Source organism: Hemibagrus wyckioides, linkage group LG05, assembly GCF_019097595.1.
Source record: "Hemibagrus wyckioides isolate EC202008001 linkage group LG05, SWU_Hwy_1.0, whole genome shotgun sequence".
Lineage (NCBI taxonomy): Eukaryota > Metazoa > Chordata > Actinopteri > Siluriformes > Bagridae > Hemibagrus > Hemibagrus wyckioides.
The window spans coordinates 18,661,553-18,805,731 of NC_080714.1; the positions used below are offsets into that span (position 1 = coordinate 18,661,553).

The following is a 144,179-nucleotide window of genomic DNA, read 5'->3' on the forward strand; positions in this document are numbered from 1 at the left end:
CGTCACTCCAGAGAACGCGTCTCCACTGCTCTAGAGTCCAGTGGTGGCGTGCTTTACACCACTGCATCCGACGCTTTGCATTGCACTTGGTGATGTATGGCTTGGATGCAGCTGCTCGGCCATGGAAACCCATTCCATGAAGCTCTCTGCGCACTGTTCTTGAGCTAATCTGAAGGCCACATGAAGTTTGGAGGTCTGTAGTGATTGACTCTGCAGAAAGTTGGCGACCTCTTCGCACTATGCGCCTCAGCATCCGCTGACCCCGCTCCGTCAGTTTACGTGGCCTACCACTTCGTGGCTGAGTTGCTGTCGTTCCCAAACACTTCCACATTCTTATAATACAGCTGACAGTTGACTGTGGAATATTTAGGAGGAAATTTCACAACTGGATTTGTTGCACAGGTGGCATCCTATCACAGTTCCACGCTGGAATTCACTGAGCTCCTGAGAGCGACCCATTCTTTCACAAATGTTTGTAAAAACAGTCTGCATGCCTAGGTGCTTGATTTTATACACCTGTGGCCATGGAAGTGATTGGAACACCTGATTCTGATTATTTGGATGGGTGAGCGAATACTTTTGGCAATATAGTGTATATACCAGGTTCATACAATTCTTGCATTGTGGCAGGGTGCATTATTGTGTTGAAACGGGCCTCTGCCATAAAGTATGTGGATGTTGTAACATCCACATGAATATCAGGACTCACCGGTTTGCCTTCATCCCATAGTGCTTCCTGGTATCATCTCTTCCCCAGATAAGCGACTCACATGCACCTAGGAAACAAGAGAATTTTGACAAAGCGTTGTGCTTTGTTTATCTTTCTTTCATATGCAAATGCATTTTAGTGCACCCCATTCACATATCATACACCAATAAAATCAAATTCAAAAACTCTAAGATGCTCACAGCCTGCTAGGTTCAGGTTCAAGTTCAAGTTCAAGCCCAGCACGTCGTGTTTGTGTTGGCTCCATCAGCTCCGTCTCTTTGTAACTCGCAATGTTCTCTAAAAGGACAAACAAAGCACACAAAAATAAACTTCCTGTGAACACAGGTGAGAATCATCAGATGTTATCCACCTCCTATCCAGCAACTAAAACAGGGGACAATGCCAGCACTGTCAGCATGTTCTCTGAATTCTGGCTCTGACCGTTCTTTAACTTCAGCTATATCAGTCAAGTTCATAAATGGTGAATTAGATAAAGGAGAGATGTCTCAATAAAAAAGAATAAATAAAAACATAATAAACATAACTGGCAGGCCTGGAGTAGGATAGCTGAATGTTGCACTGAACTCATGTAGATGTATGAAAGTTTAAACTTGTCAATATATTAATCACAGGAATTTCATTAGTATAATGTGGATTTCTCTAGCAGTTGTACCAAGGGAAAACTCACCCAGTTTACATGCTATATCACAATCAATTGTACAACTCAGCACCTTGATGACTATTGTAAACAACAAAGCAGTTAACCCTGCCATGTGTGCGTAAGTGGTTTATATTGTTTAGTGATTTATCCTAGCTTCAAAGTAGCCAGATGCATTCTCAGGCACATATAGGCAGTATATTACATGGATACAGTTCAAAGCTGAAGCGTTGTAGCAGAGTGCAACTCTGCATTGCTAAGAAGCAATATTGCCAGGAGCCACTTTGGCATCCAAGTTTCTTGAGCTGATGAACTATTTGTCTAATGGGTGCCTCAGACCATGGCAGCAAAAAAACAGGTCTATTGCTGATTGTGCCAGTGGGCTCACAAACTGTAGTGCATGGCTTTTGTGTGGCAGATGACTGAAGACCTGGCTCTTGGTCCTGCCTCAGTGTGTGTTTGGAATGCAGAACGAGGATTCAGGGGCCTTTGAATTGAGGTTTGGCCCAGAGACTTCACTGTCATCTGTGACAGATGGTGGAAAACAGCGAGTGCTGAGGAGAGATATTCAAATCTGATCTTGGAGAACATGAAAAAGATTCCTGGCATGCGCAGGAGAGATAGAGAGTTTGTAAAATCCTGATTTGATGGGCACAACTAAAAATGAGTGTGAAGATGTTTTCTTGGAGCTATAATCAAAAACATATTGCAAGTATAATTTCAATATAATGGTTAAACTGCACTGTATGTGAATTCAATGTTTTGGCTGAAAATAAATCATTGGTACATTTAATTATTTTATTTTTTTTTACAAATCATTGGATATTTAGTTGCACAGATACTTTTTATTAAATGCTCGTTGAATAGCTTGTTATTTATATCACAATTCAGCGGGAAAGTAAAATTATATTTCGTATAAGTAAAGAGAACGGTTCCATGTGATATGAATTCATGGTGTCAAAATAATGAAATATCACTCCCCTTATATTCACTTTAGGTCTGAAATTTCATTATTAAAGACACCATGCTGGGGTATTGGCAAAATTCAACTGTTTAGAAAGAAGCAATTCTTTCCCTGTTTGCTTTTTACACATTTATTCTGTTCAGATTCTCTGGATTTAAAAATTGTATTATGAGTCAACTCTATTTATTTTTTATGTCAGCTCATCAGTGTGTCTAATTAAATGAAATGCCAATATTCCTATAATAAACATGCTATTTTGCATATCAATATTAGATCGTATATATTTGCCTGTAATAGCAAATTGTTGATTTTTTTTAGATAGTTGTATATAAAATTATAGTACGGCAAAATCATTTGTGCTTTAGAACACAACACTGTCAGTGTAATGTTCCAGGATAACAGCTGGAGGTTGCATAGGGTGGACGTTTTCAATGAAAATGATGGAACAACGAGACACATGAACTGGCCTGCAGAGTCACCAAACCCCACTCCCTTAAAGAACTTGTGGGATTATGTGGAAGTGCAGGTTCAGGACACTGGTGGCATCCTGACAGGATTGACAGGGTGTAACCAAGTATTAGGAAAGAAATGATGCAAGACCCATTTGGTTTGGGGAACTAACTCTTCCGCGAACTGTGCTAGAAATTCAGATATAATTCAAAGGTCTGTTGATTTTATGTTCTTGTCCAAGTGTCTCAGGGTTTCATCATGCCCTGTATGTCAGTGTGGGATTCTGCTTGGACATGAAGCACAAAGGCAAGCTCTGATTCTTGTCAACAACTGACCATCCTGTTTATGCTAAGTTACATTTGTCTAGGTACAATGCATTCACACTGTATAATAAAGTATTGCTATTGGTGGTTGCTAAAGTCTACATTCTTTTTAGCTTCTATACCTATTATACAATTCAATACAGCTTATTATATTACCATCATATCTATGAAAACATTATTTGGCCTTATATTTGTTGTGAGTGCTTTAGTGCTTTATTCATATAAACATTGATAAATAATTGCATTATGGTGGTTGAAAATAATAATATGTCTTTCTTATGCTAACTACCCATTTGTGTCTATGGTTGGCATACAAGAGACTAGTAGATAAACACTGTCTGAGAGTGATAGCAGATGGGTATACTTCCATTAGAGGTGGTGGCTTTCTCTTCATCTGTGTAAACACCCACTCTGGTAGACCTTGACCAGTCCTTTAGAGAGTGTGTATTATAGAGCCTTTAGTAGCAGACAAAGGCACACCTTGTTAATGCTCTGTTCATTTCTGTAAGCTTTTATTGAGTGTGTATTATATGTTTTGACTAGACTGTGACTGATAAGGCCAGGAAACATCAGGAACACTCAGTACCATAGTTTGTTGAGTAAGCAAAGGATATCGATAGAAGTTATCGACTTTTTTCCTGTCATGCGGTCAATAGTATAACAGTGTCACCTGTTCAACTAATTATTGATCAGTCTTTGACAGTTTAACAAGACCTTTGGAATATTTCAAAGGAGGTAAAACATCTCTGTAGTATCATAATGAGCGACACAAAACATGGGGTGATATCAAGGAGAACTCTCCTCCTGCAGAACTCAGCATGTCAGTAATGATTAGTTTATTATCAGTAGTTTAGTTACGTTGCTAGAATTTCTACTGAGTTGCCAGATTACTGGGTACTACCTAATAGCAGTAAATGAACTTTCTAAGTACATTCTAAGTAACACTGGATGCATCCAATATGTTACAACTAGAGCAAAGCGCATAAGCAAATATTGTGGAAATATTTATGCAGAAAAGCAGACTTTTTGTTTGTTTTCTCCTGTTTCAGTGCAGATGGGCACGATTTTGACCTTCAGAAATGGCATAGTGAACACTACAAAAAGATCTGTGGATAAGAAAACAATAAAACCTATGACATCCAACATTAATCACTCCTCTGTACACTCCTGCTGCCTGATGTGATGCTGGTGCCAGATCCTGTGGTTTCACTTGCCCTCCGGATTTGCCTGATTCATCCTGATGCTCTATTTCTGTTTGGAGCTTTTTGCACTTGTGACTCACCTTCTGCTGCTGTGGATGATATCCAACATTAAAGGTTTCCACTTCCCAAAAACTATTTCATTCCCAAGCCTTACCCTTGTGGATAATCTCACCTGGATACTGTAGACTTTCTAATAAGTGCTGCTGTAATAACACTGACCTGAACTTTGACTCCTGTTCACAATCTGCTCATACTGAACATCCTTTTATAATGCTCTGAGTACACATCACCTTGACTGTAATGAGTTATAATCCCACTATCGAGCGCCACCCAGAAGTCTGGTTCTTTTCAAGGTTTCATCCTCATGTTGTCTCATTGGGTTTTTCCTTGCCACATCACCTCCGACTTTTTCCATTAAGGACCAACATCTATATTTGCCTTTCTTTGTGATAAAGACTATTGTTAAAATACCTATACGATTCAAATTCAGTATAGCTCCTCACTGATATACTATGTCCAAGGTCATTGAGATAGAATAGCTAGTTAACCAATTGTTTTCCATGTGTAGCTAGATTTTTGCCCCCTGCCAAGGTCCTCTATGTTAATCAACCCACCATTCCCATATAAAGCTTTTTTCTACAGCTGGATCTCATTCTTTATGATTCTACTTAGTTGATTTTAAATGAAGTACATTAGCTAGCTATATTGTTTACTTTTGTTTCAGTGCACACTTTACTGTTTTGTTTCATTCGGCATCAAAAAAATATACAGAATAACAGCTGTTATTTTCACTCACCGAGTGTGGTGTGTAGACATTTTTTCCTCACCTCGCCAGCACTTGCTACAGCTTTGGTTGCTGCCATGTACTGCTGCCAATGAACTCCTTGTGCTCCTTGAGGTTTATGTTTAAGATGCTATGGCGTTAGTGTGAATCGCACCTTGACTTGCGAGCAGTGTGTATACTCTAGCAAGCACGTCTCAGTTCTCAGTGCTCGCAGTGCTGAAGTGCTCTCATGAGTGACCGTGTTTCAGCACGCTCACTTCAGCCACTTCATTAAAGATACTGTAGCAGTTCCTCTTCATATTTTCACAGAGTACACTTTCCGGTCTTCCTTGGTTTGATTTCCATCAGTAATCATAAAATACATCTAGAACCCTGTCATTTCATGTCATCTGCATATTAGCATGACAGTGTGTAATAGACTTGGCATGCATGTGTTTTTAGCAGAATAGAGAAATTTTCTTTTTTTAAATTATTATTATTGTTATTATTATTATTATTATTATTATTATTATTATTATTATTATTATTATATTTCATTTATTTTTATTTTTTTTAAGATGTCTTTTTTAAGATGAAATTAAGACGTCTGGTTGGGAAGACATTCTGAACAGCCACAGTGTTACAGAATGGAAACCGGCCTTATTGTTATTGCATATGTGCACCGCCTTAAGACGTCTGTCAAGCTGTAAACGTGTTGGATATTTTGCCCTTTGCTCGGTTGTTGCATTAACGCTAACATCTGTACGATGAAGAGGGAGGGTGTGCCGAGTGACTCATATTGTCACATGAGACTTTCACCTCATTAAATCTCTAACAGTGTGGAGAGGCTTGGACAGGCTGAAGGACTTTATCAGACCACTTATCTCCCTCATTGTCCTCTCCTTCATTCCCTTCTCACCTGCTGCACAGATCACACACTGAGCAAACAACTTCAGGCTCCGCAAGTATCATTTACTTCCTCGTAACTGCTTAATATAGCCCATCAGTGTTAATTAGTATCTTGTGTGTTATTAATTAGCTGACTGTTTCATCATATGTTGATACTGCACTAAGCTGAACTGGGTAGCAGGATTAGAAGGTTGTATATATTTAGTAAGAAAGGCTTTGGCATTTGAAGTGTGTATGTTTTTAATAATTCTCTAGCAGATATGCAGGGGGCACTGTGCTCACACACTTCTCTCAAATACTCACACTGACTGTGATGTATTATTGACTAAGGAAAATGTATTAATGTAATAATGCACTAGATATTTCTGTGCCTTTGATTTTGACCTTGGCTACCATGGCATTTATACTCATTTTGAAAAATCATCAAATTCATATCTCAAGCAATAGCTCAAGTGACATTTAGTTCTGCCGGGGTTGCAAGCAGAGCAGGTCTTCACTGAAATTTCAAGCAAGCGTAATAGTCATTCAAGCAATGTGAAAGGAAAAGATAACATGCACGAAAGATCTCAAACAAGTGTGTCTGAAACATCAGATAAGACCACACAGCTTTCAACACCTCATTTTATTGTCCCAACATTCAAAAGTACAAATAATTCAAACACAACAGTTTATGAAAAAGAAAAAAACATTTACAGCAAGATTTTTTTTTCCATATTTTGTTTTCCAGTTTCAGAAATGACCTAAACTAGCAAGGATAACATGAAGTCATTCATCGCAGTAATTTGATTAATAATAAGAATAATAAGAATAATAGTAATCATAATAACAATAATCAATAATTGATAGCTAAGTAATAACATAAATAGGAGAGACCAGCTTGGTCCAGTGAACATTTTTTTTTTTTTTACTCTTTTTTTGTCTTTAAAGATTTATAGATTCTCAGATAGTAAACAAACACATCTTCAGGAGAAAATGAAAAATGACAAGAGCCTTGTTCCTCACTTGGCCTTCCCTCCTACACTACTGGCTGTTGGTTTCCTATTGGCAGGCTGCCACTATAAGGCGCTACGGGGGGAGAAAGTGAGCCACAGCGATTTGGGCACGTACCACAGAGGCATGGCCCCATGTTCCAAACATCCTCACCCCCCCCCACCCCACATACATGCGTGTACACACACACACATTCACACACACACACACACTCAACACACAGCACACTCACTCACTCGATCTCAGTTATACACAGACTAATGGAGGGTGATGCCATGAGCGAAGAGGAGGAAGTGACGTAGGAAATTAGATCATACATCAGAACAACATTCTACCGGGGTCGTTGCATAATTTAACCTCCCACCTGCGGTGGGGTCTGAGGAGGTCTGTGCTACTGCTCAGCACATGGAGCAGAGGATGGATTGATTTCTGAACAAATGGATGAATGATAAATTGTGTATGAATGCTTCTAAATAGCTAAAATCCTCTAACATTCACAGAAATTCTATCTCAACATGAGCTGATGCCGTACTCTCAAAGAGCCATTCGCTAAATTTACCTCTCAAAATAGACTATATCTTAGAAAATATATAATGGGTGTCATCTATCAAATATCATCTTCTTATAGCTATTTCACTTCAACCAGTACAATCAGCGTCAATGTTTTTTTTTTTTTTCTTTTTTTTTTTTCTTTTTTGGAGTTGTGATGTCATATGCAAACGGTGGAATTAGTTTTAAATCAAGGTTAAATTACATTAATCTCCACTGATTGGTCCAATGCAATGAATAATACTCAAACAACTGACATACCATATAATTAATCAAATCAAGGCAGCTGAGCCTAAAACATTGGATGCCATACAAATCCATGAGAAACTATGTTTAAGACCCACATTTTTGCATAAAGTTGGATCACAAAGCAACGGTAGTGTGTGGAGGGAGGGCGGGAAGCGGCTTTTAAAACTACACAAACTTATCACAGGTTATATTGAACCAGAACAACTGTTATAACATTCTATTAAGACTAAACTTTATTGAAAAAGATTTAAAGATTTATGTTTAACAAGACAAGAAAAAAGCAATAGCAAATTTAACTATTGACTAGGTTATGCATAGCGAGTAACTGTTTCTAGTAATAAGGGAAGAGCCTCACCCTCTTGACATTTTTTTCGTTTTTGACTTTTAAACTTTTTTATATTGTAATTTTGATATATTGGTACAAAGCACAAACGTACTAAAATTTCTCAGTGCACAGGACTAATGGAAGAGTATCTCCCCTAGTCGTTTGTTCCCTTTAGCTCAGAAACACCCCCTCCCTGTACCAGAATCACACAAAAACACAGACAACATAACAACAAATAAATAAATAAATAATCAAGATAAATAAATAATGTAATCAATAAAACAATCAATCAATCGATCAATAAATAAATACATATTTCCAAGAAGCTATTTTTTTTTTTTTAGGTTTCTTTTGCCGCGGCGGTAAACAGAAAGAAAAAAAATAAAATGAGTCCAATTTATCTTTTTTTTTTTTTTTCCACAAGCGACATGACAACATATTAAACAGGATTCCTCACGAGTTTTCTAAGTAAATGAACCATCACTTCATAAAGTTTTCATATGAAAAAAGACAAGCTCGAACAAAAAAACAGTGACAACTCAGATAGATATAGATATTGTAAAACAAATGTAGACTATATATCATCTATTTGTACACAACAAAGAAAGACACATTTGTAATAGATCCTTTGAGGAAACAAATACTAGACTAACAAAACTAGCTAATTATCATTTTAATTTTGACAAACGCTGTACACTCAGCAAGTAACCTATATGTCAGCAAGCCAAAGAAAACTTGTTAAGTGATTCTTACAAGGCCCAGATTTGCTCATCTGGCATCGACGTTGTGTACCAGATGGGGGCCGGCAATTGAAGTAAACAAACCGGAAACAGCAGCTCAATTTAATGCCAACATTGAAGTTTCTTTTTTTGTTCTCTAAATAGCACATAGAACAACAAACTTGGATATTTAAGATATGTGACCCATGTAATATAGCACCTACAGTTGATCGCTAAAGGAATTACATCTCGAATGCAGTATCACAAACTCGAAAGGAAGCGAAAAGAACCGTAAGAATGTATGTTTTCTAAATGGAGATGTGTGTGTGTGTGTGTGTGTGCGTGTGTGTGCATGTGTTACTGATATCCAACAGACTGATGATGGAAAGAAAATGAGTGGACAATGTGTGGCCTTACTTTGGGCTCTTGACTGTGAGGATGCCTCAGGCCTGGGAAGACCCTATCCCTCGCCTAAAGGGGATCGCTGTTGAACAATTACGTGCTATGAAAAATTACCTGCCTGAATTTGCAATCCTTGATAAAACCATCCGTCTACAAAACCATTGCCAATCTGGTTCTCCCCGAAAAACAAACAACCTTTGATCCTAAAAAGTACCACGGCAGAACGAACAAGACAAGGTGGCACCTGACCCCTCCCCCAACCCCTAATTAGCCAGTCAAAATATTTTTCTCTTTTTTTCAAATCCAGATTCTTGTAAAAATTCTTCAATAATTATTATTTTAATCATTATTTATAAAAATAGATCTTCTTTCTCTTTATTTTTAAATTTTTTTTTCTAAACACATTTTCAAGCAAAGAGATCTTCTCTTTGGCAACAGTGTGTGTGTGTGTGTTGTTTTGTCAACAGGAGTGCAAACCCATCCCTTCCCTCTCCCTATCTCCCGATCCCTCGTGAGGAAAGACGTGTTCTGTTTGCAGTACAAAACAAAACAATGTTAGAAATTTCTTTTTCCGTTAGAGAAAAGGGATGGTGTCATCCCTGTTAATTTACTTGGGGGATTTAATAATATACACCAAAAGAAATGAATGAATGATCACCAATTTGTTAAAAAGAGCCCCCTCCCATTCTCTTCCCAGGGAGGTGTTATACTAACGACAGTGGATCCGGATTTAAAAGAGAACAAAAGGAAAACCTGAATCAAGAGAGTACAATCAGAAGAAAGGCATTCTCTTCTTTGAAATAAGGGCGGTCTGGTTTTGCTACTGTTTACAGAGAGGAGAAATCAAAGGAACAATCACTAGAACCGAAAAGATATACAACAGAATGCCTGTACCACTTACAGGTCTTCCAAATCATTAATATTTTCCATTTTCAATTTCGTAATACTTAGGCAACATTGGCTTATAGGTCCAAAGTTATATTATAAGCCATATCCAGTCCTGTTTAGTTGGTGGATTGGTTGTGTTCCTGTCTGTTGTAGACTAGCTGTGTGGGCTGAGGTGGGTGTTAGTAGTGGTGTGTTTGACGGGGCTACGCGACAGTGGTGAGGGAGTTCAGGACTTGTGGGTCTTGTTGGTCTTGAAGGAGACCTGCAGCACGCGGTCGCCCAGCCGGTACCCGTTCAGACTTGCGATAGCCATAGCCGCCTCGTCGTAGTTCGTCATGGTGACGAAGCCGAACCCTTTGCACTTGTTGGTGTTGAAGTCTCGGATCACCTTGACGTTGTTGACGGCACCAAACGGCCCAAACAGCTGCCACAGCACACTTTCGTCTGAGTCTGGAGACAGGTTATAGACGAAGATACACCAGCCAGTGCCGGTGTGCCCGGGAATGTTCATCCCTACTAGACTGGTCATGCTATCTATGGTGATTGGAGAAAACCTGAGAACAAGAAAGAGAGAGAGAGAGAGAGAGAGAGAGAATAGGAGTGAGAGCTGTGTATTAGAAAATAAACACTTTTTCTTTTGCACATTGGAAGCAAGCATGATTGGAAAGAGCTCAGTGAGTGACCTTAGCTTTTTTGCACCAGGTTTAACACACAAGGCTGCACATCTCTGGCACATTAGAACACCACATTAACTCTACAAGCTGCCCCTCTGTTATGTTAGCGTCTTTGAATCTATTGCTCCTGATTTAAGACGATTTAGAGATTCAATATCTGTTTCGTACTGAAAGGAAGGCGCTTTTGTATGCAGTCTGAAAAGGCTGTACTCTAGACTGTAGGAGGGCCGTATAAAAATACCATTCATACAGATACAAGCTCCTTTCTTTCACTGCCTTCCTGAGTGGCTCTTATTGGAGAGCCCAAATTGCAGGAACTCATCACATTAATACCTCCCAAATTCATTGGAGATTTGGAATGCAACTGAGTAAATCTGTTCTCATTCCTCTTGTAATCTTTCCTTTTTGCCCCTTTTCTTTCTCTTGATACAGAGATTTGAATGCTCAGTTGACTTCACTTAATTGCCTTTCCGCTTAAAAGAAATTTCCACTTTAAATAAAAGGTAAATTGGATAAAAGGTTCATTTCGTATGCCACCTCTCCAGGAATGACTATAGGCATTATTGGGGGTGCTTTAATTGAGATTTCCGCTTTGCTGCAGATCAGATGGCTCTGACGAAACCTTTGTGGGTAGCGAATTGAAGGTCTGCGTGTGTGTCTGCGTACGTGTTTGTGTCTGTGTGTGTGCGCACGCAGGTCGGGTGTGGGAGATCGAAAACAGCAGTCAGCGGGTGGAAAATGCAAGCAACGCTTTCTAGGTGCCTGGCGTTGGGAACAGAGTGTATTCCACCCACACCCCCGGCAGCTCCGCAATGTATGACTGTGATCGATAACGTTGTACAGATTGCAGGGCCAGCCAATTCCCTGCTTCTTGTTTTGCCAAGAATTACTCAGATATTTCATCTGTGCTTTAGCTGCCGTGCCCCAACAAAGTCGATAAGCCTGCTTCTTCTCCCTTTTGTGTCACGCCGGCCATGTCTCATTATGCAAACAAGGCGTATAATAGTGCATCAGCTTGCTTAAGTTCCCTGACAAGCAACCATCTCATAACTTCAATTACGGCGTGTTTCTGTGTAAATAATGAATCTGGCGCCATTACTCATCTCGGAGAAGAAAAGGTGGGGAGGACAAAAAACAGGCTGCATGGTAATTTGGATGCCAGTCATCTTCAGAACAAGTGTGTGAGGACCAGCTCAGCTAAACACGAGCATAGAGGAGGCTCCTGTCTGCTCCGACAGGGCCGAGCACACTCTGTTCTATCTACCACATCGAACTGTTGGACAAGGAGTTGCATAGCAACGAGCGACTGACCCTCCCGTGCTGTCCACCTTCACCTGCTGCTGCTCACTTCCACAAGCTTGGATTCCTTTGTTAATTACCTCCCACTATGCGCTCCATGAAAAGCAAAGCATCTCCTTCAGCCCTGCGCTCCCTCGAGAAGAAAACAGGATCGTGTGATTTTTGCACAGCTGTCTCCACCACTTTGACAGCTAATCACATTCAGAGTAAATAATCTGCATGCTTTGTCTCTCTGTTTTGAAAGATGGGCTGTTGCTTCTAATACTCTCTACCTTGTTTGCATATATTGTTTTATTCTGTGGGTTTGTTTGATTCACCTTGTGCCTTTTGTAATTACTGCATTTTTTTTCCACACTAAAAATGCCCCCCCCACAAGTGTCTGAATATGCCGAACAAATTAGCTCCAAAGACATTAAGGGGAGAAACAATCGAAGCTCTCACCGCTATAGTTTGTGTTCTGTATTTTCAAGAGGCAGCCATTGTAAGTGAGAGTACTTTATGGTGAGCAAATCTGGATCTTTTATCAGTGATATGTAACAAACACATATGCTACTGACACACAAAAATGAAAATTGAACATTGCAGTCACTTTGAGGGCAATATCCTCCATCACAACACATTCATTTTGCTGAGGAAATGCTGAAATATTTAATAAATCATAAGCACAAAAGGAGCAAAACTGTACATGAGCAAAACCCAAGTGATCAGAGGTTGTGCTAGCTGCAGTGAAACACTTGTTTCCTGCAGGGATCCAGGAGAACTCTCACCCCCCTCCGCCTCACTCTTACCTTCTCCATCCGAAAATAGGACAGAATGTTAAAGGTGCTGGGGTAAGCATTTATATCAGAATGGCAGGAAACGTTTAATGAGTCTCAGTGACCAGCACCGCTCCCTTTAGCATGTCTGTGTCATTTTATTTACTTCCGACGCAGCTTTACAGCTTGTAGAAAACTTTACAGATGCCTGATCTGTGAAACTGCTGTAAGTGTAAGAGGAACAAGTAAACAGATTTAGTTCCACCTATAAGCCTTCTAAGGGATTTAGAGCTGTCTGTGTTACTACAACATGGCTTACAGGAGGTTGGAATAGTGGTAAATTGGTGCATCTTTACTAAGCTCAGCGGAGTTTGGGCTCGAGACCCTGAATCCTGTGGCAACCACAGCTCAATACAAGTTACACAGTAAAACACAGAAAATACCAAAAAACTCAAAATTCTGCAGTCATCAGAATCAAACAATGCATACTCTTCACTAAAATTATGAAAGATAATTTGAATATTTGTAAAGACTAGAGTGGTTGGTGGTTTGAAATCAAGCAGAATCAAGTTAAAATCAAACTTAAGAGACAGGGAAAAACCTTGAACTGAATCAGATGCAAGTGACTTCAGAAAATGAAGAATCAAATGAAAAAGAAATCATTTTTTCAACATGGACATCTGGCATTCGGTGAAGTTTAATTACCTCTTAACGCCATAGGCCATATTAAGCAAATTGTCCAGCCTGTGAAGAGAAGGAGGGTTCTGATGTTAATGCAAGGCAGATGGTCTACTCACCCAGTGGAACTAATGCTAAAGCCCTGACTCGCTGAAGAAGATGCCCATCCAGCAATGGCCCATTACACTGTTCAGCCCCATCAGGCATGTTGCAGAGTCAACCACTATGCTAGCCAAGAATCAGGCACTAACTCTAAGTTGGAAGGCCCACCTGATGCCTGACAGACTCAGCGACACAGCTAATATAGCCTAAGGCTAGTTGTTATGACTTAAAATCTCTTGCTTTAGCATACAACTGCTTGGTATACTACTTGGTATAAATACTAACCATATCTGGCTTTTCTCAATCTAAGACAACAATCTCTGACTTGCTAATTTTGAACTTTGTCTCACATTTTTGTTGTTTTGTTTGTTCGATATCCACCAATTTATCTGCAACTGAATGACCAGTTTATTATCAGCTATGCTGAGGTCTTTGTAATGGTGTCGTATTTGTGACAGATGACTGAAAACGGATTTGAAGCACTATGACACAAAGGAAATTTATTAACATCAAATTAACTGTCTAAGAAAATATTCATGACATGTTCAGGCTCATGTAGAGATGATATGCTGGCGGTATGAATGACATTGTCTCCAGAGGTTTACACCTTTTAGCGCAAGGGAAAAGTTCAGTCATTTAATATGACATTTGAATGAAGTTTGAGGTAGGACATAATAGGATATTAGATCAAGGTGGCTCTCTCTCTCTCTCTCTCTCTCTCCCTCTTTCTCTCTCTCTCACTGTCTTTTTTTCTAGTCTGTTCATTAGCCCTGGTGACCTGCTGGGCTGATGCATTAGACTCTCATCCCCAACAGTCACTCTCATTTTGGGTTCCCGTCTGTTTGGCCACTTCTCGACCCCCGTCCCTCGTGAGGCCTGCCCCTGTCTTATGTCCCTATTAAGCCTCTTCAAGATGGCCGACAGGGCTAATTAAGGTTTTCTCTCAATTCAAACTTTTCCCTTACATATATACTCACTCACACTATGTAGCCATATAAATAAAGTTAACGTTAATTGTGTTCAGTGTGAATATGCCTCTGTTCTCAAATAACCTACATGCACACAATTTGAAATGAAGGTTTATGATCCACTTATGCCTCTATAAATGAAAATATGTTATATTACAGCTTGACTCTTTTATCTGAATTTACCCATCAAACAATTAAGCTACTTCATTGTGTCTTTAATGATTACTTTTACGTTTGATTACTTTTACATTTTTTCATGTTTACTGAACATGGATCTGGATAATGAAAAAATGATATATGTACTGTATGTGCAGCCAAGTGTTGGGTTCATATAAAAAGAAATCCTATTCTGATTACGCTCAAAAAAACGACTATCAGCTATGTGTCTGATCTAGGACCACCTATGAAAGGAGTATGAATTTGTCACTGGAAAACTATGTGAACATAGCCACGTCGAATCTACAAAAACAGTTCAATGACTATACTAAATGCAAGCCTTCAGTGTGGTCTACAAGTAAGAGACCAGCTAATTGATTACAAACTTCAGGTTGGCTTGAAAAAGTCAAGTTTACGAAAAGATGATTTACAGTTTTAACCATTTCTTTAACTAGTCATAGAAGAAGCATGAGGGGTGATTGAAATGAGGAATGATTAAAAAGCACTGCACGGCCATTTGGGATAATGTTAGGAAGTCACTGAGAAGAAAGGCTGATGCTAAAATGGCAAAAAAGTCATTTTAATCTGTGACTCAAATGTCATATTAATGTATGTTAGATTACATGGCCATAAGTAGCGTAAGAAATGGGATGGCATTTAGTTGAAATGGAAAAGAGTGGGAGGAAACAGGAATGACAAAATGACAAAAAGAGGAGGGAGGACTGGGCAGTTGGGTGGCAGTGTCTTGAAAGTAGGAGTGACAGCTGTTGTATATCAGAAGTTACATAAAGTTGTGTTTAATATCGAAAGACATCAGAAGAGCAGAACAGAGAGAGAGAGAGAGAGAGAGAGAGAGAGAGAGAGAGAAAGTAAGATAGAAAGAGTCTCAGAAGTCTTTTAATGAGCGCTGACTGACATGCCATGAACAATATTTGAAGGTATAATGGTAAAAAGTGAAAGAATTGGAGGAGTTTGAAAAATATATAGAATTCAATAAGAGGAAAGAGGTCTACAACATGCAGGGTTATCATGGGAACACAGGATGAATGAAAGAACAGACAAGCAGTGAAAATGAAAGTGTACAAGAGCTGTGGAATGATGCAGAGTATACGCTTCTCTGAACATTTACTGTGTATTTCTAAAGAAAAACGGGGAATGCTTAATAAATTTCATGCTTAATAAATTTCACTACAAGAGATTTGAACTCAAAAACACATATGCAACCTGAGGGGGTAAACACGGGAGATGTGTTTTGTGGTTATAAGCTTGAAAGCTGCAAATAATAATAATAGTAATAATAATAATAATAATAATAATAATAATTAATTAGAAAAAGAAACAGCACAGCATAGAACTCTACTGCCATTTTCAATCCTGATAAATCATAATAGGGAGAAGTTGGCTTTTTCAAGCCAGCATAATTAGCTAGGCAGGTTGCACTATGGGTAAATAGGTTAATTGGAGGTGCAAGAGCAGGCTTCTGTGTATAAGACATTTGCAAGCCTATCTGAGCCTAGTTTCACAGTGTGTCCCCAAACAAAGACAACACAATGGCATGTTTTGTGTGGCTATGTAATTAATGCAAATGTACAACATCATTTTCATATCTATTCAGTTATAATTGTTTGCGATGTAAGAAGGATTAATTACCGATTACTGTTACTGGCATTACTGTACAGTTGGTAATTGGCAAGCGTGACACGTTCATGCTAACACTTAAATGACAAATCAACAGGTGAGTGCAGTACAAATAAATAAATGCTATTTCATTAAATGAGTGAGTGAGGCTTTTGTTTGTGAGTGAGACTGTACCACTAATATCATCTTGGTTGATAATACTGATAAAAAAGTGAAAGTATAATAATTTAGCCAGCTGTAGACAGTTCATGTTAATGGCGACTGGTGAAATGGAGGAAAGAGAACATGGTGTGAGAAACACAGAATCTTCAAGGAGACATTATGAAGAACCACTGCCTTTTAGTACAAGCTTTTCACTTTTCATTTTTTTCCCCCATGTTCAATCTCTCTAGTTTCTTTTTTGATCACCTAGTGTCAAGCTTGAAATAAAATCTGTAGCCAAACTACTGATTAAGCTACTGAAGAATTTTCTAGATTGGGAAATTTACACTTAGACATTGTGTAAAATCTCAACAGAAGATTCTGTTTTTAAGACAGAAAATGAAACCATGAAATTTCAGGTTAGGGTTAACCTAAACTATTGCTGTTTTTATTTCTTTTCATTTATGCAGTTAACATAGGAACATGTATGCATTTTGTACCATTGCTATAGTCAAAAAAAACAGTGTAATTGGTTTCCAATCTCATTTTGTCTTAATAATAGCAGAGCAACCACCAATTTAGTAATGTTGCATATTACTCACTGGTTTAATAAGACTCTAGAGACACCATGCAGTAGTATTATAGCAGATTGATAGCATTAGTGAAGAAGTTGCTGGTCTGCAGCCTGGCTGGCTGGCTTTACCTGAACCTCTGGGCTTGGTGGTGCAGGGGCCCAGGATAGCGGCGGTTGGGGGACTGGTAGAGCTGCGAGAGTAGGGCCTGGCTTGTCTTTTGGCTCGGGTTGTTGGCAAACTTCACCGTGATGGGCTCAGCTGCTCCGGAGGGCTTCTGTCCGTTCAGGCCCTTGATGGCCTCCTCAGCCTCTATTCTCTTATCAAAGCGAATGAAGCCTACGCCACGCGAACCACCTGAGGGGCCAAAATAGCACAAACAAGACACAGGCTCTGTTTATCTCCACCGTCATCGATATATATACAGCTCTAAACACCCTTAGAGAATCTCACATGGGCTTCCTTGCACACGCATTACCTTTCTCTCTCTCGCTTAGACACACAAATATTAGATGCATTCGTAGTGAGATAGAGAAACCGGTCCCCATGACTTGATGTCGGAAATGTTGCATGACAGTGATGTGCGTTCCATGTGTGACAGCTGCTATTGCTGGCATCGCATTATGCAAGCGAGTCGTGAGGGAACAGCTAGATTTCATTGGCCTCCCTGCGTTCTGCCGCTGTCAGGCAGAAGTGTAATTTGTTTTTCTTTTTTCATGAGAGAATGAAGATATTGTATTGGTTTGCTCCTGCCTGCTCATGTGGAAATAGTGTGTGTGTATGTGTGTGTATGGGGGTTGGGGATGGTGATTGTTCCCAGTACTACTGTATGTGAGGGTATCGTGTCCCAGTCTGTCTCAAGCTGCGAGGCTTGCACAAGCTGACGGCCACACGCTACCGCATGGCATGCTGCGTGCACTGACATTTCTGTGGTTTCCTAGGCAATGTTTTCTGACCGCCACCTGAAAGTAACATTTAAAAGAGTCTGGCTGGGAGGCCTTTTGTTGGGTTGCTTTTTAATGAGACACTTCCTACTGCTTCAGGGAGGTGAGCATGGAGACGACTTGTCTCCATGACCATTTGCATAATGCAAGTGTGTGTGTGTGTGTGTGTGTGTGTGTGTGAAAGAGAAATAGTGTATGCATGTGTTCCCGATCTGGCATGTCTACACACAAACACACATACCCACACCTTTTTAGATGTCACTTCACAATACATTCTTGCTTCTTGTACTGACGGTTTTTGTTTGGGGTTTTCTTGCTGAAGCATACTGTTAGTGCTGTCTTATTGTTACTCCATCTTAGTATTCAAATCAGACACTTTTGATATATGCAGCTCTGGAAGCAAACATTTGTACACAGTCTCTTCTACGCAACAAGCTTTCATTCAGCCTGCCTCTGCATTACTCTCTCTCTCTCTCCCTCTCTCTCCAGCACTGTTTCTCTCTTTGCTAGCATCATCCCTGACAGCTTTTCCTTTCTGTCTCCCAGCCTTCCCACAACCTGTTCTGTTTAATTAGCCTGACAGAAGGAAAGACAGAAATAAAGCAAGCACATACATTATTCTGCACCATTGTGGATGCATTGCTAGACTCCCTGCTTTCTGCTGTGTGAAACTTGGGTCAATCCAGATTTGTTAGATAGCAGAATGAGATGACATCTCTTTTGTCTGACAAGCTACAGATTCAGAAACAAAGCAAAAAAATAAATAAAATAAAAAACCCCGACAGGTAGAACTGTACCTTAGATTAGAAGATTAGAAACAAGCACAGTTTGAGTGAATTCTTGTTTAGTTTAACTGAAAATTATTTCAATCATGTTTTATGTGTGGATGTGTTTTGACATATTTGATTTGGTGGACATGAGCGAATGGCGAATGAGAGAATGAAAGAAGATTGTATGCTGCTGAAGCTGTGCCTCACACAAGCTCTTCCTTAATCTCTCAAAGATTTCTATTTATCCAGGATTTTCTTTTGCACTGCCAGACTAGTGAGGCTGTTTTTGAGGCCCAGGGTGGGCTATTAAAACTAACTGTAACAAAATCACGACGCCCAATTCTCCTATTCTATGAAAGACACTGACCATCACTGCTGTAACAAAATAGCAGTCCTTCATAAAAGCTAAAATTAGCAACTGAAATAAAAGGATGATTCTCAGTAATAAAGCACAGCAACATTAAGGTGCTCATTAGGCAAAAATGCAAATTGAGCACCTTTATGTCCATGGCGCTTTACTTTTCAGAGGCTCTTTAGGTTTCTCACAGTCTCGTAATAACCTCGCTACAGCGGAGGTATTATAAAATGTCTAACAAAACAAAGGCAGCGGCTGGCCTTAAACTGGGGACATGGGTACTTTCAGCTTCTTTTAGCACTTATCATCAACCGAACAGAGTTACGGCTGCAATGTGTCATTTAACTGCACTATTCTCTCGGTATTCAGCCTGCACCTTACGTAACTTTTTAACTGTACTTATCTCGGCACAGCACATGCATTGCAAGAGAATGTCTGGTTTAATAATAACCCAGACACACATGCACACACACACACAGGGCTACGGCCTGACAAAGCACTTTCCACTGCACGCCCACTGTTCACAGAGAGCGAGAAAGGAGGAAAGAGATAGCAAAAGGGAAAGTATGTTCCTCTGGGAACAGAGAGAAGATCTGAAGGCTTGGCTGTTAATGAAAGCTTTCGCTCTTCTTTCTGAACTTAAGCACGTTGCCATCTTCTCTCATTCGCTCACTTTTAAGTGGCTGTGCCAACAGTATGGAGCATTTATTACGGTAGCGTGTTAAATAGTGTGAGGGTGAGAAGCGTGCTGTGGCAAGAGCCTAATCAGAATGAAGAGCGGAAAACTGACGCTTCTAAAGAACTTCAGCTACTGCTGTTGAAGATTGCATTTGAAAGTCAGTAAGGAAAAAAAATCTGACGCAACGAGCTACACTTGGTCTGTTGCCTTTCTCTGCTTGCCTACCTCGATGCATGTGTTCCCAGTGTGTTGACTTTACAGGGTGTTTCAAAAGTCTGAATATATAGGGGAAATTAACATGTTTTAGCAAAATGTTTTCCAAATATTTCCTACTTAGTTTATATGTACATACATATATTTTTTGCCTTCGACAAAAGCAAAATATATTGAAATCATTTTCATGTCTGGGTCGTGGAAGCTGTTGCAATGTTGAGAAGGACTTTAACGGGAAATGTGGCAAGTGCATTACACACAACACTGTTGCCAAACTGGGGGTCAAATTTAGGAGAAACATCTCCGCATGTGTTTACAAAGAAATCTTTAGGATGTTTAGAAAATAGTGTTTCATTTTTGCTTAAAAAAAGTGTTAATTTCCCCATATATGAAGACTTTTAGGACACCCTGTTTTGTCGAGCTTCTCATTTTTAATTTAATACGATTTACTCATCATATACACATTCAAGCTGTGTTTTTTCCTTGGTTGTTAATGTCTTTCTGATGATTTGTATCTTAACGTCCCAGTTGGAAGTCTCGTTTGCACTGCAGTACCACAGTAGATTAATGATTCTTTCTTTCCAGAGACAATAGAAATAATGAAAAGGGAAAAAGATAGACTGTCTTTAACAGAGTGTTTCCTATAGGTATCCTGTAGGAGGAATGTCATGGAGACTGATTTTGTTTCCACAACAGCAGCTTATAAGAGGCAGCACTCTGGATCGATAAGACTGGCACTCATTGATGAAAGACCCATATCGACTGCTCTGCGTAAAGAGCTGCTCTGAATATTTAACAATTGAACCAAAGGCATGCACCCATCAACCTCCACATGTTATCTTAAAGTGGCTCCAGAGTAGCCTGATACAATGCTGCTGGTTAAGCTTGAAACGAAGAATAAGTACACCAATTTGGTGCCCTACTCACCCACAGGGTTTGATAACATGATTAGACAACGCAATATTGATGACCCATCCCACCAACCTTGACCCGAGCACTTCTTGAGCCATCATGAAACTTGAGCAGAATAACTCAAGTAATGGAACTGAAAGTGAAGAGTGTTGCCTACACGTATTGTGGCAAATTCTGCCATAAACAAACCGGCTATCTTTTGTGCTAGTTGAACAATGCTTCCTTATTGTCTCAGTATAAACTAATTATCTGATATTCAGTCTTTTATTTCAGCCTTGACTGACCTGTGAATATGGGAAACTTTACTCTTGCCAGGATGTATGTTCCTATGAACCTCCGTTCCCTCCATACATTTAAAAGTCAACGGCTTTTGGTCTAATTTATGAGAAATTAGATTTATTTTGTATTTTGTATTAATACAAGACCCTGTTTTCTACTGGAAATCTAGAATAGTACAGCCCTTCTATTAACATGGGTCATCATAGAAAATCCTAGACAGCAGAATATCAGGACACTACTAAGACTTTTAACAAGTAGACCGCTGTTCAGTTTGACCATAGTGCTGTGCTATTGACCTGCTGCTGTCTTACTCCCCCAACAGACCTTTATTTGTACAGAAAAATGGATGTATATTATAAGGAACTCCATAGCCTCTAGATGAAGGGCATATATCTATTCACCTTTACGTAAAGTAGCACAGCAAAGAAAATCTGTCACTAGCTGTAGTGCTTAAGACACAACCAAGAGCCCAGAATAACTAGAATCACTACTTGTCCTGTCACAAGTATACACAAAACTCCCTCACTCAGTGGTTTACTTCTGACCCTTTCAGTATTTTAGAATATTACTATTTGTACTGTGGTTACCTTTAGATGTCCTGGTTGTAAAGGACTGGAAGATGATGAATGAGCAGACATGAAAGCCTACAATTCCATTTGAAAGGAACACATCATCTGGAAATTTGTTGTTAATGTCCAGGGCAGATGTTCTCCGTATCACACTGTCTATGACAACAGTTTTACTTACCTGGTCTTCTTGGTGGGTCTCACAAATACCTCCTCATAACTGGAAAGCATTGCTATATTTTCTAAGCCCTTTTATTTTGTCAGGTGCTGGGCTAGGTAGTTATTTTACATGTGGAATGGGAGGATGATGGCCCTGTCTAGTGCCAAGGGTGCTAAGGAGGTGATATTCAATAGGTTTCAATTTCAGCAGCCAAAGGAGTTCTAGCAAAGACACAAATTACAATCCCACGATTCACCACCATACTGTGATTACTATGATACTTCCTATTGTTGCAAATAATTTTTCCCATCTCTTTCTAGTTAGTGCTTGTTAGTACTCTGCATATATACTCTACTTCACCACATGATTGAAGCAAAGTCATGTTCTCTTAGCGCCTCTCTAATCTTTCTAAGATGGTTTGTCTCGTTCTGTTGATTTTCTTGGCTCTACCGTGCAATAAAATGCAAATCAGCTCATTACATTTGAACACCAATGAGATCGCCTCCCCTGAAGCACTGGTAATTCAGCACCAAGGACAGCACCTGCAGCCAAAACAAAATGATGTCCATGTGTAGCTGGACCAGGCTGAATTGGTACTGCTTCACATCTTGCTGGAATTTGTGATCCATACGAGTTGTAGTCTTACAATCCAAACACTAGTCCATTACTCCAAAGTGGAGTCTGCATAGACAAAAGGGGCTATTGTTGCCCAAAAACTTCTTTGTGTTGTTTCCCTCCTTCACTGCTGCCAGATATGTGAGATATGTGAGCCAAACCTAGGAGTCTTCTCTCAGGGGACAACTGCACTCAGGATCCCTGAACCTTTCTTTCACTCCACCACCCCCTCTTCAGTTTCAATAAAACTAGCAATTGTGTGTTGTGTCTATTAATCTATTGTATTACCACATTGCACACTGAAATCTCTGGCCCATGCTGTCAAGGTTTAGAACTGTCTGTCTTCATGGCAAACATACTGCAAAGGAAATTGCACTGACAGTCATGTTCTAGGAACTGTATGCAGCTTAATTACATGAGAAAAATCTGAATACAAAAGTAATAGCACATTACATAAATTCGCTGCACTGAAACTGATCTCGACCCTGGTATGGATTGATAATTAATTATAGCGTTATATAAATGGTATTATGTGGGTGGAGTGTTGCTGAAGTCTTGCTGAGGCTTCTAGCAATTTAAACTAAGCTGGAAGTAGGTCTACTACATGAAAAGTTGAATTTTTCTGCTATTTTGTTAACTTGGTCATTAGTTTCCAGATTCCCATACCCACTCACCCACGCACACACACACCTTGGATGATGGTTAAAGCTTGGCCATAGAGCAGTAAACCATGCTTGATTTGTTTTTACTCAGTGAGGGCAGGGCAAAGAGCCTCTTAGCTCCGCAGCTCAAGCAGAAAAAACTTCGTTGTTTCATAATCACTGGCAACTCAGATTTAATTAGTCATTAGGATTCATCCTACGGCCCTGTCGCCCTGGAGGAGCCTTCATGGCCCTGCAGGGGTGGAGTGCGTCAGAAGGGTGTCTGTGTGTGAGGAGGATGTATGAAAATGAGTTTTAGGAGAGTGACAAACATCATTGTGTGTAGTGTGTATATGTCGAAAAATGAAAATCTGATGATTTGAGTGCTAATTCTGTATGTTCATGTGCATTTTGGTGAGCACACACTGTTTCTTCGCAGAGAAAATTGGATCGGAACATATAATATTCTGTGGCTTGTGGGACTGCATTGCAAGTAATAATATGAAAAGCTAAAGGTGTGCAGTAGTATCTGGCACCAAGAGATCCATTAAGTTCCTTTAAGTTCAGATGAGATTTTTCAACAATCAATCATCATCTTAAGTTCTTATTCATGTTCCTTAAACCATTCCTGAACCAATTTTTTTATGTGGCAGTGTGCATAATCCCGCTGAAATAGGCCTCTGTGATTAGGATTGCTATGAAGGGATGTAACTTGGTGTGTAAAAATTTTTATGTAGGTGGTATGTGTCAAAGTAACATCCACATGAATACCAGGAACCAAGGTTTCCCAGGAGAACATTGCCCAGAGCATCACACTGTCTGTGCCTTCTTTTCACAGTGCATCCTGGTGCCATGTCTTCCCCAGATAAGTGACACACACCAGTATGATGTAAAAGAAACATGATTTATCAAATCAGGCCACTTTCTTCCAGTGCTCCATGGTCCAGTTCTAATGCTCACAATGCCATTGTAGGTGCTTTCAGAGATGGACAAGGGTCAGCATGGGCACACCGACAGGTCTACTGTTAACCTGTTACATTTTTTAACAATTTGTGCTACAGTAGTTCGCTTGTTCTCTAATATACCCCACCATTATATAAACATGTAGTATATACTGGTTGATTTATTGTTTATTGATGATGCCAAAATGATATGTAAAATGATTAACGCTGTTTAAAAAGTCATGACCTGAATTTGCATGTTCCATTTACTACTTCCTATGGTCGAGACATGTTTGTGCTCAAATACGCACACACATAGTGGCTTATTTACTGAGTTTTGGCAGCGGCAAGTGTGTTTAAAGAGGCATTTTTGCTTCATTGGTGTACATTAGGCAGACTAGTGGTTCTTGCTGCAGGGGAGGAGATCCTATGAACAGAGCTAACAGTTATGCAATGCAAGCAATGCCAAAGGATTCCTCTTTACACAACAAGCTTGTGTTTACATGTGTAACTGTGTTTATGTTTGACCACTCAGCATGCCCTGTCATTTTAGATAAGAATGCATTCTGTACAAAATGAGATAATAAAAGCCTATAATTCTGTATGGTCAAATGTGTGTGAGCCAGTGTGCTGATTGTGATTGTCTGTGTTGACTGAGAAGTTGCCCCAAGGATACCTGTGACCTGGTCGACGAGGATACGGGAGGTGATAATTCGTCCATACTGGGAGAAAAGTTGCTCCAGCTCTTTCTGGGTCATGGTCTTAGGCAGCCCACTCACGTACAGGTTAGCATCACGGATAGAGGCTGAGCTGGGCCGTGCATATGACACCTGAGAGAACACACACACAAAGGCAGGTAAGAAGATGGTAGAGAATGTCTTGAAAACATGTTGTGTATGCTCTGGGGTTTCCCCATCTCATAGTGAAAGTGTGAATGCTATTTGTAGGTTTGTATATTTGCAGTTCTCCATACTGCACTGGTGAATAGCACTCTAGAACCTTCTGTCTCTACTAGCAGTGAGAGCCAAACCATTGTATTGTCTCAGCAAACACACACACACACACACTCCCTCTCTTTCGCACATACCCTCGCACAATATGCTCTCACCCTCCTCAACTTGTCAAACTCAGTAGCACCTTGGACAGCTCCTCTCACACTAATACACTTCTTCTCTCTCCATGTCACTCTGACAAACTTTCTCTTCCAGTTGGTTACTGAATATCACTCATACAATATTTACACATTAAGGAAAATCTTGCACACACACACACACACACACATTGAGGTAAATCCATACGATGGCATGTCTTTCTCTTTTTCCAGGTGTCTCATTAGAGCAGCTCAGTGATGGTTATATCTCTCCTTTCATGCATTTCCCCTTCCATTAGGAGCAGGAGCAGGCACTGCCTTCCATGTTTCCATCATTGCTGACATTTGGGTTCCAGAGCCATCAAATGCTGTTACAGTCATACAAATAGCAAGCCGAAGACATGATCCATTCAGGAGTAATCTCCTGAAATCCAGTTAAAGTGCGAAGGCAAAAGGCACAGAGCCCTGGCAGCGTCCTTACCCTGCCTTCTGCTCTTTTTTCTCGTTCATTTGATTTTTTTTTTTACACTTCCTTTTTTCACCCTCTCTTCTTTTCTTTCCATGTCAAGCAGCTCCAGATGCCGGATCTATCAACACCCTGTCTGCCTGTGAAGAGTGTGTGTGTGCGTGTGTGCGCGTGCTACTTAGAAAGAAGTGCGTGTTTGTGTGTCTGAATGATATGTGTGAGAGTGATGAGTGTGTGTGTGTGTGTGTGCGCGTGTCAGTTTCTCTGCACGAATCTCTGCTCTTTGCACCCTTCGTAGGATTTTTCCTCTCACACCTCAACAGGAAGGCAGAGTTGGAGTTTAGCTGTGAAACAGGAAAGCGCCATGAAGGCAGGATGATGTCTGTGTGTTTGCATTTGTGTGTACTACCTCAGAGTGTGAAAGGGGAGATCAGGGGTGAGACTCGCACCCGTCTCCTTCACTCTCTCTTCTCCTTCATTTCTCCCTAACACATTTCTATTTCTGTCCCTGTTAGACATCACTGTGTTCTGATTATTGTCCTTCCTGTCAATTTGCATTAGCTTAAAGTCTCTCAGCCTGTTTTATGTGTGACTTATGAAACTTAGAATCTATCAGAGGAAGTCTGGGTTAAGGTCATGACTGATGTTTATATTAAATGCAAGCGTTTTGCTTCAGCAACATGTGCTCAAAAACAAACCTCTCACTTAAGCAAGCAAAATATGTATTTATTTTATATATATTCGTTTTTTCTCTTTTCTTTCTGGGTTGTCTTCTTCCCTGCTCTTTCTTCGATAACCTCGGAGGCTGGAGAGACCTTAGGCTCACAGCGTGCGCTTCAAGAGGATGATGACCTTCAAATACTCTTATTTGCTAAGTTGCAAGAGAGGATTTCATTCTCCTCATGCCCTCTTGCTGCATTAGTGGAAGAAAAAGCCCCTATTGAGTTGTCTGGCGTTAGTCTAAAGGAAAGGTTTCACACAGCGAAAGAAAGAAGAGTGAGACTAAGGCCTGATCAAAGAGAGGAGATGGAATCACCATCACTACTACCTCATGCTGCGATGGATGGATGGAGAAAGTCGGAGGAAAAGAGAGGAAGAAAGATAAAGGTATTAGAGTACTCTCACGACGCCTGGATTAGACTGTGTCCCACTGGGAGAATCACAGTGTGGACTGTCTTGGCTTGTTTGTGTCTTTCGTACATGTGCGTGAGACAGAATGTGAAGGACAGAGGGAGAAAGAGAGAGAGATAAAGGGAAAGAGAAAGAGAGAGATCATGCATGGTGGGTGCATGTGAGAAGTGTGTTTGTGTGAAAATGCGTCATAGGATAAGCAGGAAACTCGGATCACTGCGGGTCATTAGAGTACCTCGCATGAAGTGCTACAACAAACCGCCTCTGGGCTCAAATGCTTCAGCCTCACATCGGTTTTACAGCCACAGGACTGGTCTGTGGTGTGGAGCACAGACCCACTGACATATGTTAAAGTGTTGGTACTGTGCCGCTGGGAATCTGTGTGTATGTGTGTGTGTATGTGTGTGTGTTGTGTGTGCACTCCTGCCGCCCAAACAGTGAGAGATGAGCATGTGTGCAGTGAGAAGCTGTGACGATGAGCAAACACACACGCAGTGACTCATTTCATCTCTGACGGGTTCCAAACTGAGGCTGAAACCAGCACTACAGTCGAGTCACCACACACACACACACACACACACACACACACAAAGCCACCTGCTACTGGCCCTCTGGAAACCGCCCATGTTTGTGTTTAGCCCAGTTTCAACAACAGTTTTTTTTTTCAGTCTCCAGTCCTCCCTATCTCTGTCTGTCTGTCTGTTTTTTTTTTTTTTCCTTCCAGGCAGCACAGCCTGCGGGAATGGATGCTGTGTTTTCATGTCGGCCTACAGGAAATCCAATCTGATTAGATTAGCAAGGATGTAACTGAGAGGCCGGGGATTATATGCCAGATGATCGCACAAACAACCCGATTACATCGTGACTCAGACTAAAAAGGAGCAGAGGCGAATATTTACAGTCAAAAATCATTTGCTATTTGTAAAAAAAAAAAAAAAAAAAGGACAGATTTTTTTCAGCTGGATAAATATGGAGTACTGCTGACATTTTGCCTCCAGACAGCATATTCTCGGTCTACCTCACCTCTCTAACTGGGTTTACAGTATAACAAAAACACATCGGGGTGACTACTTAGCATTTTAGTATCTTTTCATTATACATTCTATTTTTCCTTTTTCGTGTGACTCCATGATTTGACATTTGGAGATGCATTTGCATATCAATTACACTATTTTCCCTTTTCTCCCTGCAGTCGCTCTCCTATTTCCTTCTGCATCTTAATGAGGCGGATTTCCCCTCCTCTCGCTTTTGTGTCGCAGCACCGCAGCCCAGCACGAGTCAATACACACCACATGTGCTAATCAATGCAGCTCCACTGGCAGAAATGGTGACAGGAAACATTCAGTGAATTGACTCGTGCAGTGGGGAGAAATGGCTGATGACTAATTGGGGAGGAAAGCAGGAGCGTACTGCCACCCAAATTAGATATTGTTCCATTACCGTCATACAATCTCATAACAAAATCAGCAACGTGTTCACACACACCCCTTACCATACACATACTAACACACACACACAGTTCTAAGATTAGGATGCAACAGTACCTTTATAGTTTTGGTCTGAAGTCTGAGTCCATTTAATGTGTTGATGGCTTTCTCTGCATCCTTTGGGTCAATATAGTTGACGAAACCATATCCGAGACTCTGTCCTATGTAGGTAAATAGAGAGAAACAGAGAGAGAGAGAGAGAGAGAGAGAGAGAGAGAAAGTTAGCACTCTACAACATTAGCATGTATGATGCCCACAACTGTGTAGGCGTTAAGAAGTTTTCCACTGCAAACCTCTGACAGTGTCTCAACTCCAGTGATTTTGATTGAACATTCTCTCCCCACCGTCTGCTGCTCGGAAGGCTAAGCAGCCACCAGCACGGCGGATTCCCTGCAGAACCAGCAGCTGCATTGCTAGCAGCGTTTCTCTTCCTCCTCTGGCTTTCTTTAAACATCTTGCCCCACAAGTGCAGGAGCGCTCTGATGAGGAGTGCAGCGCTCATCCGCATTTATTGAAACAGACATGCCTGAATCCACAGCGCATACACAAAGTGAATTGTAAATGCCAAACAGCTATACTGCTCCAAAATGCTGAAAAACGGCAAGGGAAATTGGAGCCAAATGCTCTTTCGTGTTTTTGACAGGACATCCTATCATGTTTGTTTTTTGTTTAAAAAAGCTGAAGGCTTTCATTTATCACGATTGCACAGACCAAATTTCTAAATACTCCACCATCTTATGCGTTACATTTGGAACTGTTGTATTTGGAATAAAATGAGTATTCAAACCCATACAAGTAAAATTAAGCATAACATTTAATCATGTTTAAGAGATGCCAGGAGTGTGTATGTAATTTCCCTTATTTACATCCTCACATTCCAAGAAATAACCAAATATGTCATGCAAAAATCTCTCCCTGAAACAATTAGTTATTTTCTTATCACATAAAAACCACCCTCTTACCCAAATACAATAGCACTCTCTATGCTATGGAGCTCTAGAAGACACATTTATCTCTGAAAAGTTACAAATTATTATTATTATTAGTAGTAGTAGTAGTAGAGGTAATAGTAACAGTATTAGAAAAATTAGTAGCAGTGATAGTAGTATTAATATTAGTGCTAATATTAATATTAATAGTAAAATTGTTAGTAGTAGTGACAGTAAAAAAAGTAAAAGCAGCAGAAGTGTAGTAGTAGAGATTGTAAAAGCAGCAATAGTCATGATATTAATAGCAGGAATATTAAAAGTAATAGTGCTGGTTGTGTTAGTGTGGTAAATAGATGGTAGACGGTTAGTTACATCTCACAGACATATTTTGTGTGTGTGTGTGTGTGTGTGCGTAGAAGCCTGGAAGAGTGGGAAGTAGAAAAGGTTACTATAAATGAAGTATACTTCAAGGACTAGCAAGCACTCTTGAAGCACAAAGCTTGATAAATGAAATGGATAGATAAATACAGTAGAGTATGGAACGCTGCCTGATGCCAGTTCCACATCTGCACAGTGACACAGGATTTAGCTGTTAACTGAGCAGCTCTGTCACCATTTATTTCAGCTCTTGCTTAAGGGTGCAGGCAAGCAGGAAATGCAGGAATTACACCCACCAGTATAAAACACACACACACACTTGCACGCACACACACAATTTATAATAGCTCTGCAGGCTTAGCAGTTTATCAGTGAAGCACACACACACACGTGTTAGAATCAAGAGAATCTCACTCATATCATTAACATAGTAATAAACAAATATGAAATATGCTTTGAGTTTGGAAGATAGGAAGAGCTCACAGGAAAGTTTCAGGGTTTTTTTTTATATTGAAGTAATTGTTTACTTAATAACTGGAATAAATTCCAGTCTAAGCACTGAGAACAGCCAACTCAATAAAATGTTGCATTGATTATTACAGTAAATCTGTCTCGGCGCTCTGCAGCATAATGCAGAGTAAAAACTTTTAAGAAACGATGGAAATGTCTCTTTTACCTCTGGCTGAAACGATTCATTCTCTCTCGAGTGCTTACTCAAACACACACACACACACACACACTGTCGGCCAACATATGCATGATTGGGTTTGACAAACCCTCTCAGCATGTTCATTCTTTCTCTTACTCTCAAACACACACACACACACACACACATGCAAAGTTACTGCACTGGATCCAGTGGGACTCCCCCACCCCCCCAAAAAAAATAAGTTGTGGGTACACTCTGATGTGAAGCACAAGAGACAAAGAACTTATTAACACAAGAGTGTATTATATATAGTGGGTTTCTTACGTGGGCTGCCTTCATTCATTCTTTTCATTCGCTTTATCAGTGTCATTGTTGTTTAAATGACTAATTTGTTTACATTTTGGGGAATAGAAATAGAACTAAGTTCATTAGGAAATATTGCCGGCAGGTACAAACAACATGAATAAATGCAGGAGTGGGCAGGATTGGTCAGAGTTGCTTGGGGAGTGAGTGGGAAGTGGGATTTAAAAAAAAAAAAAAAGTTCACACACACACACACACACACACACATACCACTAAACAGTGAAAGAATAAGAGAGAACGTTTCCTTATTACACCAGCACTCGGACACGCTCGGGTCTATCAGCTCCTCCAATTTTCCATCAGTATTCGTGCAAGTTTACAACCCAAAAAATAAAAGAGTGCAGGCTATTAAGAACAAGAACCGAGCCGAAGCATGAGAAATGTCAAAACTGAAGAAATGATGCTGAAAAATTCCACTGGGACAACAAGGCAGTAAACATTTGGTGGCGAAGTGGAATATTAACCCAATTAAATTCAATTAGATTAATGGATACATTAACTTGTATATCGTAATTGTCAATTTAAATGGCAAAAACACGAAATGATACATTGCACTGGTAATGAGCTTTTAATGAGCATGCATCTCCACATTTTCTGACTTTCAATTCCCCCAAGCAAGCTTGCCACCTAGACAAATAGAGAAACGTCTGAAGGAAATTCGCACAGACAACAGCGCACAGCCTAATGTCAAATAAGTACTGAAAATCATTAATAATATTTAAACCTATCTACCATTTCTATTATGGAAGCTCTGAGCTACACTGTCAACACTGTGAACAATGCGTGCATTGTGTGTGTGTATGTGTGTGTTGCAGCTCCTAATAAAGGTGCAATGCAGCATTTATGTGTAAAATCTGGAGAGCTGTTTTCATTAGACATGACATCATTGAGCCCATGTTGTGATTTTTAGAACAGCTGTCCTCTTGTCACCCATGACCACTAACGATTATGAGTATGAAGGGGAAGAGGAAATAGCAGCAGCTCCCTGTGTGTGTCCTTTTCGCTTTGTGTCCTGTTAGAAAATGATCTAGAGAGAAAGTGAGATGTTTGTGGGGATGACGATAAGGATAAGGATCTGCGACAAACATTTACACCATAAACCCCCAACCCAGAATCTGCATTATGTAAAATGAGGTCTGGTTGGTGTCCTGCATCCTTTACACACACACACACACACACAAACCTTCACACCGTTTTTTTCTTCTTCTTTGTTCTTTGCTCACACGATCCGACTTTCTATTGTGATGTAACATATTTGAGTAATTTATGTTTCCCGCAGCATGACAGTCTACTCTACGAAATCTTCATGCCAGACTGGAAATCTGAATATTTCAAACTCAGTCTGAATGATTTAAATGGCTGAAACATCATTTAAAGGTCCAGTGCTTTCATTGATTGAGAATGAGATAAAAAATTGAGTTAAACACTACATTGCCTGCAGCAATCTCCTCATTTCCAAACTCTGTGGCAGCCATGTTAACGTATTTTCACTAGAGTCAGGTGGTGGTGGTGCAGAATCTAGTATCTGTGCCGGAGAAGGAACGGGAAGAACGGCTGTGCGAAAAGAAATGTGACAGCTCTGTGAGCATCTGACGCTAACTCACCTTGATGGAATGAAGCTTCCTGGCTACACAACAATGAAATGTGTTTGGTCAGTCTAAAATTTTGTCAGATTTAGGATGTGCAAGGCAAAGAAGGAAAGGAGAAAAAGCCTCTTCGATTTGTCAAAACAAATGTATCACTGGTGTTCCCCACCTGACATTTTGCCCTTGCTGCAACAGCATCTAGGGAGAGAACTGCTCTCTGCCGAGGAGACGTTTCACCATTTTTAGCCATTCTGTTATATTAGCAACAGGGGAAAGGACACATGCCAAAAAAAAAGAAAAAAAAAAAGATTAGTTTATGCCTAATCATAACTCATTCTTCAATTTGATGGTTAAGTATGAATTTATGACTTTTCTAATTTGCTCAGTAATCTTCTATCAAAGGAGACAAAGGCTTGAGTGGAGTGTAATTAGATAATGCGGTGTGTTATGATATAAGTTTGCATTATAAATGTTGTTTATCATCAGCTCTAATGGCTTTAATTCAGCCCATTCATGCTACATAAGCTACATAATTCACTCAAGGCTGCCTAAGTGCTTTCTCAGACAAAAGCTAAAAGCAGATTTGTATCTTCTGATTGAATTTTCATTAAAGGCTAATATTTCTTTGCTTCACTCTCTTAGGCTTATATGGGTGGCGACTCGTTGGCACTAACTTAAAAAAAATCTGAATTACAATCCAATAGAAAAAAACCCCAACTTTATCTATTTGACATGTTTGATTGATTGTGCGTTACTTCACAAATCGCAATGTGTTATTACGCAATATATATATATATATATATATATATATATATATATATATATATATATATATATATATATATATATATATATGTTCTTTATACATTATACACTATATATAATATATATAGTATAGTGAGTGATGGATTTGTTTTTAACAATATGAAATACAATCTGTTGATCTGTTGTTGGAATGCACTTCGAAGGTACAAGGACTTTGGAAATGTGTGGGTGTAAATAGAAGTATAAATGAAACAGTTCCACATTGAAGGATTTTTACTTGTTTGCTTGCCATAATTGATTACAGCTTTAAAAGAAACACTTGGTGCTAATTTGCAGAATTATTATATTTTTTTCTGCAAGCCTAGTACATTTGTACGATTTAGTGCAAACACAGACAGAGCTGTTGTGACAGAAAGTGCTCTTCTGCTGCAACACTGTCTTAAAATTTACATTCCTTTAATATCTTTGCAAAAATAATCACACCTCCAGCCTGATATTATTACACTGTATTACACTGTGGTGTGTGAAGCTTAACTGATGATTGTTGTTATGTGGTGCACCTTAAGCCTAGCTTTTTATATAAGCAAATGGAAAAAAAAAAAAACAACAACTATGCATACCGATATTTAATAATACGTGTCTACTAGACCTGGACACTTTTGTATTTTAATTTTATTAACCGGTTATCTGCCAAATATTGTACATGAATAAGGAGTTCTCTTCCAGTAAACAGCACTGTGTAAACTGATGGGATGCTGTCAGCATTTTTCTCTGCCAGGCTAGTGGAACAGCTGGGAGACGGAGGAGCTTCCCACCCCCGGGTTCTCCCTCTCCCCACTGAGCTGGAGCCTACGGCGACTTGGTGCACAGCCCAAAGAGTGTGGGCTGTCTGAAATGGATGAGAGTACGGGGAGAATGCCGAGTGCAGTGAATATGGGACACCCCTAACAAAGCAGTGTTAGACCCTCGCACATGACAGATCTGGCAGCTGCTCCAAAGGCTCCCCGGATGCCCACGTGATGCCGTGATGTAGAAAATGAGCTGTAGAATAATCCATGGGCTGATGCTCATTTTTTTTGGTGTAGATATGATGTATGTTTAAAGCATATAGAGCTGTAGGATGCATATTTACCGTGAAATGTATAAAAGTATATGGCCAGAAACAAACAAACAAAAAAATTCGAAAATATTTGCGTCTATGAAATTTTAACCTTATGTATCATAATGTCTAAGAAAAACTGGCTGATATCACCAGGGTGGAGGATAATGTCGAGTTATAAGGATCCTAAATACTGTATGCTGTTTCAGTTACACTGTGACACAGTGGGAAAATCACTTATTTCCCCAGCCAAATGTCAGGTATAGAACGTTGATTTCTCCTCCTTGTGGCGTTCGTCGGAGGAAATGAGACGGTGAAGAAAAGTTCATTGTCAGACAAAGTAAATTGGCTTCGGATGCTTTTAGCTTGAATAACAATTACACATGCTCTCGCTATGCTGAAATTGGAATTCATCAAGGCATCACATTAATTGTCTCTCCAGCATAAATTCGAATATTCATGATCTCCACTTTACGGGACGCAACCTCACATTGTGTATTGTCACACCTGTCTTGTGACACGTCTATGCTTAGTACCTTTCTGTATAGTTACTTGGGCTTTATTTTTAGTTTAATGCTGATTAAAGCACTTATGACAGTCTGCAACATGGAGGAATTTTTGCTTCTCCAGCAAGAATTCTCAGGTATTCTTCAGGTATCCGAGAGCATTTTGACTGATGCTCTGTAATGTTCCCAGGTCAGCTGGAGGTCAGGATGGCGCTCAGAATTTGCTTGGACTTGCTGCACTCAGGTCAGTAGTACGACAGATGGCGGTGGTGTTCGGTGTGCGAGTGGAATATGCAACTGAACAAGCAGATGTACAATGTAGGAGGCTGTTTGATGTCAGCTACATAAGTGTTAAACACAGACTGAACTGATAGGAGCATCACTTTGTGTGCCAAGCCATTAAACACCAGCCAATGGCGCCTGTGGATTGAGAGAGAATGGGAAAACAATGAAGGGAAATGGCAGACATCAAAGAGGATGAGAGTGTGTGTGCTATTCGATTTTCCCTTTCAGGGGACATGATAGAACGTTGGCCTGAGTGTTAGAGAAAGAAAAAGGAGCAGTTTTTCATTTTTAATTGCACAGTAATTGTTTGCCGCTCACAGAACTCAAACAGAGGACATTTTAACCCTCCTCCTGAGATGGAAAATAACAGATGCAGTCAATCGGTTGCACTACATGACTATGTTTCCTTTTTCGGATTTGTCATTATAGCACATTCACTCATCCTTGTCAGTACTCCAAACCCATAGATCAGTCTTTCTCGTGTCCTCTCTACCGATCGGCCCAAGCGTTGTCTTCCTACAAACACATTTACATATTCCATTAAGGGTTTCCATTGAAGATTCAGCACATAGCACATAGCTATGTGAAGCCTATTCACACGGTATATGCGTTTAGCTTTTTTATTAGCAGTCAGCGGAGAGGAGCTGAGACAGCAGCACTGGCGGAAGATGCATTCTTGATTCAGGCCTTTAAAAACAAAGACTTTGCACTATGTTAGCAGCATAGCCATCTGTTTTATTCATGGCCTTAAACAAATCCTCATTGTAATGTCTTTTTCTACCTTTAAAGCTGGGCTAAAATAGGTTCTGCTGACAAAATACACACAAATAAGAATAAATATTGCCCCTAACATCTACCTGATGCAGCCTAGAAAAACCTTTCCTTTACTACTTGCTTAAACTGATAGACTGAAAGGTTGATGTAGCATGTGTGTCCATTTACATACAGTTTTCTACACCTATATATTGGCACTTAATAAAAGATTAGACCTTGAATCTCTGGTTTATTGCATGCACAGCCAGCTGGTTCGAGGAAGAACTGTGTGCGTAAGTGTGTGTGTGCCAGAGAAGACGGGTAAACAATTTTCTTTGGCACTTCAGTGGGCAGCATTTGGCCGGGTTGTTAGGGAGCAAGAGAGGTAGCTGTAGCTAGAGTTAACTCATCTGCCTGGTGTCTCATCAAAGCTGACAGGAACGAGGGAAAGGAGAAGAAAGTGGAAGAAGAGACCTGTCTGTTGTCACCTTGTCGAAGGAGCCGCCGTGGCTGCTTTTGAACTGCTTGTAAAAGGATTCTTGTATACGTCAAAGTGCTTTGAAAAACAGAGAAGAATGTCTTCTTGCTTGCATCGGTGGCATGCAGATGAAAGTCAAGCGCTCTGCACAGGAAGATTGATCTGGTCAGATATTTTAACTTTGAGGCACACAGGTCATCCATCTCCATCTCTCTCTCTCTCTCTCTCTCTCTCTCTCTCTCTGTCTCCCTCATAACCCTGAGAGTACAGTTAATGCTGGTAGTAGCCTGAACATACAGTCATATTGCTCAAAGAATAGGCAGTGCTTAGTTAGTCTAAAACCCTGAACTGGGAAATTGAACCCATGAGACTGGTGCCACAGATATCTAACAGTAGAATGGGGCAGGAAAGGAAAAATGAGAGTATTTATAATGCTTTGTGCTCTCCTGAGCTATTACAGAGATGGGGTGGAATAGAACAGTACCCACATTCTTGAGTGCTTCCTAAAAACGAACAAACAAATAAATAAATACCCGCATAGAGGCTTCTGAACGTTTCTTAGACGCTTCCTTCCTTCAGTACTATTACTCTGTGGTATTTATAACATTCCTTTTCTGAACATGGCTCATCACTGTTACATAAGACAAGGTGACTGAAATGAGTTGAGGTGTAGCAATAATTAACTGCTATTTGAGTAACTTGGTCTATGATATCTGCATGATGTGCTAGTGCTGTGTGATTTCCCTCATGCACAGTGAAGATGAGAACAGTTTTTTGAACATAAACGATTGGAGCAATTTTTCCTATTCAGATCTAAATGTTATCCTTTTAACAAATCAACACATTTACAATTTCACTAATGAGATTCCAAAAAATAGTTAAATTCAGTCTTTAACAGGAGAAGCTTTAAACTTTGGGTTAAAGATTTTTGTTTTCTTTGTATTTTGCAATACTCTTTTTGTTGATACAGATGATAAAAATGTAAAAAAAATAATAATAAATAAATAAATTATCCTCTGTAAAAAAAAAAATTTGGAGAAAAAAAAAGGATTCAGTATAACCTGAAGCCACAGCCCAGTGAATTGTTGTGGTACAGTCCTAATGAAGGACTTCGAAAGTGTTTCTTATTTTTAAAAAATTGGCTCAGGAAAATGCTAAATGGTACAATAGTGTGGACTAAAAAAAAAAAAAAAGTAATAATGTGATTAAAAATTAATCCTCAAACCATATGGAGACAGAAAGTGGTGCCATCTCAGGACTAATGCTCTGCCGTCTGCCTGTTTGCCAGTGACACCCATGACCCCTAACACTGATTTGCTTCTGACTCAGACCTGATTCTTGCTGGGATTTGTGACCAGCTCTCTTCTCCTCCCTCTTTCAAGCCTTCTTTTTGTTTAAAAAAAAACAAAAAACAGTGGCTTTAGGCCCAGCCCTGGTCTAATGAGATTATCTGGAGCAAAGTGTCACTAAGTAGGATATAAAATGGAAGCCATTATCTGGCATTATCTGTTCACAGCCTCCACATCCATCTGTGTGCCACCCACATGGCCACTAGTGTGGGATTAGCAGGGGAGTGCAGCTTATATACCCCAGTGTGTCCTCTCTCTCTCTCTCTCTCTAAAGGCTTAAACGTGTGGCTCCTACAGCGTAATGAGCAGTAGGAAGCCTTGAGATCATGGACCAATGCTCTGCACTATATGAAACACATCAGACTACAGCACCCCGCTCCAGAGCTGACCTGCAGAACTGCTTCTCCAATCACCCGTGTTCAACAGTTACTCCAGCTGCTGTTCACGGAAGCATCGGTAGGCTGTCCTTCATTTCACACCTACATGGACATTTTGAGGGGGATTTGACTGCTTTTATTTCAACAAGGCAGACTGGCACTTGTGTTTCCCTTATTTTTGGTACCTTTCACACCCACTTCCCACCCTCTGTCAGTTCCTTGCATCAGTTTCTCCCACATGCCTTCATCTTTGCTTCCTGCAGTACCTGTGATTTTGTCGCGGACCAGCTTGCAGGACTCAATTTCGCCAATGCTGCCGAAAAGGCTCCGGAACTCCTCCTGGGTCATGTTCTGTGGCAGGTAGTTGACGATGAGGTTGGTCTTGCTGTCGTCGTTGGAGCTGCTGGTCTGCATGGGCGACGGGCAACTGCGGTTGTTGCTCGATGGCCCGTTGGCTGTGGCCGGGTTCGGCCCATTCGTCACCTGAGGCTCCATGTTACTGATTATCTGTGGAGAAGGAATGCGGGTAAGACGAGGGGGAACAAGATGGCATCTCTCTTATTACAGATTTCTAATGGGTTTGTTAATGGATACACATAAAGTCTTATACTGAAATCTTGTTATAGATTAGATATATATACATATAGATATATGTATGTATGATATATAGATACAGGTAATAAACCTGAATTACATATTTAGTTCAATTTTGTGTAAACCAAATGCATTCATATTTATCAAACATTCTCTAATACAGTTGATCACCTCTATTACACCTCTATTATCAAGACACCAATATTATAGCTTTCCACAATATAGATTTTTATGTACACACATTACAATCTCTAGATGGTTTTTCTTTGCCTCTTTTTATCTATCAGTGATTTTTTAAATGTGGCAGTGTTTTGTAACTAGGCAGTGTGACAGCAAGAGTGACATGTTTGCTGTTTGTTCAGTTGTGCATTTAAGAGCAGGTGTTAGAAGTGCATCATGTCGGCCCTGAGGGAGAGGAAACTTTAGGAGCAACTCGTTTCTTCCTTCCATTTTACTTCTTCCTTTCAGGATTTTGAGTGCATGTACGTTTAATTTCATCAGTCATCTTTCTTTTTTGTGGCGTTGGGTGGTTACACTAGTGTCAGTTCCTTGTGGGCTGATGCATGTAACTGTCCTCTCCTGTCAGTATGACTTAGAAACAAGCAATTATGAAGTGTTGAAAAACTTGGAAGGGTTCAGTTTAGCTTTCGCACCTTCCCATACTAAAGATCCTGACCCCAGGAGACAGCATTGCACACTGTATAAACACAGAGCCGCCATGACTTTCTCATTGTGCGCGCAGTGTTTTAAAGTGACAGGTTTTTTTTAGAAACCGGCCACAGGGTCTCACAGGGGCGGCCGTCACTGTCAAAACATTTCATTTGTCACTAAAACGCAGTTTACAAAAAATAAAAATACAAAAAAAAAAAAAAAAATCCCCTCCAAAGAAACAAACATTGATCACACCTGGATGAACTCAACCCATTTCTCACTAGAGGGATGTTACTCAACCGTGTTTAATATTCAGCTCTGCTTTCTGCTTTTCAGACGTGGTGTGGAATGCAGACTGAAATCTAAAGTGAAGAGCTTTGTGCTGATAGATTCAAAAGTGGCGAATAATAGAGCGGAGAGGGCAAAACTGAGATCTAAGCTAAAATACAGCCGCTGATATTTTTAGCTGTATATGCTAGATTTTGTGGCTGCACTCTGGCTGAGACTTTGTCCTCTCTTATCAAAAACAATAAAATTGTCCTCACGGTCTGAAACCAGGCGGCTTTTGTATTAATTCAGATTTCTAAAGGAAAAAAAACATCTCATGAATTTTATAATGTAAAGGCATTAGAAATGTAAAGTGACACTGATTAAATTTCCACTATTGTAAATTCTTTAAATAAAGATAAGAGGCTATATGGAAGAATTGATGGTCTTTCCTTTGAGACTTGTATTTACATGGATTATTTAGCCTTTATTTATTTATTTATTTTTTTGTCTTGGCACACACATCCTCGCAAATTCCAGTATGACAAAATGATGCTTGCAGCCCAAACGATGCAAAGCTCTGAGGATGCAAATGTTAATTATGCTCTTGACAGTATGCAAACAGTAGTGTGACATACACACACATACACAGAGGACAAGATTGGTGTGTGTGTGTGTGTGTGTGTGTGTGTGTGTGGGATAAAGGGGCATTATTAAGTCACCTCCTTCTGTGTGCCATTCTGTTATATTCTACCAGCATGACAGAACATGTATGTGGTTTTTTTTAAGCTAAATAAGATGAAATTAAATTTACACCTACTCTCCTTTACTACATTGCAGAACCACTGTGATTGCCCTCCCATGTTTTAACCCTTCTCCACCTTTTTTTTATTTTTAAAGCTGTCAGATTTAGGTGTTTCTAACCACCACTGGAAAAAAACGACTCTTAATGATCAGCACATATTTCGATCGTAAACTATTTAACATGTAGTATTAAACAAGTCTTCTGCAACAGAGGCACAGGTCAGGATGCAGTGTTTTCTGAAGCAGACTCTGGAGAAGGCAGCCGGCGATAAAGGAAGGTTGTGCCGTCACAAAAGGCTCGGTGTCAGCCTGAGGACAGACATCGGCTTGCCTCTTATTCAGCTGAACACCAGCTCCAGATTACACTCCTTTATTTCTGCAAATGCAATGGCAGATCTGCCGACTGTTCCTGAATGCTGTGTCGCTTCGCTCAAGCTGTGTGTATGTATATGTGTGTGTGTGTATATGTGTGTGTTAGTGTGCAAATGTGTGTGAGTGGGAAGGAAAGTAGCTCTGCCACTCTGCCTTACATAAGAATGTCAGGATGGGGATAAAAATACAGGTTCAACCAGCCTAATGTCCCCGAGCCATGGAGATCCAGAGGTGTGCTGGATTGAGTGTGTGCGTGTGTGTGTGTGTTAGCAGCACCACCAACGGATGCGTTTCAGTGTGCCTGTGCTACCTGCCATTTAACCAGTGCACTATAATGGCCTTATTAGTGGGGATGTTGAAATGTCAGGCTCTATTCTAATACATGTTTTCACTGGTAATGCTCTCCAGTCATTAGAGGGGCCCGGGGGCGGTGCCTAGCTCTGTGCAAGTTTCATGCCTTTCGTCAACAAAATCTAGGAAGAAAAGAACATGAATCTAGAAAAGCAGACACAGATAGAAATAAAGCAGAAACCGTGACAAATACAGCTATGGTGTTACATGTGCTTGTGTGTGTTAGATGTCTACATGTGAGCAGGAAGACTTCACACTTAACAAGCTCGGCAATCACAACACATACAGTGAAGCGAACTTTACACAAAAAGCTACCGGCATCTACTAGTACTAGATGTGCACTATATTACTGTAAACACAAAGCACCCTTGACACTACTGGCCCTGGTGCGCGGTGTGCGAGGCCTTTGTCGCCAGCAGGTCAGGGCAGCAGCAGGAATGGTGGTAAAAATGGCAGTAAGTGGGTGGCAGTCTCCTTACCATCTTTGGCTGTGTCAGCAGTCCCTTGTCAGCCCAGCCCTGGAGCTGCGGCAAGTCTGCCTGACGCCACTGAGTCTCTGTCGATCCCTACGGGAGGGGGGGGCAGGGTCAATATTCAGACAGGCCTCTTTTATTTATTTTTTTTCTAATACCAAACCACTGTGTATCACAGCCAGCCCTGACGGTCTCCAGGCACACTAAAACACACAGGCGGCGTCTTCTTTTTTATTTTTTTCATTTGCACCTTGAAGAAATTTAGCTGGCGCCACCTCTGTAATGAAGTGTATGTGGGGATTATTTGATTCAAGTTGAGATTTGGCTTGATTCAATTCAATTCAATCGACATAAGGCTCTCTTAAAGTGGCTGCATATCTAGAAAATGCTGGGTATTTCAATCGCAGAGATTCCACACTGTATTCTACATATTCAAAACGGTAGCATTTTCTTTTTTATTATTTTCATGAAGGGAATTTGAATCAACATGCAAGCCTCTCGGAAAAAGAAAAACACCCAGAATTCTGTGCAGCCCCCCAAGGTTCACAAGGATGACCTTCTGAGGAAGATCATGCCTGAGACGAACCAAAGCAGGGCTGCTGCAATCACAGCCGGAGCCGGGAATCGGGCAGTGAAAAACAGCCAATTTAGAAGGAGAGAAGGACTCTGAACCTGACCTTTCCCTCGGATGGAGGGGACGGTGGAGGAGTGTAATGGGAGTCATCCAGCGTTCGATGATGGAGGACACACTTCAGGATTAGACACGGGGGGAGGAGGTGTGGGCGCCATCTCATCTTTTAAGCCTTAGCATGGATGCTTGGGCTTTTTAGGTGCGGGAGAAAAATGGAGTGTCAGCTAAAGTGGGAAATAGGAGAGGATAGCAGAGAGGATGGGGTGGGGGTGGGGGTGGGGGTGGAGGGTAAAAGGTTCTAGGAGCTGAGGTCGGTAATTTGAAATGGAGTCCATCTCAAGGGTGTTTTTTTTTTTGTGTGTGTGTATGTGTTTTTTTTTGTTTTTTTTTTACATTTTTTTTATTTACATGCCCATGCCACCTTGGTTTTAGTTTTAGTGAGGACCGCAGGGTATGACATTACATTCTTATTGCTATGGTAATGAAACATAGTGCACATTCAATGGTATTCAACTCATATCACTCTTTGGTCAGGCCTTCTACCACACATTATCTATATAAACCAGTTAATAACTACAAATAAAACATGCAGAATTCTTCAAGGTGAGAACAGCGATGACACAGCCAAGTGATGCACAAGACCTGCATTGTGCATCATTCATCATTCAGTGTAAGCTTCTAAAAAGAACGTGGTTATTGTGCAGGACAGATGAATGTCCTTAGATAACAGGAGGGAGAGGACAGACTATAAATGAATTCACTCTCTATTTTCACTGACCTTTTCTCAAAGCTTATATGACTCAAACTGTCAAACATGAGACAATGGTGCAATACTTTTTGTTCTTGCTGTCTGTCTGTCTTTCTTTCCTTCTTCCTTTCTTTCTCACACACACACTTCCTTTCTGGGAGAGAGACGGTGAAACATGTCAGCTAATCTGCTATTGTCCATCATAATTATGCCATGGAAACAAGCATGCATGGATATGAGCGCATAGGTGTTTAACATAATTGCTTATCGAGACTGCTTTCAGTTATCTTTTTCATTTTTTTTTTCTTTTCGGGCTGAGCAGTACTGTACAAAAAAACCTTATCACTTTCCCACAATGTGATTTACAACCACACAGACATTATTGTACACGTTTTTTATTTCAGTTGGCCAGGTTTAACTATTTATTAAGAAAAGCACGTAGGTAGAAGAAGGTGTAGGCCGATATTGTTTAACAGTCGGAAGTGGCGAATGACAAGGGAACGGGATTCTCACAGTTCTGCTCAAGCCTTTATAAATCAAAATATCATTTAGGGAAAGGAAAAGAAAAAGACTCGGTAAGCAATAATTACACCCCATTTTAAAGCATGCATTGGCTAAAATGGAAGCTTGCAAGTTTGAAATGAAACCAACTTGCGTGGTAGGTCTGTGAAAAGATTTACAATACAAGGCAGTAAACTGTAAAGCAATTTGCTTCAACAATACTGAATTCCTCCTTTAAATGCATCTTCCTGGGAGGCATAATGTTTAAATAGGCAAATCAGAATATGAGAAATCACAGTTAGCAGAAAATATTACTTACAATTTCAGCGCAATAAAGCAGCTCATTTTTTTTTTTTTACATACTATGATCTTTATCTCTCTCTGTTTCTCTCTCTCTTGCTCTCTTTCACACACACACACACACACACACACAAATATGCCAGTGTAACATGCTATCGACAGAAAACCATGTAATTACAAATGGCTGCAACGGCATTTTGTGTCAGAGTCGGGTTTTTTTTTAAGCCATGTCGCATCAAGCCCTAAAGGAGTGAGCTGCAGCGATTGCTCTGTATATCATACTTTACTCCACCTGCTGGTGTGCTGTGTAACAGACCATCACCATCGCCGACATCCATAACCCGGCCTAGTCTTATTTCACTCAGCCGATTTATATATATCCCAACTTACCAAGAACAATGCTTACTTCACAAGTACATTGTTGTGTGATGTGATGTGATGTGCACTTTACACAAAATGGAGGCCAACTTGGAGCATCGTTTAGTGATTGGAGCATCCTGTAGTCTTATAGCAAGCTGGAAGAACTAGTCAGTCAAACAGACACACCAGGGGAACAGGAGAATGAGAATATTTCTATCAGTCTGTGAATTAGCTTCTTTTTTTTTCTTCCCCCCAAGCCCTCAATTTATTTGTGCTGGCTGAAGTGAGCCATGACTTCAACTCACAATTTCTCTTCCATTCTTTGACAGGAGGTAGTGCATGAGGAGAATATTAGCCAAAGTAATTTACCAGTACAAGGCAGATTACATATCTTCCATAGATAACCATCTGTACTGATATTCAGCTGTGAGCTGTTGAAATGTCGGTGCTTAAAATCACATTTCACGGCAGCTATAAATAATAAGGAGAAGCATCCAACCAGCTGGGAGTTCTTCAGTGGGTTATCAGAGGTTGAAGTTGAGCTTGTGCATGTACGCTGAAATGCCAGAGGGAACTAAAGCTGTCCAAACCGATTCAGGTCTGAGGCATTATACATTCCTTGTATCCTAAGAACAGGTCAGGTAAGTTGTATGTACGTATTGATTTTTAATTTTTAATCGCTGTGTTTTGGCTCTCTGGGATGCCTCCTCCTGGCTGTAGAGGAGCTCTGGGTCAAACAGATGCTCCGTCTAATCAATCCCAGCACTAATGTGAGATGCCAAGCATTGAGTCTGCTCAGCTTGATCAGCATCTACTTTAGCAAATGGGCTGCGTTTTCTATATCCTCTCTTCTTCCTTTCTCTTCCCGGAAAAGGGTCTAGTCAAATGGTTCAGCGTGTAAGTATCTCTTCACAGACCTGCCAGCCACGCAGCTTGCGTAGGAGCTCTACATTTTAAAACTGCAGTGTGCTGGTACGAGCTGTCACTCAAACTTACGCCACAGTGGCAGTCTGCTTTATCGAGGACATACGAATTTGTGTAGGTATTTTGAACACTCGGATATTTACCGACCCCGTGGAAGCCCCACCCTTTACAACATCTTACGCTGGTAATCATCTCCACACAATTTTCCCACTTAACAGATGTGCTGATGCGGCACTTTCCTTTTCTGGGAAGGGAAATGGAGAATGCTTTGAGCTCAGTGATGGGAAATAAAAATCTGTCAGCGTAGGTTCAATGTAGATAACTTTAGACAGGAATACATGAAGGCAAACAGTTCTGGCTAAAGTATGAGAACAAAGAGGTCTGATTTTCGTAAGGCCTACAATGAAGAGCCAAATTTTAATGGTACTGAAAATGAGAAAGTTTGAGTAGCTGCAGATTTTTCAGTACTGAAAATGTCAGTTGTGTGTGCTATTAGAGACATTAGACAAGCGATCTGTATTTAAAAAATGCATATATGTGCGTATAAACTATGTTTCTTTTACTGTTTACTGCTTTGTAAGGCTAAAGCAGGAATACACATTATTCCTCTTCAGGGTTGGCAGGTGTGTCTTCATTTTACTTCTCTAAATGCTTTTCTTTTTATACAAAAGACAGAGTTACTTAAGATCAACATCCATCTTCAATATTCATCTTTCTCTCCCTGCTTGACTCAATCTGTCTCTCTGGTTGCATGGTGAAGGCCGGGAGAGTGTCACAGCCTGATTGCATTATCTGTTACATTACTGCAGGTCTCATTAAGCTGGAGCAGGCTGGAGCAGCTGTGCATCTGGCCAAGCACTGATTCGTTTTCTCTGCCTTTGTGTCTCTGCTGTTCCTTTGATGCTCTGGTTGTGCAATCAAATTATTTTCAGCGGAATCTCTCTGACCTTTCTTTGTCCCGATGGAGGAACTTTACTCCATATGGTTTCAGGTGACTGAATTATAGACGATCCTGAAATATGTAGAAGAATTCACCGAAGCAGCCGAGATGATTTTTCTTGCGTTGTCCTTCTTTCTACACAATGAGTGACAACCCCTGTTCTCGTTTTATGAAGATTCATAATTGTAATCATTTTACAGAGAATTTGTCTTTACACATCTTTTCACAGTTTCTTCCCCCTACACTATCAAGTCATGTGCTGAATGCAGAGTTAATCTTCGCTGCATAAATTCCAAACTTAAATAAAGCATATTTTCTTGCCTCATTTGGAGAGGAAGCAATAATTGATTGTTCAAGTGTTTAATTGCAGATCAAATGGATCATCAGGCACTTAAATCCCCTTCATTTGGTTGTCATTTTTTAAAATGCAGAAAATGAATTCATGTGCAAACCCAGAATCTAGATAATAAGGACACTCTGAGACCATTCTGTGTTATTAAAATAAGCTAATTATAGACTCCAAACAGACTGTCTTACATTATTTCATCTTGGCAAGTTAAAAACAGTTTCTTAAAAACCATCCATTTGTAAGGGGGAGAGAAAAAGAGCTAGGAGCTGAAGAGAGGCGAGGTGACGAGGTGGGAGTGGAGAAGAGGTTACGATACTAAAAGAGGAGAGCAGTGACGAGAGGAGACTGGTAGAATCAGTGGCAATGGCTGCCTTTTCCCCCTCTGGGCTATAGATTTAGAGAGACACCTGCGTCTTTCCCCGGCCCACTCTCATACCCTAAACCCAGCCAGCTGCCCCCTTTCTCCTTCTTTCCCTCTCCCTGGGTATGTCTGATGCCAGGCCATGGATCTGTGTTGGCCTTAAATTAACCTTTCCTGCACCTCGTCAACAGCGGTGCATTAGCGCTCAGTCTGACGACATGGTTAATGCAGTAACAAAGATGTTCAAAATGATATGAGGCCACTACAATCCCGTTTAATTATATGTGCAGTAGTTTAAAAACGAACCTTCATCATGCGTTTCATCCGAATCACAATAACTAACATAATGAATGACTTTATACATATCCTAAAGCTGTATTTTACAAATCGGTGAACTGTTTAATTGTTTTCTGGTCCATGCACCCTTTCACTGTGTTCACATTTGGTCCAATACAGCTTTTCATTCCCTGCTCTTGACAGCATCCCAAAGGACGGAAAAAACCCTCCAGTCCAGTCCAGTCTGGTCCAGTCCAATATGGGACGGCTGGCTTCATTTGGAAACTGGCTGCTTCCCAGCTCCGCACTAAGGCAAGCAGAAAATTGGTGAGCATCTTGATGCGACACTTGAATTTGTGTGGCTCCAGTGGCTCTCTGCTCTGGCTTCCAGCTTAAATGTGAGAGATTTTGGAATTCTGCCTAGCCATCCAGCGCAACCAGTTATGCAGCGCTAACACCGGCTGCAATTTTTCGCCTCACGTCACTCAGGTAGCTCTACGTTGGTAGCTTGTGAATGTTCCTATCTTTAGTTTACTACTGGTTGCCATGGTTTCACTGGCAGCATCAAGCAAATGTGTGACATCCACACACAAGCTGGCTAGAGAATGTATACAATGAACATCGGATGACTTCCACAAAAAAAATTTAATTCAGGAGGGAAAATGCTTGTGTATGCAATGCATCACTGTCTACTAGAGTCACAAAAATAGAAATGAATACATGGAAGCAGAAATGTAGATTTTGTTTTGGTCTTGTTGTGTCTAAATGGTCGCTTCCCAGAAACTTTTCAGCTTGCATTGAAAACGTATACTTCTCAAAACTTCTAGCTGCTTTGTCAAGTCATGTTGCTGCTGGCGTAGTGCAGGGTTATGCTCATTTCTCTAAATGTGTGTATATGGGTGTGGGTGTGTGTGTAAGAACTCTACAAGCCTTAACACTAGCTGCCCATACTTCCATTAATTCTGCATGAATTTTTGATGCTACTGAGAAAGCCTCATTAGATGGCATGCTAGTCTCACATAATAGCTAAAAATTCAGCGGCTCTGAAGCTATTTCTGTCAATGGCCTAGTGTTATTAGGAAATACGACTCATGTGCAGGGCTTATGATGAAAAGGAAGAGAGTATGGCCTTGCCTTTATCTGCCAATCATGGTTACATCGTTCATTCTGTCTCACATTCCCTTCATTTTTATATATACAAGATTCGTCTTTTTTCCCTTTTTACACACACACACACACAGCGCTGTGCGTGCTATGCTAGCAGTAAGGGACTTCTCTCTGTTAAAGGTGACCTTGCTGGAGGTGCTTTGGGGAATCTTTGCCTTACACAGCACAGCTCGCAGCTCAAGATTAGTGCTGTGCTTTAGTTTCTCTCTGCGCATCCAGACCGCTGGGCTGTAGCTACAGCATCTGCATGCACACGTGTGTGTGTGCGGGTGTGTGTGTGTGTGTGTTAAATTTTGTCTGTGCATGCACTTGGCTTAAGCTGTGTCAGCTCCAGGTGCTCTGTTGACATGGCTGCAGGTAGTTGGCAGGTAGCAGAATGCTGGTGCACCTGTGCAGCTTCTCTCTGCCATGTACCACTAACTCACACTTCTTACATATACACACACACACACACACACACACACAGACACACAGACACACACACACTGTAACTAGCTTCATTTCACCTACTTGACAAGAACATATGTGCTGCTATTTTAGAAGTTTGTATTTAAAGGTACAGTTTGCAATTTTTTTAATATTGTTTCTGAACCTTTAATGAGAATTTCATTTCAAAGATCCCAAAAAGATTCAAAAAGATTCAAAGATTCAAAAATACCCCTAGCTGGAATATAGCTGCTAATCTCTGCTCAACTGATCCATAAAAGCCACATAGGAGGCACACTGTATGTATGTTGTGCTTGAATTACCCCGGAAATCAGAACTCGGATTTAATATATATAATTTTCATCCTTCATGCGTTCAACAAAAGACACTGACATCCCCATTTAAATAGTTTGTTAGCGACAATGCATTCAGCTAACAATAGTGACGAAAGGTTTGAAGTGAAATCTATAGTTAATGTTATAGATTTAACAAGCGAATATGTCTGTGTGTTCATTGATATAAAACAGATGCTTGTAGTTACAGCATGGATTACTTAAAAGTTAAGAAGTGCTCGTTTTTTGTTTACTGCTGATGCTGTGAGCTGCCATGTTGATTCGACATCAGGTGCAAATCAACACATGGGGTTGAGGAGACCTTCCTGCCTTTCTACACTGGAGACTGAGGCCACTACATGTGGATGGGAAGCCTTGTTACCTTTTGCTTCACGTTTAAAATTATGTCTGAATCCTTACTGGATATAGTGAGAAACTAGAATAAATGGTGTAAGGTATAAATTCCAGTTTGCATTTATACTTCCCTCTTTTTAAGCCATTAGGGTAATATTTGTTCATTGTAGCTAAGGTATTAAAAGCAGTGCAAAGAGCCTGAGAGTAAGTAAGGGAGGGAGTCAGTAGAAGGGGAAATGTGCTGACTGCAGCTTCACGTTCCTGAGAGGATGAGACATGCTCCTGAACACACATACACCCACATACACACACACACACAGGCCCTAAATTGAGGCTGAAGTTGAGCTAATCTAATCTCAGTGTCCTCATCTTCCTGCAGCTGCTCCTCTCTTTCCTACTACTGAGAGTTTTCCCTTCATTAACACTTTTTATTCTTCCAGCCTCTCTTCCCCTCCCTCTTCTACCTACACACTTCTTTTACTACTCTCCTCTTTTACTCTTTTATGTTTTACTTTTAATATCTTAATGCAAGCCAGGCTGATTGTGTCGGTCGGTCTCGTTCCCTTCCTGTATAGTGAAATCGTTATGCATTAAGTGTATGTCTTATGACAGTAAAAACAATTTCATTATTGATTCAATTATTGATTCAGATGCTCTGCTGCATCTGTTTTCATAAGACAGCACACAGATCATTCATATGAGACAGACTGAGTAATTAGCTGGGGCAGCCGTTTAATATACTGTATGCTATCAATTTTAATGTTAACGTGAAAGACAAGTATTAGAAGATACTCAAACTGCTAGCAGTGTCATGCTGACGTCGTATGGTTTACGCCGTCGTGAACAACACCTTATAAATACCCGTGCCAACTTGTAGCTACTGTATGAGCTCCACATATTTATTATATTTATATTTTATCTGCACCATGCCAGACGTGTCATTACATTAAAACAAAGCAATAGTAGAACTGAGCTATGACTAACTGCATGAAACATCCTGCTGTTGTCTCAGCAACTTGTACACTAAATAAATAGTTAATCTAGCACAATGTTTCCTGTAGCAGTGTGCTCTCGATATGATGTTGTTACTGAGAAGCTTTTCCACGTGCTGTACTGTTAAAGAGGAGAAGATTAGCATAATGTTTACATGTGATCTATCTATCTATCTATCTATCTATCTATCTATCTATCTATCTATCTATCTATCTATCTGTCTGTCTGTCTGTCTGTCTGTCTGTCTGTCTGTCTGCCTGCCTATCGATCTATCCGCCTCCTTAAAAGGAACATTTGCACAGCTGCTCATTCATGAAATTATCCAATCAGCCAGTCAAGTAGAAGCAACGTAATGCATAAGATTTTGCAAATACAGGTCACAAGCATCATGGGCTGGCTTGAATATTTCAAAAAGATCTCCTGGGATTTTCACGTACAACAGTCTCGAAGGGGAAAAAAACAAAAACATCGGGTGGCAGTTCAGCAGGTGGAAATGCTTCATTAATGAGAGATGAAAATACTGGAAATACACACTCTTTACAACCATGGTGATCACTCAGATTACCACTCTTTACACTTTAAGGCTACAGTGTGCACAGGTTAATAGAAACAGGACAGTTGAAGACTGGAGAAACACCAGACGATGTTTAACTGAGCAGTTTCAGTGAATCTGTAGCCTCAAGTTCCTGTTATTGGCTGAGAAGAGTACCCTATGTGGTATTCTGCTGTCGTAGACCATCCACCTCAAGGTTCAAGATCTTGTGTGTTCTGAGATTCTTTTCTGCTCATCATAGTTGTAAAGACTGGCTATTTGAAGGTTACGGGTGTTGCTATTAAAGTGGCCAGTGAGTAGACTGTTATTGAATAAAATGCATTATTGAGACTTCATTGATGAAAGCTCCTCCTTTATTCTAGTCACAATTATTTCCTGTGCATTATTTTTTATTATTTTCTTTTTGATTAAAAAACACAACACAGAAAGATGTCTTTGTGTCTGAATTATGGGTCAGAATATACAGCAGGCAAAGCGCCTGCTGCAGCAGGAAAACAAAGAGCTAATGGAGTCTCATGGCCGAGGATATAACTCCCCTGCAGAATCTCAACAAAAGCACAAAATGTGGCAGGAATTCAAAACAGCAGATTAATCTTCTACTACTGGGCTACAGTTTAATTGAAAATGTCCATAGAGGACAATCGAAGCTCATACAAAATGTGCCAGAAATGTATATATATATAGCATTGTCCATGCAGAGCACTGCAGCGCACCGGTGTTTACACGCTGAGTGTGGAAGGACGAGATGCTGTTTTTACACTCTCCAGACGGGTGTAAATAATTCACTTAACTTCGGAAGTGCTCGCTGGTCTTAGTGTTTGACTTTCTGTTAGTGGTGGTGTTTAATAAAAAAGACTTAAGTTAGATAGTTAAGATGGTAAACCTGCTGCATAAAATGAAAGAAGGCAGCAAAACGCAAGAAGGAAAACATTAGTTCCTGAGGTAAAAAAGCAGCATGCACTAGGTCTGTTTCTAACACTAATCACGCTAACTCTGGCTGACAGCGAGATATCTGCGGCCACAGAGAGCTCTCTAAGGGCAAGACTTCGCACGATACAATACCTTTTTGAAATGCCAGCAATATTGTAACTATGGTTACTGTTTTGATCAAGATGATTTTTTGCGCTGTGCCGTTTGCCCTTTCTCTGTCAGACTGCATTGTGGGAATAGCTGTGCGGTACGGACCGGAAAGCCTTAACTTCCCTGAACTTTGGCCCTGTGCCGCTAGCGTTCAGAGGCTAAAACTGTCTTTGACATTTATACTAACTGTCACCTTCTTTTCTTATGTTTCTGCCTCATGCTCTTTTATTAATTCCCTCTGTTCCCGGAGTACCTGAGGACATTTCACTTTCATTCAAACTGTTCAAATTGAGATTAGCGTACGACCGTAATGACTGAGCAAACCGGGCGCTAATCCTTTCATCACCCTTGTGCCGTGCACCTAAATTCGTACTCATAGACATTCGATACACGCTGCTGTCATATGAACAAATGACCTTGAGATGTCCTTTCTTGCCCCGCAGCAGGTGAGCTTATGAGCAGCAAGTGCTGATAGCTTGTGGTAAGAGCTTGTCTGCTGCTGCCTCTGCCACATTTGCTGTCTTTTCCTGGGGTACAAAATGTAAGAGAAAATGTGTAGTTTGTGCACAGTCTCAGGAGAGGCTGCCACTCAAATCCAAACGTCTGTACGAATACCAAAACACGTCGGGGGAGGGATGAAGCGAGGAGGATGGAGAGAAACAGGGAGGACAGTGAGGGGGTGAACGATGTCAAAGAAAGCCAGAGAAAGGGAGTAAGAGAGACGGACAGAGGCTGAGAGAAGAAGAGGAAAGATGGACAGAGATAGTGAGCAGGAAAAAGGAGAGCAGCAGGCAGAAATAAAAGAAAATCTTCCACATGTGACGATGAGTGCTGAATGATAATCAGCTTTAGGGACGGCGTTGTGTGGAATACGGATTTAGTGAGGCAGCAGTAGGTGAGACCATCCAAGAACCATGGCTTTGCATGTCAACTGTGTATATTTTGTGTGTGTATTTGTGTGAGATGAAGAGAGAGAGAGAGAGAGAGAGAGAGAAAGAGAGAGAGACAGAGTATCCAGCTGATTATCGCCTGTCTGTGCGTGGCACTTTGAATTTGCGCCAGAGGAATTAGGCTTGTGAAGCCTGCTTAAGAGCACACACTCGCTTTCTCCACCTCTTGCCATCTCGTTCTCTTTTGCCTCAGCTATCTGCAGGGAGAATGCAGATGAATAAATGAGAGAAATCACTGTGGAAGCCTATTAAAATTTTTAACTAAAACGTTTTGTTGCTATTCATGTATATTTAGCTTTCACACTAAAATGAAGTCTGCTTAGGAAAAAGGAAGCATAAAATCCCGACAATGAGCAGAGCAGATTTTGTTTGAATACACTTGGCTTCTTAACCTTTGCTTACCTAAGATAATTTGCCTTCTGAAAGATGTCAAGACTTCCAAAATTACCCTACTTAATTCTATATCCAACCGAGCTTCACGAGATAATGAAAAGCTATAATAACTGTCAACTTAGTCTTATCCCATTAAAGACCTCTTAATGTGGCCTTATCAAAAAGGCAGCGTGACTCTAAAACATGAACCGACGCACAAAAACACCTCAAAAAAACCCCAGAAGTGCTAAGTAAAAACTTCCAGCGCGTTTATCATCTAGATGCTGTGCTGGAACTTGAACTTCATCGGTGATATTTCTTCTCAGTGTGTATAGGAATAGGAGAAATATAGAGAACATTAAATGTGTGACTAAGGTATGTAATGCTAATGACATTGATATATACAAAGACGTAAATATGACATATGATAAATTTTGTTTGAATTCTGTTTGTGGAGATATGAGCTATTGACCTGACTATAATTATACTTTAAGGTTAGCTTCTCAATAATTACTAATAATCAAATAAACTTAATAATAATAATGAATGACAACAGTTGCTCTGCTTTTCTCTCCGCTTGTGAAAGACTTTTTGACTGAATGTGACTAATCAGGTTAACTAAAGGTTAAATGAAGGGTAAAAAATAAATAAAATAAATAAATAAATGACTATGCTTTAGTCCTGTGACTAAATAAGGTCCATTAGTTGTATTGTGTTATATGAACACATCCTTTATTCCTAAAGTGTAGGAAAAAAATGTTACGAATAAAGATTTTGGGTGTGTATGTAGCATGTTTTTATTGCTCCCTCAGTGTGTTCTCACCAGCCATGTGTCCGCTGAGCCATGAGCAGAGACCGTATGTAATTGCTGTGATCACGCATCAGTCATAAACATCTCTATCTGTGTAGTCAGTTGTACTGAGTAGTGTGTGTTAAGCTGATTGCAGTGTGCAAATTCTCACAAAAAAAAAGCACACGTGTAAAAACGTCCAATCCGAACATTAATTATTGATTAATTACATTGTATTAATGTGGTAATGAAACGTACGGTCAGGACAGTTCATTCATGGAATAACATATAGTCGCTTTTATATCGGTGTAATTATTTCATTTGCCGTTTAATGTGGAATGGAAATACTGTTCGAAGTGCTCTGAGCACTGAAAAGCACTTAGTGGACTATAGGTGAAGCTGCAGGAGACATGCGCATGAAGGCTCTACAGCGCCACCACCTGAGGTCGATAGAGAAGGGCAGCACGAAATAGGCATTTAAACTCATTGCGCTCTCCTGCAGTGGAATAAAGTAGATACGGCTGGACGCATAGAGAGATAGACCCCTCTGGAAAACAATATGGGCCTCTTTATTAAATTCTCGACATATTTTACTCTCTTTAAGCACACCCTATATGCTGTATGTTGCAATAGTTATGTCTTTTTTTTACTACATAATAAATCCTGAAAGCCCACAATACACTGCAGAAGGTTAGTGACAAAACCATACAGCCTCTATAATGCACTGCAGTTTGCCATTTCTATCGCCGTCTTCTTTCCTTCCTTCATTTCTTTCTTCCTCTCAAGCTCTTTCCCTTTTCTTCACTCTGAAATAAATCAGCTGGCTGCCTGTGTCACTCCGGTGTCATGTGTAGTCACGCTCATGGAAGAAGGGTGCAAAGTCTCCCACCCAGCCATCACACTTCCTGGAGCTATTCTCTCACCCATGCTGCCTGGTCCTGAAAGCTCAGCGGTCAGTCTTTCTCGTTTTCTTTCTCGCTCTCTGCTGCCCACCTGCGCCTCGATCCTCTGCCTTTTAATATTCAGTCTAGCCACGGACTTATTAGCATTGATATGCAACCTTGGAGTTGGACAATAAAGGAGAAAGCCCTGGAGTAGACTGGTGTGGCTTACGTACGGGAGAGAGGAGGTGGAGAAAAGAAAGGAGCGAGGGAGGAGAGCGAGCGAGTGGCGGAGAGAAATGGGGGAGAAGGTGAACGGTCATGGGAGCAGGGGACTGCGGAGGAGGTGCGCTAATCAATTCAGCATCTAAAACATCTAGGAACGCATCTTCTCTCTACCCATCTGTACGCCTCCTGAATCCTTCAACACTCGCTACTATACTACACTACACTACTACACACACACACACACACACACACACTCACATACACACAGCATAAGGTACAGCAAGATTCACTGTTGGAAAGCGTTCCCTTTTCAATTAGCATTTTGATTGCGCGTTAAAGCCCACACACAAACAGTCAAACAGTTGAAAAAAAAAGAAAAAAAGAATAATGCTGCCCACATTTTTTAGATACAAATAACCAAACTGTAAAAGTGTCTAAGCAGCGGAGGAGGACATTGTTTAAAAAATATTCAAATGTTGTCTAATGTTTGACAGCCGTGTCATTTCATTCAACAATTAACGTGTGCAATATTAGCCGTCAGCTACCCTGCAATTATACTGTCCTGCTAATATCCTAACAGATGTTGATAACATAGGCCTAGTATTTTCTGATTTGGTGTAGTTTTGTAGTTTCTCTCTCTCTCTCTTGCTCACTCTCTATCTCTCTTCCTCCCTCCCTTGCTTCCTCGTGGGGAGAGTTGGTTCCTGGCAGGCACAGTCTCTTACTAGCCTGGTGACAGCCGGGCGAGGCAGCCTCTGAGCCCTTAGTCAACAATGGATACACACACACACGCACACACACACACACATGCATGTACACTGCAGTCTGCTCTATTACCCCCAACAATTATATTTACAGAAAATGTACACACAGCTGGTGATTTTCAGATGTTTGCACAACGGAAAGCATATAGGCTTACATACAGAAACAGTATCCAACATTTACACACACACACACACACACACACGCTCGCTGTCACATGCTGGGTCACTCCCACTCATACTCATTTACAAACTCATGCAAGAGAATGCACGCTGCCATGCAGTTATGCAATCCGCATTGAATATCACCACAAAAAAATATATCTATAAATAAGCACAAAATGTTAAACTATAACATTGTTAATTAGGAAATTAGGAGAATAAAAAAAAAAATCTCTACATACACACACACACACACACACACACTCACAGACAGACACACTCTGTGTAAATCTGCACCAAAGATCTACCGCATTGGTTGGAGAGAGTGAGTGCAGATCTAAAGGTGTTCATTAAGATTCTGCACGCCTCCTTAGTCATAAAACAGGTTTTAAAACCAGACATCAAACAAGCTGCAGCCGCCCTGTCCTGCCTCTCCTTCTCCTCATCCCTCCTTTATTCCCTCCTTTATTCCTCTTTCCCTTCTTCTCTTTCCATCCATATTTCTAGAGGCCAAGTGCTTCTCCTCGTAGAGAAAGAGAACGAGAAAGTGAGAGCCTGTCTAATGCGGGTACTGCAGCGGAAGGTACCGAAACACGGCAAGGGCAAGAACACAGACGCACACATGAAGAGAGGGACAAAAAGAATCACTGCAGCATCCTTACCATTTTAAACCCATTCCACTCCATTTGTGAGCCGGCGAGCAGGGTTCTCTCCCGCAGCGGTGTAAATGTCCCCTCTCTCTGAGCTCTCTCGTTCTCCCTATCTCTCTCTCTCTGTCTGTCTGAATGCGGCTCAGCGGTAGTGAGGCAGCGTGCGGTGAGCAAGAGCAAGAGTGGGCATTCCTCCTCTGAGCGCAGCTGCTTGTGAATGCACAGGCTTCGGCGCGAGCCAAACGCTGCAGCCCCACTCCCAGCTCCCTCGTCATTGGGTGCAGTCGACATAGCCCCACCCACCCCAATAGCATCACTGGCTGCCTCAGCTGCCCATCATCTCCACTCCCCTGGAAAAATTAACACCTTTCGCTCTGGCAGCCTAGCAGACAGGAGCACTGACGCCTTGGCAAAGAGAAGCCTTTTTTCCGTACCAGCAAAACCAATCAATCGTTGCTGAGCTCCGTGCTTGAGTGTGCACTTACAGGCACTACAGTGATAGGATGCCTGCGCAGCACTGGGTATATAAATTAACCACTAATGCATGCACACTAAAAGCATGCACTGATTTCAGCAGGATGCCTCACCCCTTCAGACACACTCACACACCTAAAATTTTAATGAGCACTAATATATAATTTACATAACGTCAATCCATGTTGATTTCTTTAATGGACACCCTTTATGGCTTTTGCAGTATTTTGAATATATCTACATATATGAATATATATATATATATATATATATATATATACACACACAAAGTATAGAGAGGAATAAGTATAGAGAGGGTTTTAGGATGTCTTCTTTTTAGATAACAGGCATAATAAAACATTTCATATGCTTCAAATGTTTTGATTTCTGTTATAGCTGATATCCTTAGATGCACTTGAAAATGCAGGTGTGAACTCATTTAAGCTCATTCCAGAAGTCACAGATACATGTGCTATGATGTGGTGTATGAACTGAAAGTGAATTGCTTTTGTGCACCAAATGAAACAGGAATACTACAAAATAAAATCGTGGTTTGAGAAGCAAAGAATTTTTGGGGTACGTCTCACATGCTCTTTGTATAAGATCCTTACACACACACACACACACACACACACTCTCTCTCTCTCTCTCTCTTACACCACACACACACACACACACACACACCTCGATTGCCTACCGGAGCTGTAATCATATCTGGGGAGAGTTCAATACTGACTACTGAATTGCACCATATTCTGTCCTCATCCCTCATTTCATTATACAGAAAACAACTTTTCACCTATTTTACCATGAGATAAACGGAGCGGTGTTTTTTTTCTTCTTACTACCGTATGTTAATCATAATGCTATAAATAACAGCCGAATCGAAGCTTCGCGGCATAAATAATAAATCGGCTCCGTTACTCACCATGACCATTCTCGTTTCCGGGCTTTGACACTTGGAGTAAAAGGGAGTCGGGAGGACTTGTCTGTGCTGTTATAGGTTACGGCGAGGTTCTCCCAAGGACAGTCGGACGCTGACGGAGCGCTCAGACAATAAATGAGACCGTGGCGTGGGTTTCGTGCGGCAGGAAATTTCGGCTTGCGCGTGGCAGAGATTTTCTGTCCTCTCCGGAACGCAGCGCGGAAATGAAACGGGAAATAAAAACGATAAACAAAACAAAACAAATAAAAACCCTATACAGCGCCCTGCCTAAATCGAGAGAGCTAGTGCGAGCATCCCATTTCCTTCACACCATTTAAGGAGCGCCCTGCCAGGCGCGTGTGAAATCTGATTGGCTGCGCGCAGACACAGAAGGGGTGGCGCGCTCGCGCCCAGGGAAGAGTGAACGGCGCGTGTCCGCGGGGACACCGGTATATACGGCTTCATCCACATATCCTAACACACTCTACAAAGGCGTGCTACTTTATAACCACTGTTTTAATACGATTTAACAAGGTTACCTACTCCCTATACTATTTTACTATAGCGTGTATAAAATGAAGGCTTTAACTGCCTATACTAAACAATAGGCAGCCACCTGGAACATACACTCATTGAGAATGGACATCTTGTGTGCTCCTACGATTTGTCTTATCTTATCAAAGTATCCTGCGGCAGCGTATATATTTTTCCGTCCACTTAATCACTGTTACTTTATTACAGAATGCTTCCAGCAAGAAACTACAGGTAGCATTTTTTTAAACATTATTTTTTTATGATCAGAAAACGCCTACAGCATTAAAATAGGCTGTGAAGAAGCAAGAATTTATGGGTGCGCAAAAGTGATGCGCGCATGCGCGGAATTGATGGGACAACCACTCCTTCATTAACGTGGTAATTGAAAAAGGGCCAAAAGGTGTTCAAAGCTCAAAGCATATAATATAGTAAGAGATCGAACAATGATTTAATATGCCAAAATATATGGCCATTTGTTTATTCTAATTTATTCGTTCGTCCCATCTATCTATCTATCTATCTATCTATCGAAAAGACGAAAGAATAATTTAGAATATATTAGAATATATAAAGAATAATTTAGAATATATATATATATATATATATATATATATATGTATATGTATATATGTATATATACATATATATATACATATATATATATATATATATATATATATATATATATATATATATATATATATATATATTATTCTGTATACATGTGTTTGTGTATGTATTTGTGTGTGTGTGTGTGTGTGTGTGTGTCTAATCTCAGTCCCCCCTCTACCCCCACTGCACCACGTGTTGTAAACATTATAAAATATTCCGGGCTCTGTAGTGCCAGGGCTCCCACTGCTGACAAAACCTATTTGCTGTCTCCATCAGTTCGGGTTCCCCACGAGCCACTGCGTAATGCTTTCTTACACCGAAAGAAAGCAAATCGTGACTTTTCCCATTATTAATGCCATCATTTCTAATACAAACAGATGGATCCCAATTACAAACACGTTTCCGACCCAGAACAAGCACTCTACACTTTGTTTTACATGTGCAACAGGCCGTCAGGGGACACACTACCACACAAAAATAAGAATAAGTCCCAGTCACAGATTGCGTGCTCTTTTGACATACTCTTCAGCACGGTAGTTTGCGATTTGGGACGTAGCCTGAATTTTGGTGGGAGAAAGTTGCGGGAGGAAAATACCTGAGGTGTCATTTAATGCGGAAGGGGATTTATCGCGCCGCTGTGCTCATACAATAGGAGCAAATCATGGGGCTGGAAAACGAATTACAGTTCTGCGCTTATCGTCTCTGAACCTGCTCCGTACCTACAGAAACACAAAAGCTTCACGTCCCCCGGTGTTCAGCCGGCTGGATAAGAATGACTGTTGGCATCAGGGCCCAGTGAGCGTATGAAATATGAAACACGCTTCCCAGTGGCGAGACAGCCGGGCCTCCCATCCGTGCGCGTGCAGGTAGGACTGCAGGAAAGTCACATTTGTCTGCAGTCTCAGGTTATTACGAGCCTCGTGACATGCTGCTTGTTTTTGTTTTTGTTTTTTTCCCCTCTCTGTAAATAAATGTGTGTCCACGAATTAATATACAGATGCCATGAGTTTTTTTTTTTTTTTTTTTAGAGCTAACAGGAATATAGATTACACGTCTTTAATTTAGTGCGACACACCGCATTTAGACCTTCCTATACAGTCATACTCACCTAAACACTGAGATGACTGATAGTATTTCATTTACCTTAACCTTGAAGTGACAAAAACACAAGTAACTGCAGACCCTGGCGTTTCTATAGCCCTATTACATTCAGCTCTTCATGCTTTCAGGCTGTACATCCACTGCTGAAGCTCACAGGACGTGATAACTTACTGCCACATTAAAAACAAAGGGTTATTAAAGGGGAATTTTTAACAACTTTTCCTTTAAGGCTGCATGAAATTATAGTTGCATAATGTGTTTTTAGATTATTCATTCCATAGCGAAAAAAATGTCCATATGTAATTACGTAATATGTTTCTATTGTCTTCTGAAGTGTTTGGTATAGATTTTTTTTAATGAGCTCCTATCCTCTGGTTGGAGGTGCAAACTCCGCCCCTAAACCATGATGCTCTTTTGTGTTGTTACTATAGTGTTTAGTCAGTGTAGTTTATGTTTATTTACACTCCTTACTCTGAAAAATGTCACAATACGAGCATATCAAGAGGCTGATGATTTCCTAAATGACCCTGAGCCATAGCACTTTGAACCAGAATATAGAAGCAAAGAATGGACTGAAGAAGAATGAGTCAGAACAGAGAGAGAGAGAGAGAGAGAGAGAGAGAGAGAGAATGAGTGAGAGAGAGAGAGAGAGAGAGAGAGAGAGAAAACTGAACTGACTGGTGCTGAAGCAGATTAGAACAGCCTGAAGCGAATAAAAAAAAAAAATGAACGGTATCGTTGCAGGAAATATCATCCCATGCTTACCGAAATTGAATGTGTGTGTTGGCATGACTGGCAATTGACAATGCCATTTATTCAAGGACTTGATGTGTCTGGAGAAGTGACAGTGACAGAGCTGCGCATCACCGACAACGAACACTTTCCACATCAGCCCTGCAGTCTTGAAAATATTTCGCTGTCTGCAATGAATCGGAAGAGAGGACCCAAACACTGGAAGGACCTCATGGCCAGATATAACAAAGTATGTTTGCTGTAGTAATGGTAAATCATTTTGGTTGCGAATTTCAATATGTTACAGTACTCTTTCATTCGGAATGCACTTTTGTTTTGTCCACAGCACCATGGAGCAACCTCTTTTACATAGATGGAAATCTGTTTAATCTGTTTCACAGTTCTTGGAGGTCCCTATTAAGCTATCTAATGATCTTTGCCAGTTTATGATCTTTGGCAGTCTGAGGCCGTATCATTTAAAAGACCGTTGCTACATACTACATGAATACTTTTTTTTTTTACCACAAGCCATATTTGTTTGGGTTTTTTTGTCCACTGACTGCACAGTATATTACACTGTTCACAGTACATTTCATTTGTGATGCTGATTAGCATAAAAACTTGACTGCTAAAATAAATATATTCAGTTTAAATAAGCCTAGCCAATTAATTAGGCTAATAATTTAACAACTAATCCAGTTGTAATCTAATCTATTATCCAAGTCAAACCCATGAAAAAAACAAATCAATATTCCCTTCAGGCTGTGCCTAAAATGACTGTTTTTGTGCCTAGATAAGACATCTAATACTGTCTGTATTTTTACATTTTAATAAGGAACACAATTTGTATCACGATGTTATATTTAATCTTGTATTTTCACTGTTATTGCTTTCATTTTTAAAGGCTAAATGTGGAAACTATCGGTGGAAAATACCTCATTTTTCACCAACCTCCCAGCAACGCTCATAAACATGAGGAAAGCAGCCTGCTTATTGTTTTAATCACATGCAGGTTTGATTTAATTATACAAGGGCCCCTCTCATAGCAGCTCATACAAACTTGAGTTAGTCCATTAACCTCTATGTGAGTTCACAAATCTGCAGTGTGCCAGCTACTGATAGGAGCCATCATAGTGCTTCTCCACTGCCTCCAAACTCCGCAGCGCTGTTAACCCAAAAGCAGAACGAGTCGAAATTCACTCAACTCTTGTACGATTTGAGTAGCCAGCTAATAACAGCAAGCTTACAGTGTGTGTTCTGGATACAGGGTTCCTTGTCCATGCGGTATGGATTAAGGAAAACCGGTGGTGAATACTTAAAATATCTGTCCACTCCTGACCTACTTGTATACTTATGACCAATTGTTTTTGTTAAGTTATTTATTATTTGGTGAATTTTTCTCAGTGTATGAGGGTTCTGTGACCAATGTGTCTTCGTTCTGTATTTTTCATCACCTGTAAATCCATGTAGCTATCACTGACACTGATAAGTACAGAGAATCACAATGACACCTGCTGTTAAATGAACACATTTATATTGCCAGACGCAAAGCAGAGTTCCTGTTCCCACCTTGAAGTGGATTACTTTCCTCTAACAGCACATGTTTTTGTTTGTTTTGACTCTGATACTGCAATGTATTAATGAATGACATCATGCTTTTTAATTACTTATAGTTATATTTAATGCAATGTTCACCAGACAGGTTATTACCTATGCTATAGCAGCTCACTTTTTCCTCTTTTGAAGGTAATAAGACACCAGATCTGGATTTGTCGTGTCTGATCATTCATATTCGAATTGAACAGTGCTATTATAGAAACAAAAATAGTGTCTAAACTGCTTTATTAATAAGCCAAACCTGGCTTTGTCATATTCAGTATACTGTTGTCATGTATGTTATATACAAAATGATAGAATTTACAATGTTGTAAAATTAGCATTCCTTTAAATCTGTCATTCGTACTGAATTGCAACAGCATGCACTTGAGGCAGACTTTGAGAAGCGACGTCGAAGGAGGAAAGGGCTCTGTATGAATCATGCGATCAGTGTGTTCCTCTCTCAGTGTGTGTCTGACCAGTTGCAGAGCAGGGACAGATGGAGCGAGAGAAGTGAGGGATTAGAATGGCATTCCGTCCACGCTGAGAGGCTCGGCCTTGAGAACATGGAAGCTGTGACTTCAGCGGTTGCCTCCACTCCTACATGCTTGTGTTTGTGTATGTGTGAGCGTGTGTGTGTGAGTGGGTCTGCATGCTTGCTGTGCTTCTGCCGTAATAAATTTCAATCATTGTGTCTGCACACATGCAGTACGAAGCCTACCATAGTTAAATGCACACAAATTAATAGACCTCCTTCGGTGTGTCATACGGTGTGTCGGCCATTTTGCCCGATTTGCTCTGTTATCCTGTATTGTGTGTGAACGGCACGATTCATGACCACAAGCTGAACAGTCTTAAAACAGGCTAGCTAATGTAAATGACATCATTTATCAGCTGTCAAAAAGCCATTAAAGCAGAAGGGGTCTGTGAAATGACTAACAGGCTAACAACCTGACTAATTGATTTAGTTTGCATTCTGTAAAAGGGCCTTTTGTGTGCAGCCCCAGCTAATTGACGCTGAAAATATATTTTCTTTTGTTTTGATGCGAGACATATTTTGTCTAGTGAAGATGGAAGAAATATTATTTTCTACTTGGAATGGAATAGGACATAATATTCCCTTAAGAGCTGATGTTTCAGCAACAGCCGAGCATGTAAAACATCATTTAGTGGTTGTCATTTCATACACACACACACACACACGTTCACGTTGCCAGCCACATAGCATGGCCACCTTGTTCTCTGTGTCTCTCCTTTGTTTCAGGAGTACCTCTGATCTTACCAGCTACTGAGCTGCAATTAAAGCAACTACACACACACACACACACACACATCACTCCTGGCCCCAGGCTCCTCTTACACTGCCTCATTTCAGTCCTCAATCGGACTAATTACATTGAACCCTGCCTGCCCCATCCTGCCCACATCCAGACACACACACATACACACACACACATTTTTAACAATTTGGAAATTTATGTATCACGCTTTTTAATATCTGCGTCTTTTCACGTTATCACATCTAACCCAGCTTGCGAACTTGTTGCTGTTTTTCCCTAATTTTCTGATTCCTAACTTTTCTTCCTGAATTTAGGAACTTCTTGAATGCTTTTTGTGTCTCTTCCAGCAGAAGATCGAGCAGATTCTGATGGTGACTGCCGTAAATTCAGCACAATTGGAAGAACAGCAAATAAATTGTTGAAATACTGAAGAAACATATAATCTCTGGTAATCACTCATTCGCACACACACACACACACACACACACTGTAATCATTTTTTCAATAAGCAATTTCTATCAGTCGGATGACGCTTGTTTGTATTTAGAACCTGACCACTATTTGTACGTTAACAAACAGCATATACCTTTAGACATGTTTCTGTTCTGTACCCAGATCACCCAGTTTCCTCTTTTCATAACAAGACTTGCGCTAGGTTTCAGAAAGCTCTCAGTGGAGCTGAAACATGCGACAGACGTGGTGATAAATGTTTCGACTCTGTGAACATTTTTTTTTCCTTGTAAGTGCATACCTTTTCATCTCAATTTTCACCCTCCATCATCACAGGTTTATTTTAAGATGGCGAAGGAGAAACGTTATAAACCTCCTCTAAAGGTGTCAACTCGAGTTGTGTTGAAGCTGTTTCTCTTTTCAGTAGCTTCCTTTAAAAACCTCTCCAACAACTGTCCTTTCTTTACCACAGAGGAGCTTTAAGCATCATTGACTTCTTTTATCAACTGAAACACTGTGTGTACATTCATTAGCTTCTTGCTTTGCTTTTGTTTAGATGTAGCTGTGGGGGGAGAGAGCTCAGAGAAAAGAAGAATAAAGCTTCTGCAGGAACGCATTCTTTTTCATCTGGATATTAACAAATGAATAGATTATAGGATTTAAAGCAGGTACTGTATGTGGAAAGAGATCGTTTGTTGAGCAGTATACATATGAGCAGCATTCATTTGGTATTATGTTAGCATTCTGACCAATCACAGACAGGATATATTTTCTTATGGGTGTGGCTAATCAAGGCAGATTAATTCAAGCATGCATAGCAGTTAAATCTCAATTTATCTCCGTATCGTGTAGCCTTAAAAGACACAAGTGAAGTTCTTAAAGAGCAAATAGTTAGGAAGTGCATTACACAGTGTTCGGATCGAGCGGACAGAACTTCCTTCCAGCCTTCGATCTTTCAATACAAGATCAATTCCCCATAGTGTCCATGATTTAAAGAACAGCTATCCTACCGTCGCTAATCAGCGGCCAAGCCAGTAAGCCACCTGCCGTTAATTTTCTGCTACAGTTTAGTAAACACGGACCCTCTCTCACCTCAGCGCCGCTACAGCTGCTGATGTCTCTGATGATGATGATGAGCCTTAAGTGTATTGAATGTGTCATATCCCACCTGCTGGTCCCATTCACACACATTACATTTAAAGAGTTCCCCATAACAATCTCCCTCACTCCCTTTTTAGACCAGTGACTATCACAATCCACTGCCACGATTTGATGATTTCAATTTCACGTGTGCATCCGGTCAAATAAAGTGACTGTGTAACACACTTCGATATTGTTGCACCAGAAAGAACCAGAAAGCGCATTAAAATTTCTTCAGAGGCTACAGTACCCGTTCCTTTTCCAGCCTTCCTGTCTGAACGTGACAGTGGCTTCAGTTCTTGTTTCACTGCCCAACACAGTAGTAAACCTTTTCTGCCAGCTCAACCAGCGTAACTGTCACCTCCTCGCCAAGGCCCCACAACCCCATATCAATTTATCATGACAGCTTTAGTACACAACTGCCACGCTTTTGTCTCTGGTGTGTATCACGCTGCTGATCCTGGCCTTGGTTCACCTAAACCAATCACACGCTCCTCAGATGCGTGGAGTAAAAGCAAAGCGAGATGTTGAAAGCATATGGGGAAAAATTCCTGTGACTCCCAAAGAACATCCATTTGTCATCATTTGTTCAGAGCTGCGGTGTTATAACTACACATTTATAATCCTTAACGGATGGGCTTTCTATCGAAAACCAAGATTTATCGACTAATCGTTTGAAAGATAGCAGGTTATTTTAGTCTGTTAAAGAGGTCTGTTCTGAGGATCGTCTTGCCTGAATGAATGTCATAGTGAGAAATCGGTGAGCGGTGGCTATCATACACCGTGCGATGTTCTTCTTTGAGTCACTTTATGCCAGAGGTGATAGCGAGTGAAATTCGTCCTTTCGGTTCATCTTCATGGTGTGTGGCATGCGAGGCCGGTGGCTGAGAGCGCAGGCGTTGGGACGCTTGGCTGTTGGATGGCCTTTGCTATGTTTGATCCTGGTCGGTGGCTCTACAGTGCGACGTGGAGGACCGCTGTGGTCCATCTGGCCGAGGCTTTAATCAGTTCTTGCCTTCAGAGGAGGGAGCTCAAGGCTTGTGCACTAACCAGTTTAAGAGTGGCAGCCATTACTGCATTTATACTGCACCGATCTGTTCTAAACTTTCATTTAGCACAAATAGGCATATAATAAACGGTCTCAGACCTGAGACAATTAAATAGGGCTGCGCTTTATTTTTCACTTTCTTATTTCACATGCAATACCAGTACTGAGAGTTTGGGAATTAATTGTTTGTGTTTGGTACATAGTAATACTGCACTCTGTTGTTTTGCTATGACCTTCTGATCTCCGGAGTGAAATTAAATGGAAATTCAAGCTGTATCCGACTGCGTCTCTGCTCTCCTGCCTCCTGCCCATCTCTGCTTGTTTGTACATCCTCTGTCACCTTGTCATGTCGAGCTCTGGAAAAAGCAGCATTAGTAATTCTCCACCTCCCCTCTTCCCCCTGCATCCACCCCCGTCACTGCTGCTCGCCTCCCAAAAAAAAAAAAAAAGGAGAAAAAAGTGATAGTGCCATAGAGATAGACGGGGAGTCACTATAGCTCTAGAAAGAATGCCGTAAGGATTAATTATCATTTGTAACTTTTCTCTTTGCCCCAGCATCAAATGGGGTTATATCGCAGAGCAGCTATTGATGTTTTGGACAGCCTCTACTGTGGAGCATTTAGAGCTGAATACCGCTGTTAGAGAGACTGCATTATTAATGTGAAGAGAGTGCTAGCAGGGACTAACGGCTCCTCAGGGCTGCGAAGAGGACGATTAAGGGAAGCAACACCACGCCTCTGAGGTCTTCCACAGCAGCCGGTGCATCCCACAGACATCCATCTTTTATTCAAGACGGCGAGCGCTTCCAATCTACAACCCCTCCTACCACCACCACCACCACAACCCCCCCCTTCCAACAATTAGTAGATCGATAAAATGTATAGACTAAGAATCTATCAATTTAGCGGAAGCAGCGCCGTTTGTCAACGTGTCAGCTCTCGGGCGGAGCCGATCACTCAGGCGCTGGCTACATTTATCACTTTATCAGCAACCTATGAGTCATAGCAGCTTCACTCATCCAGCTCTGAGATGGCTGTCTGATTATGAGAGGTAATTAGACTACAAAAGCAGGTGTATCGATCGGTTCAGCTTTGTGGCTTTAAGTTAGAAACAGAAGAAGAATACTTTGCTCTTCCCTCTTCCTTTTTATCCTGCATTTTGAGGCTAGCGTGTTATTTTCGGTGTGTCCAAATCCGAAGCAGTGGTCTGAACTGCAAAAGTCAGATAATACAACAGCCTTTGTTTCAGTCTAGGCTGAGCGAGAGAGAGAGAGAGAGAGAGAGAGAGAGAGTTGATTAATGAGAAGCTGATTTTCTATACAGTGCAGCCCTTTTGCTTAGCTTGTCTTCAATTAACAAAAAATGTTAATTACAGTATTTATGCAGGCTCGGGTAAAACAGCTAGTAGGCATTCACACACTCATGTCCTGGTTCATTCTTCAGCATTTCTTGTTGAGCAAAAAGGATTGTAAAATAGGATAGAAGACAATAAATAATCATAACAATTTCACTAGGCTTACATTATCAGGGAACAATATCACACCGGGGTAGCTGGATTAACTAGGAACTGTAATTATGTAAGAACATTAAAAAAAACCAAAACAAAAAAAGAAACACCCCTAAATTTTAAACAGTAATTTACAATTTGCACGCTAGAGTATTGGTACGACAAAAGCAATTCCTTTTTTATAGATTTTCCCTTTGTGTAATCTATGTTTTGATGACAGTGTTATATCACAAAGCTTTCACTTGTCAATGATTTTACTTTTATTATCTTCATTTTTATCACAGTAATTACAGAAGAAAATACTACATTAGGTGTGTGTGTGTGTGTGTGTGTGGGTTTGGTTGGGTGTGTATCTTTTCCTTTAGAGCCCTCCTGCCCACCTACTGCCCTCCTGTTGCTGCTGAAATCACAGGCTTTTTTCTTCCAGGTCAAGGTACCTGCATACACCATGCTGACCCCTCTCTCAGTCACTGCTCCCTTTGTTTTCTTTTCAAAGAGTGAGAGAGGAGGGGAAAAAGCTGTCTAATTCAAAGCTTTTCATGGCATCCAGCCATCTCCCTTTCGTCCTCATCGACAGCAGCCAGATAGTGCTACGGCAGTGCAAACAGCGGCAAAATGAAAGCGAGGCAGTGTTTTGAACTGTAATCTGCTGCTCTGCGATTCATCATCCGATAATTTCAGGTTCTCGCTCCGATTAGCGCTGTATAGAGGGCCGTCGCTCCTGTACATGCCACCTGTCTCCTTCAGGAAATTGGGAGTTGGACTGGAGTAGGCTGCTCTGTTTCTCACTCTGCCTGGCTGGACACCTGCTCCCCACCGCACACTGACCAATTCCAGCTCAGCAAATCTCTTTATCGAACATCTCTCATTTTATCTCACTCCCTTGTTTTTTAAGAATAGCAACACTGTTGAACTTTTTATCCTTCACTAAGTTAAGTATTAATTAAATGAAAGATTCACACATTTTTTTTGTGTTTTCCAGCTCTAGTTCAAGCTCTGTCTGTGTCTGCTGTCCAGCAGACCTTCACCAGCTCTGAAGGCGACTTCCTGTCGTTCAGCGTAATTGAAAGAAGAGAGGATAAATCGTTTATGGAGGAGACTGAGCAGTCAGGTGATTGCACTGATACAATCTTGAGAAATGAATCGTTACTTTGTAGTTCGGCCAGACTGATTTTTAGGACTGGTGCTCTTTTTTTCCATTACTATTTTACAACACAGTTCATTCACGCCAGCTTTGATGTCTTAAACTAGAGTACTAAGTCCTTAAGTAGTGCTTAAATTGTATTCGAAAGGAGGGCTATGTGATGCGAATAATAGGGACTTCTTTAATGCCATTTCACGGCTCTGGAGTTGCTGTTCATCCGCCTGTGATGTTCACACTTGTGTGTGTGTGTGTGTTTAGTGACCTGTGTTTGACCTACAGCTTTAATAGTTGCTTCTTGTTCCTGTCATTTAAAATCAAGGTATGTTCTGCCAAAGAGTGTTAGATATCACATGATGTAATATAACTGGACACTGAGAGTCACATGTTGTGTTTTTTCTTTTTCATTAAAAAAGGAAAATTAAGTATAATGATTATCATTTAGCTTCAGAAAAATTGATATCTATATATATCTAAAGATACTGGTGTAATGCTGATGGGTATGAAAATGATTAAACTGCAATGAAACGCCTCCTAAAATCCCCCCAAAAATAAAACTCTATTTTCATGCAGGAACATGATCGAGCGCAATCTACCACTATTGTGCTAAAATGCTGGCGTAGTTGATGAGTCTGCTTCCCTGGATGCTTTGCCTCTCTTGCACGTAGAAATGCATCCACACACATGCACACACACACACACACACACACTTATTGCGGCTTTGTGCGCAGTAGAATGCCGCACCTGGTCGTGGATCAGTGGGCCTGGGCTTGAGCAGCACAAATGAACTAATTTCCTGGGCTACATTAAGCAGAGAAACAGTGCAATCACAGCAGGAGGAGCCGCTCGGCCCGGCAGATGGGCCGAGCTAATCACTGTTGTGAAATAGAGCTGACCCTGCCTGTCTCGAACACTGCCAACAGACATTTGCCAATCGCTCCACAATTCCCCCACCTCACCGCTTGCCTCTCTGCTCCTTCAAATGAGTTTAGGGGAAATCATAACCTTCTCAGAATGGCTGAAAATGAAGTTAGAAAAAAACAAAAACACACACCCAGTGAGATGGAAGAGCTATAAAAGAGCACCGTGCGTGCGTGAATGAATTTCCTCATCAGAATCACACTTTTTCAAAACAGAAAAAAAAACCCACATGCAGTTTGTATCCTATATGCAGCGTTGTCCATCCACTCGACCGCTCGCCTTTTGGCACCGTGTTTTCATCACGACACATTTCCCATTACTGCTTCTTTCCGCTCTTTCGGAAACATTTGCCTTTCCATGTTGAATATCTACCAGTGCTGGGAATCAAACTATGCTCAATGTAGCACAGCATGCAGAGCACCGGTCATGTGTCACCAGCTCTCCATCCAAAAAAAAAAAAAAAAGACTCTGTATTTGTTGCTCCTGATCGAATGCCATTTGAGTGTTTCGCCAGCTTTCAGTGAAATCGTGAGCTGGGATGGCACGGTGTTCTAATGCGGCAGCCATTAGCTGCTGCGCTAATGAACTGCTTTTTGCTCAAACACTGTATATTAATGGCAGCTTCATTATCATGATGCACTTGTGATTTATTGATTCTTTCAATGCTCCATTCATTTTAATAATTACACACTCTCTGTTTTATCCTGGTTGATGGATGTACATATATTTGTAACTAAAATTCTGAATATCGCATTGATATTATGCTGTCTCTCTCTGTCTCAGTATATACATATTATATATATATATATATATATATATATATATATATATATATATATATATAATAAATATAATTATGCACACAGTGGACTCGTATATATCAAATATTTTAGATTTCATGCTTTTTTTTTTACATGCTCTCTGAGCACAGTCTAATGCATATAAAAAGCTTGTGCATTAATTTGCTGGAAATATGTGTCTGCTTCATGAAGCACGCTCGCAGATAGCCTCTTACCTCCCGCCTCACACTGTTCTAATGTATGCAAATGATCTGGCTTCACTTAATGAAGGTACCATTAATCACAGTAACGATGGTCTGTTTTAACCCGCTTAATTATCTGAAACACGTTTAAATATAAGAATTGTGTATACGATTTCTTTCTTTTTCGCTGTGCTGATGCTCAGCATAGCATATCCGACTACACAGTCACATTCCTGAGCACCTCGACAATAAATCACTGAATGGTTTCATTCATTAGGAATGTTCTGGATATTTTAGAGTTCTTAGAGGGTTTGGTGCATTAGTGCCCAACAGTGAATGAATAACAGGAAGCAAAAGCTTTATAATGGCTTTATTATATTTTAGTAAGCTCCATCTGTGTACTAATTTTCAGATAATAGAAAGGATTTTTCTTTCTGCCCATTTCCCATGCGAAGGCATAAATCATGCAAAGCATTCTCGTACTTTTACTAATTTATGATGTATTGATTGAGCTGGAGATGCTTGGCTTGCTTTCTTCAGCAAAATTTGAATTTATAACATAAACCCATGGCTAGAAACATTAGAGGACGATTCTTATTGAAACAGTTTCATTTTTTTGTTTGTTTGTTATTATTTCGGTTTAATCGATTTATTTCTTCAAACTAAATGGAGGGGGAAAAATCATTAAAGACAATAATAACAATTCTGCTGTGTTTAGGAAACACAACAAGGCGAACAAACTCACTTGCACATAAGGGTTTTCAAGTAAGGATGTCAGTATCTTCTGTCTCTGGTAAACACTGCTTAGCTGCTTCTTAAGCCAAACACACGTCAGGCCATCACAGCATGCTTGTGTGTGTGTGTGTGTGCGTTGGCAGAGGAGCTCCAGCACAGTCACTATTGCGGTGTTTTGTGTAAGAAAGTGCTGCAGCTTCAGGCAGGCTGATCCTGTTTTGTGGGGAACGAGAGCCCATCACAGATTAGACACCCACAGCTTCATGTCGATTTAATGCACCGAGTCAGGGATTTACTTTTAATCGACCGTCACATACCGTACCAGTCTGTCATGGCTTTCCTGCACTGCACTGGCTTTCTTTTCCTCATCAAAATCTGCTCTCATAACCTGAGGCACTAAATCAGTTGACACTGTTATAATGCAACTAACAGAAAATAAGAGGGTTTTGTAGCGCAGTTCTCATTCGGTCCGAATGAAACGATTCTGATTAAGATAGCAAGCGACCTGTTGTAGTGTATTGCATTTTCAGTTGTGTATTGGATTCCTGTATGTGTTACAATGCTTTGAGCATTTGCAGATCTGTCGAAAAATCGAGTGATTTTGAAAAGTGAAAACTGTCAAATAGCTAAAATAGCATAAAATTGACAAATGCACTTCCGTAAAAAGAACATATGAACGTATTATGAAATGCTGTCCCACAATGCAGCATGCTGAAACACTTTCACTTCAACAAGCTGCCTCACTCTAAAAGGGTCTTGTGCACAAAGATGGATCACTGGAAAAAAAAAGTTTAGAAATTCAAGGACATGTCTTGTGCAATCCACTTATGCTTCACCTACAAGCAACCTTTCATTTCCCAATACGACTAGTTGCATGCATACACAAACACACCCACGCTAAGATACACACATGCTTTCGGTTTCACACACAAAGTATAAACAAAAAACCGCATGCACAAAGTAGTAGTCAGTAGCTGTTCCCTCTCTTTCTGTCACTGCTGTTAATGTTAGCGATATAAATAGTCATTACACAAGAAAGCATGAAAGCAGTTGCTAATAAAGCCTCAGGGCTGCACTCATTTGCCTAAATTGAGTAACTTCCTTTTAACAATACTATTTTTTTTTCTTTCATTCTCTGACACACACGCATCTGTCTATCCTCTTACCCCCAGTGACCTGGCCCCCGGCTGGCTGGATGGATCGTGGGGTAAAAGCAGGGAGCCCATGCCTGGGACGGAGCCTTCAGCCTGGGCTAGTGCCGAGTACTGGGAGTACCTTACCATCATCTTCAGATACTGCTTGCAAGGTGCACGATCACACACAGGACGAGACAAAGAAACAAAAAAAAAAGAGGAAAAGGGGGAAAGAGGAAAAAAAAAGAATGGTAAAAAGAGAGGGAGCAAAAAAGAAAGAAGGATATAGATGAGAGGACAGAGTGAGAAGGGTGGACAGCTACAGCGGTAGGCAGCCGTGTGCTCTCGTTCACGCTCGTGCTAGCACGTTCGTACACACACGCGCACACAGATACACACAAACACACACCCACACGCTCACAAACACATGCACACACAGTGTGAGCCCCAGATGGGCGAGTCATCAAGCAAGCTCAGCAGTTAGAACCATCTTGCTTTGAGTAAATGAGAAAATGAAATGATTGTGTGTGTGTGTGTGTGTGTGTGTGTGTGTGGTGGGAGAGAGACGGCGAGTCTAGGCTCTCATGTATTACAGAGAGCGGTGCGGCTCTCTCTCCATCCTTAAACAGCCCTGGATCTAAACCTACTACACACTCACTCTGTCCCTGGACATGAAGCTCAGCCCTTGCAGCTGCCACGTTCTATAAGCATGGGTACGTTAATACAACACAGACACACAGAACGGCACACCCGAGGGGATGGTTGGCGACATACACACGCACACACTGAGAGAAGCGAGGTGAAGGAAGAAGCAAATCGCGTGGCTTTACCTCATTGCTCAACAAGGCGGCGTTCAGGGTTCGGCTGATTTCGAACATCTTGGTTATCAGCAACTGTTTCTTTTTTGTCCTCTCGCCTCTGTGTGCTTGCTCTAGTGGTTGTCCGTCAGTGGAAGTCTCCCTTCCTTTTGCACTGTCTCTACCGGAAACGGGGAACAGTCCCAGCCAAAGAAAAAGGAAACGGATTTAAAAAAAAAAAGGAGAAAGGGAGGGAAAAATCCTCTAAATGGACTGTTTTGCTTGGATGTGTTTTGTCCGCTTTCACGCCCTGTTTTTGGTGCACCTCTGTTAAATGTGCAGCTCGTGCCCTGGCTCACGGCACACAACTGAAGAGTCAATATTTTTTTTTTTATCTCCCCAGAGTCAGCACATTAAAACAAGCAGCCGGTCTGGCGGGCTTCTTTCCTTATCTGTCCCCCGCACACTCACTCGCACAATGCGCTCCGATCCACACACTGCTCTCTAGCAGATTACTCCGTCCCAAAACATAGCTCTTAGTTTAAACTCCTCTCTCTCTAGCTCCCCCTCGACCCTATCCCTCTTTTTCTCTCTCCTTCTTCTCCCTCCCTTCCCGTCTCTCTCTCTCCCTCTCTCTCTCTCTCTCTCTCTCCTACCCCTCCTCCCTCACGCTCTCTCCCTCTCTCTCTCTGTCTCTCTCTCTCTCTCTCCATCTCTCTCTGGTGATCACGCTCTCCTGCAGCTACAGTTCGCAGTGTTACCACAAGGTGAGAAGACTGTTCTAACAAATGTAACACGGGCACATCTGCTTTCTTGCCGGTGCCTTGCTCCCGAGCGTCGGGCTCGGCTCAGTGCTCCTGCTGCTCGGAGGGTGCGCAAGATGTTTGGCCCGCTCTCGACTCCATTTTCACCTACCCTTCTCGCTTCGGCTACATTTGATCTACGCAGACTCTGCACTCTGCTTTAATGCAGCAAGAACATTAACAACACTCTCGCAACAAGAGCCATGCCTCTGGGGTGATTAGGCGTCGTTCGAAAAAGCAGAAATATTCCTGCAGAAATATAGACGTATATATGAAATGGTGTGAAGTGGCGGGTTATGTTGACTTGCGCTTCAGGATGTATTAACACAAGGCCAAAATCACATAGAAGACAGAAGAAGAGGCTTTTCTACTGCTGCTCGACTACTGACTTCAGAGACATTTTGAATTCTATTTCACTTTCAATGAAATTTCAGTTTCAGGGAAATAGGAAGGTTTCATTGCATCATCGACAACAACAGCTCAAAAACAACAATATATTATTGAATAAGAAAAGCCTAAATTTAAATAAAATAGTCACCTTCTGCATCAGCATTATTTGTATACAGCTATATCAGTATACACCATTATATAATCTAACCATGCTTTGTACTCCAGCTTTATTTCATCCATAGGAACCAATTAAAGAAGAATAATAACCTTACCTCATTAATTTAATAAATGCATACAATGGAAACAATGGAAATGCCTCGCATCTCGAATGAAAGCAAATGCTAGTTACAATAAATTTTGAAGAATTTAGTAAAGCTTACTGATAGTTGAGTGTGAATAAGGTAAACATGTTATTCCCTATCATGACTAGTTTAAGACTAGTCTAAGTAATAAGTTTTCTTATTGATTGTTGATTTTAAAGCAACACAAAACTGCATTTTTCCTTACAATGTAAAAACTGCTAAAAATCGACAGACTACAAGTAGCCTAATAAACATGTTTCTGCTATTTATCTGTTAGCAACTATTCACGTATACTATATGGCAACTCTGTTCCTTTGTAGTGTCGTTTATTAACTTAATTTATTTATTTATTTTTTACTAGGCTGATGCATGCGCTCAGGCTGTGAATATAAAGAAATGACCTCATTTTAATGTGATTTGGTCATTATCTCAAAATATCAATGACAAGCTATGAGGTCAGACTTGATTCACAGATACAGCATGATGATCTAATACTGAGCAGTTACTAAGAGATTGCATGGCACTTAAAAAAAAAATCTGTAAAAATGGAATATTTTTTATTATCTACATTAAATCGCTTTAAATAAGAAACAAACGTTTCTAAGGTGGTTTAAAAATGATATTTTGGGTGCGAATGCAGCCAACTCGGTGAGTTTCTCACTGCGTATAGTGCAGCATGCTTTGGTCTCCATGCCATAGGAGAGGCAAGTGTCCAGTTAATAGCAGCCTAGTGACACCAGCCCATCTGTTAGGGTGGACTGCAGCCAATGGCAAGACAGAGAAAGCGAGGGGGCACAGTGCCATGTTCTTTTAATGGAGCTGTTTTTTTTTCTTTTTTTTTTAATTATATATTTCTGTGTGCCCCAGCATGCCTGCATGAAAGTGTGTGGATGTGTATATATGTGCATGGGTACCATGATTGGTTGCCACATGATTCGTGGAGTCTGCTGCTTGATTTCAGTGTCAGCTGTCTCTCATCCCTGCTCTTCTGTCCGCTCTGGTCCCAGGAGGCATCTGATTGCTGTCGCCATAGTGACTCTATGTGTCTTCCTGAAGCCTGCTCGAAGCCTGGTCTCCCCTGCGGACGCCTTTCTCCATGCATGACCTGTCGTTTGCGGAGTGGCTACATGCACACTGTCCCCAAACGGTCCAGTTAAAAAGGGTTTCCCTGTATACTACCAAAAAAAACAGAGTTCCCAAAGGAAATACACACACACACACATACACATACAATAATATTAACTTGATTTTCTTGTGTATCTTTCAATATGTGTTGGACAATAAATGAAGAACCCAAAAGGCTAAACCATTTAGTAAACTTTTGTCTGATATAATGAGATATTGGTGAGTTGAGTGAAACATTAAATGGGGCTACATCTGATTTTGATATGAAAAGCCATTGCATCTCAGGAGAACCAATTAAAAAATGTGAGGATCAAGAAGTGGACCGTACTTTTCTTGTGCATAGTTTGAACTTTGCTCATGAATTGCGTGATTGATGTGTTGATTAAATTATCTGTTCAGTGATGACAGGAACGGCGCAGTGGAGAGATGAGGAAGAAAAGGCAGATTCAGCTCCTGCAGGCACATCATAATTGTCAAAAGAATACCCGCAGAGATTCAGCATGCTCTGAAACACTCTTCTGTGCTTGAGTAGGCTGGCAACTTATAGCACTTGAACGTTCGCTGGGGACGCAAAAACAAAAAAGAATTTGAATTTGCACATATTTCAATCACTTGACATTGCTCATATAAATCAACAACCTTATCAAAGACATACATATTTATGGAACCGTCTAACTGATGACAAGAAATGACACCACATGATGGACAGCCTTTCCATTTTTCAGTAACGTCCAGCAGAATTACTAACCACTGTTAGTTAGGACTGTTAGGTCCACGCTTGCTGTTCTGTTGCTTCCAATAGTTTTCTATACAAAAGCTAAAAAAAAGAATCATTGTCTTATTTGAGAAGCTCTTCTAACAGGAAGCTAGGTAACCTGGGAAATAGCAAGAGAGCACGTGTGAGGTTGGACCTTCCTGAGATGCAGACTTACAGACAATCACTTAAGGGCTAATAAAAAAAAAAAAAAAAGCAGGGGCATTAATAGAACATGAATAGGGTCTGACTTGATTGTGCTTGATGGCACACAGTCTCTAAACTATGCTCCAATAGTCCAGGAATTCATATAAGAGACAGACAGTAGGCTATCATTCATGAGGGACATGGCAATTTTGAAAGGAACAGCTGATGATGGCAATTTCTGCAGCCATTTTTTCCCCCCGTCGCAGTATGTCAAATATTAAGAAAGAAATATTAAGTGGAAGGTATTTGAACTTGACAGTGAATTATATTCTGTTGTGGTTCTGTCTGGTGGTTTGCTTGAGTGTTTTATATAATATGTCCTATTTACAAATGGAAAAATTAAGGTTAAAGCCAACAAAATAGCAGGGGAATCATTGTAGTACAGTGATATGGATTAAAGGAAGAGGCAAGAATGAATAAGATTTAATTACTAAGAGAATTAACAATGCAGAAAGTAACGATTTGGGTCAAATCTGCACAGGCATTTCTGCCTTTGGTAGATGCCCTTATCCAGATTGACTTACGTTTATCTCTTTTATACAACTGAGCAGTTGAGGGTTAAGGGCCTTTCTTACGGGTCCAACAGTGGCAGCTTGGTGGCCCTGGGATTTGAACTCACAACATATAACAGGGTCAAGGTGTTGTGCATATCTTAAATCTGTCATATCTAAAATATTGATGAACTCACATTCATTCCCAAATCCTGACCCCAAGTTGAACTCATTGTCATAGCAATACTTCAGTTATGAAAATATATCTAATAATATGAGACCAGTTTAGGACCTTGGTCCAAGAACAATTTTGGGAAACCGTGTTTTTAATCCTAATGCTAATTTGCTATTGATTGACTGCTTTAATCACAGAGACTTTAAAACTGTATATGTATTTACTTTTAAATTATGTTGCAGGAACAATAGCTTCTTTTTACAAATTACCATTTCTATCTGACAGCTTTTAGCAGCTAACTTAATGTGTTTTTTATCACTATTTTGTTCTGTTTTCATTTAAATCTATTTTTGACTATAAAGAAAATAAGACCTTTTTCACAAATATGCCACATTAGAATTTATACTGACTGTGATGGCTTTAATACATAAGGGAAAACATTTTTTAAAACAAAAGATATCATAATCTGTTCTTCCCAGTTGAAAATGTCTAATTAAAAATGCACACATTTACCTACTTAATAATACCCAAGAATCTAGTCTTTTGTAAATATTTATTTCGCTCTAAAGATGCTTTCGAGTTTAGTGGAATGGCATTTATAAAACAAATGGGACAAGAATGTAATGTCCATTATAACGTCCAATATAATGTCCATTGTTAAAAACGTACAAATAAAATAAAATAAAATTTAATTGAATATTTTTGGTGATGATAACCGAAAATCCTCTGCACAAGAATGAGGCCGTATTATTGGGTCCAAAGTGAATATCATTGTGTAATATACCAGCCTCTGAGTATACTACGTAAACTGTGTGCAGTATATTAACATTTTGGGATGATCAAATTGGTTAGAAGCAGGAAAAATGGACAAGCGTGAGGATTTGAGCGAGTTTGATTAGGGCCAAATTGTGATGGAAATTCTAGACGACTGGATCAGAGCATCTCCAAAACTGCAGCTCATGTGGGGTGTTCCCGGTCTGCAGTGGTCAGTATCTATCAAAAGCGGTGCAAGGAAGGAACAGTGGTGAGCCGGTGACAGGGTCATGGGCGGCCAAGGCTCATTGATGCACATGGGGAGTGAAGGCTGACCCGTGTGATCCGATCCAACAGACAAGCTACTGTTGCTCAAATTGCTGAAGAAGTTAATGCTGGTTCTGATAGAAAGGTGTCAGAATACACAGTGCATTATGGGTCAGGGCAGTTTTGGCAGCAAAAGACGGACCAACACAATGCATTGTGTTAATAATGTTAGGCAGGTGGTCATAATGTTATGCATGGTCGGTGTATATATTTTTTTATATATATCTGTTTTATGTATCTTTCTGAATGCTGTAGGAAATTGTTTGGGATATCAATGGATTAAACCGTGGCTCTTGCTGAAAGACATCCGCGGAGCTGGGGGAGCTAACGCGCTAATCCACTGCGCCCTCTGAGCTGCGGCTGACGTCAACGCCTCTCGCGCGCTCCCCTTGTTCGCGGGTCGCTTAGTGTGTTGTCTTGGCAACGCGCGTGCAGCGTCGGCGTACCTGCCAGCTGCTGGAGAAGCGGAAAGGAAGATGGAGGAAAACGTTAGAGACCCCGATACTGGTGTGTAAACACAAAGCAGTGTCTGCGTTATACCTTTAACAACAACACGCACATACCGAATGGCATTAGAGCGCATGAGCAAGGTGCTGCTGGTTTTGTCGGTCGGTGCATGGTGTAATGATGGTGTCCCCTCCATCTGTAAACACTGGCGTGTTTGCTAACGTTAGCCACGCGCGCTAACGGTGACACATGTACATGAGTTTGGATATTAAGAGTCTGTCGCCTCTGTGGATGTAAAACTGTAATTACTGTATTTATGAGCCGGTTGTTTTGTGTCTGTTGATGTCGTGCGCTCTGTATTTAACAGTTTCGGCTCCCAAACTAATTCATAAATAAAGACAGTTACAACTCATATCCGTTTGTTTACTAGTCTGAGTATTATAATTAAAATCACAGGGCGCTCGTGCTTTCAAACATTGCGCGCGCTCAGACTAGCTATGTAATAAACGGATTTATTCATATTTTTGGATGAATGACAGGAGCTACACTTCACCTGGAAGCGTTTTTAATAATTTATACGGAAATACTTTACGTATGGCAGTGTGTCGGTGTGTTATATGATCTGTACTATTATGTTGAAAGCAAGAACTTGTGCTGTAAATAATCAAGCCGCCGCTTTTAAAGGATGAACGGATTTCTGTGGAGCTGCATATAAAAGATAAACTGTGCAGGATGTAATTAATCATAAAGTAAACATAACTGATTAAGGAAGCAAGAAAGTACACATCGACTATAATATGGTGGGAATGACCTAAGAGAAAGTGAGCGCTGTGTGTCAGAGCTGTCAGTTCTGAAATGGCGGGGAATTTGTACGCATGTCATACGGGAGCGCAGGTACGTCAAACGTCATCACGTCCCTGCTTTAGGCACGTGAGAAGTCCGACTACATGCTGAGAGAGAGAGAGAGAGAGAGAGAGAGAGAGAGAGAGAGACAGACTATTATACTATAAAAGGAATTATTCCATGATTTCATGTAGAATTAGTATTGTTACCCAGTTGTAAAGTTGTTTTGTTTAGAGATACACTATATTGCCAAAGGTTTTGGGACACTCCTCCAAATCATTGAATTCTGGTTGTTTTTCAGGGATTGGGCTTGACCCCTTAGTTCCAGTGAAAGGAACTCTTAATGCTTCAGCATGCCGAGACATTTTGGACAATTTCATGCTCCCAACTTTGTGGGAACAGTTTGGGGATGACCCCTTCCTGTTCCAACATGACTGCACACCAGTGCACAAAGTAAGGTCCATAAATACATGGATGAGCGAGTTTGGTGTGGAGGAACTGCACAGAGTCCTGACCCCAAACTGATAGAACACCTTTGGGAGAAATTAGAGCGGAGACTGTGAGCCAGGCCAAAACTGGGACGTCTGCATTTACATGGACATGAATTTAATATAGAGTTGTCCTGTCCTTTGCAGCTATAATAGCTTCAACTCTTCTGGGAAGGCTTTCCACAAGGTTTAGGAGTGTGTTTATGGGAATTTTTGACCATTCCTCTAGATGCGCATTTGTGAGGTCAGGGCACTGATGTTGGATGAGAAGGTCTGGCTCTCAGTCTCCGATGTAATTCATCCCAAAGGTGTTTTTTCGGGTTGGGGCTTAGGACTCTGTGTCCTTCACACCAAACTCGCTCATCCATGTCTTTATGGACCTTGCTTTGTGCACTGGTCTGCAGTCATGTTGGAACAGGAAGGGGGCATGAAATTGTCCAAAATGTCTTGGTATACTGAAGCATTAAGAGTTTCTTTCACTGGAACTAAGGGGCCAAGGACAACCCCTGATAAACAACACCTGATGATGATTCAATGATTTGGGCGGGGTGTCCCAAAACTTTTGGCAACATAGTGTAGCTGATTAGTGACTAAGGGGAAATGTTTGTGTGTTTTTCTCCATCCTTGCATTTCAAACGTGCTTCTATTAGGCAACAGAGTGTCCTTTGGGATGGCAGGTCACCTTTGGTGTTTGTTTATTGATCTGTTTTTTGATTACTGTGCTAACATTGGCTCGTGCCTGAGGAACAAAATGAACAAATGAAATGCACATAACAGAATGTGATAGTTTTGTTCTCTACAGTCTTCAAGCTGTCTAAAGCTTACTGTTACTGGGCTATATTATGTTAGTCATTTCCATGCATATAGATATGAGCAAACACAGCAGTGCTCTGTGAGATTACACTATTTCACCTGGTACTCAGTAGCTGTGAGAGTCACTAATGTACACAAGTTTTTTTTTTATTCCTTCAAGGCTTCTGTAATACTGAGGAACTCTTAACCAAGCAAACTTTCACAGTTTTATTCAATGACAGGCATTCTGACAAAGTTTCTTACTTTTCAAGAAATCTTGACAAAGAATCATGTTTGTACAAAAAAGATCTGGTCTGTATTGTACACTGACCATGCATAACATTATGACCACCTGTTGGTCCCCTTTTTGCTGCCATAACAGCCCTGACCCATCATGCACTGTGTATTCTAACACCTTTCTATCAGAACCAGCATTAACTTCTTCAGCAATCTGAGCAACAGTAGCTCGTCTGTTGGATCGGATCACACGGGCCAGCCTTCGCTCCCCATGTGCATCAGCGAGCTTAGGTTGCCCATGACCCTGTTGCCGGTTCACCACTGTTCCTTCCTTGGACAACTTTTGATAGATACTGACCACTGCAGACCGGGAACACCCCACAAGAGCTGCAGTTTTGAAGATGCTCTGATCCAGTGGTCTAGCCATCACAATTTGGTCCTTGTCAAACTCGCTCAAATCCTTACGCTTGCCCATTTTTCCTGCTTCTTACACATCAACTTTGAGGACAAAATGTTCCCTTACTGCCTAATATATCCCACCCACTAACAGGTGCCATGATGAGGAGATAATCAGTCTTATTCACTTCACCTCTCACTGCTCATAATGTTATGCCTGATCAGTGTATATTGGAGTATAACTTCTTTGTATAGTCTTGTTGTGGAGGCATTTTCTTATGCATCCATATGCCTTTCTTAGACAGTCATATCAAAATATTGCCACCTCTAATTTTATTCTAGCTTTTTACTTTTCTCAGTGCTAATCAAATCTTAAGTGTGTTATTATCAGTGTTTTATCAGTGTTTTATCAGTGTTTTATTATCATTTCAAATAGTCCATGAAAATGTTGCAAAATGTTGAAAATCCTAGATTTTCCCATTTAACATGTGTTAATAAAGTAGTTATTTAATATCTAGGAATTCACAGATACTGGTTTAAAATGATCAATACGGTATTGATATCAGAGCTTTGGGTATAATCTGCAACCTGCTAATAACTGTATATTAACCTGCTGTCTTTCCAAAAGTGTTGATCTGTGTTTTAAAACTTTTGTGTCCTCTGATCATGTGCATAATCTGTGTTCTGACAGTGAGCATCACACTAAAGATGAAATATGTCATATCTGTTACATATTCACAGCATGGGATTACTCAAATCTGTTCTGCATTCTGAAGCTTCATCTGTGCTTGCTCTCTTTGGCTGAGTCAAATGCTGAGCTGTTGCTGTGTGTTTTACAGGCAGTGAGACAGGAGGAGATGATGCTTTGCTGGGGAATGTGAGCAAGCTGACGGTCATTCCTCCAGGACACACAGGAGCAGCCAGAAAAGGACACCTTGTCTTTGACGCCTGCTTTGAGAGTGGTGAGTAGGCTGAATATTTAGAGCTCACTGTCCCAGGGTTCATTTTCTTCTACACTGTCTTGTGTAACACAGCACAGCACTAATGCTAAACTGAGATTATTATACTGTAGTGGTACTGGTAATAGTTTTTATATATATATATATATATATATATATCAGGTGCCTGATGCTGATGCCTGATATATGCATCAGGCATAACTTTATGACCACCTGCAAAATATTGTGTTGGTCCCCTTTGATCCATCGAGGCATGGACTCCACTAGATCCCTGAAGGTGTGTCTGGCACCACGATGTTAGCAGCAGATCCTTTAAGTCCTGTAAGTTGCGAGGTGGGGCCTCCATGGATCGAACTTCTTTGTCCAGCACCTCCTGGATTGAGATCTGGGGAATTTCAAGGTCAAGTCAACACCTCAAACTCATTGTTGTGCTCATCAAACCATTCCTGAATCATTTTTGCTTTGTGGAACGGCACACTATCCTGCTGAAAGAGGCCACAGCCATCAGGGAATACTGTTTCCATGAAAGAGTGCACATGGTCTGCAACAATGCTTAGTTTGGTGGTACGTGTCAAAGTAACATCGACATGGTTGGCAGGACCGAAAGTTTCCCAGCAGAACATTGCCCAAAGCATGACACTGCCACGCTTGCCTTCTTCCTATAGTGCATCCTGGTGCCATGTGTTCCCCAGGTAAATGACACACACGCACCTGGCCATCCACGTGTTTTAAAAGAAAACATGATTCATCAGATCAGGCCACCTTCTTCCATAGCTCCATGGTCCAGTTCTGATGCTCACATGCCCATTGTTGGCGCTTTAAGAGGTGCACAGGGGTCAGCATGGGCACCCTGACTGGTCTTTTACTATGCAGCCCCCTTACATATACAACAAACGTCTATTTTGACTATTTTGAATTTGCTCACGAGTGTTCGTGGGTTGGAATTCTTAGAAACGATGACTGAGTTCCTTGGTTATTACATCACTTCAAGCTGTCTCTTTGTGAAGACACTGATTAAAGATGCAACTGTGGTATAATCCACCATCCTCTGTGCATAAGTTTTGAAAAGCTTTAAAATAAAAATGTAAATGATCCGTGTATGAATAAGTCAAAATACCCTCCACTGTTGGTAGTAGATCCTGATTTTCTGGGTGATTTCAATGTCTATATCGGTAAATATCAAAATATTGGTGAAGCTTCCTAAAGCAGTCTTGTGTTGCTACCAAGCGCTAATAATTCATATATAGTTGTAACATGGGCTCTCCTACCTCATCTACATCTGTGTCATTGCCGTATATGCGGCATATCTGTGTTCAAAATAGCTGTAACATTTACATTTACATTTCTTTTTTTACATTTACATTTCTGGCATTTGGCAGACTTATCCAGAGCGATGTAAAAAAGTGCTTTAACGTCTCTATCAGTGAATACATTAACACTGGTTCAATAGGTCACAGACTATATTGGCCTTTTTTAATAAATATGTACATACAACATATAAAAATACATAAAAACAGGGGAAAATAAGAGCTAGTTTAAGTGTTTCAGGAAGAGGTAGGTGTTCAGGCATCGTTTGGAGATGGTCAGTGACTCGGCTGTACAGACATCTAGGGGAAGTTTATTCCACCACCTCTGTGCCAGAACAGAGAAGAATCTAGATGTATACCTACCTTTTACCCTGAAAGATGGTGGGACCGGTGCTAGTGGATCTGAGGGAGCGAGGTGCAGTGCAAGGAGTAATAAAATCTTTGAGGTAAGGTCCATTCTTGTCTTTGTACGCAAGAATCAGTGTTTTGAATCTGATGCATGTAGCTACCGGAAGCCAGTGGAGAGAACGCAGCAGTGGGGTGGTGTGTGAATGGGTGTGTGAGAGCGTGCGTGATTGTGCACTGAGATCGTTGGAAACCTGTCCATAGCATCCCTCACCTTGTGCACCACGTACCCTGAGAATGGCTCCAGGTTCCTTAGTGACCCTGTGCAGGATAAGTAGATGGATGGATCTTCTATGTGGGAACAGCTTCAATGTGTCTTGGCCTAGATTTTGCAAATCTCTGGAAATGTACTGGAGGGATGAACATGGTTCTTCCCAGATCTGTTCTTACAGTGGGTGTTACTGTATTTGTTAGAAAGTTACAATTAGGTGCTTAGCAGCAGACACCCAATCAGAACTGCGTGCCTCATAGCACATGAAGGTCAGGATGTAGCACCACTTAACAAAAACGGTTCTGTAGCGTCAGTCGAAAAATCACTGGACATCACAGATGTGTGCACTGTAGCGAAGGAGAAATATGTGACATCAAGCGAACGCCTGGTCAAATATGCGACAAATTTAAAAAGGCTAAAAAGGATTATAAAGCTATGAAAGATAACAATGTTTTTGGTGCAGAACAGCAGACCTGTCCTTTTTTCCTCACTGATGCAAAAGCGAGAGACAAGCTGTTATTTAAAGCGGTTGCATGCTGTATTTATCCAGTCATAGTTGTTGACACCGCAAATATGCAAATAGGAATGTTAACCCAGGGTTTAGTAACGTAAAGTGTGAAATGCCTGATTATGAATATCCAGGATTAATTATTAATTGTGGGTAAAAATAGGAGCACTATGAAACAAGATAACCCAGATTTCCATTTGCTCAGGGTTTACAATGACCCAGGGTTAACTATTTCAAGTGTGAAAAGGCTTTATGTGTTCAGCTGGGTTGAGATCCGCTGACTGTGAAGGCCACAGCATATGATTTTCAGCATTTTCATACACATTAAACCTTTCATTGACCCTCGTTCCCTGTGGCTGGGGTGTTGTGATCCTGGACGAGAGCACTCCCATCAGGATAGAAATGTTTCATTGTAGGACAAAGGTCAGAATAACTTTCTATTGATGTGCAGTGACCCTTCCCTCTAAGGGGACAAGCGGATCCAGACCCTGCCAGCTAAATCTCCTTCACGGCATAACAGAGTCTTCGGACTTCCTCGTTGTAGTGGTCATGCATTCAGGCTTATACCGTACCATTCTCTTGTCATGTGCTATACATTAGAGCTGGACTTTAATTTCACCCTCTTCTGCATATGAGATTTTCTAATAAACTTATACAAAATAGGAACAGAAATCATACATACTTCAACCCTGACCAGAATAAAGCATTTACTGAAACTTGCTTAAAGAAATGATATGCTCCAGTATGCTCCCACCTTAATCGTGCTAAACACTCACCTCTCCTCAAGAGGATGCATATCTACTACTCTTGTGTCTGTTGTCTGTGGATTTTAGAGCTCTGAAATCTCAACTGTTTTGTGCAATTTATACACTGGAACATTAATATAACTTTCTCTGTAGGAGATGCTCTTGCTGACATTACACACTGACATTTCCAGTCACCTGTACTCTGTAAAACATGATCGCTCCAATTAAATGATGTAACTTTTCTCTTTATCTCCAATAGTCACAGCTAGATTTGGGCATAGGTTTCGAAAGTTTTCAGAATTTATACATAAAGTAATCTGTTGCCTTGACTACTTGAAACAAAGGTTATCTTCAAGTTGACTGTACTCATGTTTTTAAGGCTGCAGGTGAACTTTGTAGTTTAACCACCTCGAAATGCCTTACAGTGTACAACAGTTGCACTTCATTTTTTTTCTTCTTCTTAGGCCTACACATGAATGCTTTCACATTTCCAACCCTGTGTACTGAAATCTTTCCTACAGATGTAAATGCAGAGCTTACTTTAGTCTCTGCTCTGTGTGAATCACTCATTTCTCAGTGCTTGTGACTGAAACTCTTGCCATCTGTGCCCCAAGAATGAACCCTCTGCCACTTAAAATCTTTCCATCTTGATCCAAAATTTATATTAAATTGGCCCCACATTTTTATACATGCCACAGATAATGTATGTTTTTCTGACCATTTATTTATTTATTTATTTATTTATCTATCTAGCAGTTATTCGTACTGCATAATACGTTTTGATTGACAAGGTAACATTTTCAAACAAAAGATAGAGATAAGGTAAAGGGTAAAGTTTTGCTTTTTGCCTTCTGGTAGCAAGTTACTCAGCAGTTGTGTTTCTTCTTTTTTCCTTGGTGGAAAACACATATTTCAGAATATCTGCAAATGATACACAACCTACATGACTCATTTAAAATTCAGGGAGCAAGTCACCTCTAGCTTGTGTAAGACCTTGGCAATTCATTTTCTCATTTTCAGTTGTTCACTTTCTGCCAAATGCCAAAACTCACACACTATTGGACTATGGTACTATACCTACATTTACATAAGGACTCCATGATGCTGCCAGTCCTTAGCAAAGGAAATGCTCAGGCTAAGCTAAGGCTAATAGACGTAAGAGTTTTGCAGACTGGCCATTTCTACAACGTGCCAAAATTCTGTTTTAATAAGACCTGGAGCTCATGTAGCTATGAATAAATGACCCATCCTGTGAAAATATGATGGCCTTAGAAGGTAATATTAGGTCTACATACTGTCAAATCTGTATGATTAAACATATTAGCCCTTCCCTTGTGTACAATTGAATTGCTATGTGGTGCGAGAGATTTCTCAGTGTGAGCTATGCTTTTACAGTCTAATTATCTCCTTTCATAAAGAAGGGGGGGTATAAAAAAAAAAAAGTAAAGCATGTTGCAAAAGTGCCTGCTCTTTTACCTTGTCTGTCCACATGTTGAAAGCTGTAATTAAACAGTGCTGTAATATTTTGAAGAACGCTTTGAGTAAATGGCCTTTGTTTGGCTCTTTTTGTAAGGGCAGAATGAATGGCGGCATAATGAAAATAAAGTGCTTTTTCTGTGACAAGGTCAAGTGGGCAGCTGAGAGCGGCTCCAGGCTGGATTGACAGTGAATCAGTAGGGCTCTGGAACAGACACAATATCATTCTCTGCTGGGAGATTAGGTTCAGGGACTCCAGCAGATGAGACTCAGCTTTCATATTCTTGACAGGCAACCAATTCACTCCACCACAGGGCTGAGGCTCACCACTGCCCCTAGCCTCCCTGTGGGAGAGCTTTTTAAAGGATTTCTGTGCTTTTGGAAATGTTCTATATCAATGCAATTTCAGGATAGGCTAGCCTTTTTTGGTCTTATCAGCTTGTAACTTTTTTTTTTTTTTCCCCGAGAAAGTTGGTAGTGTACAATTTCGGAGCTCATGATTGAAAAATTTCAATCGGACGAAGGACAAAAGCAATGCATGACAATATTACACCATGCTAGAGTTAGCCTGTATAACAGAAATGTGAATATTTGCAGTCAAACTTGACTGTCTTGACGCGTGACTATCGGGCAGTGTTCCTCAGAGAGACACAGTGGTACTGTAATCTGCGCCTTGTGGCTGAGGTGCTGCTGAATCCTGGAGCTCAGCATTACTGTAGAACACCACGGTGCCATGCTTTGTATCATAATTTTTATTTGTGGGCAGTGAAGGGCATCGACAAAAGAACAAAGAATATGATCAACATAAATTTACAGAGCCTGAGTTAATATAAATAAATAATCAGGGGAATTTATATGTTTCTCTGTTTTCCCTGAGGAATGGCTCTGAGGACCAGCGACATTGATTAACGAGCATCGAGCGGCCAGGCAGAGATCAGCTAACATATATGATATTACCCGCACTTCTCTGGCTAGGGAAATTCTCCTGAATGATTTATGGAATTGATATTAATCTCTTTCCAGTAAATGCATTACCAAAGTTGGAAACGAGAGAAGAATTGATATTACTGTGCTAATGTCAAATTAATGTCCTGTTGCTGTTTCAGCAGAGCAACACGGCAGCTAAACAACATTAACCGCTTCCACGCTGACAAAGGAGAAGTGACGTCTCTGTAGTACAAAATACCGCCGTAAGTGTTAAACATTATTGAGTTGAATGTCAATGAAAGGACATAACACAGAGGAACGGTAAGGAAATATTCGAAAGGTCTTGATATGACAGTTAATTACTCATCAGTTTCACAGAGAATGCTCAGAGGCAGAACGTTTGTAACTTGTAAGCTTTCTTTAGTAGTAACTTATTTAGTAGCATGATTTGTTTTCCTTCTTTTTTAGAGTTTTAGAAAAACTTAGGGCCAGATGAACAGTTGACTAGTTTTCAGATGATTGAATAGGGCAAAGGAAAGACACTAGAAGTATTGAGATGCATCCAGAAAATATCTAGCCCTAACGCTTTTTTAGCTGCAGTATGGGAAATTAAAAATATCTCACGTATTAAAGATCATTGCTTGTGTTATATTTTAAAGGTGCGACATGAGTTACACACACTTCCTCACTACAAGCTTAATTTATTGCTGAGTGAGGCACAGGGATTTAAACAGATGTATTTATTTGACTTGAAGCTATCATTCATCTTGCATCCTGCTGCCAGTACAGCTGTTTTTTTTTTTTTTCTTCCTGTTTTTCTCTTTTTTCCGGGGACAGCACTCAAGGTTTTGCATGAAAAAAAAAAAGAAGAAGTGAATTCAGAGAAATAGCTCATATCTTCAGTATCCAGGTAATAAATTCTAATTGGTTTATTAAAACAGTGCATGGTAATATAAAGTGTTTACTGAAGGTATAAAACACCTAATTTACATTTAGATGAGATATAACTCACATTCTCGTCAGCTGTATGCAGATTAGGGCAGTAGTATATCTTTTCTGAGACAGTTGAGCCTCCAGGTTTTTGTGTCACTTGAAGAAAAGAACTCTCTTTCACTCCCTTTCTCGCTTTCTCTCTTTCTCTCTCGCTCGGTTTTTATAGAACTTAAGAAAATGACCCCCATTATGCACAGGTTGATAGTAGAAAAACATAATGAATATTTCCTGAAGGCATCATTAAAGTGCTTGTGATGGCTCTTGGTGTATATGATGGAATTAGAAACAGTGTGGGAATTTCCACAGGACCTTGAATGCAAATGAGCTTTAGGGGCTCTAATTAGTGTTTTCATAGTGAAATGTAGTCTTTTGATTATTTATATCGCATTATTTATAACGTTTACTTTTTCTCGCGCGTAAGCCTGAGCAAGTAAGAGAGTATTTGTTTAGATTTGTTATTATAACTTAGCAGTTGTACTTAATTGTAGGGTTGCAACAATAATCTGTCGGCTATTTTTCTAATAATTAAGAAATAATCTAAGGATTAGTTCCTGTTCCAGCCAAAGTAACTAATTGTTTATCTTGGAGATAATTGCACTGACTGAGATAATTGGCCCGGCTGAGATAATTGGACAGACACGTAGCGCTATATGGTTCACAGAACCATCAGAAGCAGTGCTGATGCAATCCGCTTCAGTCGTCTATTGTATTCCACCCCAAAAATAGAGGCAGATACAGCATTACATTATAACCCACTTAACTGTTCTGTTGTAATATTTCTTGAACAGGCATGCTTTGCTTTTAGTGGAATATAAATATTAAATTAGTGAAATGAGTATCTTAGTGACAGTAGATAGCACATTAAAGCATGCTGATATAAGAATTCATAATATCCTTTTCATGTAGACCTTCTGTAATCGCTGTAATTTATTTATTTTTTTTTCAGTTTGTTTTGTTTCCATAGTTGTATCTGGAGACTTTATTACATTGTAGGTGGAGGTGTTACTCACAAGAGTAAACACTGAATGCTGCGCCACACATTTATGTTTTATCAGTGGGTCAATGAGTAAAATTCAGTGTGCATGTGCGTATCATAGTATTGAAACTCGCTCTTCTTAAATATTCAATTCAATTTTATTTGTATAGCGCTTTTAACAATGAACATCGTCTCAAAGCAGCTTTACGGAACATAGGACACAAAAAACATAGTGTAAAAAGTCCTAGATGTTAGACAAAATCATCCCTAGTAAGCAAGCCAGTGGCGACTGTGGCAAGGAAAAACTCCCTTAGATGGTAAGAGGAAGAACCCTTGAGAGGAACCAGACTCAAAAGGGAACCTCATCCTCATTTTGGTGAGACCGGAGAGTGTGATTATAAAATTTTTAAAACAATACACATTTTAAAACAATTTTCACAACAGGTAAATGCAACTGTAAAAACAATTGTGATTATTTTCTTTCATTTCTTTCACACAATGATTTTTTTCAATTCATTGCGATGATAATATTTTCTGTAATGCTGCCAAAAGTTTTGGGACACTGAATTCATTGTTGCTGAGGTCAGGACTCCACACCAAACTTACACATCCATGTCTTTATGGACCATGCTTTGTGCAGTCATGTTGGAACAGGAAGGGGTCATCCTCAAACTGTTCCCACAAAGTTGGGAGCATGAAATTGTCCAAAATGTCTTGGTATGCTGAAGCATTAAGAGTTCCTTTCACTGGAACTAAGGGGCCGAGTCCAACCCCTGAAAAACAACACCTGAATTCAATGATATGGAGGTGTGTCCCAAAACATTTGGCAATATAGTGTAAGTTTGATGAACATAAGAATTACAGCAAGCCTTCTCTGAAAGACTGATAATGAACATGAGTTCTTTGCCACTGATGCAACTTTATTTTTTCCTTTTCTAACCATCAGAGCCTTTTGTATATTTCTCCAGCCTTTATCTTCTCTCAAACCTCAGTATAATAACAGTAGCCAGTGGTATCTGAGACAGAGAGAGAGAGATTCAGGAGGGAATAGAACAGTCATGCTTTCAGAGACAGTTTTATACACTTTAGAGCTCCCAAGAATCAAGACAGTCAGCTCCCCATTGATTAAAGAAGTGGGGAACATTTTAACAATCAAGCTCTCTGCTTAGCACAAGTGGCGGCAGGCATCATTCGGGCTCAGAAGAGATGAAGAGCCACTATAAATGTTTTCATCTTCAACTAAAACATGTGATAAAGACATGACCAATGCTGTGTGGAAAAGATATTGATGTCTGAGAGGAGGAAACTTTTTTTTTTTTTTTTTTTTTACTGCTTTGCATGTATTACAAGGAAACACACACTGTCATTAATGCAAAGCATGATTCTTGAGTAGCACCCTGATTCATCTTCTGTCTAATATTGGTGTGGCTAACCTGAATCTTGTGTGCAGTGTGCAGTGTGCGTATTCTCCATGTTTTTCTCGAGTTTTATGCGGGTACCCTGGTTTCCTTTCCAATCCAAAAATCAAGCATTGCACGTTTACTTTAAATCTCTAAATTGTACGAGAGTTTGAATGGGTGTGCCCTTCGATAGGTTAACAACTTTTCCAGCATGTCCCTCGCTTTCTGAGTCTCCTGGGACAGGCTCCAGCTTCCCTGTGAATCTGTTTAGGATAAATGGTACAGAAAATGCCTGGATGGAATGCTTTATTATTCAGTGAAACATGTACAGGGAGTGGAAATAAGTATTTGACTACTTTTGTTTTTTGTCATTTAATATACTTCCAGTTTCACTTTAAAGTGTGTTATGACTTTGTATTTATAAATATGAACGAAAAGTATGTATTCATAAACATAAAGATACGATTGAAAAACTAAACCGATGGAGGGAAAAAGTATGAGGTATTATAGAACAAAAGTATTAAAAAGTATTATGGTAAAATAAAGCAACACACTCTAGGGCTAATGAAAATGAAGGTTAGAGAGAAGCTGAAGCCAGACAATCTGACAGCAACAGGAACAACAGTTTGCACAGAGAAACAATGAACTGCACTGCTATCTCTGTTCCTACATTCCACACAAAACACAGCAGTGTGTCTAAAAGCATTCAGACCAACTGGAATTATTTCGGAACAATATACTCTGCTGAAACATACCATAAATAGAACTATTCAGCAAATAATTCATCTCATCATGTTTGGAGAAAGGTTGTGCGTATAATCCCAAGAACTCCATCCCCACACAGCGAAGTACACAGTGGGAGCATCATGTACTCCGCAACAACCCAAAATAGCCGAAATAACTCAAGACGGCCTTGCCTGACCTAGTCAGTCTCCTGACTTGAATCCCATTGAAAATTTATAGAGGATTTAGAAATTGCGAGTCTGTCAGATGGACCCTTGCAGCCGTGAGGAATTGAAAATGATTTGCCAAGAGCAGTGGGCCAAAATTTAACCACAATGCTTCAAAACCCTAATTACTTCTTAGCACAGAGGTTTCCCGGCTGTAAATGCCAACATCAGCTTTGCAACAAAGTACAAATGATGGCAATTTGTAGCATCCAAATGCCTTTTTTGTTTGTTTGTTTGTTTGTTTATTCTTTGTTTATTCTTATGAAAAGATATTTTTTGTTCATATTGAATATTTGCACTGGAAGTATATTAAATAACAAAAACAAAAAGTGTCAGAGTGCTTATTTTCTATGAGAAACAACTCTGGTTGTGGGCGTTTGAGTAATAAGCATAGTCAATTTGTGTTGTCACTTCGATGACAGAAATAGGTATTACACTTAAAATTGATTTAGAGACGATATATCATACTTGCATAGCTAGATGTTCTATCATTAGTCTACTTTTTGCCCATGAACATAGATTCCCATAGAGGAATCAATGTAGTTTGCATTTGTGCATATACTGTATATATATATATATATATATATATATATATATACGCACAGTGTGGGCTGTTTCCTCTCATTCATCAATGCCACACAACAAAGCTTCATGAGGAAGAGCTTTTGCTTGTGAATAATCATCTTCAGAACGAATGTAAGTGTGTGTGAACCTTAAATGTCAAGGTTGTGTTCTTATACTGTAGCTACACTATATTGCCAAAAGTTTTGGGACGTCTGCCTTTACATGCACATGAATGTAATACAGCGTTGGCCCACCCTTTGCAGCTATAACAGCTTCAACTCTTCTGGGAAGACTTTAGGAGTGTGTTTATGGGAATTTTTGAAGCGCATTTGTGAGGTCAGGCACTGATGTTGGACAAGGAGGCCTGGCTTGCAGTCTCCACTTTATTTCATCCCAAAGGTGTTCTATCAGGTTGAGGTCAGGACTCAGTCAATTTCCTCCACATAAAACTCATTCATCCATGTCTTTATGGATCTTGCTTTGTGCACTGGTGTGCAGTCATGTTGGAACAGGAAAGGGTCATCCCCAAAATGTTCCCACAAAATTGGGAGCATGAAATTGTCTAAATTGTCTTGGTATGGTGAAGCATTAAGAGTTCCTTCCACTGGGACTAAGGGGCCAAGCCCAACACCTGAAAAACAAACACCTGAATTCAATGATTTGGAGGGGTGTTCCAAAACTTTTGGCAATATAGTGTATAACCCTCAAAATGAAATGTGACTTTACTGTCGTGACGTGAGCCGATATAATGATTTGGATGAGTCAGACTGGTATACTGGTGTGAGACGAGCCATGGCTTAATTATTGCAGTTTTAGTATCTTTACGAAGGCACAGCAATTGATCGTATATTGTGTGTACTGTATATTTGTGTGTGCTGCAGAGCAAGGCAGGTAGGGTGGCTATCTCAAAAGTACACAAGCAAATTAAACAGGTGATAATATGGCCTGACATTCTTGTCATCACGCTCTGCTGCCTTTGATAAGAGTAGCGGTGGTTCTGATCTTTTACAGATTTGCCCAGATGCTAATTACACAAATATTTACTTGCATGAAAATGTCAGTGAAGTCCTATATGGATTCTTGGAGGGAAAAATGCATTTTTAATTCCTGTTGTCACTGTCTTACTTAATATCGTGAATCCTGTGTTGCATAAGATATTTATAATATCTTTTTTTTTAAAAGCAGTTAATGTACAGTGACTAAGAATACATTTTGTTACAATACAAGACGTATGCTACTTGTCTGTCTTCTTAATACAAGTAGCAACAGTTAGAACTGTATGGAATATAAATGTTCATTATATACTTATATTTTATTTCATACTTGTAATATATTCTTGCTTAGCCAACCACATTTGAAATCGTATAGCACATTCCCACCTTACGCTACTTAGTTTAGAAACTAATTTGTACCTGAAGGCTCTGCCTGCGAATGTGACACATATTTCAATTAGCACACTCCACCTACTCTCACCAGCTCTTTATAATGGACTGTAGGGAGATGAACAGCACACATGAGTTTCACACCTTCTACTTGACAGTTATTAGCAAAATATTTACTTAAAGCACATCATTTTCTTTAAAGCAAATGTAATCTTGTCAAGGTAAAGCTGGCCATTTAGCCTAGTTAAAAGAACCTCATATACATACTGAAGCTGTGCTCAATATAGGGAAGTGAGCGGAGCTATATCTGACCTAATTTAGCTCACGAAAAAAAAAGAAACACAAGACTCAGCTTGAAGGATGATAACTCTGGTGTCCCACAATCTGCTCCAGAACTGTAATTCCTGTTTTATAAAATTCATATTAGTGCACTGTGTAAACATCAGTATGGATCGCCATTTCCTAAATTCTGTCTTTCTTATTTCTCTGTGTGTGTGTGTTCAGGTCATTGCATTACTTATTTAAACTACATTCATTATTATGCCAAGCAACCGCCTCCTGCACAGAATGTCTAAAATAACCATCTAAATAGCAATGCCACAATCTTTTCATGTTACACCTTAAAACACGTGTAATTATTTTATCGCCTAAATGCTTGGCTGTATTTGGTACTATTTTCCAAGCACCCTCTTTTACGAATTCTCGAGTCTAAAGAGGAGACAAACCGCAAGCAAATGACTGCACACAGTTGTATTGTGGTAGATTGCTCTGTGAACACGTTGAGCTCTGGTGATTGAGTAATCCATTTCCCCGAGCAGCTCTCCTGATGCCGTAAACACTCTTACCAAGCAGACACGTCATTCTTCATCTCAGCTAGGGACACCCAGCTTGGGAAAATGGTGTGGATTTGTAACGCTTTTGTGCTTTGTGTTTTCCTTTCTCTCTGTCTCTCTGTCTCTTTCTTTCTCTCTCTCTCTCTCTCTCTCTCTCTCTCTCTCACACACCCTTGTTTTCTCCACCTCCTCTCTGTTTATATTGCTGATTTATTTAAAGCGTTATACTTGAGATGAGATGCACTGATGTTTGCTATCTCACATTTACTATATGCTTGGACTATCTTTGTAAACCAACGTGCAGAAATGGAGGAGGAATTTTGATAGAAATGCATTTGGTTTGGTTACAGGCAGTTGCTCAGGAGTAAACAAAATTGAAATGTGCCCTACATATCTGTCAGTTTGTGCAGCCTAAGAAATGGAAAGGGTTTATGTTGTTTTTGTATGTATGCAGAGCAAATAGTAGCTTGCAAATAAAGAATGTTGTACAGAGGGGATCTCATTTGGTTCTCAATATAGCTTGCTATTACTCCATATTTTAAATCATGCTCCCCACTGACATAAAAGCTTGGGTTTTTAGATATCGAAAACTAGGGTTGGATAAAAGTGAGATGCACTTAGTGAGATGATCCTCTGTAAACACAGAATACCAGCTTATTTTGTACAGAACTGATCTCTAAAATGTAATGTAATTCTTACAAACATGTCTAGTGGTATCAGGGTTTCATGTACATTTGTATGGATATGTTTGCTGAAGAGTTTTAGAAGGCCTCCGCAGAGCTAGTCTTCCTTAGGAAAACCTATTTAAGACAGCCCACTGGTTCTAATCCAAGGCCATTTTAAGTGGGTATTTATAATGAGAGCGAAACTTTGTATCTGCATTTTTGAAGAAGATTCAGATTGTGCTCTGCTTTTTTTTTGGTACTTCCTGCAGAGCCAGAGTAGATTTAGTCAGAGCCACTCGCACAGCTTTTATTTTTCACTAGCGCAGAGAGAATTTAGTGCTAATATGTCAAATTACAAATCCAAGTTCCTCAATCTAAGTGTATTACCTAAGGATTAATAGCCTTTTTGGATTTGTTCTTGCAATTTTAACTGCTTTTTGTCTTATTTGTTTTTTTCCAGCCCCCTCTTTCCTTTTGTACTTTCTAACTTTGTAATATATATTTATTGCTCTATCGGTTAATTTCACTTAAGTAATTGCACCATGTTAGGTGGAGTGAGCCAGATCGCTTCCAGAAGGAGAGGGAGACAGAGCACTGGTGCTTTGCCAAGGCTTTTGAATAGCTTTCAGTGGAGGCTTTTTCCTTCCCGCTTCCATCCCTCCCCACCCCTATCACATAAAACTGGCAGTGCATTGACAGTGGGAGCACTTTGTGTAATTCCCCAGATTGAAAAGCTGTTTCACTATGAGAAATTTCTGTCCCTGTTGCTCCTGACAGAAAGAGGAGGTCTTGCTAGGATACTGCAGGCATCTTGCTCTTCACATGCTAAACTTCTCTGCTTTAGTTCAGGTATTACTGGATCATTTCACTGACCGGCCATGACTACTATGAGTCAAAAGACACAACTGTAATTTTATAACTGCATCACAACCCAGCAGCACAGACTAGATATGATGGCACATTGCTACAATATAGCATAACTGTGGTGTTATTACAGTCCAGTCATCTCGTTCTGCCCAGGTGGGGCTGCTGCTAGGTATATGACTGAGCTGAGAAAAAAAAAAACTGCTGCAGGCTTCAACACGGTTTTATATCCTAAACAACACTGTCCTTGTGATACCGCATGCCAGACGCCACAACCGGAAACTTGTCAGTATGTGTGTGCACATACTCATGTCCCACGGAGCTGAAAGTGAACAGCATGAGCAGTTCACACTCCCTTTGACATCTCATTCCACCCCACCGTGGAGGCTTCCCACCTTCCTGTGTCCATGACCTGTAGTAGTGGATTTCAGCATGTGTGCTTCCCCGCTTTCCTCTATCTCTATCCCTGTGTTTGCAAACTCATTACAGGCCAATCAGCTTGGGGCAGCACGTGTGGCCCCACAGGTAGCTGGGCTGTAAATAAGCATGAGTGCACGCTCCCTTGTTGCATGGAACTGGGCCTGACAACAGCTGCTCTCAGCACCACTGTTGACCTTCTCCTCACCACTAGCTCACCAAGGACTCTCCAACTGCTTCTCTTTTATCTCCACCACATTTGTAGGAACAATTATTCTTAATACTGTGAGAGATGGGGGCAAGGAGGAAGGGTAGTTGTAAACGGATAATAGAAATAACAAGCACTATTTTATATATATATATATATATATATTGTTTTTTATGCCCTTGCCACTAGGCTGTGTGTCCGTCTGTTCATGTGTCCGTCTGATATAGTACCACTTTTTAAAAATGGTTGGTTGAGTATTGGATTAATATGAGATTATCATTGTAACCAAGAATCAGGTTCGAGGTTAAGCAAGGTCTGAAATATTTTTACTTCAGTCACTTCCTTCTGTGTGAATGTTTCAAGGGTCTCTTAGGCATTTCTACTTGTTTTAGATGTTTATTTGTTGATATGGATATCTTTGTTTACTTTCAGGTTTCTCGCTTCATTACAATTCATTAAACATACAATGCTGTGTTCCATCCAATTCATGGACAAACATAAATAAGTGTAAATAAGGACTAAATACTGACTATATTTAGTAATAATAATCTAACACATGACTACAGAGGAGAGAAAATGCATGGGTACAAGCAAAAACCAGCCCTGCCAACCATGGTATTCATCTAGATATGTAGAAGAAATTTTAAATACAATTTTTGGCCAAATATCTGTGGACACCTGACCTTCTTACCCATATGTGGGCTGTCCTCAAACTGGAAGCACCCAGTTGTATTACAGTTTTAAGTGTATTACAGCATTACAGTTTTCCTTCACTGAAAATAAGGGGAGCTTAAACCTGTTCCAGTGTGACAATGTCCCTGTGTACAAAGCAAGCTCAATAAAGACACAGTGTGCCCAATTTGAAGTGGAAGAACTCATGTAGTCTGCACTGAGCCCTGACCTCAACCCCATTGAACACCTTTGGGATGAACTGGATGGCCCACATGGTCCAGGCCACCTCACCTGACATCATTGCCTGACCTCATTAATGCTCTCGTGGTTGAATGAACACAAATCTCCACAGGATCTGTTGGGATGTTCAACAAGCACATATGGGTGTAATGTTCACGTCTCCACATTCTTCCAGCATATCACATTTCATGTCTCTCATGCAGGATTAAAAACTCTTACAGAAACATACTGTAACTGCAACTGTTAACTTGATGCTTCTGGGCAAGCCACATATGCCAAAGTCTCTCCTCAGGAATAATCCAACTATAGTTGGAGAGTCTTACTAAAGATCATTGCTAACTCTATTTATATTTTGGTCACATGTTGCTGCTTGATAATGTGCTTCATGACTATATTAAAATAGGTTATTCTGAGTGGTTAAATGGGGCTCAGGATGTATTACGTGCTGAATAAATCACGGTGAAATATCAAGGCTGAATAGTCAGCAACTATTTTAAATATTTTATATTTTATATAACACATCAGTTCAGTGCATCACTTCATGTTGCTTTATATATATATATTACTCTAGCTGCATGCCAGTAGACTGTCCTTTACTATAAACCGCCCGGAATATGAGAGTTGAATGTGACGGATTTGCGCTGTGAATTTCCAAGACAAACTGCTAATGTGGCACAGTTTATCAGATTCTCTGCAAGTTACAATCTAGCACTTAAACATATTGGGCAATTGATGTCCAAGCATTAAAAGGAAACCAGTTGAACATAAGGCACATTATTTATTTATTAATGGATTTTTGTTTTTATTTTAACGGATTAGTAAATAAATATATATTTTTAAGTAGTTTGAAATATACTTGGAAGTTGTCAGTATATCTAAATGCCCCACCTATGTATCAGCTACGGGTGGGAAACACTGGCAGCTGTTGACACACTTCGAACGGCTTTTCCAGTCTGCCCACAGTCTTGTGGGACTCCAGAACAGAGAGTGTGTTTCATGGCTGAGATCAATAATACAATTTAGTAAATTTCACAGTGAATGACTCCCTGTGACCTACCAACTGTTATGAAATGAACATACTTGCTTTGGGCATTTCTTTTCTGAAAGGAATAAAAATTGTGGTGCGAGAGCAGAGGAAACATTTGAACCCTTTCAAATTCATTGGCCTCTTTATCATTGGTGCCAAGTGTGTAGGCTGCTGAGCATTCTGGGGTCCTCAGGCATCATGTTGCTCTGGTTTGCCTGATAGTTTCTTTTGGCAAGAACCGAATAGCAAGACCCCCAAGAATATGGAATCCAAACTGTTAGTTCTCTTCCATTTACTTTCCCATTTCATTTTTGATAAAAATGCTAATGTGCATGATTATTTCACTATTTAGTGCCATTTTAATGACAGCCTAGTGATTTGGTGACATTCTGTAATTGATGTCATTAATTAGCAGCCGTTGCCCTCTGAGCTCAGAGCTGGCATTTGTGCATAGTGCAGCCTATCTAATCCCACGCTACAGTGAAGTATTATTTTAATGCTTAATTTATGCTTGTCTCGAGGCACTCCCAGTCCTGACACCTGTTACTGAGTTCCACAAAGTTAGAGGTCATGCCTATAATCTCATCCAGATTTAACGATAAAGATATGGCTTGGTCAGTGGGGAGGGAGAGATTGATGTTGTCATGACGACTCTTTGCCTTTAGACTTTCAGTAGGAGAGGGGAAAAAACCGCAAGGACAGAGTTTGATATGAGGCTCAGAGGCAGACAGTGTTTTCCTAGGGTTTGAATCAATTCCAGCTTTATCAGTCGTCTGTGTCCAGGAATTCTCACCCTTGAGAGCAGCTGATGTGTTTTCCAATAATGAAAGTGAGCACATTGCAAAAGTACATTTAGGAGGTGGCTGTGCTCCCATGTCCCCTCTAATTTCAAATGGACTTTCTAACAGTGAGTGTAGGCTCATAGAAGGGTTGAGAAATGTGTGTGGCTACATGCTTTGTTGGTGAGTAGTTCCTGATGCACACTGACTGGCTCACACACAGTTTGACTTGGCTATTGCAGCATTTCTGGTCAGTAGGTGATGGGAATGATCTCTCACTCACCACTATGCAATCATTTATAATGACCTGGAGGCTGAAACATTGTCATCTTGATTAAATCATTTCTTGTTGGGGTCATTTATGGTCTGTATAAAGATGTCAGAAATGGGAAATTGGACAGTTAACAATATTTCAGTTGTGACAAACCTTTAGCACAGTTCAACGGATTTCACTTTTTTTTTTTAATTTATAAAAATTATTAAATTCTAATGTACATTCTTTCCCATTTGATCTTTTTCACTCATACCTAACTTCCTTTGTTTCCAGTGAATTGAATTTTTATTACTGAATAATGCAGAAGATAACACTTGGTTGTCTAGCTTTTAAAAACACAATGACAGAAAAACAAATTCTTGCTTGAATGTTTAATATTTAAATGACCTAATAAAAAGACATTAATAACAAGAAATCTATTTATTTTAATTAATCAGAGAATATTTCCCACAGATTTTAGCATGAACAGTAATAGTCAAGGGAAGAGACGAGACTTGTGTTTAAATGCTGTAATCTACCTGATCAGGCAGAAACTAAGATACTTATAATCAAAGTGAGAACTAATTTTACATAATAGTGTAATTCTTCATACTTTGGTAGAAATATTTTTTCCCCCATAGGTAGAATAGGAATGAAAAGTGAGATCAGAACTCTGCAGACAATTTTAATTTAAAATGCTTTTCCTAGGCTAATAGCATATGTGTCAGGAACTGCTGGACTGTTCCCTGCCAGGCCTGAGGAGGGCGCTGGCAGGTGAACCCAAGAAGCCTGCTTGTTTGTGTGTCTTTCGAGTTATACCTGTCCTATTGTTCTCTCTCCTGATAGTGTCACCTGTAATCAGTTTACCCTAATGTCTTTCCCTATAAATAAGGATCCTTCTGTGTATGTCCTTGTCCATGATTGTTTAACCTGCGTGTTAACTGTTGCATGTTCCGTGGTTCCTGTCCGTCTATGATCCTGTTTGTATCCAGGTTCTGTCTTTATTTTTTTCCAGTTAACCACGCCATGTCTCGTCTTTCGTCTGTTTCGTGTCTTCATGTGAATAAAAGCAGCGCTTCGCTGAATCCTGTGTCTGGGTCTGCATTTAGTTGCGTGTTGGCGTGTGCACGCGCACCATGGCCGGGTTCGAGCCCCGCCTAGGGCGAGGATCCCGGCCGTGACAATTATTATCTGCTATTAACTGATCTGATCATGTTTCTGGTGGAAACCTATATAAAAAGACTTGTGAAGTATGGTTGTGTTGTTTTTTGTTGTTTTCAATCTAATTAAATTGAAAATCATGAAATATCTGGTTTGTGTAACAGTTTGTGTGTGTGTGTGTTTGTGTTTGTGTGTGTGAGAAGAAGAAGCATTTATTATTGCCACACATTACATCATAGTGGAATTCTTCGCTTTGCATATGCCAGCTTTTAAGGTTGAGGTCAGAGCACAAGGGCAGCTATGATCGGACGGCCGGGTTCGAGCCCCGCCTAGGGCGAGGATCCCGGCCGTGACAGAATCATGGACCACAATGAGACCCAGCAGGATTCCCAGCTAGTTCTTGTGTCTGGTGAGGATTAGCAGTCTGCAGGGTTGAGCCCTGGCTACCGGTGGATGGCATCCGGCGAACCCTTTCCCCGTTCCTCCAGGGAGATGTCCCCATCTTCTTTTTCCTGGTTGAGGACGTTGCTCCTGCCCTGTATCTCCGCGGAGGACGTCGCTCGACACCAACCCGGGGGGCACTCCCTTCTTATCTGTCCCGCTGGAAGCGGGCTTCCACCATTCTCCGACTGGGGACGCCGCTCCACGATGAAGGTTCCATGGAGGACGTCGCTCGGTATTTCCAGGTGGAAGGCGCTTCCCTCCTGTCGTCTTTTGGGCCGGATGTCGATGAACCCCAGTGAGCTGGGGCATCGCCGCAGACTGCAGTCGTGGATGGCACCGGGCAATATCTCTCCCCCTCTCGCGTGAACTTCCTCCGTTGTCAGTCCTGGGGCGTCCCCTCGGCGGAGGTTAGGCGCTTCGGGAGCCGCGCCGTGGAGAAGGGGGTTATGTCAGGAACTGCTGGACTGTTCCCTGCCAGGCCTGAGGAGGTCGCTGGCAGGTGACCCCGAGAAGCCTGCTTGTTTGTGTGTCTTTCGAGTTATACCTGTCCTATTGTTCTCTCTCCTGATAGTGTCACCTGTAACCAGTTTACCCTAATGTCTTTCCCTATAAATAAGGATGCATGTTCCGTGGTTCCTGTCTGTCTATGATGCTGTTTGTATCAAGGGTTCCGTCTTTATTATTTTCCAGTTAACCACACCATGTCTCGTCTTTCGTCTGTTTCCCCACGTCGTGTCTTCATGTGAATAAAAGCAGTGCTTCGCTGAATCCTGTGTCTGGGTCTGCGTTTAGTCGCGTGTTGGCATGTGCACGCGCACCACGGACGGCCGGGTTCGAGCCCCGCCTAGGGCGAGGATCCCGGCCGTGACAATTATTAACTGCTATTAACTGATCTGATCATGTTTCCGGTGGAAACCTATATAAAAAGACTTGTGAAGTATGGTTGTGTTGTTTTCAATCTAATTAAATTGAAAATCATGAAATATCTGGTTTGTGTAGCAGTTTGTGTGTGTGTGTGTGTGTTTGTGTTTGTGTGTGTGAGAAGACGAAGCATTTATTATTGCCACACATTACATCATAGTGGAATTCTTCGCTTTGCATATGCCAGCTTTTAAGGTTGAGGTCAGAGCACAAGGGCAGCTATGATGCAGCAACCCTGGAGCAGGGAGCTTTAAGGGCCTTGCTCAAGTACCCAATAGTAGCAGCTTGGAGTGCTGGGGCTTGAACCCCAACCTTCTGATGAAGAACTCAGTGCCTTAAACACTTGCGCTACCACCGCTCAGGCTGTCTCGGTGTGTGTGTATGTGTGTGTTTGTCCATTCGTTCATTTGTTTGTTTGCTTGTTTGTTCATTTCTTCGTTTATTCATTCCTCTGCAGTGTTGGATGGCAGTATACAGGCCAGACTCTAGGCCTCAGGCACTGGTGGACTGCAGCTGTATAAATTCTCCTTTGTGCTGGATGAGCAGTGTGACTGGCCTGGCTTGTAGTTTGGTAATGGGATTAGCTTAGCCATCTTCTCTCTGCATGTTCATGTGTGAATGGTCCTGCAAAGCAGCACAGCCACAAATCAAAGGCTTTTGAGTGAAACAGCACTGTGTTAAAGCATATGATGAATGCTAATGAAGATCCCTCATATTGTTATAGAAGCACTAGAATCAGCTCTTGTTATGGCTGATGGTAACACTTTGTTTTGTCTGAGATATAAACATCTGAATCGAACAGCTGGAAGTAAAGAGCAGCATGCGCTGGATGTGAAGGTAGCTTTGGCATTCTTTTCTACAAACCTCCCACAACAAACACACTGCCGCACTGCTAGTGTACCTGAGGAAAGCTAATTCACACTGTGTTTACTGGCCTCCTTTACATAATAGGGTTAACCACATGAGAGTACAAACACACAGTCACATAATATCGCAGATGCTCAAGCCTCCCACTCTTTTCTCCATATTGAATTTTTATTCCAGCTTGTTGATAGAGGGCTGAACTAACTTCTTGCAAATGAGAAAGTATTTCTTGCCCAGAGTCTCTGTGCGGAGTAATTCTGTACAATGGAAAAAAAGGGAGCAAAACACAAAAACAGCGTATATTCCCATAGAAGCTCGTGCAGCCCACTACTGCGCTGCGCATTTGCTCTTATTTGTTAAAAACCCAATTTGTTAAATCTTAAGCATTGCACTGTTTTCTCTGAACACTTGATGATTAATATGGCCTGTAACCGGTGAAGATGCCTCTGAGGAAATATGCAGATAGAACTAGAATTATAGGTTCAAAGAGAGTTTGTCTGTCTTATGGTTGCTTTTACTGTCTATTTCTCTTTCACTTTCTTTCTCTCTCTTTCTTCTTCGCGCACACCCATATACATACGCACACACTGTTAAAATCAGCCGTTGATTCTTCCTCTTCTCATTATGCATGGAGTTATCTGTCAGTGAACTGTCTCACCAAATGCCGTGTTTCCTTCAGTGCATGAAGGCTGGACCTCTCCCGAGCTATTTATTTTGGTTAAGAAGTGAGTGATGCAGTGTTGATTACAGCTCATCATAGTCTGACTTTGGAGTCAGACACCATAAAATTAAAACTGAAATCAATGGTGTATCCATATCTGTTCCTCTCAAGCTGAACATAGATGTGTAGCCTTGAGGCCTGTATTCCTCGTTTGACTGAAAGTATCTGCAGAATCCCTGATAGACCATGGACAGCAGCTCACTGTAGCAAGCGCTCTCCATGGTCCTGAGACATCAAACCACTCTGATATGCCTGTGCTGTAATGGGTTTCATCAGGCTGAGAGCAAATATATGATACACTGTAGCTCCATTAACGGAATGGTTTCACTTTTCCATCATGCTGTGAGGGATGCTTTACCTGAATCTGTGTAATCCCTCGGGATATCACACGTCTCTCTAATGTTAGATTTATTTACAATGAAGTTGAACTGAACTCCGCTCGTTATCCAAGACAGATTTTCTCTTAGAATGTAGATCAAAGACCTGGTTTTCCAAATAATGTCCCAATTAATTGAACCAAAAATAAGCCTAACTTGAGCTTTAGGACTTCAAATTGTAGTTTAATATGGGATAGATTTTTTTTTTTACTTTAAAAACAAGCTACATATGCTCTGTAAGAGTTTTGCATAAATAAGTTTGTATGGCAGTTTGTAGGTCATTGACTTCTGGTAGCCATTATTTGGTGCCAGAAGCAGTTTAGATGGTTAATGTGTCAGAATGCCATGTGATGAATTACAGGGCACATCTGTGTGGAACAGCTGTGGTCACCATTCCACTGTTTTTCAATTGTGCATCCACAGCTGGCCATGTTTCCTCCCATTGCTCCTACAGGGGACTTCATCTTCTCTGACTCTCTCTCTCTGTCTCTCTCTCTCTCTCTGTCTCTTTCTCTCTCTCTGCGCCATTGTTTCTTTCCTTTCTGCCGTTATTTTGCCCTTCCTTCCTTCCTTTCTTGTTCTAACAGCTATTCGTTTAGCTTCTATTGCAAGCACTGGTTCAGATAATGATCAATTGGTCCATTTGACAAAGAATTGTATAAAAATTACATGTAAGTGTAATGTTCCTTTAGGTGTGAAATGTGTTTCGCTCAACTCGGCTTGGGACACAGACTGTGGGGATGTGTTCTCACTCCTGAGAGTTACAGTCTGTCATTGGCTTTTTAATATGAAAGGAAATGTCGAATAGCAATACATCTTACTCCTCGAGAACTTGCCCTGGAGGTTTTAGGCTCTACAACCTATTTCATGAATCTGCATACCTCAATTTAAACAGCACACGCTCACACACACACACACTCTCTCTCTCTTTCTGTCTCTCTCTCACAGACACACACACACACACAAATAACTGTGCTGCTTTCAATTTATCGATCCTGGCATATTATGCACAAGACTTAATTCAATTCTGTGTCATATTTGAGTTACGCCAGAGCATATCCATTTCAGTTGCTTATGTTTAAAAGGTCATTCATTGACCTTTGTCATAGCTGTCTGATAATCTATATATGTCTGTCAGCCAGGCCTATAACAGTCACCTCTGCTCATGTTCCCAGATTTCTGCCTTCAGCTGCAACACAATCTGACCAGTGTCAATATACACTGCTCTAAATAAATAGTGACAACAAACCATTTTGACTCATATTATAAATGTACATCACTTTTCCATGCTGTCTCAGAAACTTTTATTTTCAGATATACAGTAAAGATCTATTGTATGCAAGGCAGTGTAGTATTATGAGTTTTGTGAGTACATATGAGTTTCACATTTTGTATACTTGTATATGTGCCAGTTATGTTTGTGTGTGTGTGTGTGTGTGTGTGAGGAGTTTGATGTCTAGTGGCTATTCAGTTGTTGGCTGACAGAAGGGGTGAGCTCTGCTTGTCTCGGCTCTGAGTATGTGGTGGTTGCCCCATCTGTCGGTAATTAGCTCTGAGCTACCTGGCGCCGCATGGTGAGTTCCACACTCAGTCCCCAAGATGTGGACATCTCTTCTCCCTCCTCCAACACCTGACCAACTGTTCTCTGCTCATCCATCTTTTCAACCTGATAAGCTGATGCTTTGTAAGACACAAGGGCAGACCAAATAAGGAGTGTACCCGCTTTGAACTGGCTTCAGATCTCTCACAGTGTTTAGCACGTTTCGAAAAGTTTCGTTTTCCTTCTTTCTGAGCCATCATTTTAGAGGTGAATATAATGCCTTTGACAGTATAGTGCCTGAATGCTTGTGACACTTTGTTTGGTTAAGTCTAATCTTCGTGGCATATATGAGTTCTGGCATCTGTTGCAGAAGAATCCCCTTATGCTAGTCTCTATGTATTCATATAAAAGTATATACAATTTCAAAAACTGTGTGTTTTTTGTTGCCATTTGACATGTGTTTGTGGTCATTATTGCGCTCACCCAAATGAGAAAATACCTTTTTGTTTTTGTTTATTTGTTTATGGTTGCTATGCTGAGACGCATGTCTTGCTGAAGGCTTGTTATTTCACGATCTGCTTCCAAAGCTGTCTCAGTTGTCACCTGAGTGGCCGCCAAGATTCTCTGCAGCCTTCATCCATCCCATCTAGCTTCTGTATTTGTGTGTGTGTGTGTGTTATTCCTCATTCCTGTGTGTGTGTGTGTGTGTGTGTGTGTTACTTCTGAAAGTCTACATAAACAGTACATCTTCAAGGTGAAGCTGCTGATTACATTTAAATTAGAAATGACATTTCTAATTATGGAGAAATAAATAAATGATAGTTCTGATTTTAACTGTGTGTGGGATACATGGCTGGATCTTTCTGAGGTGCAGTTGTTTCAATGTTTTTCTCTGTCTACAGGTAATTTGGGGCGTGTCGACTACATTAGTGAGTTTGAGTTTGACCTCTTCATCCGACCCGACACGTGCAATCCTCGCTTCAGGGTGTGGTTTAACTTTACCGTTGAGCATGTCCGAGAGACACAGGTAAGCTCCAACACTTAATGCAGGGCATTTCATAAGTCTAGCATCATAGGAGAAAAATGACAAACAGAAGCTATTATTATTTACAGAACTCAATATGCTCTCTTTGATTCCCTTTGTATAGAATTATTTAAAGTTCTTCCTTACTCATATACATCGTAATGTGTTTTCTGGACTTTCTGGACACCCTGTATAACTTGTATGAATACAAAAAAGTCTGCAAATGTTTCTTGAAAAGCATTTTAACTTAGGAATCAGGGGTTAACAAAACCTTTCTGGTGGGATGTAAAAACATCTACCTGTACAGGAGGTTTTCCTATTGGTTCTACTTCTTTATGCTCCATACCCAGTTGAGTTTTGCTCATTTCTTAGCTGAGTTCTAATACCAAAGTGCTCACCTCACCTGACAGTGACCTCACGTGTGCTGACTATAAATAGCTCCTGCTGTGCCTGTGTTTATATCTGAAATTTGATTTTATGTCTCACTTTAATCCCTGTAAATCCCAGGGTCCTGCTATCTTCTCCTTGCTCACACATGTAACCGAAAAATCTAACACTTTCACTTAGGCTGCTAAGCCATTTTATTGACATTTTTTCCACAACTCAAACTGTTTCCATTCTCATTTCTAAAGAATATTTAAAATATTTTGTGCCACTTTTGATGGCAAAAAAAAAGTTTTGAAAGTCATGTAAGCTTAAATGACACAACGGATGATGTCTGCTCGTCATTACCATATTGATGATCTGACAAAAGATTGTCAAACCTCTGCACTAGTGTGACCTGCTCTCTTTCCCCTTGGTGCCAAAGGCAGACAGTCTGTGGCCTAATGAAATTTATTATCTGCCCAAATGCTGACATGAATTCTCAAAAGATATTCTGGCAGAAGTCATCTTGAGCTTGTGCTTGAATAAACATCTCGATGAATTATAAATTACACAAAAAAAATCACATCAATAAGACTCACACAAACCGAGACTCAGCAGTTTAAGTATACATCTTTTGAATCTAAATACATTCCATATAAATAGTGACTATTATGAAGCTAGTGAATATTGTATCTTACTTTTTGCTTCGCTATCAAATATACTGTGTTTCTTTCATCAGTATCAATCACCAATAAAATGTGCCCATCCCCGCCCTTTTTTTTTTTTTTGCATCTGCCTGGATCAAAGTCCATCTTAGCAATCAGGTTGGTAAACTTAACCTTGAAGTAGAGCTTGAGGACTGTCACACTCTATTTTCTCCTCTTTTTTCACATCTTTGTCACCGTGCGGACAGGCGAGCCGAGCCCAGAGAGCTGCGATTGGTGGGGAGCAGTAGTCACATGCCACAGTGATATGTGGTGATAGAGGCTGACCGTCAGGGATAGGGCTGGGCAGGGCTGGGCTTGGTTGGACTGTGTTTTCTTTTATTAGCAGTGATTGGAGCCTCATCAGCTCTGCCATTCCTGATTAATGCTAAGAGTCAAACACACACATAGAACGGGATCAACACGCGAGCTGTTGGATGGGTCTCACTCACTCACTCTCTCTCTCTACTTGAAGCATCTGTAAATCCTGATTGTAGGAATCTTGAAGGAAGAGCGTGTCATAAGACGGATCGAGGCAAAACATGAAGGAAGAGAAAGCAACAGAAAGAGGGAGTAGATGAAAATGCAGGATGCTGTAGCTGTCTCCTGTAGCCTAGCTCTATATCGGACCATCTCTCTGCAGTGCTGTAGTCAGCGCTAATCAAATTTTATGGGCAAGAGATGAATGGGAGGTCTTCGCTAGGAGCCTGATCGATTTTAAGGCCAGATAGGCTTCTGCATTCTGCTCCAACAGGATATTTGCTGCTGTGGCAAAAAAAAGGAAAGAACAGCAAGGGGCAAGAACACACACACACACACACACACACACACTACATAGACTACAGGTTTCAAAAAAAGGAAACATTTACACTATTAGATTTGGAGCAGCTTTGTTGATGCCCACTACATTTCCCTCCCTCCTGTACCTTTCCTCTTTCTAATCTGTCTTCTATCGTTCCAATTTCCGTTTAAAAATGAGCACTACTGTGAATTTAATCTATGTTGAAAGTTACATGCTAGTGATTATATGGTTAAAGATGTCTATAAATGTGTATATAGAAACGCATTAGTGATCCTTAAAGCACATGTGTATTTGTGATGGATTTTGTGATACCGTGACAGGAAAATAAAAGCACATATGATAAATAACAACACGGTAAGTTAATAGATGTCTGCATGTGTGTATGTGCGCATGAGTGTCTGTGAAAAGCTCTGCGCTATAGAGATATCAGGACCGGTGCAGGGGAGTCCGAGTGTTTTATCCTCCTAAGCTTGCCAACTCCCAACTCTGCGCCAAGAACAGGGGAATAGGAAACAGTAAAAGCCCGTGATATTGGAACTGAGATGACCATTTTGAAGGGATGTAAGCTGGTGAAACAGATTTGGTCTGCCTCAATCAGCTTAGCAGCTTTGTGGAAATTGGCTGCAGCATAACATTTTTATGATAGATGGATGCCACCACCCCATCCCCCCCCTCCCCCCCTCCTCCTCCTCCCAAAAGGGAAAAAAAACACTGTTATAGAACCTCTGCACTTTTTGGTTAATTGCTCTGCAACTGTTTAGAGGTGCATTTGAGACTGTAATGATCCATGTGTTTTACTGCCCCTGTGCTATAAGAAAAAATAACAGAGAGACTCAGAGAGGAGAATAAGGATTTACATTTTATGAGCAGGAACATAAGGGTTTCTCCCTCAGGGATAATGCCGATGGTTGCATTAAAATGAATGACATTGTCGTCATTTTTTTTTGGTAAAAATATATACAGATGGGACAAATTAAAGGAAAAGCCAATGGCTCTTTAATTCTAAAAGGGGAATTTTGCTGCCATGGTTTGGGTTCAGTTTATTTAGATCTATTTAGATACAAGCATCACTGCAAATCAATACAAAGTTATTCTGACTCATCACCTTTATCCTGTGATGAAACATTTTCATCCTGATGGGATGTCCATAGCCACTGCACGTGATGGCTAAATGAATGGTGCATGAAAACAATCATATGCTATGGCCTTCACCAGATCTCAACCCAACTGAACTCTCCATAACCATCATCAAAAAACCAACTAAGGGAATGTCATTTATATGAATCTATTTACTACAGTTCTGGAGGATCTAAACCATGGCACATCGAAGTTGTTCTCGTGGTTCATAGCAACCCCAAACCATACTAAGACACTTTATCTTTTCATTTATTTCTTATCTGGAAATTAAAGGCTTTCCCTCCATGTAGAATACAGTAGGGTGAGGGCTAACACTTCCTATGAGACACAAAGGTACTAGATCTAATCCAACAGCTCATGGAAGAGAGTGTTAACTAGCCTTTTCCATATACATGAGCTAACAGATCGTTCTGATCTACAGTGCCAAAGAGAATGTGGTCCCTGTCAACAAAGATCAGGGCCTTTTAGACTCATAGCTACAAATAATGTCATGGTGTAGGCTAATCAGCTTTACAGTATGCTAAATTCATTAATTCATTGGTTACAATAGACAAATCTAGGCATATAACACAATATCTATGTCTATATCTGTATCAGCCATAACATTATAAGCAGTGACAGGTGAAGTGAATAAGACTGATTATCTCCTCATCATGGCACCTGTTAGTGGGTGGGATATATTAGGCAGCAAGTGAACATTTTGTCCTCAAAGTTGACGTGTTAGAAGCAGGAAAAATGGGCAAGCGTAAGGATTTGAGCGAGTTTGACAAGGACCAAATTATGATTTCTAGATAACTGGATCAGAGTATCTCCAAAACTTCAGCTCTTGTGGGGTGTTTCCGGTCTGCAGTGGTCAATATCTATCAAAAGTGGTGCAAGGAAGAAACAGACGAGCTACTGTTGCTCAAATGGCTGAAGAAGTTAATGCCGGTTCTGATAGAAAGATGTCAGAATAAACAGTGCATGACGGGTCAGGGCTGTTTTGGCAGTGAAAGGGGGACCAACACAATATTAGGCAGGTGGTCATAATGTTATGCCTGGTCAGTGTACATGTAGAGTCCTCCAAATATTCGAATAATCTCTAGTTATATTCAGCTTGAAGTGGGCATAGCCTAAACTGACAGGTAGAAACGTTATCTCTGTCAGCAGTGTCTGTGAATTCTGGCTCCAACAGTTCCTCAGCTTCACCTACATCATTTGATATCATAATTGGTCTTAACTGGAGATGTGTGGGCTGTTTGTAATGCCTCTCACTCAGTTATTCTATTCCTACGTCTGTAATATTTCCTAACAAATGTATTTAGTCCTATTTATAAATATAAACAAATTTAATTTAAACACCCTGACCAGGCAGTTACTAAGGATGAATAAATGATCCCTGTAAATGCATTGGGCAATGGGGCATGTTCAGGGTAATGAAAGTGCTCTTTCTTTGTCATACGAGCTTCATATGAAACCACTCACTAGCAGGAATGTAAAAATGAATAAACAGAATAACATCAGTCCTGATGCACACCTTTAATTTCAAACCGATTTATTTAGATAACCTCATTTATAAAATAAATAGTGTAGCACCTATTCAGTCAATATTTGTATTTGTTTAGATCACATTATCTGTTCATTCCAAATAATTTGTTTGTATTCAGTTATATATACAAACATATATAATGCATGCATACTGTATAATGTATAGAAATAAATGCATAAAATACTCTGTGCTGTGCAGTCCAGATGTGTGTGTGTGTGTGTGTGCCCAAGAAAGAGGTGTTGCACATATATCAATGGGAAGCTCTATTTTAGGCCATAAAATATCTGCCTTTAGCACTCTTGGTCTTCATTTGAGGGCTCTGCAGGCTGAGCTGCTCGAGAAGCTGAAATGCCTGTACTGGAATGATGGAGGAAAAATGTAAAGTTGGGCACATTAGGGCTCGTGTATGGCATCTAAAACAGTAATCCTGTTTCAAAGGAAAGCAATAAACTGACTTCTGTAAGCATTTTATGTATAGCGTATGTACTCAGTGCCACATAAAATATCAGTGATGATAGCATAGCAACAAGTGTATATTCACTCACTCAGATCACACACACACACAGAGTTTTCTTTTAGGTAGAAATTGATTTAGACTTTGATAACATTTCTAATGGAAGTCTTTAAAGTTCCTTTCAGCCAGTCTCTGTTTCTGAATAAGAAGTCAAAGCTTGCTTTTAGCTGATGCGAGAGTGTCATATAAGGAATGGGTGTTTTGTAGCCTGTAAAATGGGAGGAGATGAGTGAAAATTCCCTGGCCCGTCCGTGATTGCTGTAATGGATGAGATGCATATTGATTTTTCTGCTGGTGTCGGCTAGAGTTTGTGAGAGCCTGTGTGTGTGTGTGTGTGTGTAGGTGGGTTTGAGTGAGAGAGAGAGCAAGAGAGCGAGTATTAGGGTGTGTTAATGTGTGTGTATGTGTGTAAGCGAGTATGTGTATAAGTGAGAGAGATGGTTCCAGGAATGGGCGTGTCCGGTTTGCTTTTGGCGCTATGTTCTGGGAAGGCTGCTAGAGATTGTGCTGTGTAATATCAGCTCTTTGGCACAGCCCGACCTCTGAGACCGCCTCTCCAAAGCTGCATAATGGCCTTTTATCAGCATGGCCAGTGTGAGAGTGCACACACACACACACACACACACACACAAAACCACTGTGTGTACTGACATTTAAGGCCGCCGGTGGACTTCAGAATGGACACGTCCATGATCAGGGTGGGGCTGCCAGAGCTTGCAGTTCTCTGGTGTGTGGCAGAGATCAGTGTGATCAGTAGAAGGGTGCGTTTGTGCCCTTCAGGTAGCTTATGATGCTAGCTACACACACACACACACACAAAACCATACACACAGAGGAGGGTTTATGGAGTTATGTTTATTAGCAAATAACTGAAGAAAATAATGAAACGAAATGAATAAAACAGAGTACCTAATTTCTGTTCCTGTTAGTTTCTCCTCCCTTACTTGTATCGTGTGCCTCCTGGCAGCTGGTGTTTTCCCCTCAGCTTGTGTCTGTATGTGCTTGGCTTTTAGTGTCTCTCTTCTCTGTCTCCCTGGAGCCTCCTGTTACAAGGGGATTTCCACAGCCAGTGAAAGCAAAAGAACAGCTGTGCCACATCTGAAGGTCGGGCTCTGGTGAGGGAGTTTGGGGACTTTACCTGTCATTTAGTTGAAGGCACTGTCATCCAGGTCTCTGTTTTTACAATATCTGTTGCTGCATTTACTAAGAACTACTGCATTTTTCTAGAATCAAATAAGGGGTTAGGTGTATTGTCCACTATGTAGCATATAAACTGTAATGCATGTTAAAGTACAAGTATAAATTAAGGATTTAGAGCTGAACAAAAGTGTCAGTCTGTTGGAATTAGCTGGGTTTCTGCATGAATTTAATCTCCATAGACATGATGATTCAATTGCTATGACATTACTTATATGGAAAAGCAATATGTTGTGTATGTCGTTGGTCAAGAAGACTGATGACTTATTAATACAAAATTCAGATGACTCCAAAAGTAATTACTTCTCCTCACGGGTGTATATTTGGTATAGCCCTGATTAAATCAATAATTCTGCATTATTTACTTTGAATAAAAACAGCTGACTTCCAGTTTTTGTTTTTCCCCAGCCAATGCTAATGTAGCCGCACAAGCTGAGTGCTCTGTTGAGACAGAGCAGATTGCAAGCATATGAAACGACAGGCCCATTTACAGGGCAGCTGTAAAAATGGCTAATGTGGCTAATGTAGGATGATCTTGCCAGTCTGTTCTAGGATCTACACAAACTTTTATTTTTCTATTTACTTTTTTTTTTTTTTTTTTTTTTAAATCTAAAGAAAGCAGTGCAAATGGTCAAAGTGACTCATGTTCATACATATGACATGTGCATCTGGACTTCATGCAGAGAGCTATATACACCCACTGTGAACACACACCGGGCGGTGGCATTTACACGCTCACCTACCAGTATCAAAGCTTCAGATTATATCTGCATGCCACGCTGAGTGCTGAAGCCTAGCATCATGTGGATTAAAGCCATTTATTAAAGGTGTGAATCTTCACTTACCTAATGATTTAAGCCGATTATCATTCAAGGGGTTACGATTCGATTCTTGATGCATTGCCATTACTCAAGCTGCTGTGTCACTGTACAGCATTGGTGTGGCTGTCTGTGAACTAACACCAGTATGGGATATTGTACCTATAAAATAAAAGCCTTGTAGATAGCAATATATAGTGCAATAGATGTATTTATACACTGACCGTGTAATACCCAAACTATTCCTGAGTATCAGCGTTTAAAAACGAAGGTGCTGGATTCATTCCTTCTTACTGCAAATATTCTTATTTCTCTGTCCATATCACTCACATTTACCACATCTATATACTTAGATTAAAAATCCTAACTCAGTTTCTGGGACCATGATGTGGCCTTGTGTACCACTGGTCGATGGAGTGGATAAGAGGATAGGAGTGAGGGAGTTGACACTTAACTAAGCATAAAGACTGAGCACAGTGTGTCTGCAGGTCATTACTCAGCTGTGGGTAATGACCTGCAGCATGAGGCTTTTGCAGAGTATCATAAAAAATTAAGAAAATGAAGCAGTACATACAAGTTCAAGTACATAATATACATACACCGATCAGCTATAACTTTAAAACTAAGTGCTCAGTATTGTGTAGGTCTCCCTTGCAGCATGCTGTGATACAGTGTGTTTCATGACCCGTTCTTCTATCATTGCCTGGATTAACGTTTCCAGCAATTTGTTCTACAGTAGCTCTACTGTGGGATCTGACCAGACGGGCTAGCCTTCGCTCCTCGCACACTTCAATCTTTCTTAGCTGCACATCATGATCCTGTCACCGGTTCACCGGTTGTCCTTCCTTGGACCACTTTTGGTAGGGGCTAACTACTGCATAATGGGCACACCACACAACTGGAGATGCTCTGACCCAGTTGTCTAGCCATCTAGCCTTTGTCAAATTCACCCAGATCCTTGCGCTTGCCCATTTTTCCTGCTTCCAACACATCGTCTTCAAGAACTGACTGTGCACTTGTTGCCTAATATATCACATCCCTTTACAGATGGCACTGTAATGTAATAATCAATCATATTCACGTCAGCTGTCAGTGGTTTGGAAGTTATGGCTGATCAGTCTATGTTCAGCTATTTGGAAGATAATCAGGCTATTCAGGAGGTATCTGTTCTCCATCACTGTCTGTCTCTGCTGTAACCTGTTGTTTGAATCATATGATAAGTCTGTGTAGCAACGCTTCAGGGTCTATACACCTATAGAACAGCAATGCAGTTTCCATCAGGATCAGATTTATTATGCTGGGAGTCTTTGTGTGTGTGGTATTTTATTAAGTGGTGAGAAGATGCTGAACAGCACAGGCCAATGCTTTGATACTGCTGTTGTTTCTGTATGGGTGCTTGGTTTAATCAGCTACACGGCCCCCTCCCTTGCTTGCTGCCGTTTGTTCATCTGCTCTAATTACTCTCCAAATTGTTCTCTTGATGTTTTTCCTGTGTTTATTTACAATGGGGGGTGGCAGACATGGCTGGGGCTTGGTGGAGAGATGCACAGCTGTTCGAGTGAACTGTAATTTGCTGTCCACAGACTCTGAGCCAATTCTTAAGCAGTTCTCAAAGCTGCATGGAACTAAACCAAGCAAAGACAAGTTAATCCACAGGTGCTTTTAGTTTAAAATACCAACAGAAGCCTAGTTGCATGCATAGTTACATGCTTTTGTGAACTGTTTTAGACAAAAGCAAAAGCTGTAGTACGTTGCATGTTCTCATTGTACGTCGAAAATACGGTGCTAGACCACATTGAACGGCTGTGTCCTTTGTAATAAAACGCACACATCTTTATTATTTTGCTGTTAAATAACCCATGCTTCTTATTTTGTCGTTTTGTGATTGGATATGACTCGAATCTTATTGGAAAATGCCTACCACACCCCAATGTTAGACAGGGTCTGTTCATTTGTCATAAAAGATGTGTTTATTTAGATTATCTGACTGGCTGTTATGCTTGCACCTTCTGAGTGTTTGGTGCCCTCGCTCGCCATTAGCTATGCCTGCTCTTGCTCCTTATTGAAGTTATGAAAAGGCACAAATTACAAAATGCAAACATGTTGTGCCTTTGCATGACACTCATAATGCACTGATTGTGGATATTATGGATAAAGCCAAGCGCTTACTGTCTCGGTCTGAGACATGTACTCGAGACCGTGGCTGCATTTGCATTTCCATTCCATTCAGCGGCTCCCACTTATTACTTCAAAATTGTTTTTGTATCTCCCAATTTCATGGGTATGAGGCTGTATTGAATGCCATTTGCTGTGTATTATTTGATGTGGGGGCAGCGCAGAAAAACGCTGTCAATCTGTGTTCATGGCTAATGTGGTTAAGTAAAGCCAATATGGTTGTTTTTAACGGCTACTGTTGACAACGTGGCCGATGACAAGAAAGAAACCAAGCAACACACAAATTAACTAAGGCTGATTTAACAATTGCGCCACTTCTGCATATGAATTAAGGAATTTAAGTATCTGATTATTAATTCATATATTTCTTTATGACATTGGTGGGCCGTCTCATCTTCGTTTTGTGTTGCTTTTTTATATAAGCAGTTAGCAATGTGAATAGAGAATAACTGTTACATTTTGTTTCCCTTACATGTTTACATAGTTTATCAGTTACCTGATAGTAGCTCAGTATAATCAGCCGGCCAAACATGAATGAGGAATTGCTCCCTCACAGGGTCCCCAGTTGAATCCTGAGCTTAGGTTACTGTCTGTGCAGGTTTGTTCTCCACATGTCCAGTTTCTCCAGTTTCCTCCCTCTGTCCAGAAACATGCAGGTTGATGAACTGGCTATGCTAAATTGCCCATATGTGTGAAAGACAGCATGTGTGCATGGTGCCTTGCCATGACAGGCGTTTCATCCAAGGTGAATTGTCCTGCCTTGTGCCCAGTCTTACCAGGATAGGCTCTGGGTCCAACATGACCATCACCAGGATAAAGCAGTTATTGAGATTGAGTGAGTTTAATCGAGGAAGCCATTTACAGACAGCTTATGCGATCAGTAGGTATCAGCTAGGCAAGTCATAATAAGTTCATTTCAGCTGGAAGTTTCACCCTTCAAGTAAATATATTGCTGCAGCTTAATTTATTTTGGCGGCTTGTTATACAGTGCTGGCGTTCTTGCAGAAGTTTGTTCCTTAATGTGCCTGGCATATGATGTACTGATGCAATACAAACACACACACTACACCCGGTCACATTTACCCTCAGGGTGTGAGAGTGAGCACGGAAAGCAGAAATGCTGCCTCCCATGATGGGCGTTGGTCCATGCCGGATGTTATCTTCCAGCAGCACCTGGGGGTCGGTGGCGCTCAGAATAGTGCAGATCCATAAATCAGAGCCAGGACCTGACAGTGTGTGTTGTGGTGCTCAAGGCTGCTGGTACAGTGACAGAGAAGAAGGATGTCAAAGAAATCTGCACTTACTCATGATGTGGTGGGTCAGATCATGATCCGAGCGAAACCCCTGACCCCTACAGAGCTAGAACTTAGAGTTAGAACAGCACAGCAGCCACTGACATTTTCTTTTCATCCACCATGCATCTTTTATAACCGTGCCCTATACCTGGCTGACTTTTAACATTCCATAACCACACATAAACAATTTAGTACAAACGCTTAATTTAGTATTTAGTACAATACTTAATTTAAAAGAAGCCATTTGTCAAGTTGAGAGCCCATGGCAGAGCCTATATACAGAAGGACGATAATGATGATTCAATATGCCATCTTTAGGTTGGATCTTTATTCTGATTAATATTTACAAATTAATTTAAGTTAATTCATCTGTCACATATTTGTTTATGGCTGACATAATGAATGCAAATATCCAGTTTTGCTTTTGGAACAGAGGCATGTTTATTGGTGTGGAAAACCCAAATGACACCCAGAGCATCTCTTGAATCATTTATGACAGCGGTGAAATATAGACTTTTTGAAAGAAGAACGACTATGGATTAGAAAATAGTTCTGGCTCTCTCTCTCTCTCTCTCTCTCTCTCTTTTTGGCCTACAGTAGTTGTTGTAAAATTTTAGGAGTTCACTTATCTAATGGAAGGTGCGCAGTAAATGTCTGTCCCTGTCACAGTGTACAGTGAAGTCAGGCGAATCTCCTTCTCATTCACAGTGTACAATGAAGCACAGTGGCACAGAGTACAATGAAGTCAGGCGAATCTTCTGCTCTCCTGGCGGTGTCTGAGGTACCCTGGGCTCAGGAAAGAGAGACTGTTTGCTGTCAGTAAACAGCTGGTGTTTGTCTTATGGATGTAGAAGCTTTGCTCTCTTTGGGGAGGAAATAAACTCACATCTCCTCTTAAACTTCTCACCTGAAACAAAAACTTCTCATTAGAACTCTGAGCCGAACAGGAAATATGAATACCTGCAATCAAACGCAGTTTGCTACAGTTCAGTTAGCTCAAGGTTGAAATAATAAGGCCTAACTCTTGTGCATATACATTTCTACATTTATATTTAAAACAGATTGATGACACACCAGTCAGTGAAAGCACTGGCACTAAATAAGACAGTGAATGAAGATTTAAGTGCACTTGAAACGCTTCTTTCGAATAGATGCTTTTTCATTGCGCCGTGGCAAACAAACCTGCTTTTCAGCACTCTGTGCAAAACAAATGATGCTGTCATCAGGAGACTAGTTGGGAATTTGATCAGCAAAACACGGCAGAGAGCATGTGGAGCTGCAGGCTGATGATCTGCCAGATGTAACCTGGTTAGAAAGCACCTGAAGGACCCTGATTAAGAGCTTATTACACAGCATAGCTGCAAATTAAAACCCAGATTTCTGTAAACATTCACCTGAATGTGCAGGAACATGACAGAATAACGGGATCCTAAAATGAATACTAATAACTTCTTGTGATCACCAGTATTTTTCATGTCGGAATTGAAGACGCTGAATAGAGTGGGTGTTTATGTCTTTTGACCTGAATCATATGTCATCCTGGAATTGCCTTCTTCGTTTGACACACAAAAAAAAGCAAAATCTCACACAAAGAAAACAAGAATATCTGAAAATATTGGTTCATTTTTGACTGTCAAGTGAAGTGTGTTCTCTGATTTAATTAACCCCTAAAACAGTTCTTATTTTACAGACCAGCGGATGTGATTGTTAAATGTAACGTGCATAAAGCAATAGCTCTACAGGAATTCTCTTATATATTCCTGACGAGTGTGTGTGTGTGTGTGTGTACACTACACGTAAATATCTTTAATTAAATTCACCTGGTGGAAATACCTCTGCTTCATTATAGCCATGTTGAAACATGACAGGCTTTCAGTGTTGTCAGCCTGTTAGTCTGGAGGGAGAGCTGCTGAAACTGGTGTTAGATAAATGCTTTGGCTTAGCTGGAGAGGCAGGAATGTTTCGCGTGCACAAGAACATGAAAGATGTTTGGGGAAAAGTTTTGGAGTTTGGAGGTTAGGTTGAATTAATCATGGAGTGCTAATAACACACGTAGAGCGGTGACTGAATGTCTGTCCTGTGACAAATGGGTAATTAAGAATGGTTTTATACCCTGGATTCTCCCAGTCACACAGAGGGCCACAATCCTCTTCAGGAATGTGATGAAGTGTGTTTTGTGATCATGACAGTTTTGTCTTTTTACTGTTTCATTGACAGTAGTGGTGACCAGACACTCTCTTCCTCCCTAAGATAGGCATGGGGATTTCTAGGCATTTCTTTTCTTCCATTTTTTTTTTTTAATCCATTTTTGCTTCCCATGTACTAATATAAAGCCTGGATTATATTTAATCAATATCACATGAGAAAGAGTACATTTCACGGTCTGTGGTTTCTGCGGGTAAATCACAGGCATGCTAATATTCTGTACAACAGCACAACTGTGACTCTGATATTGCTTTTATACAACAGTTCTTTAAACAAGAAATTAATATCGAATAACTGACATTTCAGACACAATACGGCCAAACATTTTCACTCTGTCAGAGAAAAAAGACACAGCTGGATAGTGTTGCGTGGTGCTGTGCCATGCACTGACTGATACTGTAGTAATAATTTCATTGTAATGAACTATTGCTAGAATTGAAAATTTGTTTCGTGAACACAAAATTGCTGTTATAGTGAATATCAGAACTCTTGCAACACCTCTTATCCAGTCTAATTAGTGGACAACAGTGCGGGTGAGTTTCTCTAATCTGATTTATTAGAAGGTGTGTGTGTGTGTGTGTTTTAATTGTTTCCATAGTAACAGCTCATATGCAGAGACTTGCTCATATGATGCATCATATTATCCGCTAATGAATTGGTTAAAACATGTGGATTAAATATGTGGTGTTGTTTAACGAAGAAAAATGTACAATCGCTGATGTGGGAAGCTTTATAAGGAGACATTTATTTCATTATTTTAAGAAGGAATCTTGAGTCTCCACACTTTGTAACAGTCACAGTGCTTTACAAAGTTTGTCCCAGCATGGGAAAATCTTCAAAACGGAGAGGTCTGTGCTTTCTGGCTTTCTCAGAAAAATGACAACCCGGATTCGTGAGAGAGAAAAAGAGAGGAGATGCTTGTGGGAGAGGGGCTGTTTATTGTGGTTGAAATGCAAATAATAGGAACAATATAAAATTCTAACCTTAAGATATCAGATTGGATGGATTATGGATTATCCACGGATTATTGTTGTATAACATCATGGTCTGTCAGTTATATGAGGTGTTATTTCTTTTCTTCCTTTCTATTCCTTTTTGCTGTGGCTGTTTGAAGCTTTGTTTGTATACAAATTGACTAATTTACTAAATTTACTAAATTACTAAATTATGTGCGTGGTGTAATTCCAATATAAATAGTGGGGGCAGTACAGCATCCACAATTAAACAAAGCAGCATTGTGTCTCAAATCCCATTTGTATGTGTTCTAGATAGCCATTGAGTGCTCACCAGTTTGCTTATTACAATTAATGTCGGTAGCTGTCAAAGCTACCAAAAACATCTATTGTACACCGATCAGTCATAACATTATGATCACCTGCCTAATAATGTGTTGGTCCCCCTTTTCTGACAAAACTGCCCTGACCCATCATGCACTGTGTATTCTGACACCTTTCTATCAGAACCAGCATTAACTTCTTCAGCAGTTTGAGCAGCAGTAGCTCGTCTGTTGGATCGGATCACACGGGCCAGCTTTCGCTCCCCACTTGCATCAATGAGCCTTGGCCGTCCATGACCCTGTCACCGGTTCACCACTGTTCCTTCCTTGGACCACTTTTGATAGATACTGACCACTGCAGACCGGGAACACCCCACAAGAGCTGCAGTTTTGGAGATGCTCTGATCCAGTCGTCTAGCCATCACAATTTGGCCCTTGTTAAACTCACTCAAATCCTTACACTTGTCCATTTTTCCTGCTTCTAACACATCAACTTTGAGGACAAAATGTTCACTTGCTGCCTAATATATCCCACCCAAAAAGAGAAGATATTTAAATTCAGAAAAAATTCACAACTCTACTATATAGTTGAAAACGGTATAATTTAACCATGTGAAGGGTTTTCAGAAGCAATATCAGCTATATATGGTATACATTGTGAAAGACACAGGCTTCTGCCTTTAGTACAAGACTTATGTGTTAGGCAGGATGATATGACTCAGTACCTATTTATATTTGCCGTTCCTAACAGTGCTAACAATGCTAGGGCCACTCTGTCTGATTACTGAGTTAACAGATAGCGCTTTCAAACTCACAATGCAATCAGTTGGAACCAAAATGATATTTTCTTTAAATGGCATGTTCAAAAACTTCATTTAAAAGCGATCCAGATGATGATAGAAATGTTTAAATGACAGGTACATAGCCATGGACAGAACTGCTAAATGAATTTCATGAATAAGTAACCATAGGTCACCTTGTTATTTCTTGTGCATGTGTCCAGTGTTCCCATTCCAGAAGTTTTGTGTGGTAAACAGTATTAAGCTGAGCAGACATGCCTGCAGGGCTCATAGCGTACATGTCGTTTCTAATTTAGAAATACAGGTGTGCTCCGAGGTCACAGCCACACGCTGTGATTTAAATGGCTTATTTACTGTCAGAGATTTTCCTCATCCACAGCTGGAATTAATCTCTTAATGTCACTGTCGCTGTTGATTTACGAGTGCTCTCAAATGCCCCACACTTTTCCCTTGACATTTTGCGCTCCCTCCAAGACACCTGAATAAAGTTTTATAATTTCATACCTCACATATCTGCTCACTAGTTGCTGCGGGGTGGCACAGTGGTGAAGCAGGTAATATTGCTGCCTCACAGTTCTAGGGTCCCCACATCTATCCAGAGCACAGGTTACTGTCTGTGTGGAGTTTCTTCACACGCCCATGTGGGTTTCTCTCTGGGTTTAATTTTCTCCCCACTTTTAAAACCGTGATAATATGTTGACATTCAATATTTAATTTAATTAAATTCAATTATTGCCTCTTTTTTTATATAAATTAACAATAAATATATAATAAAATATTAGTAAAATTGTCTATAAATATAACATGACAGTATTCAAGATATTTTCATTCGTTAAGTTGTTATTCCATGCAGTGCGCTGGTATTGGATCAGAACTCTAATACTGGTTTGTAAACTATAATGCAGACTTTTCAGGTTCGATATAAATGTATTTTCTTCCGAGGTCAAGATTTCATTCAATTTTATGCACTTTGATATGTCAGAAATGATTCATTCTCAGCGTTTTTTTCCTCCACTCATTGATCTAAAAGATACAGTTCTGTTTCAAAATCACAGGATTGTAAAGGCATGTTCTTGTGTGAAATGATGAACCTATTAAAGTAAGGTATAGTCTCCTTGGTCTTTTGCTTTGAAAATGCTAATTAGGAGGCGTAGCAGTGAATACCCCTGTTGTGTTTGTGATTGCTGTTGCAGTGAACTCATCAGTGGATCAATATTTTTCTGTGGTGCCACATGCATATATGTTGTCTTTTGAGTGAGGCTTTGTGAAAAGCCAAGCCATGTCTTTCCTCTTGTATTCTACTCTCATGTTCACATATGCCTATGTTTTATGAACAGCAATATGTGAATCTAGTTGAAGATCTAAGGTTGCAACTTTATTCATTTTGTTTTATTAATTGGTGAGCCAGTGCTGCCATTTTAAGACAGTTATGCCTAGCACGTATCCATTTCAGTTGAGCAAGGACACTATGGCTCAACCTCTGCTTCTGTTCTACCAACAATATATTATTAAGTTAGAAGCTAGTTACGATAAAGCTATTTCTCCTCTTACGTTTCTTCTTTCAAATCCAAGCACACCCTCTGCTCCCTCTGTGTCTGTCTCGTGAATACCATTGCTCAGGCAGTGAGGTGTTACAGGCTCATTGTTGCTGACCGTGGTGCTGAAAGGCCTCCTGCATTCACATAGCCTGAGTGTTCATTTCATGGTCCATATAATGTGCTCACCATTTGTTAGGTGGCTGTTAGCACCGCTGCTTATTTCTTTAACCCCTTCCCTGTCGAACCATAACAAATCAGACACAATGTGGTTTCAGCGAATGGCGGATGACTGCTGCTACAAGGTCATATATGGTTTTAGAAAGTATGTCAGCTGTGAAAAAAAATAGAAATACATAGCTATGGCTTTAAATCACATGTTTGGGATGAACTAGAATGCAGACTGCTCACCAGGCCCCTTCACCCTACTTCAGTACTAAACTGAATCACAAATCCCCACAGCAACATTCCATAATCATTCCAAATCAAAGTGGGGAACCAACTTCACATTAATGCCATGCCTTTGGAATATAATGTTCAGCAAGTGTCCTGAGTGTCATGGCCATATAGTGTAACATTGATCAGTTTTTTATTACAAGATGGACACATAATCACTTATTTTCTTACAAAACCCTTTATTTGGAATTGTACCTTTGCAATGTTGTCCTTCATGCCATTATGAATTTGTGAGTTGACGTGCCAAAAGAAGTAAATGTGTTCTCCAATCTGCCCACATCTTCCTTGTCTGAGCTCCCATCTTTCCTCTCAAGATTCCCTGCCTGTCTTATGCACACACACACACACACATTACCCATTCCTTCTCTAAGGAGTCCCTGTCTGTCTCCTCCTTTTGCATCCCCGTTGTCTCCTTCACACTATGTGGTTTCTGGCAAGTCTTGATAGCAAGAGACACGTACACAAACACTCCTTCACACTCCTTCAATGTAAGCTGTATAGGGTTTACCATAACAGAGTAAGAAATCCACAGCATAAACTTGGATTGCTTCGCAAAAGTGCTGCAGTAATTAATAGTTATGACAGAGGAGTTTTTCCCCTGGCACTTTTGAACTGCAGCACAGGAGAAAAAAAGAGGGAGAGAGAATAATATTTGAAAAGACACAGCTCTGGAGAACATTTGTTATAAGCCATTAGATAGAAAGCAGCAATTAATTTGCTGACTGCCCCCAGTTGCTTTTGCATGGGAATAAAGATTGAGAAGGACTTTTTAGCTGCTGAAAAACACATAAGCACACACCCTGCTTTATCACTCAGTGAGAACTGCAAAAGGAAAACTTCATTAGCTATGAGAAACAGTTCCTCTGTTGGTTCTCCTCCATTGCTTTCGGATGCGGCTGGGATGGAAAGTCCCTGGTGACCAGGTAAGGAATCTTTTTCCTGAAAAGTGCCATTATCCAGATGGTGCCATTAACAATTATGCCGCTACATTTTCCTTTTTCTAATTGACTCCATAAGCTATTAGGCAAGTTGGCATCCGGTTGGCCTTGAATGAAACTTGTCCAGATGTTATGAAGCAGACAGGGGTGAGTGGAGAGAAAGGGAAGGAGGGGGGGTTGGGGCTATTATGGTAGGGTGGTATTGATGGCCAGGGCGTTGTGCAGATGGATGCTGGAGGTGGGTGTTGGAGAAAAAGTCAGACTCTATTAAATCAATGTCTCTATCACTTCAACAGCCTGCTTCTCTCTCCTCCATTCCAGACCTTGTAAATGTGTTTCTCATTACCAGTCATTCTCCTTTCCACTGTGATAATTCTTTGCTCCTTAAACCATCAATTCTGTAAATACCTTATTAATTTGTTCACTTGATAGTTAGATTAACTGGATGTTTGTTTATTTAAGACAATTCAGATATAGAAAAGTGACAAATTATTGGAAAAAAGCAGCATACTGTGGTTTAGGAAGGTGTTGTCTTATAAGCCACCAGGACAATTTCACAACTTCTCTGTACTAGAGGGCTGGACATCATCCTTTCAAAAGATATTCCCTTAGTGAGTGTTTTGATGATGCTGGTGGAAAGTGCTGTCTAGCCCTTCCATGCAAAATCCCTCATTGGTGTTCAATTGGGTTGACATCTGGTGACTGTGAAGGCACTAGCGTATGATTTACATAATTTCCACACTCATCAAACCATTCAGTGAGCCATCGTGTCCTCTGGATGATGACATTGTCATCCTAGAAGAGAGCTCTCCCATCAGGAAAGAAATCTTTCATCATAGGATAAAGTTGATGAGTCACGATAAATTTGTATTGATTTGCAGTGACGCTTCTCTCTAAGGAGACAAATCCTGCCAGCAAAAAGGCCCCCACAGCATAACAAAGTCACCAGCTTTTCATTTAAAACTTTACCCATCTGTAACTAAACTTAAGCATCTAATTTAGTTCAATACACAAATCATGCTACAAAGCTACAAAAGGTATTTCTATATAGGATTTTAGGATTATCTTGAATGTGCTCCAGATAAATAAAGCTTAGTTACTTTTTGAAGGGCACTGACTTGTGTCCTACATCTCTGCCTGTAAACATTGTCAGACTCTTTCCTGGCCATTGCTTTAGCAGTATATTCCCAGAAGCTGCTATTTTTGCTTAAAGGGCTCAGCTTTCTCTTGTCTTCAGTATCCCTCAGATCAGAATTAGAATCTCTTTATAGCCCAAAATGAACAAAAACGCTATTGATTATTCAATAGGCTGACTGGCCAGAGAGCTAAGAGGCAGTGTGCTGCTTCCATTTGTTATTAGTAAACAGATCAATGGTTCAGACAGAGGCATGGCCAGACCAGGACCTTTAGCGACTGCTTTCACTCTTTTATTTTAGAACAAAATAACAAACCCTTTCTCATCGGTTTACTATGGTGCAGGATGGTGTGTAGTGATTTTAAAGGAGAGGTTTTAGTTTGTTTTGTTAGTGCCATAGTTATCCATCAATCTGATACAGAATCATTGGCCTTGTGCCTTGAATCAATACATGCTGTAAAACGCTGAACAGATAAGAGCTCATTTATTTTTAAAATATTTGCTCTTTCACATTCTTCCCAGTTCTTATGTTTTGCAGTGAATGTTTTCTCATCCTTGGTTAAATTTAATTGATATATTAAAAACACACACGATATTTTGGATATTACCTACCACTTTCTTCTCCACACTTTTATCTATATTCTACACCCTTTGTAGCTTCTACATTTTTGTGGTCTTCAATAAAGAAGGTTCTGGTCTTCCAGCACAAGCAAAAGCTGACATTGAAAAAAAAAAAATGACATTGAATTTGGATATTAAACCTAATGTTTAACCTTTGCTATAAGGGTTAAACAGACCATTAGCTTTTTATTGATTGATTCTCGTGTTTTGTGAGCCACAACCCCCATACCAGCCATGATGGGTTTAGCTTAATCTGCTCCAGTGTTACTCACCAAAGGTTTCTTTAAAGAAAAAATTTCTTTCTTTTCCATTTTGCACTCTTTTGACAATGGATTCATTACGTAACTGCTCTGTGTGACTTAGGAAACTATAAGAAAGTTACTAGCATTAAAAAGAGCATCGAAGAGTAACAAAGCATGTAGACTCTGTTATGTTCCACTGCCCGGCTGGGAGAATTATGGGCTAATAAGAATGATTTAGATGGCAGCAGTGTTGAATGAAGTTGGGTGAGGTTGAAGGTATGTGGTGATGAGAGCGATGGGGAGATGAAGGTTCTGGCCTGCAGACACACTAGAAAGGCCTTTTAATCTGAGAAAGAGGAGCTCCTGCTGATAAATGGTATGGGCAGAGGTTGCTGGGGTGCTGCTTGAGATGGAATGTTCACTTCAGGCACTGGGCTTGATCCATTTCCATCTCTTTACTGTCTCCACTTACACTGTCAGCTACTTCATCAGAGCCGAGCTATTCTCCTGGTAAAGTGTTAGAACCACTGGCAGATTATTAATTTTGTCATGAGAATTGTGACAAAGTAGGTAAGAATAGTTCGGTGTGGCTGTGTTTTCATCTGACTTCAATGTTGCAGTAGAGTTGCACAATTTTGCACCTGATTTAGTTTTGGAGTAAACATTAATATGTCCTGGTGTTGCAGAGCTTATTATAATGATAAGCTGTTAGCATGACATATTATGATTCCTGACGGTTTTATTTGCCAGCGTCGACTGCTTTACTGGCAGCAGCAGTGAAGTCAGACTCCGGGTTGTTAGCGAGGTTGATAAGGTGTTCGAGTGTTGGGAACATTGGTCTCCATCATTACGCTCTGAGCGAATGAGATTTGGCGAGATAACACTGTGTTCTCTCTCTCTCTCCATTCCTAATCAACCTAGTAATCAGCCTAAGCCTGGAGTACAACATTGTCTCCCTGAAATTAACCAAAGTCAAGAGGGTCTTTCTTCAGATTTTTGTTATGTAATTTTCAGCCACTTGAAATCAGAATTAAAAAAAAAAAAAATCAAGATGGAGATGTTTACTGGAGCCGTCTGGCTAAAGTTAACTGTCCTCCATTATTCTTGGCTGGAGAGTTGAAGTAGGGCTTCACGTCATGATGTGGAATGGAAACTTTTCCTAACTTTTAATACAGAAATACTGTGGCCGGATTTCTTTTTTTTTTTCTACTCTCAGCCTTTATTTATTCACTCTGACTGTTTAGCCACTCACTGCTCTTTTTCCAGGACTTCATTTTGCCTGACATACCTTAGTACCATTTCACATCTAACTGCAAATCAATGCTGTTATGCTTCCCTTCCCACCTGCTTTTTGTTGTTTCACATAGCATACCAGTGACGCTAATTGTAGTGTAGTTTCCCAGGTCAGGGTAAGCTTATGGTTTTCACTTCTGATGAATTTTGCCGACACTGCATTCACTCACACCGCTGAGTACAGCATCACCTTCCCCTTAAATTAGCACAGTATCATCATTCTCTGTCTCAACTTTAAGCAAATTTGACATGTGCACAAAAGCGTGATGAAATGCTCACATGCATGCTTAGTCTAAACCGCATTATTCTCAATTGCAGCCTTTCAGTTAACTTTAACTTATAGTTCACTTTTGTGTTGTCACTCTCCATCAGTCACCAATCCCGTTTTTAAAGTCTCCGTCTTATTTAGAGTGGGTGCAGGGGCCACCCTTCAGTGATGGAGCGCTGTGAAACAAGCCGGAGGAAATCATCGAGAACCGACAGGCCATTCCAGCAGACCGCCCACGGTCTCAAAACCATTTCTAATAATGTCCTTTTTTCTGCAACAACAATTGTGCTTAACCCCAGTGGCTTTAGCCTGTCTCCGATTCTCATCCCTTCTCCATGCCTGTGCAGCCGGCCAAATGGAAATTGCAATCTGCCCTCACAATATATCCATTTCGCCTAACGCTGCATCTCAAAAGCACAACACACACCTCAGCTGGTGTCTAATGCCGAGAGCAAATTTAATGAAACTCTTGTTATTAGAACGCTTTGAAGTTCCTATTGTGGTTCATGTTGAGCCAGTATGGGTTTTTTTTTTCATGTCGGTTGGTGCATAAATCATATAAAACTTGTGGCTCATGAAATGTTAAATATTTTATGTGGTTTTTTTTGGAACTATTTGTGAAACTCACTGCTTTGAATGCTGGTTTTTCTTTGGCCAGTTAATAGCGAACGTCGTATTATAGGGGTGATCTAACAGGAACATTCTAACAGTGATATTTTGTGTTTCTTTTTGTCACTTCTCACTGTTCTTTGCAACTTCTCTTGTTTCTTGGATGACCTTCTAACTTGTCTCTATTGCAGTTGAATCTGGTTCCTTCTATTGTTATCTCGTACACCATGTTCTCTCTTTGTCTTACTTTCTCCCTCAAATCTCTTGTTACACTGCTCATATTTGGAGGTTGTGTGTGTGTGTGTGGGGGGGGGGTTGTCTGCATGTAAGGGTGTGAGTTACCAGTGACATTCACTTTAGTCCCTGTAAGGTAGAGCTGTAGAACTAATATGTTTTAATTAGAAATTTAGTCAGCTTTTATATTTGAGGTTACAGCTCATCACTCTCCACCATAACAGTAACTTAAACTCCCAGGACCTTTTAGACTTCCATCTGTTCGTTTTCTGAACTCTTTTTGTCTACACAGCCTATCTCAGGGGACACAAGGTTGGGGATACTCTGGATAGGGTCTCACACACACACACACACATTCCCACACAATGCAGCCAATTACTATCTCTAACCCTAACCCATCCTCTTTTTCTCTCTTATACATCTCTCTACAACTCACTCCAAAACAGCTCACACTTCATACTGCTCATGCTTCATGCTAATTCTTTCAGCTTAGTTCCATTGAACACTGAGTGAAGACTGACAAACCTGTTGCTGCTCTGTATGGAAATCCTTAGATACTGTTTCAAGTGAAAGTCATTTTTTTTATACATCAGATTGACCTTTACACTGCCAAGGACGAAATCACTGCAAACATAAGTGATATTTGAGTATGAAAAGCATTCAAATTTGATTCTGTAGAATGATTTGCCAGCACATTCACACTGGCTTTTTGTGTGTTTGAGTTTTAAGCTCTGACCCTTTGTAATCTATTTCTTTCTCGCGTTTTCAATGCTCTACTTACGCTAGACACTACAGACGCTTATAAGTCTGATCTCTAAGGTCTCTCTTTTATAGATAGCTTTAAATCTTTTCACGTTATTTCTCTGTACCTCACAATAGAGTTTCAATAGAACGTCTGCATTTGCAAGACATATGCATGTACTGTTTCGAGTACTCTTTCATGAACGCAAACCGATTAACTCATTTTTTTTTTTACTATGTGAATTAGATTATATCCATAACATGAAGTGCTATTTTTAAAATAATGTTTTGCCTTTCTTTTGCGTCACACCTGCTTCACGCCTACTATAGGGAAAGTAAAATGTTATCTCATTGAAAATCATGTCATTAAATTGCCAAAAGTCTGTGAAAAATGCACACACAGCATGCACATAAAAAGAGAGCGCTTCAGACTAGCTTTGTAGGAGGCCCTGGATTGGACATTTGTGCATGGGGGATTACAGATGGCAGTACACTACAGACAAAACAATCAAATAACAAAGAGCACATTAGATATAACTTTTTAAACATTTATTTTCTTTTTTTACTATTCTTTTCTTCTACACGTTATAAGCAATATTTTATACTAAAATGTCTTTCATGTATTCACTGTTCTATGAATAAGACGTCGATTAAATCTGATTGGTCAGAAGGGGTGCATTATTTTCACATAACGGCTCAGCTCTGGAAGTAGCTCCGGCTGTAGCGTGAATGATTGATAGGTTATGATCAATACTAATACATTACTGTTTCTACAGTAACATCTTATATACAGGTGGATGCTCCACATTACATAAGAGTAATAATGAACTGGTTAAAGATGACGCATAACATTATGGACAGTGAGAGGTGAAGTGAATAAGACTGAGTATCTCCTCATCATGGCACCTGTTAGTGGGTGGGATATATTAGGCAGCAAGTGAACATTTTGTCCTCAAGGTTGATGTGTTAGAAGCAGGAAAAATGGACAAGCGTAAGGATTTGAGTGAGTTTAACAAGGGCCAAAGTGTGATGGCTAGACGACTGGATCAGAGCATCTCCAAAACTGCAGCTCTTGTGGGGTGTTCCCGGTCTGCAGTGGTCAGTATCTATCAAAAGTTGTCCAAGGAAGGAACAGTGGTGAACCGGTGACAGGGTCATGGACGGCCAAGGCTCATTGATGCATGTGGGGAGAGAAGGCTGGCCCGTGTGATCCGATCCAACAGACGAGCTACTGTTGCTCAGATTGCTGAAGAAGTTAATGCTGGTTCTGGTAGAAAGGTGTCAGAATACACAGTGCATGATGGGTCAGGGCTGATTTGGCAGCAAAAGGAGGACCAACACAATATTAGGCAGGTGATCATAATGTTATGACTGATCGGTGTACAATAGACATTTTTGGTAGCTTTGACAGCTACCGACACTAACTGTAATAAGCAAACTGGTGAGCACTCAATGGCTATCTAGGACACATAAAAAAGGGGGACCAACACAATATTAGGCAGCTGGTCATAATGTTATGCCTGATCGATGTATACTACATTTAACATAATAAAACCTATATTTGTCAAAGTGTTGTGTTTTTAAGGAGACATTTATGCATCAATCATGGAGAGAGTCTTTAAGAGAGGGAATGACTGTTTATTGTGGGTATGACAAAAGTTAGAACAGGAACTAACTTGTTTCTTGACATTCCACAATGATAAATTGATAAAATGTAAAACATGACACATGTCATTAATAAATTAAAGGTTGCAGATCATTTTGATAAGTGGAGCGGTATTACACACTATACAAAATGTCTTATTTGTAACCTTAACACATTTTAGACAGAACCTTATTCTAAGATCTCGATTTGGCAGAGTCCATATGTAGGGTATAGTTGTAAGTAATGCCTGTTGATCATTTTCTCTAACCTTAACTGTATGGTAAAGGCAAATCTGCAAAATTGCCGCTCACGGAGGTGACTAAATCTGTTGGCTTTTAATTTGGCTGTGATTGAAGTGTATCTGCGAGTCCATAACCTGGATTCATGTAGAGGAAGGAAGGAGATGTTTAGGAGAAGACGATAAGGTGTGTGTGTATTGTGAGAGAGAGAGAGAGGGAGAGAGAGAGAGAAGACACAGATGGAATGACTTCTCTGGGATTACAGTGTGGCTGGTGGAGCAGAGAGGTGGTAATTGCATTTTAATTACAGTGTTGATGGTTTTGTGCTCTGCCAGATGGAAGCTTCTTTACAGATATGCGCAAAATAAATCAGCCTTTTGCAGCAACCCTCCCCTTGCACCTCTCTGACATTATTCCTTCTCCATATACTGTCTCGCTACTCTTCATGTATCTCCTTTTACCTCCCTCACCTCTTTGTCTTCTTTCCGACAACAGCATCTATTAAATTACAGCTTCTCCTTTTTCCTTCTCTTTTAAATCTACTCACTCTTTTCTGTTTCTCTCGCTCTCTCTCTCTCGCTCGCTCTCTCACTCTATCTCTCTCTCTGTTTTTGCCTCCAGCACGCTTTCATGAAACTCTTGAAACCCATTCGCCGCAAGGTCAAAGACGAACCCCACAGACAGTGGCATTAATGCATTCAGTAGTGTTTATGAGACAGTGTTTGCGCATTCATCTTGCTCAGATAAAGAAAGGAAATGCGTGTTACTTCTATTTTGAATTGCATTTACCCTTTGGGCATATTTGTAGGCATAATGAATAATGTTTTATTTAGCTTAAAGATAGCAGACTATGAATCATTGTGTGGTGGATAAACTTAGAAGCCCAAGCACAATTTGCATGCTCTTACAGAGAATGGCACTTATTTATCAAAGTTGCACACAGTCCAATCTGACCATGAAATGAATGTACACAAATCCCACTGCCAGTTTCCTTATTCATCAATTTCAGCATATCTGGACAATCTCATGCCTGGCGCAGGAAAATTCGAGTGTAACTTTTCACCAACCTAAAAAAACTGATTTGCCGTTGTGTAAATCACCGTAAGTAGCAAAAACAAATAAACAATCATACGCAAAAGCAAATCAGAAACACATCAGCATGAACTCAAAACAGAACGTTTATTGAACTTACCATATTGAACATCATATGTTCACCGCTTTTGGTTTATATTTTGTCGTTGCATTTTCTGTTTGTTAATGTGTTTTGCACTTACAGGCCACAGTTAAGCAAGTAATGACAAAAGAAAATATAGCAAATAACATCGAATCACATTCGAACGGAACCTCAGACTAAAATATAGGTAATGAAGTGTAATGTCAACATGTCATTTGCAAATGTGAATTTTAATGCGTACATGTGGGACAAATTTGCATAAAAGAAGTACCATAAAGCCCTGAGCTGGATGTGGAGTCTTGGACAGGTGAACCTATGCATTCGGGCTATTCAAAGACACTTTGATATCTTTATTGAAGTAATTGCACAATCTGATATCCACACTAGAGCATACCAGAATTCACCACCATTTTATTAGTCTGCTTTTCAGTGTTTGATTCATCTCTGTCAACATTTTACTCCTATAAACTATGGATTTGTGTAATAAATCTGACCTAGTGAAATCTGAAATGAATAAAAAGCTGGTTATAAATAGAGTTCACCTAATTACCTGCTTGAAAGCTTGGAAAACATTTCAATTTAATACTAGATTATGGCCTTAAACAGCTTTCGAACAAACAGAGCACACTTTTAGAGCTGTTTTTATTTGCAGCAACCTTGGAGAAAAAGCACCTATTCACTGAAATTTATTTTCCTACTTTTATTCGCTGAAGCTGGTCGTCAGCTCCGATGACATTGTTGTATAATAGTTTGCTCAATCACATGCATTTTTTTGTTTGTAATCTATAGTTTTCTTTTACTCAACTCTAATGAATATGAGAGGGTATGGTCACTGCGGTTCTTACACATCAATCTTGTCAAATGTCTTTATATACACACCAATCTCTCTCTCTCTCTCTCTCTCTCTCTATATATATATATATTTATATACCCACTACCAGTCAAAAGTTTGGACACATCTTCTAATTCCATGGTCTTTCCTGATGTTTATTTCTTGCTACATTGTAAAACAATGCTGAAGACGGCTGAAATACACAATAATCTCGTTTGAACAGTTGATATTGAGATATGTCTGCTACTGATTCTCTGTAAAGCCTTCAAAACTGCAGCTCTTGTGGGGTGTTCCCGGTCTGCAGTGGTCAGTATCTATCAAAAGCTGTCCGTGGAAGGAACAGTGGTGAACCGGTGACAGGGTCATGGATGGCCAAGGCTCACTGATGCACGTGGGGAGTGAAGGCTGACCCGTGTGATCCGATCCAACAGACGAGCTACTGTTGCTCAGATTGCTGAAGATGTTAATGCTGGTTCTGATAGAAAGGTGTCAGAATACACAGTGCATTAGGGCTGTTTTGGCAGCAAAAGGAGGACCAACACAATATTAGGCAGGTGGTCATAATGTTATGCCGGATTAGTGTATATACTATTATAGAAAATGTCCTCACTGGTAGTAGTTAATACTAAAAGAAGAATCCTGGGCTTGTACTTTTGGTAATTTTTGGTTGGGACTATACACACCCCTTTAGATGACCATTGCATAGGCAGGAACTTGCAGTGCACATATATTCAAAACCTTTTGTACTTGATATTTGATTTAATACAATTATTTCACCAAATAGTATCAGTTCTTTAACTTTTTTAGCTCTCACAACTTGGTACGGTTATCTGTGGCACACTTTTTGTAGAAGTCAAGGCCTGGTCTCTTATTACCTATTTGAAGTGAGGTGGGATTCTGATCCCTACAGTTTGGCCTGGTGGTTCTGGACTTTATTAGAAACTCAGTGGTGATGACCCTTGGGGAGATCCACACCTGAGCTCCACATCTCACAAAGCCGAATAATCTGTGGCTACATTCTGCTCTTAACTAACTGTCTGTAGAGATAAGGTGTGTGATAAGCACAGAGCTGTAGCTGCAAGGGAAGTGTGTCTATATATCAGAGGCAAGCGCGGCTGCTGCAGCAAAGCTGATAGCGAGTTAATAGCTTTATGATACGAGAAGAAGAAAATGCCTGCTGTCTTACTTCTTCTCCATGTCTAATGTTTGCACGTACACATTTAAATGCAGAAGGCTGCACACTGACACACAGAGAATGAAAATCTCTGGCCTCTTGTCCCCCAGCATATGTTTGTGAGTGAGTGTGCAGTTCCTCCTCTTTGACTAAAAGAAAAGGCCTGCGTGCTTATCAGGCTTTTCCGGGCTTCAGCGGACAATTTTGAATCTGACGAGCTAAGTCTCGCCTCACAATTAATGTTTTCAAACTGCACTGCAGCCTGAGATATGTGCATTCGTGTGTGGCAGCAGGTTTGCTGGGCTTAATGGCGTTCCGCGTACAGGTCATTTTAATATATTCATCAATTACAGCAGGGTTCATTTTAGTGTAGCTGCCAGCTATAGAAGCGCACAGCGATATTTCCAAGAACATTACAGTTGCCACGCTTTCCTGCCTGTAAAAGCCAGCAGGGTAATTTGCTGAGAAATTACCCATGTTGCCTTGCAGTGTAAGCTGGCTGGTGTAATTTTACAACATGATGGCGTGATCGCACTAAGTCTACCAAGTCTTCTGTACACTCTTGTTCAACACAAAAGCGAAAAAAAAGACTGCATTGTTCTCAAACTTTGATAGGGCTCGCTGATTTGGACAAATAGAATGCTGATATTCAGGGAAAAAAATTTTTGGTAAAGAATGATTTTCCTAAAGCATTCAGTGTTTACTCGATTCAGGTTAAACGTTCAGCGTTTGAGAATTCTCTCAGCAAATAGATGTGATATTTGCAGTGGAGCTGTCTGTTTGCATAATTCTATGAATGCTTCATGTTTTATGAGTGAATGATTGTGGGATTAAAGGACTATTCGGACAGGATTACATTTACACGAGGAGATGTGCAAATGTAATAATTACCAGAGGATCTCTGTCATTTTAGTCCCAGATCCAAATCTTTCATGTCACTAACTCTGTTACGGATATGAAAATATCAGAGTTCTAATAATAATAAAGAAAAAAAAAATTTTTAAATAAAACAAAACAACAACAATAATAATAATAATAATAACAATAATAATAATATTATTATTATTATTATTATTATTATTATTATTAATAATAATAATAATAATAATAATAATAATAATAATAATAATAATGATAATAATAATATCATATAAACCCTCAGCAAACTGGTAAATATTCTGGCAAATATTCTATAGGGACGGAGGATGAAATCCTCATGTATGAAGGCACCGGATTTGCACCAGCTGTTTCTCATTACCCGCAGCATTCAAATGAGACATACGGTTTCACCCCCGAGTCTATTGCGAGTTTTCTTTTATCTAATCGCTGCCATGTTTTCAGTGGCACTTTTTGGTATGAAGGCAATATGCAAAACAAGTAGATCCCATCTCTGTGATTTAAAGGCATCTTGAGCAGCATGTTACAAACATTATGAATGTTCTGTGATACACTGCTTTACAGTTATACAGTTCACTAAAACATGTTTTGTCTGCATGGAACTTACGAGCGATTTATCAGCGCTGCAGTGCAACACACGGCCTTGTGTACGTATTCAGTTAGCTATAGATCGGATTTGGAATGATTTTGGTGTACGGCAGCTTAAATATTATCACTCGAATATGGAGCTTGGAAGCTAAGAAAAGTATTTGAATTGAACAATTTCTATAGTACAAAAGTACATATTAGTATGTAAACAGTTATAGGTTAGGCTAGGTATATACCATATACAGGTCTATGGGCAGTGATGGTTCGAGTGCTTAAGGCTCTGGGGTGTTGATCAGAGGATTGGGGTTCAAGCTCCAACACCCCCAAGCTTCACTGTTGGGCAATTGAACAAGACCCTTAACCCTCTCTGCTCCAGGGGTGCTGTATCATAACTGCCGCTGTGCTCTGACCCTAACTTCCTTAGCTGGGATACGCATAGAAAAGAATTCCGCTGTGCTGTAATGTATGTGTGGTGATAATAAAGGCTTCTTGACCCTCAGATCTTCTTCTTCTTCTTCTTCTTCTTCTTCTACCAAACATCAAGTGTTTAATGCCACTGTTGAAAATAGCTTTTAGAGTAGAATGTAAAAATGTTTTATTTGTTTGCCCAATCTATTTTGAATATTGAATTCAAGAAAGTTCAAGCCAAAGAAAAAAAACAGCAGAATGTAAGTGTCTTATACCACAGAAAAACAGTTTACATGCGCTACAGAAGTTCTTCACTGGTGAAAATATTCTAGTGCAATATTAAATTGAGACTATTTAATACACTCTATAGACTCATCATGAGGCTCTGCTTCTGGCCTTAGACAGTCTGGGCAGTGTGGCACTACAGCCATAATAGCAGTGGTGTATGTGGGCAGAGTCAGGGGGTAAGAGGACTTTAAAGCACTGGACCAACATGAAGCAGGATCACATTGCTTTATAATCCACTGTGGAAGAATTCCTGATTGTACTTACTGCTCAAAGCCAATGTAATTATGACTTTAACGGCTGCCACCCCGTGCTCATCGCATCAGTTAAAAGTAGCAGCATCCTCTCTGTCTTCTGTAACAACTGTAACATCTTCTAATGAGGGAGGTTACATTCTCTGCAAGTCCCCACAGAAAACAGACACATCAGTCTTACCTATAAATATCATTGTGCTTCCTCATTAAGTGTATGCCTCACAATGGTTGTTGGCTGTAAAACCAAGAAATGCACACACACATGCTTTCAGATCACCGCCCCATCCTCCCTCTTTCTCTCTCTCTCTCTCTCTCTCTCTCTCACTCTCTCTCTCTCTCTCTCTCTCTGCGTCTTGGTGTCTTGCAGTCTGTTTATATAAAAGAATAGTGCATTAGCTGTGGAGATTGTCTACTAATTATCTTATCTGTAGTTTTACTCTCACTCTCATTCAGAATTATTTAGAGATGGAGCTCTATGAGATCTGTGATTTTGGAATAGTTTAAACTTATCCGAACCAAACATCTCACAATATCTGACTTCCTGCCCCTTTTTTCATTATATAGGTTGCCAGTTGCATAGACAGAAACACATAGATATTAGGAAAAAAAAATAAAAATTTTCATTTCATTGTCTGTACTGCTTATCCGATCTGTCCTTGGGTCACGGGGAGCCTGTGCCTATCTCAGGCATCATCGGGCATCAAGGCAGGATACACCCTGGACGGAGTGCCAATGCTTCGCAGGACACACACACACTCATTCACTCACGCAATCACACACTATGGGCAATTTAGAGACTCCAATCAGCCTTTGGACTGAGGGAGGAAACCGGAGCACCCGGAGGAAACCCACCAAGCATGGGGAGAACATGCAAACTCCACACACACAGTGAGCGGGAGCAAGACTCGACCCCGGGACGCTGGAGCCACCGTGCCACCAGAAAGAAATATTTGGTTCAGATGTTGTGTAATGTAGCTGCACATCATAACACAGGCCCTTTAAATGACTGCTTATGACATCAAGGACATTTAAGCCTAAAGAAACAGATATGTGAACATGTGAAAAGTTGATTTGCTCACAGCTTTCTCTGTTTTTTCATCAGGTATTTAAAGGTGCAGTAATCATTTACAAATTTATTACTTAAATAAATAACCCAGAATATATACAGAACGTGATAAAAAACTGAATTATTTAAAGCACTGGCCACAGTACAAGTGAGAAAACCCCAATGTGGTTGAGAAAACTATGTTCAGAGTGCTTGTTCATTTTTGGATGGACTTCTTGTCATTCATTTTATAGACAATTCCCAGTGCTCCTTTCTCCTACCTCCATTTCAGTCTGAAACTGGTAAGTACCCAGCACAGGCAGCAAAGTCCTTCTGCGCTGTGTAAAAACTTAATGACAAGAAACCGTATAATTCCAAGGTGGTGTAGTTTATTACTGGTGAAGGGATCTGTATAAAGCTTTGAGCTGTTTGGATGGTTTGTTTTTTTTCATTACAATAAAACACGGTGAAAGCAAAAGCATTCGCCACCATTCTCTTCACTCACTGTGAGCCGTATAAAAGTGTAAGGAACTGAATACAGTCTCACCATCAACAACTAGTGAAATGCATATCTACACACAGGTGATGCTGTCTCATGCTGGAGTCGTGTGTGTGCAGGTAGGTGACAGGTGACAGACAGATGAGTCTGCAGTGTACAAACATCCTCATGTCAGGAATGCTGTTTTTAGCTGTTAGACTGAAAAACGGATACGAATGTGCATTTCTAGTTCGGTACTTCAGCTTTAAAAAAGAGGATAGTCTCCGTCTGGGTGTTGTGTAAAATGTATTGAGCAGCGGTTTTAAAAAAAAAAAAAGAAAGGGAAAAAAAAGAAATAATTTTATGCAATTTTAATGGGGATTACTTTTTAATCTCCCTTGAGGAAATATGTAAAGACAGTATTTGCTCTGGCCCTCTGTCAAATCTAATTGATGAGCCTTGCCTTAAAGCAATCATTGGGCTAAAAATGAAATGTACACAATTATCCTCTTACCCCAGATCGAGTCCATCAGCCAAGAGATGCTCAGTGTCTGAGGTTTGCTTCTTTAGTTTTGCTTCGGAGCTATGAATCTAATGCGTCTAACAATTAAGTAAAGATATTGCTGCCAGATCAGCATTGTGTAAACTATAGCATGCCTCAAGCCATATTGAATTGTTAAACAAATCTTAAATAGACTTATGCTTGTGCTTCTGTGTTATATATTGTTGGCTATAAAAATGAACAGAAGTACATTGCAGAGCTAAAAACAGTAGTGACAGATGTTTTAAAGCCAAATTATCTTTCTTCCTGAATGCGTACACTGTAGCTGTATTGGGAAAACTCTGTGCTGAATGTACTGTTGAACAGAATGTAGAAACAGGGTGAGTAACATGATCATGGGGGTCGTGGGGGTCCGTGACATCATGTATGCGGAAGAGGGTAGATAGCATTTTCCTTTGAGCCATTTGAAAAGATGGAGTTGCTAGCTTCATGTGTTTCAGAGGAAGCATGTTAGCCTTTATCCTCCATGGTTGGTAGCTGTTGTGTGATGAGTGAGAGTGGAAATTGACATATGAGCTGGTATATAATAGTGTAAAAAAAAGAAAGAAAGAAAGAAAGAAAGAAAGAAAGAAAGAAAGAAAGAAAGAAAGAAAGAAAGAAAGAAAGAAAAAGAAAATAAGGGTATGTTCTATAGCTACCTCAGAAACTACCTACCTCAGGGTATGTTCTATAGCTACCTCAGACATGCTGCTTACTCTAACTGCCTGTTTTACTGTTTTTTTTTCATGAAACCATACCACTTTAAAATATTTACACGCTGACGCACATATACAGTACACGTCTTACTCTTTATATATACCTAGATACTTATTTATTTGCTTTTCTTATCTCTCTTTGTCTTTTTTCCTCTCTCAAACATGCAGACAATCTTAGGACGAATTGTTTAATTTTGCAAAGAAGTCGTACTTCTTGTGTGTGTGTGTGTGTGTGTGTGTCTTAAATCTGCTACTTCCCTGTCATCTGTCCTTCTCATCTCTTTTTCCCCACTATTACATAACTTCATTAGCGCTCGCATGAAAGACATCTCACTCCCTTTAGCACTGTCTCTGCTGCTTTTGATTGACCATGCGTTCTGTATGTGATCCGAAATGCTTTAATCCTGTTTGATATGTTGCATTAAGAGGCGGTTGATAAAGGCTTATGCCCTCCATGTCACGTGTGCTTAAAGCGGAGCTTCATGGGTTACCATGTTTTAGTGTAGATTTGTCAGTCATTCATGAATGTGTGCACAAACTAAAACGGTGTGCTGTGTATCTGGATTCTACTTGATTGGCTCAGCATATTGGCCCCGCTCTGTCCAATCTCAGGCACCGTGTGTGAGTGTATGTGTGTGTCTCGCCTGGGGACATTTGCCTGTGTGCATATTGAGGTGCGCTGTTCTCCTGTGTTGATTTATTGCCTCTTTTACAGATCCTGCCTGGCACTTAGTGGAGTCACATTCAAAGCTACATACCTCTGAAACAAGCTCTGACAGCCTGACACTGTGTGTGTTTGTGTGTGTGGGGCATATTTTTAGATCTTGGTGGGGACCAAATGACCCCACAAGGATGCGAACAGTTTCTGCGTTGTTGGAACATTTGGCTGTTTCGAGGAAAACTATTTTCCTTTTATGTAAAAAATTTCCTTTTGGTTACTGAGATTAATATCACGGATAGTTTTAGGTGTAGTCATAGCTTTAATTAATTAATATGCACACTGGTGAACTGGTGTGTATATGTATGCAGATTTAATGCAGTCCAATATCTGTATGTGTTGTTTTTTTTTTGTATTTTAATATCTATATATCAAGGCAAGTCTCACTCACTCACTATCTCACTCTCACAACAGGAGTGCAGTCTACAGATAATAAGTGTGAGGGGAGATCCACACACTGCTCCATATGAGGAGTGGACTCCATTGCTGCTGTACTAGGGGTCAGAGTCAATTTCAAAAAGAGCATTCAGTCTGTATCACAGTCCAGACCTTCACACTCTCTCTCATAAAGCTGCTCTGTAAGTATGTGGGGCCAGATTTTATCAACATACACCCACTATAATCCCACTCTAGATTGGATTTTAAAATGTAAGCTTGGAGTACATGACATGAAGCGTTTTCCTGTAACTGATACAATGCTAAATTTTACATTATACATTTTTCTCTCATTTTTTTTTTTGAATGACTTAAAGCCTTCCAGTACACTAACACCAAATATATGTTCACTATCTACATATAGTATAAAATAATGGAATTCTACAGCCTACATAATGCCCTATATACTCAATATAACGCTAGAATGAGATTCAGCCACAGTAAAACAGTGACTCTAATATGTGCCTCTTAAATCTGCTCACATATAATAACATTTATGGGATATACTTTGTTTTAGAGTGGAGGATATTATTATAGGAGGACCAGCTCTGTGGTAATGCCCATGGTTTTGGAATGGGGGTGTGATGGTCACGTGTCCACATACAGTGTATGGCTAAAAATATGTGACTGGCTGACCATTATGTGCTTTTTGAGCATCCCATTCCAGATTAAGTCCACTTTTGCTGTTATAATAACATCCACTCTTCTGGGAAGCCTTTCCACTAGATTTTTTGAGAATGCCTGGGGGAATTTGTGCTCATTTAACCGCCAGAGCATTAGTGAGGTCAGGAACTGACGTTGAACAGAGAGGACTGGTGTGCAGTCAGCATTCTAATTCATACCAGCGGGGTTGAGGTCAGGGCTCTGTGCAGGTCAGTGTAGTTGTTCAACTCTAACCTTTGCCAACCATGTCTTTATGGAGCTCATTTTGTGCACTAGGTCGTTGTCATGCTGGGGCATGTTCAGGGAAGAACCACATATGGGTGTGATGGTCAGGAGTCTACAAACCTTTGGGCCATATAGTGAGTGGGGAAAATGTGTGAATGAGAAACTCAGTTGTTCATTGGAATGCAATTTGATAGACTTTAGTTGCTTCATTATAATTTTATGGTTTAAGTAAGCATTTTGGTCCGTCTCATTTGTGATTTGGCATGGGTCATTTGTTACTAAAAACAAGTTCATTGTTTGAACAAGTTGATTAAGTATACGGTTTTAAGATCGTTATTTAGATGTAATGGGTGATCATTATTACTATTTGTATTCTACTGGGTAGGTCAGGCTGCCACCTCACCTCTCCAGGCTCCAGGGTTTGATTCTGAGCTTCGGTTACTGTCTGTGTGAACTTTTTCTGCATGTTCTTCATGTGTCCACATGGATTTCCTACAGCTCCTTCAGTTTCCTGTGTCCTGTGATAACCTGGTCCTATCCACAGTGTATTCCCACTTCAAGCCCAGTGTTATCAGGACAGTCTCTTGAAACCACCATACCCCTGACCAGGAAATAACAGTTACTGAAAGTGAGTGAGTGAGTGTAGTCCACTGCTGCTTTTCTTTTATAAAATCATTACAATAATGAAGGTTTTAGCTTTTGCTATCCTTTAGAAATATTTGGGCCATTATTTGGACGATCACAGCTGAAAGATGTTTTTATTTGATTAAGCAGATCTGTGCCATAGAATTAACTAACAGATGGATTGCTGCCTTCTCGCTGTCTGCATGTGTAGTACATTCCTCATATTGCTCAGTGTTTGGAAAGAGAGAGATTATTTCACTTGCTATTTACCTTTCTGACTTATTCCCTGCATCACTCCTGTCTGCTAGGCCACACCCACCTGCTGCAAAATCCTTTCTTTCCTTTCTTTCTATCCTTTCTAGAAGAAAACTTTCTTTTCTTCTAATTAACTACAGTATGATTGTCAGAGGAACGTGTATTTTGGGGATCATTTGTTTTGTAATTTCGT

The 144,179-nt window shown here is 40.4% G+C and overlaps 2 protein-coding genes across 9 annotated transcripts in view; one reads left to right on the forward strand and one right to left on the reverse strand.

The window, feature by feature from the left end:
• Positions 1-6,585: 6,585 nt before the first annotated feature.
• elavl4 (ELAV like neuron-specific RNA binding protein 4) lies at positions 6,586-74,130 on the reverse strand. 7 transcript variants are annotated; one of them, XM_058390415.1, is made up of 9 exons: positions 73,591-74,130; positions 72,794-72,922; positions 41,368-41,454; positions 38,116-38,356; positions 28,390-28,493; positions 24,835-24,988; positions 17,215-17,440; positions 13,534-13,572; positions 6,586-10,654 (listed from the first exon to the last, which is right to left on the reverse strand). In XM_058390415.1, the coding sequence occupies exons 1-9, from the start codon at positions 73,636-73,638 to the stop codon at positions 10,327-10,329; spliced, it is 1,356 nt and encodes a 451-aa protein (XP_058246398.1). In that variant the 5' UTR covers positions 73,639-74,130; the 3' UTR covers positions 6,586-10,326. The 7 variants fall into 7 exon arrangements, with proteins under 7 accessions (XP_058246398.1, XP_058246399.1, XP_058246400.1 ...); XM_058390416.1 differs by lacking the exon at positions 13,534-13,572; XM_058390417.1 differs by lacking the exon at positions 72,794-72,922 and having other exon boundaries at positions 73,591-74,128.
• A 5,111-nt stretch (positions 74,131-79,241) lies between these two features.
• The window catches only part of agbl4 (AGBL carboxypeptidase 4), a 302,375-nt gene continuing 237,437 nt past the window's right edge, over positions 79,242-144,179 (forward strand). For both annotated transcript variants that reach the window (XM_058389605.1, XM_058389604.1), the window contains exons 1-3: positions 79,242-79,391; positions 82,927-83,049; positions 107,780-107,904. In XM_058389605.1, the coding sequence (XP_058245588.1) occupies positions 79,361-79,391; positions 82,927-83,049; positions 107,780-107,904 (279 nt within the window). In that variant the 5' untranslated portion in view covers positions 79,242-79,360. The remainder of the gene's footprint in view (positions 79,392-82,926; positions 83,050-107,779; positions 107,905-144,179) is intronic.

What these genes read in the sequence shown, in the direction of transcription:
- elavl4 (XM_058390415.1), bottom strand. Translation starts at nt 73,638, where the DNA reads ATGTTCGAAATCAGCCGAACCCTGAACGCCGCCTTGTTGAGCAATGAG. An exon ending in CCTCGTCGACCAGGTCACAG is followed by an intron (nt 17,441 to 24,834) that starts GTATCCTTGGGG and finishes TTGGCCCCTCAG; the next exon opens with GTGGTTCGCGTGGCGTAGGC. An exon ending in CACCAAGCCCAGAGGTTCAG is followed by an intron (nt 13,573 to 17,214) that starts GTAAAGCCAGCC and finishes TTCTCTTCACAG; the next exon opens with GCTGGACAATTTGCTTAATA.